General features: G+C 39.4%; 2 protein-coding genes across 2 annotated transcripts; one reads left to right on the forward strand and one right to left on the reverse strand.

The window, feature by feature from the left end:
• Positions 1-57,695: 57,695 nt before the first annotated feature.
• Positions 57,696-115,943, reverse strand: antxr2a (ANTXR cell adhesion molecule 2a). The gene is made up of 17 exons (XM_077231344.1): positions 115,318-115,943; positions 113,610-113,681; positions 111,515-111,586; positions 111,182-111,263; positions 110,654-110,755; positions 110,508-110,576; positions 110,156-110,236; positions 106,280-106,340; positions 105,977-106,072; positions 104,763-104,832; positions 100,876-100,954; positions 100,591-100,686; positions 97,836-97,883; positions 96,453-96,548; positions 95,031-95,198; positions 94,777-94,857; positions 57,696-60,816 (listed from the first exon to the last, which is right to left on the reverse strand). The coding sequence occupies exons 1-17, from the start codon at positions 115,443-115,445 to the stop codon at positions 60,778-60,780; spliced, it is 1,440 nt and encodes a 479-aa protein (XP_077087459.1). The 5' UTR covers positions 115,446-115,943; the 3' UTR covers positions 57,696-60,777.
• A 1,779-nt stretch (positions 115,944-117,722) lies between these two features.
• On the forward strand, positions 117,723-121,072 carry LOC143738938 (uncharacterized). Its single transcript, XM_077231006.1, has 6 exons — positions 117,723-117,828; positions 118,448-118,616; positions 118,786-118,935; positions 119,261-119,410; positions 119,494-119,574; positions 120,738-121,072. The coding sequence occupies exons 2-6, from the start codon at positions 118,521-118,523 to the stop codon at positions 120,945-120,947; spliced, it is 687 nt and encodes a 228-aa protein (XP_077087121.1). The 5' UTR covers positions 117,723-117,828; positions 118,448-118,520; the 3' UTR covers positions 120,948-121,072.
• The last annotated feature ends 13,636 nt before the right edge of the window (positions 121,073-134,708 follow it).

Genomic DNA, 134,708 nt, shown 5'->3' on the forward strand with positions numbered 1-134,708 from the left:
AAAAGATACTGTAATGGCAATTCCATTGTCTCTAAAGTAAAAACATCATTACATATTCTACCTATCTATGCCTTTGGACAGGAGATACAAACTGCTGTAGCGCTAAACATTATGCTTGTTACTTTGTTCTATCCACACTGTAATCCCTCAGGCAACAAGCAGAAAATGTCCGTCAGGACAGATGAGTCCAAAGGAAGCCTGATGAGACACCCAGGCTGGATGTGTTGATTTTGGCTGGCATACCTGTCATGGAAAGTTGCAGCTGCAGTTCAAAAATGAGGAGGCTAGTGCCACATGAGGCCATATGGTGACATGGTAAAGAGCTCACACACACACACATAGTTTTTTTTTTTTTTGAACGGCTGACTGTCCAGGTCAGCTTTTCAGCATTTTGTTTGTGGCATAGTAGATGTGTTGTAAATAAATTAAGTGGGGACATTAGGTCATGTAGATGAAAGTGTATGTATCTATAGATTCAGAACATCCTGTACTGTCTTCAACTGTGGAGAGAGGGGGTGAAAAAGGCAGAAAGTGATTGCACAACTTTTTTTCTCAGAGTTACACAAAAATAGTATTACTTTAATTCCGATGGTCTGATGTAATTATTTGAGGCTACCCTTTATCTTTTCATACACATGTTCAGAGTGTATCAGACATAATTCATTTGACCACTTCACAATTCCCCTGTAGAACAACATCTGACTTGATGAAAAGCAGAATTGCGAGTTGTTGGGATGTAATGCATTACAAGCAAAAAAAAGTATTCCAGCACAGATGGTACATTCAGCCTTTTAATAATAAAATCTGTTTCTGTGTTATTTAAAAAATTACAATAACCTTTCCACTAATCCCCTGACTTTGGGTCTGGTACACCTGAACGACAGCATCACAATCCCTACCCCTTGATAACATAGGATTACGGCTTAGATTTTATGTCTCAGTTCTGGCCTCCATCTTTCTCATAAATACGTTAGATAAGCATATCTGTTTAATTTCATTCTCTTTGATCACAGGATTACACAGAAACAGTTGATTGTCAATGCAGACATACACCTAAACATCTGCATAAGAATTTATACATCTGCATCAGATGTAATTTTATGTTTGAACATCATACATGTATTTTTATGAGCACACACACACGGTTTAGCCCATATGTGAGTCAGGTAGATGTAATACTTTACAAAATCAGGCCTGCATGTCCATCGGAATTAAATTTTAATCCAAGGAATCATGCTGTGTCCAACATATCCAATGTGTACTTTTTTACAAACTGACCAGCATCATAGACATGCAGACAAACAGACAGATGATAGATAGATAGATAGATAGATAGATAGATAGATAGATAGATAGATAGATAGATAGATAGATAGATAGAATTAGAATTAGACATTTTTGTAAAAATGTGCAAGTCTTTACTGTCACATTCAATTTCACATCAATTTAAAGCATCCTTGCTGAATAAAAGTAATCGTTTAAAAAATACTCACACCATATATATATATATATATATATATATATATATATATATATATATATATATATATATAGCTCCATTATAGCTCCATTTACCTTGCATGCTCTGCAAAATATTGCAGCACCTGCATGTAGTGATTTCCTCAAACTTGGCAGATGGTCCTCCGTCTCCCCCTCACCCTCGCCCACCGGCCTCCCATTACCCAGTATCTGGCACCTGAGTCTACAGGGAATACTGCCTTGCGATGCCCGACTAGAACAGCTTCAACAGAGCAACAAAAAAAAAACAGGCATCTCTGGGCTTGACCTCTCAAAGCAAATCACACGCATCTGAATCAAAGGAGCCAGATCCCTTGTGAAGAGCAAGAGATGTTTCTCTCCCCAAGACTAATGCGAAAATATGCCCTGCAACTTATTGCTATATGTGTAATTTAGTGGCATGACTGCTAGCGAAACACATAACACAAAGGTCCTTATGGCGACCATAGCCTCGCTTAGCACTGATTTAATTATAAAGCTCTTGTCTTTTGAACACTATGAGGGACATTAATGGGTAAACTAATAGCTTATGTGTAACATGTCTATATCAGTGACATCTTGCATGTGAGGGAAAAGTGAGGGACAAGTTCACTGCACATTTCTACGCTGTCAAAGTGTGCAGTCTAAACAATGTCTAGTTTGTCTTACAGTAATATAGTTTAATGTGATGTACTCTGATTGACAAAATGAAATATTATGACAAAGTACAATCTCTACTAAAAAGAAACGAAGGCTGAACAAGCAGCCTGGCCTCCAGGGCTTGAGTTTGCTGTGCACATTTACCACATACCACTGTATAGAATAAAGTGGTGACATATATTTAACATAGACTGAATTTTACATACACTGAGATGAAGATCAGTATATTAACTACATTTATGAAAACGTAATAGGGTGGTAGCTTACGCAAAATTGTCCATCACAATGCAGGCGTGCTGTGGATGATTTCAAGGGTGTTGCTATGCAGCTAGTCTCTAAGATGTTTTGAGTGTTTTTCAGAACATTGTAATGGGATTATAGCTGTAGGTTATTGCTGCTGCTGCTGCTTTTATTGCTGCTTCTGTAGATTATTGCTGCTGCTGCTTTTATTGCTGCTGCTGCAGGTTATTGCTGCTGCTGCTTTTATTGCTGCTGCTGTAGGTTATTGCTGCTGCTGCTTTTATTGCTGCTGCTGTAGGTTATTGCTGCTGCTGTAGGTTATTGCTGCTGCTGCTTTTATTGCTGCTGCTGTAGGTTATTGCTGCTGCTGTAGGTTATTGCTGCTGCTGCTTTTATTGCTGCTGCTGTATGTTATTGCTGCTGCTTTTATTGCTGCTGCTGCTTTTATTGCTGCTGCTGTAGGTTATTGCTGCTGCTGCTTTTATTGCTGCTGCTGCTTTTATTGCTGCTGCTGTAGGTTATTGCTGCTGCTGCTTTTATTGCTGCAGCTGTAGGTTATTGCTGCTGCTGTAGATTATTGCTGCTGCTGCTTTTATTGCTGCTGCTGTAGGTTATTGCTGCTGCTGCTGCTTTTATTGCTGCTGCTGTAGGTTATTGCTGCTGCTGCTTTTATTGCTGCTGCTGTAGGTTATTGGTGCTGCTGCTTTTATTGTTGCTGCTGTAGGTTATTGCTGATGCTGCTTTTATTGCTGCTGCTGTAGGTTATTGCTGCTGCTGCTGCTTTTATTGCTGCTGCCGTAGGTTATTGCTGCTGCTTTTATTGTTGCTGCTGTAGGTTATTGCTGCTGCTGTAGATTATTGCTGCTGCTTTTATTGCTGCTGCTGTAGGTTATTGCTGCTGCTGCTTTTATTGCTGCTGCTGTAGGTTATTGCTGCTTCTGCTTTTATTGCTGCTGCTGTAGGTCATTGCTGCTGCTGTAGGTTATTGCTGCTGCTGTAGATTATTGCTGCTGCTGCTTTTATTGCTGCTGCTGTAGATTATTGCTGCTGCTTTTATTGCTGCTGCTGTAGGTTATTGCTGCTGCTGCTTTTATTGCTGCTGCTGTAGGTTATTGCTGCTGCTGCTTTTATTGCTGCTGCTGTAGGTTATTGCTGCTGCTTTTATTGCTGCTGCTGTAGGTTATTGCTGCTGCTGCTTTTATTGCTGCTGCTGTAGGTTATTGCTGCTGCTGCTGCTGCTTTTATTGCTGTTGCTGTAGGTTATTGCTGCTGCTGCTTTTATTGCTGCTGCTGTAGGTTATTGCGGCTGCTGCTGTAGGTTATTGCTGCTGCTGTAGATTATTGCTGCTGCTGCTTTTATTGCTGCTGCTGTAGGTTATTGATGCTGCTGCTTTTATTGCTGCTGCTTTAGGTTATTGCTGCTGCTGCTTTTATTGCTGCTGCTGTAGGTTATTGCTGCTGCTGCTGCTTTTATTGCTGCTGCTGTAGGTTATTGCTGCTGCTGCTTTTATTGCTGCTGCTGTAGGTTATTGCTGCTGCTGTAGATTATTGCTGCTGCTGCTTTTATTGCTGCTGCTGTAGGTTATTGCTGCTGCTGCTTTTATTGCTGCTGCTGTAGGTTATTGCTGCTGCTGCTGCATTTATTGCTGCTGCTGTAGGTTATTGCTGCTGCTGTAGATTATTGCTGCTGCTGCTGCTTTTATTGCTGCTGCTGTAGGTTATTGCTGCTGCTGCTTTTATTGCTGCTGCTGTAGGTTCTTGCTGCTACTGCTTTTATTGCTGCTGCTGTAGGTTATTGCTGCTGCTGCTTTTATTGCTGCTGCTGTAGGTTATTGCTGCTGCTGTAGGTTATTGCTGCTGCTGCGGCAGAGCAAGTACGGGACTCACTACTGCCAATACATACACGACACACTGCTGTGAGCAAGTAAGACATGCTGCTGCTGTACAGTATAGCGTACATGAATTACCCGTTGCTCTCCGTTGCAGAGGGTTTCTGAAAGCACTGCACTGCTAAGGCAAATGCTACCCAAGTATCAGTTGAAGGTTGAGCAGCGATCTCATTGGCTACTGATACGGCAAGAACCAATCAGCTGCGCCCTATAGATAACGATGTGATTATGAGTAGGTGAGTAAAAGGACCCATTAGCCTGCACCATCTAGAGTTTCATGCCAGAACTTTGTGTTTGTTCCATTAAAAAAGAAAAAAAGTTTGTCAAGACCTAAAAAATGTAAGTTGTAAAGTTTGAAGGTTTATAGATACAGATGGGCCGACAGATAGACAGCCCAGCTGATGGACGGATGGACAAACAGAAAGACAGGGGAGAATATATGATGGTCAGACAGACAAAACGAATGATGAGCGTATGGACAGACAGACAGTCAGATAGATACATAGACAAACAGACAGACAGACAGACAGACTGATAGACAGACAGACAGACAGATAGATAGATAGATAGATAGATAGATAGATAGATAGATAGATAGATAGATAGATAGATAGATAGACAGACAGACAGACAGACAGACAGACAGACAGACAACGGATGGACCGAGGAATCAGAATCATGGCTTTCAATTATTCAAGAAACAAAATATATGATAAAATATATACTAAGCAGTGCTACTTGTGTAGCTTAGGGCAAAGTCAAGGAAGCAGGGCATTAAATCACCCTTAGAAAAGATAACATGGCCTTCTATTTCATTTCAATAGCTTTACGCACAGTCATTCTCTCACTCTTTGATGGAAAGACAGATTACAAGGCACTCTAAGCTTTAGACCTTCACTGTCTGCTGATATAAATCTTACAGATATTTTAATTACCCAACTGGATTCTTATCGTACAGAATGTAATAAAATTCCTCCAAGCCTCTAGAACACCACTCAACAAAGTGTTACGTGAAGAAAATACACTATGTGAACACGTGTGAATTGTCTTTTCGTTTTGTAGTAAATACATTTGTGTATACTTATAGCAACAGAAGTTGGTGTAATACCACATTTCTTGCTTAACCTAATTTCTTTTAATAGACTAAAGTTGGGAGGCCTGAAACAGTAGCATCTGGCTGTGGTCTATGCTGATCAGTGGACCAATGGCAAAAAGCTGAGTCTGAAAATAGCCTGGCAGAAACCACAGTCCCAAATGGAGAAATAGCCTGCTAAGTTATTGCTATTAGCAAAGTGAAAAGGACAGTGCTGACTGCAAAGCTAAAATTACCCTCTTTTGGATTCAAACATGTCCCAAATGTCCAATTGTACCATGTTACAAAACTATATATGAGTCTTGTTTAGTACAACATGCATGTTGTTGATGGTCTTCAAAATACTTTATGCCTCTCTTAAACATGACATTCCATATCAATTTAGTTGGAATTAAATCCATATAATATAGTTTCAGGAAAGATTTTAAGCTTGTGGAATTGACCTCACAAGATCCATCTTCTAAATGTATTTACAGTTCTGAGGCATGATAATCCCTATCATGTATTTTAGAAATATGTTCATGTTGGTGTTTAAGTAAGCACGTCATTACTCCCCCAGATTTCTTCAATCTTGTTTCAGTTCAATTCTGTTTCAATCTAGTCCTGATCTGAAGTGGAGTTTAGAGTAGATTAAATCATGTTCTATGCTTCAGTCATGACAATCTACAGGACTTCTGCTAATCTTATATCTGGTTGGTTGTTTTTTTCAATAACATATTTTATTTTGATTCTGGTGCAAAACAAAACTGCTGACAATTATAAGCCAAAAATATTTGAGTTTGTTCTTTACTTTAGAGTTATGACATCACACAAAAATAAAAATAGTTCATCCAAAAATGAAAATTCTGTCATTCTTTACTCAACCTCATGTTGTTCCAACCCTGTATGAATTTCTTTCCTCTGTTGAACACAAAAACTAATGTCTTGATCTTTAAGGTATCTAAATTAATTTGACTCACAGTGACACTAAAAGAAATTTATAAAGCACAAGTTTTGTTTTTATAATATATTTTTATAATTAAGAATTTCTGTGAAAATGCACCAGCATAGCTAACAGTACCTACAGAGAAACATACAGTTAAATTATTTAGCATGGATGATTCCATTAATTACCCAATATATTTTTTAATTATCAGCACAAAAAAATGAAAACCACACTTGTTATGATCTTTCCAATTTAGAGTTAAATTCAGTTACACACGAGCATCATTCTCAGTTGTTTATTGCTTGCGATTTTTGATTACAGTCAACGGTGATTTTGTTTTAATAAAACAAATAAACCAACAGACCATAACTGGTAATCCACATGTGAGGCCTGCAAAAGCTAGGACTAGGTTTATAGTTCATACATACATTTTTAATTGCATCTCATATTTAGCATCATCATTAAATTCCTGAACTGATCTCAAATGTGGCTAGCATTTCGTTCAAACGTCTGTTCCGTGATCTGACGAGAGTAAAGAACCGCAACAGCTCTCCTACTCTCCCAATCTGTCATGTCTGTTCTCTCCCACATCGGGAGCATGATGAGGAGGTCAGTGAAGACTAACTGAGAGCAATGTGATTCGGAGAGGACGTCCTCACGGGCTTTGACTCTCCACTGTTCCGACATTAAGCTCATAAGAGGGCGACATATTGAAAAGGGGCTCAAGAAAACACGAACATTTTCATTGGACAGATTATACACAGAGTAGACAGATGTTTAAAGGGTTTCACTATATTTAAAAAATATATAAATAAACAGACCAACACATGGTGTGTGGTAATGGGGGATTTTCCTGAAGGGCCCTGAGGCTGTCGCTGAAAAGGAGATTAGATCGTAGGAGAGGAGAGGCCTCATCATCAAGTTTACGTTTATGACAATCAAGTGAAAATATATGAGACTCTCATAGACTTTCTGAATTATGCATAATCAGATAAGGTGCATCTTGGGGCAGCATTATTTCTGCAGCATATGGTGCAGGGCGCTTTAGGATATTCCCTGCGGAAGCTTGGTATTAAGCGCAATGTGTGGTGCTTCATTTAACAGTACTGTTTAAGCTCTTATCTCTTCCTAATGTACAAATGTTTATTCAGGTTAACTTTCCCTTATTCACAGAATGGGCTTTTAAAACATGGGTGTGGAATATTCTGCTCTGGCAGATGTCAGGAAATCCAAACAAGGATTGAATATGTATATCTACTTTAAAGCCTGATGTTGCAATATGGTGTTATAATGCCCTTTCTTTTTGCCGCATTATATATAGTTCAAGTCATATTGCATAAAGGAATATTTCTGGTTCAGTGCAAGTGAAGCTCAATCAACAGTGTATGTGGCAGAAATCAATTACAAAATTAATTTAATCTTGTCCTTCTGTTTCTTAAAAAAAAAGGAGCAAATATCTGTGTTACAGCGAGGCACTGACAAAGTTACAAAGATGGGAATGGGGCCAATCTGTAAAAGTTAAAATACTCTGTTTTAACAGTATAGACACAAGTTGTAAACAATATTGTGTTAACGTGAGTTAAGTATAAAAAAAATCATTAACTTTCTGTGTAAAGTTATATCCAATTTTACATCTTTGTCAGGGCTGTAGCCATCATAAATGCGTCATTTTCCACCTCTCTGTTTGTTATTAGGATGAAAAAACTGTTTAAAAGTTATTTTTTTTAGGATGCTTCAGTGTCAAAATGTAAAAGATGATTAATCAAACTAAAGAAGTTGGGCATTACTGTTCTCAGAAGCCGATTCTTAGGTTTTAACATTGAAAGAGTACGAGGTAATATGTAAATAGCTAAACATGACAACTAGACAACTGTTTGACAGTAATATCCAGAGATTCAAACTACTCAACTTTTTGCCAAATATGTTATATATTTTGAATTAAAAATCTATTTTTAAAGTGATACATGTACTTCGTTATTGAATGTGATGAGAAAAGAAACATGAACAGAGTCGTTTTTGCCCCTTTGGCATACGATTAATGTGCACATATTTTATATACATATGTAATATGTGTGCATGTGTAAATATTTGCAAAATACAAAATTACTTTCCAATAAATTTCAGTTTACCATTTCATTACTTAATTCCTTTATTGTTATTATTATTATTAATAATATAGTTATTATATTATTTTAGTTGTAATCAACATTATGCCAACAATGCTGTAGACTGAGCTTACTTACACCAGATCTCGACATTTTTTGATAAATACTCATCTTCAAGTGTGAATATGAATATTGACTAACAACCTGCTTGCTGATAGGGGTGTAATAATGCTAAAATAAGTACATTCTTTCTGAAAATCCCCAAGCAGTAAACTATAAACAAAGGGCAAAGCAAACAGTAAGTTTATCAGCAGCTTTAATGATAGATGAAGCTCATTTCTGCTTTATGTGGGGGCCAGCAAGTCAGGCACATTTCATTTGTAACCATAATGACATAAACATCAATCTGTCTCAACTGCTGCTTAAATGACTGTGTAGCCTTTACAGCCCTGTTAAAGAAAGATATATAACTTCTATAAAAGAAAGACCTTCTATGATAACATAAATCGCATAACTTTTCTTTAGCTGGCTTGCCACCGATTTTATGTTTTGGGTCAAAGGAATAAGCGCATATCCTCAGAGAAAAAGAAGCTACCGGCATTCTGAAGAGAGGCATTAAAGTAATCAGTGAAATTTTAACAGATTCCAAAATTGCCATGAACAACAACAGATTGAGACTCATAAAAGCTGTATAAAGCCTTTACTACCTCCTGACATTCTGGCATACTGGAAATATTTTACATCGCTTTCCCTTTATGGACCTCCATCCACTATAAATTATATTATGCAAAAAACATCATCATCAGGGATGGCATTAACAGTCTTCGCTTAACAGGTTCTGTGAAAAACGAGTTAGTTTGCTGCATGTACCCTAGAACAAAATTCAATTCGCGACCAAATTTAATGCTAAATTTTTTATTAACTTGCGAGCATATGCTGAAATATCTACAGATGATGGAAGTAGCTGCTGGGCACAGTGATCATCATGACTTTCCATCTATATTTGAATAATAGAATTGGACAAAGAGTTTGTGACCTTAGTCAAGGGCTTTGCTGGCAGTGAGAAAAAAACTAGCAGAAACTGCAAACAGTGCTTCGCCCGCCAGCACCGAGCTGTGAATATGCAAAGCTCTCTTGTTCTTCATGCAGGCTTTCAAAATAAAAACAGGAAATTGTTTGAAAACCTTTTGCCTCTTAGGGGCATCACTGGGCAGTGTCGCAGACTGCTTAGCTTTGCAAAAATATTTGATGCCTCTGTTTTAGTGGAGCATATGCCAAAATCTGCAAATTATGCAGAACAGTATTGTTTTTAGTGTCCTTTTATAGTGATGTCATTGAGGACGAAGAAAAAAACAAACAGCAGTGCAAAACAGAATCATATATGACTCATGGTCCAGATGCCTTTGATACAGCCTGATACTAAAAGATATCACAACAATGCCAAGTGGATGAATGCATTGGGGGGAAAAAATCAATGAAAAAAACATTTTCACTTTTTATTGCCACCATTGTATCAAGGATATAATTCTTGTAACTATTGTTATGTAAAATGTACTGTAACTATTGCAAGATATGTTAGTACTGACTTTGCCTCACAACTAAATCTAAAACTAATTGATGCAAAAGGCCATAGTCACAGTCACACTAGACTTGGAGAACGCATAATCTCTTGCAGCAGGCTTTAAAGTTTGTGTTCTTTTAAATCAGCTAAGAGGTCACATTATGATGTATCAGTCTTCAATTGGTCACACATCTTCACATAGTGCAAATTTGTAGGTCAGAGTTCACTAAAACTGAACTTTGGAATGCAGCAAAGACTTCTTTGCATGAGCTCCCATATTTGCATATGTTTGAATGGAAGTCAATAGTACGAAAAGTGTAGTGATCGCCCCTTAAGTAGGAGGATGTGCCAACAAAAGACAGGTGCAAATGCAGCCGGGACTTACAAGGGCTAATATGAACACTGAGGAGGTACTAACGGATTTATTCCATGCAATGTCACGGCAGGATCATTGGACATAATTACAGAAGGATCAGCATGATCGGCTGTCACTGTGGCGCTGATATCTGTCTGTGGCCTGCAAACACATGATGACCCAGGCTTGAATAGCCAAACAGATTTGTTTTATTTACAAAAAAAGGAGAGCTTGACACGTCTTAATTTAGAAGGGGTTTGTAACGAAGCTCAGACTTTGTGGAAAACATAAATGGGCATAGAAATGACATTGTGAACATTATCCATTCTTTATTACCATTCTTTTAGTCCACCTGACCAATTCAGTTTGATTATGCAGTTGATCTGTCATACATTTATGATGATAAATGTAATAGAGCTAATTTGATGCAGTTGTCAATAAGACCTTTTTCTAGCATGAGCTGTCATAAGCTGTTTGTACATGTTATCCCTTACTAAAGCCAATATCATTGAGGTCTCACAAGATGGATTATTTATTTTGTGGATGTAACTGCATAGCTCATAACAGCCAGTTTGAGATTAAGAAAATTCATTTCAGCTTTGCAGCAGTGGACAGCTTGTATACAATTACAGATTATTCAGGCTAGGAGGTAAAAAAATTTTTTTTCAAAAAACTAAATATGAAACGCTGGAATACTTTGATTCAACCTTCATCTTAGAGGCTCAGATATTATCTCTTAGCTAAATCCTTTCTTCATTTCATCTTGGAGATCTGAATAAAATGCTTAAACATATGGCCCTAAATTACTGTCAATAACCTGGTAACATAAGTCATTCAGATTAACACACCAGCTTGCATCATTTTTCTTTTTTCTTCCTTTTCTTTTCAAGCTGTCTTCATACATGATTAAATGTCAGTTCCCTTTCGTTGTCACTCCGAGTTACGTCGGATGACGACGAATGGGGTTTCGCTTAGAAAGCCTATCAACTTCGAGTATTACAAAACGAGCCAATGGCAAAGAAATGCCATGGGTCTGCGGAATTTGCATGACGTAACTCCGCCCCACCTCGTGGGTATAAAAGGAGGACGCCAGCAACAGGCAGATATGTTTTCGCTTCGGAGCCAAGTGTAATTCTTCACTCCTTAAGCTATCTCTGATTGTCAGCTTCTTACGAGACGAGCAACTCTCCAGTGTTGGTGTGACGGCGATCTCCCGGCGAGTGCACACTTCCTGCTTATCTGAGCGTGGTTTGCCAGCGAGTGTGTTCTCCGCGGGCGCTTCAGCACTGAGTTTCTCTCACAAAAAGAGCTTGCACGCGGCACGTCTTTTTAAAGATGCCTCGCCCGTGCACTTCTGGTTGCGGTCGACTGGTGTCTGACTCTGATGGGCACGAGCGCTGCTTGGTGTGTTTGGGCTTTGATCACGCTAAAGCAGCGCTCGTGGATGAGTCATGTTCTTTCTGTGGGAACATGACCATCGCAACACTTAGATCGAGACTCAAGGATCTCGCAAGAGTGAGAGTCCCCTCATCCACACCCCGATCTAGCGCCTCCTCGAGAGGCTCTACTTCGGCTGGTGGCCAGGGTGATCTGAGGGTGACTGTGTGGAACAAAGCGCCGACTATGTGTCCGTGCCCCGCAGCACCTTCTCCAGTGTTGCAACCCGCGAGTGTTCAGGGGATCATCGCGGGACCGTCCTTTGAGGTCCCGCGAGTGTCCTTTGGCGCTCCAGAGGAAGATGCGATGTCGATCGCAGCATCACTAGGCGGGTCTGATTCGTCTGGAAGTGACGACTCGTCACAGCTGCCACCCTCGGGTGTGAATACGGCTGTGGCTCAGTCTGATCCAGAGATGACGGCCATGCTTTCCCGGGCGGCCGCGAGCATTGGTTTGGAGTGGAACCCTCCACCCTGTCCTGAGCGCTCGCGGCTGGACGATTGGTTTTTGGGTGCAGCTGCGGCTTCCCGTCCTCAGCCTGCCCCAATACCTTTCTTCCCGGACGTGCATGATGAAATCTCGAAGTCCTGGAAGACTCCCATGTCTTCCCGCGACCGCTCGTTGATTTCATCCGCCTTTCCTCCCCTCGATGGGGCAGCTGCCCGTGGGTACACTGGGCTCCCCCCGGTTGAGCGTTCTGTTGCGATGCAGTTGTGTCCTCAGAGTGCCTCTTCTCGCGGCGAGCCTAAGCACCCATCCAAGGCCTGTAGGTTCTCGTCTACCCTAGTGGCGAAGTCCTACAGAGCGGCGGGACAGGCGGCTGCCTCTTTGCATGCCATGGCCACTCTGCAGGTCTATCAGGCGCAGATGCTAAGGGACATGCACGAGGGTAGGACGGACCCAGGGCTCTTCGATGAGCTGCGCGCCGCCACCGACCTCGCCCTCCGGGCGACCGCACGCTCCCTGGGTCTGGTGATGTCCACAGCTGTGGTCCAGGAGAGACACTTGTGGCTGAACCTGGCTGACATGCGGGACGCTGAGCGCTCTCGCCTGCTCGACTCCCCCATGTCCCAGGCCGGCCTATTCGGCGGTGCGGTGGAGGATTTCGCCCAACAGTTCTCCACCGCCCAGAAACAGACTGAGGCCATTAGGCACATTCTGCCCCGACGGCCCGCTGCTGCCTCCACCCAGCCGACCGGGCAGATCCCTCAGTCTGTTCGCCGCCGAGGGCGCCCTCCTGCGGCTCCCGCCCCTCCCGCCCGGCCAAAGCAGCAGCCTCCACCCAGGCCCGGTCGCGGAGGAAGCCGTAAGAAGGCGCCCCAGCCCTCTCCAGCCCCGCCCCCCGCTAAACGCCGGGCCAAGCGGCGCTCCTGAGACGGGCTGCTCAGGGATGCTGAAAATTACTTCTCAGGAGATGGTAGCAGGACCACTCCTTCCCCCGGTGGGTGGGCAGCACCCTAATGTGGTTAAAGAAAGAAGTAACATTTCCATCCGTGAGCACACAGAGTTCTCGGACGACACGGTGCGCCGCCTCCGAGCCGTGCACCCCTCGTCCCCCTCTGTCCCAGAGCCGGCTGGCAGTGCGCGCCGTCCCCGGACCGTGCCGCTCCCTTCCGCCTCTGTCGCCAGCCCCCTGGCAGAGCAGACCCCCGTGGAACGTTCTTCCTTCCCTGGTCTCCTCTGTCAGGGCGCGGTTAATGACTGTGCCCCCACACCGGGCCGCTATGCCGTCCACGTCCGGGCCAGTCATTCCGCCCTGCTGCACCATCGGTGGGAAGTCTGTGGTCCGTATGACCCCGCTGGTACAGTTTTTGGGAGCCTGGCTAGAGCTCCCCCTCCTGTCCCGCTGGGTCGCACGGACGATCAGGCTCGGCTACGCGATTCAGTTCGCGCGGTCTCCTCCCCGCTTCAGGGGAGTCCGCTCCACTTTGGTCGGTGGCAACGCCCCTATCATGAGAGCCGAGATCGCCACCCTGCTGGCGAAGGGTGCGATCGAGACCGTCCCTCCGGCCGAGATGAGGACCGGCTTCTACAGCCCGTACTTCATTGTCCCCAAGAAAACCGGTGGGTTACGACCAATCCTGGACCTGCGTGTGCTGAACCGTTCCCTTCACAGGCTGCCGTTCAAGATGCTCACTGCCAAACACATTCTCGGATGTGTGCGGCCCCAGGATTGGTTTGCAGCAATCGACCTGAAGGACGCCTACTTTCATGTCTCCATTCTCCCTCGACACAGACCGTTCCTTCGGTTTGCCTTCGAGGGGCAGGCATACCAGTACGCGGTTCTCCCTTTCGGGCTAGCCCTGTCTCCTCGCGTCTTCACGAAGGTCGTCGAGGCTGCCCTTGTTCCCCTTCGGGAACACGGGGTTCGTATCCTGAACTACATCGACGACTGGCTGATCCTAGCTCACTCTCGAGACCAGGTATGCGAACACAGGGACCTAGTGCTCCGGCACCTAGCTCGTCTGGGCCTTCGGGTCAACTGGGAAAAGAGCAAACTTTGCCCCGTGCAGAGGATCTCTTTTCTCGGTATGGACATCGACTCGGTCGCCATGTCCGCGCAGCTTACGAGCGAGCGCGCGCAGTCACTGCTGACTTGCCTGAGACAGTTCAAGGGCAAGAGTGCGGTTCCACTGAAACTCTTTCAGAGGCTCCTGGGGCATATGGCATCTGCAGCCGTGGCAACACCGCTCGGATTGCTTCATATGAGACCGCTTCAGCTTTGGCTTCGCGACCGAGTCCCGAGGTGGGCATGGCAACACGGCACCTTCCGAGTAACTGTTACTCCGTCCTGCCGTCAGACCTTCACCCCGTGGTCGGACCTCAGTTTTCTACAGGCCGGAGTGCCCCTGGAACGAGCTTCGCGGCATGTTGTTGTAACGACAGATGCCTCCTCCACGGGCTGGGGTGCCATGTGCAATGGACGTGCTGCCGCGGGCTCCTGGACAGGACCCCGTCGCCTCTGGCATGTCAATTGCCTCGAGTTGCTGGCCGTACGTCTTGCTCTGCGCCGCTTCCGGGCCGTGCTCAAGAACCAACACGTATTAGTCCGTTCAGACAATACCGCCACTGTAGCGTACATCAACCATCAAGGTGGTCTACGCTCCCGCCGTATGTCGCAACTCGCCCGCCACCTCCTCATATGGAGTCAGAAGCATCTGAGGTCGCTTCATGCCATTTACATCCCCGGAGCCCTGAACTGTGCAGCCGACGAGCTCTCACGGCTTCAGCCCCTCCCGGGAGATTGGCGACTCCATCCCCAGTCGGTTCAGCTGATTTGGGACCAGTTCGGGGACGCACAGATAGATCTGTTTGCCTCTCACGACTCGACCCATTGCGCCCTGTACTATTCCCTGACCGAGGGCACACTTGGCACGGATGCACTGGCGCACAGCTGGCCGCGGGGCCGCAAATATGCGTTTCCCCCAGTGAGCCTTCTTGCGCAGACCCTGCGCAAGGTCAGGGAGGACGAGGAGCAGGTCATTCTGGTCGCGCCATACTGGCCCGCCCGGACCTGGTTCTCCGAACTAGTACTCCTCGCGACAGCACCTCCCTGGCCGATTCCCCTGAGGAAGGACCTCCTTTCTCAGGGACGGGGCACCCTATGGCACCCTCGTCCCGATCTTTGGAACCTCCACGTGTGGCTCCTGGACGGGACGAAGCAGGTTTGAGTACCCTTCCACCTACGGTGGCGGCTACCATCACTTCCGCTAGAGCGTCGTCCACGAGACACGTCTACGCGTTGAAGTGGAACCTCTTCGTCAACTGGTGCTCTTCTCTTCAAGAAGACCCCCGGAGATGTTCGATTAGTGTCGTGCTTTCCTTCCTTCAAGATAGGCTGGAGCGAAGGCTGTCTCCCTCCACCCTGAAAGTCTATGTTGCCGCCATTGCCGCACACCATGACCCAGTCGAAGGTAAGTCTGTTGGAAGGCACGACCTGATCATCAGGTTCCTGAGAGGAGCGAGGAGACTGAATCCTCCTCGTCCTCCTCTCGTTCCCTCTTGGGACCTCTCAGTGGTTCTAACTGCCCTGCGGAGTGCTCCCTTTGAGCCTTTGCAATCAGTGGAGCTTAAGTTCCTGTCTATGAAGACAGCGCTCCTGGTTGCATTGGCCTCCATCAAGAGGGTGGGGGACTTGCATGCATTCTCCGTTGACGAAGCGTGCCTGGAATTTGGGCCGGCTTACTCTCACGTGATCCTGAGACCCCGGCCTGGATATGTGCCCAAGGTTCCTACCACTCCCTTCCGGGACCAGGTGGTGAACCTGCAAGCGCTGCCCCTGGAGGAGGCAGACCCAGCCTTGGCACTGCTCTGTCCAGTACGCGCCCTCCGTGCCTATGTAGACAGGACGCAGTGTTTCAGGACCTCAGACCAGCTCTTTGTCTGTTATGGTGGGAAGTTGAAGGGAAAGGCTCTCTCCAAGCAAAGGTTGTCCCACTGGATAGTGGACGCCATTGCCTTGGCATACCAGCAGCAAGGTCGACCGTGCCCCCTTGGTGTGACCGCCCACTCCACCCGGAGTGTGGCATCCTCTTGGGCTCTAGCGCATGGCGCCTCGCTAACAGACATCTGCAGAGCTGCAGGCTGGGCGACACCTAACACATTCGCCAGATTCTACAATCTCCGAGTGGAGCCAGTGTCCTCTCATGTACTCGCTTCAACCAGCTAGTACTGGACCCGCTCAGGTGTCTTCGCTTGCTCGCCATTCCACTCCACGGACTGGATACGTGCGATATTCTCCTCAGGTGAGCTTCCCAAAAAGCCCTGAGTTCCTCCAGCACTCCTGACGTTGGCGCCAGTGTCTATTGCCTGTGCGTCGGCTAGGTGCCTCCCGTGTGCATGGTCCCTCCTCTGAGCGACCCCCACCTGTGTATTTCCACTGTAAGCCTCTCTGAGCGTGTGTCTTTCCCTTGGCAAGCCACCTTGCCACCCCTGGGGTTGAAATATTCCACCTGCGGCTGGACACCCCAGTGTTCTCCATATGTCTCCTTCGGGTCATATGTGTATTCTCTAAGTCCCCCCCCCTCTGGGTTGGCAGTAATTGCATATTTCCCCTAAACTTTGGGATATGCTCCCCAGTGTACCTTGGTATTCCTGTGCTAAATAGGAGTCCTTCGTCCGTGCCAGTCTCACGACAGGGATCTCAGATTTACGCAGGGCACTGGAAGACAGCTGAGAAGGTGGCGTGATTAGACTGGTAACCCCATTCGTCGTCATCCGACGTAACTCGGAGTGACAACGAAAGGGAACGTCTCGGTTACGTATGTAACCCTCGTTCCCTGAGTAGGGAACGGAGACGTTACGTCTGCCTGCCACTTTCCGCTGTACCGCGGGGATCGCCTGAGCTCAGTCTTGGCTCCTCAGCGAAGAAACATATCTGCCTGTTGCTGGCGTCCTCCTTTTATACCCACGAGGTGGGGCGGAGTTACGTCATGCAAATTCCGCAGACCCATGGCATTTCTTTGCCATTGGCTCGTTTTGTAATACTCGAAGTTGATAGGCTTTCTAAGCGAAACCCCATTCGTCGTCATCCGACGTAACGTCTCCGTTCCCTACTCAGGGAACGAGGGTTACATACGTAACCGAGACGATTTTTACAATCCTGTGTTTGAGAAAAGTATCGATCCCCTTGGGATTTTTAAAAAAAAAATTGAATGAAGCTCAAATTTATGAAAATAATACAAATCTGCCCCTTTGAGACTACATAATGTATGTAACATAATGTAACATCCAGCCAGTTGTTATCGCAGAATAAACCCTGACAGGATGATCAGGACCGCACCACGATGTGAAATATTGACTGAGAGTTTAACTATTTTATTAGGTCTTTAAACACAAAGCTTCTTTGAAGAAAGCAGTTGCCAACAAGTGGCAAGTTCTAGACGGCAAGATGGACATTTAAGGGATACGGTCCAGTCATACCACTTATTACATGACATTTCGCCACATAAATAATTATGGGGAAACTGTTTCAAAATCTTACCTGTTTGTTATCTTATAATCAATTACAGTGTGCAAAACAATTTTTGCAAAATGCAGCAGCTGCGTTTGTACAAAACAAGAGAGCGATACCGGATTACATATTTAAATAATTGTACACAAAATATTTATTTGAGATATAATATTTTATATATCCATAAAGAAAATAAAACAAAAAGTTAAAGCCTGCAGAGTATACATCTGAGTTGCCTAAGAGTACATTCAGACATATACTACATAGGGAAAACTCATTTGCTAATAGTTAAAGATGAGAAGTTAAGTCACATGCTTGTTTTGGAATTGTTTATGCTTTGTCCCACTGCTTGCATAGCATCAATGATCTCCACTTTCAATGTACCATCAGAAGTGTTTATGACAGATCAGATGTGAGGCTGCAACTGCATTTCATTCAAGTTATTTTTGTTTTAATGTATCTGTGAGTCAATTAATTGTGTCGTAAAAGGCCACCGTAAACTGTGTGCTGAAGTTAATGAGTCTGACATTATCACATCATTACACCAGCTGGCATAATGGAGCATGTGTTGTTTGTCATAATATGCCATGCCATGCTTAGCAGTTATTGGCTGTTTACATTAGCAACTTTCGGAAGAACTGCAGAACAGTGAATTTGAATTTCTCAGCAAAGTCTTCATGCGTCAGTTCCCTTTCAAGGGAACTCGAGCTGCGTCAAACGCTGTGGGAACGCCCCTGCGTTGTGCGTCATGAAGCACGTATGGAATCAGCCCAATGGAGAGATGGAACGTCATAGGCGGGTGACGTAATCGACCAGGAAACTATAAAGCACCCCATAAACACAAGCGCAACAGCTTTCTGTGCCTTCAGTCGCGCTATATGTGAATCTGTCCCTGTGTAAATATTTTCTGTCTTTACATACTCTGCACCACACAAACAAAATATATATATATTAAGAGAGATATGGCGAACGAACAGCAGTTTAGGAAGTGTGTCCCTCCCTGCTCGCGTTATTTTACGAGTGGGGATACACACGTTCTTTGTGTTGTTTGTTTGGGAGTGCAGCATGCCCAGTCAGCTCTCGAGGGAGTTGATTGTGAGCATTGTGAGCGTGTGCCATTAAGGACGCTCCGCTCCCGCCGGGCGCTCTTCGAGGAGAGCGGTTTGGTGCGCGCTCCCCGCGGTTCGGTCCCGCTCTTGCCGAGGCAGAGCGACGACGCGTATCGTGGGGATCGCAGATGAATCTCTCAGTGGGTTAGAGACGGGCTCTGCCTTATCTCTCCCTTCACCCGTGAGATCCAGTGCCTCAGTCCCGTGTTCGGAAGCACGCGCTGCGGTTTCTTCCGCTCGGGCTGAGGCACCAGTTATAAATGAGGGAGATGTGGAGGATTCGCCACCTTACACTCCCTAAAGTGATGAGCTAGTGGAGGTATCAACAAGAGCTGTAGAAAAACTCAGCATTGTATGGCCAGTGACTAGACAGGAGTCTGTTTCTAAATCAAAATTAGATGAGAGATTTTTGCCGTCACGAGTGCAACCTCCACGCCGATGCTTGCCATTTTTTCCCGATCTCCACACTGAGTTGTCGAAATCGTGGAAAAAACCGGTGTCATATAGAGTGTTTAGTCCCCGGACTTCAACATATTCTAATATTGTGGGGGTAAAATCATATGGTTATTCGGCTATGCCTCGCGTGGAAGAGACGCTTGCGAGTTTTCTCTCCCTCGAGGCTGCGTCATCTGTTAAGGCACCGGCATTACCCACCAAGCCTCTTAGAAATATTTCGGTTTTTATGGGTAAAGCGTATTCGGCAGCGGGTCAGGCTGCGTCATGTCTGCATACTATGTCTATTATGCAGGCATACCAGGCTGACCTGCTGAGGGACGTGAGTGAGAGTGAGGAGGTCAGTGCTGACGTGGTTCGCGAACTTCGTCAGGCTGCTGATTTATCCCTGCGCGCAACCAGAGAGTCGGCCAAACTAGTGGGTCGATCTATGGCAGCTCTGGTGGCCGCAGAAAGACATCTGTGGTTAAATCAGACAAATATAAAAGAAAAAGAAACAGCTTTCCATTTAGACACTCCTCTCTCCCCCCTGGGTTTATTTGGCGATGCTGTAAATTCTGTCATCGATAAATTCCAGGAGAAGGAAAAGCAAACAACACCTTTTAAGAAATTTCTCCATTTAAAAATTCATGTCCCTGGGGCTGCTGGGCGGGAGCAGCCCCGGCCGTCTGCGAGCTCATCATATAGGGAGCTGAAGCAGAGTGTCGCGTCTAGTGCTCCCCCTGCTGGACAGTGGGCTCAGCCGCGGCACTCTCAGCCGAAATCTCCCAGTAATCTCCCCTCTTTCTACGGTGCCCATCCTTCCTCGGTACCCTCAGGGGCCCGTTCTGCCATCCCCGCCTTCATGCCGGGGCGCAGACGGTCCCAGCGAGCGATTTCCCGAGGGACGCTCGCTCCCTCTGAGGAGGGTTTCAGAGCGGTTAGACCAGTTGTTCCCTGCCGGTGTGCCGTTACAGGGCGCTGCGTTTGCTGCTCAAGTTACACCAGAGGCCAGTCTCGAGAGACTGGTACCCTTAGTAGAATTTCTGGCAGAGTGGAAAAGCCTTCCAAAAATATCTCATTGGGTCCTGCAGACAATAGAAAGGGATTATGCTATCCAATTCACGTGTCGTCCACCAAGATTCAGAGGGGTTCTGCCTACAGTGGTGGGCCCCGAGCAAGCTCTGGTTATGGAACAAGAGGTGAAAGCACTCCTTCAAAAGGAGGCTATAGAACGGGTTCCTCCTCCCAGTGTGGAGTCAGGCTATTTCAGCCGACATTTCATCGTTCCAAAATAGGATGGGGGGTTGCGTCCAATTTTAGACCTGCGCCTATTGAATCGCTCGGTAGGGAAGCCAAAATTCAAGATGCTCACTATCAAGCAGATCGTGTCACAAATCAGATCTGAGGACTGGTCTGTCACGATAGATCTAAGGGACGCGTACTTCCACATTTCCATTCTTCCACAACACAGTAAGTTCCTGAGATTCGCCTTCGGGGGTGAGGTGTACCAGCACAGGGTTCTTCCGTTTGGCCTAGCTTTATCTCCCCGCACTTTCACGAAATGCATGGTCGCAGCACTAGTGCCCCTGAGGCTTCAGAGTCTTCGTGTCCTCAATTACATCAACGATTGGTTAATTTTAGCTCAGACAGAGCAGATGGCGGTTCGACATTGAGATGTTGTTCTTGTTCATATCAGGAAGTTGGGGTTGAGGCTGAACGCAAAGAAAAGTGTATTATCTCCTCAGAAGACCACTTTTCTGGGTGTCGTTTGGGTTTCGGTTTCGATGCAGGCGCGACTCGCTCCGACCCGCATCGTTTCGATTCTCTCAGCTGTGAAACAAGTAAAGCTAGGCCAGCTACTTACTGTAAAACAGTTTTAGAGACTGTCGGGTCTGATGGCAGCAGCGTCCGACGTTATACCTTGCGGCCTGTTGTACATGAGATCGCTACAGTGGTGGCTCAGGACCAAGGGATTCTCCCCGAGGGGAAATCTGCTCCGCACGGTCAAAGGCACGTGGCGCTGCCTTCGTGCTCTGGTCATGTGGAAACAAACTTGGTTCCCATTCAAAGGGCCTGTGTTGGGGGCTCTTTCCCTCACAGGGTGGGGGGCGGTCACGAGTCAATCAATCAATCAACTTTTATTTGTTAAGCACATTTAAAAACAACACGAGTTGGCCAAAGTGCTGTACAGATCTAAAAATTACTCAAACACTCAAACAATACTCACACAAAACACTGGGTTAATATCCTACCCTGACCAGTATACTAAAACCTAGGGGCAATTGTAGGCCATAGCGTATAGGTGTGTTTTCAGCATAGATTTAAAGCATTCTAACGAGTCACTGGCTCTGATATGCCAAGGAAGACTGTTCCAAAGACGCGGGGCTGCCACAGAAAATGCACGGTCTCCTTTGGTTTTTAACCTTGATTTGGGAACTTGTAGGAGCAAATTCTGGGATGATCTCAGGGGTCGAGAAGAAAAGTGATGCTGTCTCTGTATCAGGCGTACTACATATTCCGGAGCCAGACCATGCAGACCTTTAAAAACCATGGACAGAACTTTATATTGGACTCTAAATTCAACTGGAAGCCAGTGCAACGAGGCCAATACCGGAGAAATCCTAGACCATTTTCTTGTGCCAGTCAATAGTCTGGCTGCAGCATTTTGCACCAGCTGCAGCCTCGACAACAATTTCCTAGATAGTCCTAAATATAATGAGTTGCAGTAATCCAATCTGGATGAAATAAAAGCATGAATGACAGATTCCATGTCCTTAAATGACAAGATGCTCTTTAATTTGGCAATGCTCCGTAGTTGATAAAAACTACTTTTGACCACAGCATTAACCTGTTTGTCAAATTTTAGCTCTGAATCAAAAATTACACCGAGGTTCCTTGCCTGGGTGTTCACATTAATGGCTAAAGGATCAAGATGTAAAGTAAGTTCTTTAGCTAATTTAGGTGGGCCAAAAATCAGCACTTCCGATTTTGACTCATTGAGCTGCAGAAAATTATCAGCCAACCATGCTCTTATCTCATTCAAACACTCAGACATAGTAGTAATGTTAGAATCAACACTGCATTTCATGGGCACATATAACTGGATATCATCTGCGTAGCAATGATAAGAAACATTATATTTTTGGCAGATTGATCCAAGGGGAAGCATATACAGGGAAAATAAAACAGGACCAAGACATGAGCCCTGAGGGACACCTGAAGAAACTTGGTGAGAAGACGATATAGAGTTTCCAAGCTCCACTGCAAAAGATCTTCCATCAAAATAGGATGAGAACCACTTAAACGCGAGCCCCCTAATCCCACCCCTCTCCCTCAAACGGTCAAGAAGGACTCCATGATCCACAGTATCAAAAGCCGCGCTAAGGTCAAGAAGAACTAACACCACACAGTTCCCCGAGTCTACAGACCACAGCAAATCATTTGTTACCTTAAGAAGCGCAGTTTCAGTGCTGTGTTGAGACCTAAAACCAGATTGAAATATATCAAAAATTGTATTTTCTCTTAAAAAGGCTGAGAGTTGATTAAGAACAACCTTCTCCAATAATTTAGCCAGAAAGGGCAATTTGGAAATTGGACGGTAATTATTTAATGCTGTCGGGTCTAAACTTGGTTTTTTTAAAAGAGGCTGCACCAAAGCATGCTTAAAATAAGAGGGAACCACACCCTCTGCGAGACTCTGATTCACCACAGACATGATCGTAGACCCCACCTCATCCCATACCTGAATTAACAAACGTGGTGGGACCACATCAAGCGAGCAATATGAAGGCTTAAGGTGTTTCATGACTTCTAGTAGATTAGTTAGTGACACCGGCTCAAACATCCCTAACTGAGCAGTAGTACAGGGGTCCAGCTGGACCAGAGGTGAGGCTGGGTTTAACGCCAATCTATGTATATTTGATCTAACAGCAGCGATTTTATCCACAAAAAAGTTTGCAAAGTTCTCACAAGCTCTCAAAGTGTTGTCAACGACAACTGGGCTAACCGTGTTCAGGACTGTATTTATTACTCTAAATAACACTCTTGGACAGTGTAGATTTTGGGAGATTAAAGCTGAAAAGTATTGTGATTTGGTGGATTTTACAAACTGCTGATAGGTGATCATAGAGTCTCTGAGTATCTCAAATGAGACTTGGAGTTTATCTTTTTCCGAGTGGGACGTCCAGTTCAAGGGCTGTCGCAGGACCATCATCTATCACGGCTTATAAATTTTCTAGAGATGTTGGCGGTGTTCCAGGCTCTGAAACACTTCCTAGCAGACCTGAGAGGTCATCATGTGTTAGTTCAGTCAGACAACACATCGGTGGTCTCTTATATAAATCATCAGGGGGGCCTGCGGTTTCGCCGGCTTTACAAGTTGGCCCGTCAGATCCTCCTGTGGTCCCAAGGGAGGTTACTATTTCTGAGAGCAATGTATCTTCCTGGGTATTTGAATGTGGTAGCAGACTCCCTGTCGAGACAGGGGCCGAGGCAGGGGGATTGGAGACTCCATCCCGAGGTGGTGGAGCTCCTTTGGTTGAGTTTCGGTTGCGCCGAAGGTGGACCTATTCGCTTCCAAGTAGACCACGCATTGTCATCTGTGGTTTTCCATCAGCCATCCAGCCCCTCTGGGGTTGGACGCTATGGTGCTGCCGTGGCCGAGGTCACGTCTGTTCGCCTTTCCCCCGATTGCTCTGCTACCTGGAGTTCTGGAGAGGGTTCGCCAGGACGGGGTCAGCCTACTATTAGTAGCCCCGTTCTGGCCGGCCCGAGTATGGTTTGCGGACCTGATTTCTCTCCTGGACGGCTCTCCCTTGGAGCTCTCGGTCAGGAGGGATCTACTCTCTCAGGCGGACAGCATGATATTTCACCCCTGCCCAGTATTGTGGGCTTGGCCTCTGAGGGGGCCCAGCTCATGAACTCTGGTCTCTCAACCGAGGTTGTTGAGACCATTCTTCACTCCAGAGCTCCATCCACGAGGAAGCTTTATGCCTTGAAGTGGAAACTCTTCACTTCTTGGTGTGGAGAGCACCTGCAGGACCCAGTTAACTGCCCAGTGGGTGCAGTGCTGGAATTCCTGCAGGAGCGCTTCTCCACAGGGCTATCCCCCTCCACACTAAAGGTGTATGTGGCGGCACTGGCTGCTTACCACGTCCCTTTCAGTGGAGTTTCTTTTGGGAGACACCCGCTTATAACTCGTTTCCTTCGTGGTACACTGAGGCTGAGGCCAGCAGTTCGTACGAGGGTGCCGGCCTGGGATCTGGCCATCGTATTAGAAGGTCTTTCCCTAGCTCCTCTTGAACCTATCGAAGAAGTTCCTGAGAAGTTTCTCACGTTTAAGGCTATCTTTCTTCTTGCTATCTCCTCACTAAAGAGAATCGGAGATTTGCAGGCTCTGTCGGTTTCACCCTTGTGCCTGGAATTTTCGCCTGGCATGGTCAAGGCTTTTCTGCATCCTAGACCAGGTTACGTTCCCAAGGTCCCTACTAATGTTGTTAGACCTACAGTTCTGCAGGCCTTTTGTCCTCCTCCATTTCTGTCGTCTGACCAGGAGAAACTTAATTTACTCTGCCCTGTTAGGGCGTTAGATGCCTACGTCCACAGAACTGCCCTGTGGAGGAAGTTAGAACAACTATTTGTGTGCTTTGGGCCACCCAAGAAGGGGTGTCCCGCGTCTAAACAGAGAATGAGCAAGTGGGTGGTCGAGGCTGTCTCACTTGCCTATGAGTCGGCTGGTCAGCCTTCACCTTTGGCTGTACGAGCCATCTCTACCAGGAGTATGGCGGCTTCTAAAGCCTTACTGTCAGGAGTTTCCCTCAGTGACGTTTGTGATGCGGCTGGATGGTCTTCACCGCATACTTTCATTAAGTTCTACGACCTAGACTTAAGTTCTACCCCTGGGGCACAGGTGCTCTCGTCCTCTGTGCGCTAGTTCTCACATGGCGGTCACTTGGTCCTATGGCGACGTGGGTATTAGTGTTCCCACAGCGTTTGACGCAGCTCGAGTTCCCTTAAAGGGAACGTCTCGGTTACGTATGTAACCCTAGTTCCCTGATAGGGAACGAGACGCTGCGTCATTCCACCATACTCCCGGCATTCCCGCTAGCGCTTCCTTCAGGCCTATCAGAAGCTGTTGCGCTTGTGTTTATGGGGTGCTTTATAGTTTCCTGGTCGATGACGTCACCCGCCTATGACGTTCCATCTCTCCATTGGGCTGATTCCATACGTGCTTCATGACGCACAACGCAGGGGCGTTCCCACAGCGTTTGACGCAGCGTCTCGTTCCCTATCATGGAACTAGGGTTACATACGTAACCGAGACGATTTTGTGCCATGTCTAGTGCTGTAAGAGATTTTGAGTTCTGTAACCATTTTGGGTGGGCGAGATGGCCACCATTCAACCCGAAAAGAGTCATATAACCATTCCAATAACTCCGAAGCTGTTCAGTTAAGCTAAAAAACGGCATAGTGCCGCTTTAAGGTATGCTATCCATTGTTAGTTGATTCATTCCTTGGGAATCAAAGCCATTATGGCAACAATCTACTGTTTGAGCTTCAGCAATGTAATTCAGTTTGAGTCGTATTAAATGTAGATTCATGGTAGTCTTTTGACATAGCAATACAAGCAGCTCATATGACCAAACTGTCCAGTTCAGATGTGTAAATCCTACAGTAAATATTACAGCTTGTACAGCCCTTTTTTCTCATAAGACAAAGTGTAGCCCTCTATACTCACCATCATTCTTGCAGCAGAGCACAGCTACACCCAGCACGATGCACCACCCCACACCATCTCAAGGTCACTTCCTCCTTCAGCTTTGAAGGATGATGGGCAAGCCCATAGTCTGCCTCAGCCTGGCCTCTCTGCCTTGAAAGATGGTGGGAGAGAGCGAGGCGAACCCCTGCCGCTCAATAACTGGTACCAAATGTTGCCTTCTAACAAAGGTGTTGACCCTTGAGCAGGCAAAGTCCCAGGGCACCTCACTGCAGAGCTGGAGGACAGGCAGACAGCTGTCTTCTGTCAGCCAGCTCCAGCTAAAGATCCCCCACCACCCTACTAACAGTCAGGGAACTTCTGGGAATAAAAGGGGGGTTTTGAATTGGTTCAAGACCCAGACAAACTTTTATGAACATGTTGAAGGGTTCCAACCCCCTCATCCTTAAGGCGTGTTATATTTGTACAAGTGACTGGTTTGGAAATAATTAAGAAAATATCCTGAAATAGCTAGACAGTTGAGCAAAGCAGGCACATAAATGGTGTTTCAAAGCTTAAAAGTTTTGTTTGCCTGAATGAGAAGGACTGTATAATATCATATTATTCTCTCAGTATAAAATCCACAATCTTTATCAGGCTGCCTCATGCCATTTTTCCCCACTGGCCAAAAAAACTCACAGACTGAGTGCTATCATTCTTCAGGGAAGAAGCCGCATAATTAATTTGTATGTTCCGCAGTGACAGATGTTTGATTTTGGCCGTAAAAGTAATTAATAAGGGGAGTCAAGAGAGGCAGATTGTTTCAAGATTATTTATGAAGACCTCCCTCTCCCCCTGGTGGCTGGGGGAGTGTCACCTCTCCTTCACAGCTTCCTGTCTTCACCTGCTTCCTGAGACACAGATGTTTGTCTGAGGCAGATGACCCCAAACACACGTTTAGTATCTGTCCCTCAAGGGAATGGCCATGCAGCAGCACGGAGAGAGAGAGAGGACTGTGCAAGGATTGCACTTCTGTCACAGGCATTACATAGGGCTTAAAGGGTTTAATTCATATTACAATGGCACTACCTCTGCTTTTATTTGATCTGGAGGACCTCCTGTTTACTGGGAACAGAGTGGCTTAAGGTTTCAGAGAAATGTGGGACAGCTGTTGAAGGGAGCCTTGTTGCGTCTGCCTGTGTAGGGGCTGCAGCTCAAAATGATGAATGAATAGAGGTGTGATACTTGAGTGCAGAAATTACTGAAGACAGTTGAATGAATTGGTAGTCTAAGCCTCAGAACCACCAACAATATGTACAGCACTTCCTCGATCTGGCAAGTGTAACGGATGTAGGCCTCAAGAGGTGCGCTAGGGACTGACATTAGTGGCTGTGGTCTTTAGCATCCTTGTTAATGCGACGCCTCCCACACCAGAGACCCCAGTTCGAATCCCGTTTTTTTTGGTGCCGTCCCCTGGATGGAAGTGAGGTTTAGGGGCGTGAGTGTAAAGGACCTAGGCCAGTAAGAGCTGTGTGTAAACCTCACTCCCCTGGCCTCAAGAGACACGAACATCCCTGTTAGTACGCTCGCCTTCCCCGCTGGAGACCCCGGTTCGAATCCCAGTCAAAGCCGGTAACATGTCATGAACCCCTTGATCCATGTCTATTTAAATCATTATACACTATCACAATGACCACCTATGTGCTGTTCATTTATTTTAATTTGTATTTGTTATTATATAAACTGGATCTGATGATGTATATGTTTTCATTGGTGTATATTTTCTCTTAAACGTTGTTACTTTAAACTGAAACTAAATATAAATATTACATAAAAACGTTAAACAAACATTTTATATTTTTGAAATTACAAACTGGAAATAAATGAATGAAACTGAACTAAAACTAGAATGGCAAAAATAAACCTCTATAGCAATATTTACAAATAATAATAATAAGTTAATCATTTAAAGTATGGATAAAAACAATAATGGTACATAAATAATACTAAAATACTATTGTTTTAACAACACAACTGATAATCATCAAGTGGCTCATGATTAAATATGAGAGACCGCACACACATGCTCGGAGTAAAAGCAAGTCTAATCAAATTCAGATCCTTGTTTTGCAACAGCATGGTGGCCATAATTTATGCCTCAATCTCGGCTGGAACTTCTGCTTTTCTTTGCCTTTATTTTTGTGTGGCTGGCTGTGTGTGTGCGTGTGTGGCAGGGATAATAATAAACTATAATGGATTCCAAACAGAGAGGACAGCGAGTGAATGTAATTTCCTCAATGTGGGGATAAATCAGGAGGCTGAGGGTTTTACTGGAAAGTTCTTGTGGCTATTCAAATCTGCTGCCGTGATTGAAGCAATCAGAGTGGATCGCTGGGCCGTAATTCGACAGAAGGTTAGCGCAGGTGACCCGCCACAATATGATCTTGTTTATAGGCGGAAATTGCGGCAAGATTACTCTCTGGGGTCTTATTAGTCGGGGTGTGATTAAAGATGAAGCTTTGGTGTCTGACGTGGTGGGAAGCGGTGTCTGGAATTTCGATCATTGTTTTATATGTAATGTGCTGGCATAAATTTTCTCTGACAACAACCCAGGTGGGTATTGTTAGCTGGTTAGGCCTTCAGTAGGAGTTAGGGGCTTACATTAATTCAGAGGAGGGCTTCCATGCAGGATTATGAGCATTAGACAGTATCTAAATGATAATAGAGATAGCAGAGACCATGCATAGACAGATATTCCAGGATTAAGAGTCTACTGATCCCTCTCAATAATGACTCTTTTGGATGAGAGGGAAACCCCCCAGCTCCACAGGCAGTGGGCCATGGCATATCAAGGTGTCATGGAGCCTAAGAGAGGCGCTGGCCCACATTCACTGGGGCATCTGACACAGATAGACTGGAATCTTCTCTGAATCATTGACTTCAAGGTTAAAGAAGTTCCTGATAAATTTTTATGTCATTATATAAAAAAATACATTGTGACAGGTGCACACATTAGAACATTAAAACCAATGTAGATTTAAAAGTAGAGTCATATACAACTGTACAATTAACCAGAAATGCAGATTAAATTAATCGACTGGCGATAAATTACATCACACTTGTACGTACATGGATTCAATCTATCAGATAAATAGAGAGATTAAATATAATGAAGAAGGTGATCATAAAAGGATACATTTGCATACTAATTAACCCAGTGTAATACTCTTGCCAATATTCTTTAAACATGTCTAAGAAAAGGCATTGGGGTCATTTATTGAAGAATGATATAATAATTTAGCCAGGACTGTGTGGTTTGATATTAACATGCACATGTTTTCAGCAAAGTACTTTTTGACTTTTAAAATTGTGCTGAATTGTGCTTCATAACTCACTTTAATGTGGAGCTCAGGCACTTCATTCTGCACTAATTTTGTAGAAAGATGCATTAACTTTTAATCAGAACTTCAGTAAGGCATTGCGCATTCTTCATTTTTTTTCTTGACTTAATGATAATGAAAAAAATATTGCGATGACATGCCACTAAATAAAATTCAAAACCTGCCTAATAATCATGTGAAGTACAGTAAATTGACACCACCAAGAATTCGAGTCCTGAATCTTGTGCAAGCCACTAGCCTATGTTATCTGGAGTATTTATCTGATTAGACTGTCAGGACGATGTGGAAACAACCAAGAAAAAAAAAGCAAGACAAAAATGTCCTTTGATTGTAGCAGATGCACCGTCTTAAGCGAACCAGCAATCTTCTTGTTTAATATGAGGAATACATCTGTTCATGGTTCAAGCCTCCTGCTCCTTCCTGCGGCAGTATATCTGCAACTGCATGTTTCTCAGTAGCATAACACTAAACCTCTCTACAGCAATATGTAATTAAACTCAGCATATTTCTAATCCTAAAGGCTATTATAGATTTACTTAGGCTGGGACATTGTCTGACCCTACAATAGCGTTTTTTTTATTCTTTCCATGCTCATGACAAACCTCTATCTGCTGTTAAATGGGTGGATAAAGAGTTTTAAATAGATGAAAGCTTGGGTGCCGGCCTTCGGTTTTGTATTTGGTCCAAAGAGGATACAGCTTATCTCTCCACACTGAAGAGTGTAATTATTCAAAATACTTAGCGTCTATAGCAAATGACATATCTGTGAACCTGTCTCGAGTCACATTATAGAATGTCAAAATGTAGAATATGTGTATATGAGGCTTTAATTACTGGATAGTCGCTTTGCACCCCTGGAGGATTAAAGTACTGAGGATATGTAATTATTAAGTGCTCTACATTTTGAGCAGGGCTGTATCTGTGATTAAAACTGACCTATCCCTCAGACAAATTGCTTTGAAATTCGGTGAATACTTAAGTTAATTGGTACTTGTGTTTTCTGGCCCTTGTCGCCTGGCTGTGCGCGCATGTCCATACGTACGCGGAGAGTCGGGGAGGGATGATGTAACATTTACCCTGCTTTTGACAGGAGGACCCTTTTCAGCTGGATTCATGTCTGGTATTGCATGTCGCACTGAGCAGTCGGACTCTCTGTCCTTCTCTGTCACGCTGCAAAAGGGAGAATCATCCGATTCTGGTCTCAATGTTAATGTATTCCCCCTTATTTGACTTTTTAATAGGCTTTTACCTAATTATCATCACATGGTCCAGAGCAGGGGAAGAGAGAGGAGACACAAAAGGAGGTCATCTTTGGCAGTGTTGGCAAGCAGCCTACACCCAAGCACCGTTACAGCGGCCATCGCTCCGGCCCATGATACATTTTCCCCTTGAACATGATGTCAATATGTTGATGTGCCTGCCTTTATTAAGACACCATCCAACTGATAACAAGTCCTGCTGCGTGTTACCAACATAAATAATTAGTGCAGAGACCAAGGAACGGCAGGTGGCTTTTGGCACAAAGAAATAATCATACTTGATGTGGAAAATAAAGTAAAAGGAGCCATCTGTTCCCAGCAGGGGTACAGGGAGAAAAAAACACGTTAACATATTGTCACTAACGTTATGAAATACACAGTTAATAATTCAGTCATGCTTCCGACTCTGGCCACTTGTTTAAAGAATATGAAATGAGTGAAGGTGCCCATCTTGATGCCTGAATTAACCTCAGTGTTCAGTGTTATTGGCTCTTCCGGCTATTTTATTACTTGGCTAAACAGATGTAGGGAGGTCATGTCCGGTAAATATTATGATGCAATAGCAGATCTGATAGCAGCAGCATGTGAAAAAAAAAAATTGAAATGGACTATGAAGTTAGTACTACTTCAGGCAATGTATGGGAAGTGACACAAGTCATGTCACATGTTGCAACCTGGGGTCAACTTTCATCACCTGCATGTGAAGATGTTGCATCTGGATTGCAAACCATGTCTTTATTTGTTTGCTTGCAACTGAAAACTTTCTTATTCCACATGACAATGCAAACAATCAAATGGCATTTTTGATTGAGGGATCCCTGGTTAGTGCATTAGCTGGACCAATTTTTTTTTTAGGTTTGTCATTTCTGAAACATAGTTTGTCAAACAGCACTTGCATCATGGATAAAGAATAGTGTTACCTAGGTGACCATTGCGTGAACTGACTTTTGTCATCATACTGTATTGAGAGCTAGTTGTTAGAATTGAGTTTTGCTCACTAAATTAAGTGCTGACTTTACATTTCCATTGATGAAATGCAGCTATATGTTGTCAGACATTAAAATGTAGCTGCATTTTCCCTATAATTACTTAATTCCTTGTGACAAGTATTCATTCAGCCCACATAATTAGCCCTACTTTTGAAGGCAGCAATCCATTTGACATCCTATTCACTCAAATGACAATCCAGTGCTGTGTTTTACTGAAGTTCAAGGGTTCATTTTGGTGCAGAAAACAGCAGGGACATCTTTCCTAACAATGCTGTGACATATCGCAGGTCCTCTGAGGCGTCTTGGAAACCAAAAGGAAACACTCCTTTGCCCAGGAGTAAAAAAAGCCATTACAGCATGTAGTTGAAGATTTAATAGGTGTCATAATTTATCACGTAAACCGAAAACTGTTTCTTAATTAAGTACGTGCGTTAATGAATTTTTTAATTTGCTCCCTGTAAGTACTTTGCTATGCTAATTGCAATATTATTCACATTAGTTATCGGCTGTTGCCCTTGGCTATTTGCTGTAGTAGGAGAGGGACCTTTTTCGTCCTCCTATCTAAAGTTCATTAACTCATCAAACCTGAACAATTTTAATTTCAGGAGAACGGTCTCTTCTGGAATTCTGCTCCTGAAGATTACATTTCTTACTGTAGGATGAAGAACAGTTCATTTACATGCAGGACTCACTTTGGACCAGTTATTTTTATAGATTAAAATTTGACAAAGGTTGAATGTTTCAATTTGCAATATGGGTGTTTGTGTGTGAATAACTATCATAATCCTCCAAGTAACCCATATTCAAGTCTTTAATGTAGTGACCTGCTAATATCGCAACTGTGCTTCTGTGTCAAATCCTCCTAAAGTAACGTATTAAATAAAGCTTTGTCTCCAACATAGTGTGTTTCATCCACTGACACAGCTTGCACTGGAAAGCCCTATATGTTTTCTGTCATGGCTCCGCACACAAGTGCATCACTCAGCGAGAAAACCTGCCCCACTAATGCTGATACCAAGATGCTCCAACCACATGGCAGTATTAGGAACGGGAAAAAAAATCTGTGAACATTACCCGATAATGTTGTAGAACCATCTGCAGAGAAATGTATTTAATGTTCAGTGGGGATCCTACTCACTGACATTAGGAGACCCATAATCCCTTGTAGATTAAATTAAATGTAAGCTCTGAGTATTTATCTCAAGCTATTGTTTTCATCAGCACTAAAGATATTGTTCCCCGGCTCATAATACCGAACGAGACTGTTGTCTTCCACAGCCTCTCGCTGAAACGCAATTTTATTCAAGCTTTAATCTGCCGACAACATGTTAGTATTATGATTTTTAACTACACTTCACTTAATGGTGGAAAATAATATGCATTTTTGGTATTAAAATAAAGCTTCTGTTACATTAATCTAAAAGCAGAAGGAACATTACACATAACACTCATAACACATAACAGAAATTTGTCAGCTCTCACTATGATAATGGGATAACTTTTATTTATTACTATGACTAAGACTTGTGTTAAATTGCAGTTGCCTAATTTAAAAGTAACGCCGTTGTTTTAATTTCACAGAATGTATTTCTGACATCTGCAAACATCACTCAATGTTATGAGGAAGATAATAGTTGCCATTAGAAAATTTTTAATTCATCAAGATTATGTCTCTAACTATTAAGACGAAAGTAAACTTTTGGTAATGTTTTATTGATTAAATGTATAAATTCAGAACATGACCTTACTTGGCCCATAGTCTATTTCATATAATACAATGTATTGCACTATAAAACCTGCAAAAGTGACATTCTATGAAAGTACAGTTCCAAGAACTTCTAAATAAAAAAAAACATCTAAATGTAACACTGCAGTTGTTAGAACAAGGGTTGAACAGCATAACTTTGCATTACAAAAATCATCCACAGTGCTTGAAGTATCATTTGGTGTGTGTGTGTGTGTGTGTGTGTGTGTGTGTGTGTGTGTGTGTGTGTGTGTGTGTGTGTGTGTGTGTGTGTGTGTGTGTGTGTGTGTGTGTGTGTGTGTGTGTGTGTGTGTGTGTGTGTGTGTGTGTGTGTGTGTGGGGCCTGGTAAACCCTACATTATGGTGACAAAATGTCCCCATAAGGATGGCAATATCTGAAATCCTTGTTCGTGTGGGGACATTTTTTGGTCCCCATGAGGAAAACAGCTTATAAATCATACTAAGTGATGTTTTTTGAAAATGTAAAAATGCAGAAAGTTTTCTGTGATGGGTAGGTTTAGGGGTAGGGTTAGTGTAAGGGAATAGAATATACAGTTGTGTGTGTGTGTGTGTGTGTGTGTGTGTGTGTGTGTGTGTGTGTGTGTGTGTGTGTGTGTGTGTGTGTGTGTGTGTGTGTGTGTGTGTGTGTGTGTGTGTGTGTTCCATCACTGCTGCTCTATTGCTTCTCAAATCGTCTCTCAGTGAAGCCCAATGTGGCTGATCAAGCCGTTCTAACAACTGGAAGACATCACAAGTTAAACACTCATTATTTTAATTTGATGCTAATCATGTGTTAATGAGACTAATCCTTGCAATGATTCAGGTAATTTGCTTAATGGCTGCCCAGAGTACAGATTACGGTAATCAGTCACGTTTGATAAGACGTCTGTTGCAGAGAGGGGGAATTCTCAGGTATGAATGTTATTCAACTGTGATAAGATATATTTCTCCCTTTACATCCAACTGAATTCAAACAGATATTGTAAATGACAGAAAACGTATTATGTCCCTTCTGTCAGTTGAAGCTTGAACATCACCATTGTCACTTCTATGCAACCACAACTGTATTATCAACAAAATGAGACAATGGTTTTGATAAATATGCAAAATAGTGCACATTTAAATAGATAATGCCTCTTTGCATAGTTAAACAATATTTCAGAAAACTTACAATTCAAATGTGCTGTGATTAATCAACTGTGGAAGAATGGTGATATTAACCTGTGGTGTCTTGCATTAAGGTGAAGTTCATTTATAGCTTTTCACTATGTGACATCATGTAAGTGTTATATTTCCTTACCATTTGTTACCATTTCCTATTTCAACTCTGATATTAAGGTGTTAAGGATCAAACTTTAATTTCTAGCCTTTAAGGAGATTTTTTTTAGACTTGGCGAGTCATAAGGAGGCTAGACAAGAAAGACAAGTGCTTAAGCAGAATAGATGGCTGTTCATAATGGAGACCCTGTTGTAGTGAGCATTGCCTCTCTAGAGATCCCGAGGAGTAAACACCCCCGTGCTGACAAATGACAGCAGCATAATGACCCATAAGCGCTAACAAATATAAATAGGTGCTGTTTACATTTAACTGTCATCAAAACAAATGCTTGTTAGGCGTTTATGACTTCCCATTTGAATGATGAATATCTTAATTATCTCATCACTGTTGCAAATCTGAATATTTTCCGGACTTCAGTTTTATCTATTTGTTTTGTTTTCTTCAGTTTGATGACAAAACTGATACAGAACAGGAGAAATTAGTCTATTTTGTACAAAACTGACTTAACACATTTTTACAAAATATGTATTTTCTACATCTTCTAATTAATAACTGTTATATTATACAACGTAATGGATGATGCACATGACAATTTCAATTGCTCCCATTACAAGAAATTTGTGAGAACAAGGGCATATGCAAATTTGTCCCCAAACAAATAAACATAGAAACAAAGGGTTTTGTAATATTATTTTAACCAGCTACATGCAGAGCATACTCATAAGACTTATAAAAGGTGACAACGAAGAGCATTTGTCACATAAATTGAGGGATAACCTACATTTCCCTTTTTAATCCTGCCTCAAATGTGTGAATACCCATATAGGGTCTTAAGGATCCTTTTCAACCTGATATCTAACTGTAATGCTAGTCTATTGTGCCGGCCTGAGGCTTACACTTCTTAGCATGCTGAGTGGCAATGGATTTATGTGGCGTTCAGATCTGGCAAAGAAGCTTTGGTGTCACAGATTGCCACGCAGCTCTAATATCTCACTGTGGCCGATACGCTTTGAAGCCTTACATGCTTTCAGCGGCGCTCTAGCATGAACCGTGTCCAAGCTGCCCACTCTGATAATGGAAGCAGCACCAATATCCTCTCATTGACTAACAGAGCAAACACTAACACTTGCTATTATGGAGATTACAAAAGTGAACCCTAAGCCTGTAGTTTTAATTCACATTATTGTTAGACAGCTAGATCTCTACTTAGAGGTGCATGTAGATTATAAAAGAGCTATATCCATTAAGTGGATCAGTACAAATTGTAATATTACACTCTAAAAAATGCTGGGTTAAAAACGACCATTGTAGGGTTATTTGGCAATTCAGTGATGCATGGGTAAATATGGGACAGAACACATGCTGGGTTATATGCATTTGCAACACTATCTCACGACCAATTCGTATGTGTTTTACAAGGTGGCTAATTCTGTACGAATTGCGATTTGTCTAAAAACCCCAGTGAAGGGTAGGTTTAGGGGCAGGGTCAGGGATAGGTCATCCGTATGAATTTCTACGAATTAGTCAACTCGTAAAATACGTAAGATTGAGCAAAAATCATACAAATTCGTAAAAGTGAGGTCGTACTAATTAGCCCCTCATAAAATACGTACGAATGCCGTGAAATCCAAATCCAAAACCAAATGCCGTGGTTGTTTTTTGACACAGTGCTGGGATAGTGGTTATTAATTTAAATAATAATAATCAAAAACATTTAGAAATCGTTCTAGGAAGAGGCAATAGCAGCCTCTGTGAATCTGTCTGAAGAAAACTTGAATGAGTAGGCTGTATACTGTTCCAGTTCATTAAATGACAATCTCATGAGTCATGCTTATATATATTTTTTTGTTGCAATATTCAAGTTACATCAAAAACAGCTTTACTCTTTGTAGCCTAAAGCGGACATTTAAATTTTACCCCATTAAATGAATAGCGCGACCACAGCTGCGAGGTTAGCATTTTCTCTGCTAAAGTAAAGAAGAAAATGTAAGTTAAGATCTTTCCACTGATATTTGTAACATTTGTCAATTTATTGAGGATGTATGGTCATTAGAATGTGTGAAAATGCAAGTATGATTTACTGAAATAACAGTCTTGCCATTTGGTCCTTGTTGCTCCAGAGAAAATGAATAACTGAAATTGAGACTTGTGTTAGGGCAACAACTTTAACTACACAGAGTGCACAAAATGAGATACATACACATAATGTTACAGTATATCTAAGTCTTCCAGTATTCATAAGTTTATATTTATATGCAAATATTGTGTTTTTCTTTGCTAAAACACATTTATATGTAAAATATGGATTTAGATGAAAGTTTAATGTATTTATATGAAAAATAAGGATTATATGCACAAAATGAAACATCTCTTGAGTGCATGCTGTGAGGAGGAACTTCTAGGAAATGAAAAATAACTCCATATAAAGCATTAGCCATCCCCTGATGAACCTAAATGTGCATGTAAACATTTTAACAAGCAGAAAAACTGAGAACTGTGGGCTGAGACAATGCTGAATAACAATGTGACACGCTAGTTTTTTTGTTTTGTTTTCTGATGATTTAACGGCCACCATTATCTTAAAAATGCTAATCTGTGAGAGGGTTAAATTCAGATTTAACAGAACATTTAATTGTGTTTTCTGTCACAAACAAAACATATATTTTTTGTCAGTGTTTAGGCTAGGCTGTTTTAGCTATTGTGGTAAAGAAAAAAGAAACAGAATTAAGCTATACAGCAAAGCATGTTATGCTCTTGTTAAATGTTGCTCTTTTGAATAAGTTGAATTGATCTTGATATCTTATAATGTCAGTGTCTTATCCTAGATTGACATCATGTCTACAAGGGAAATATTCAGCATGACAGAGAGTTTATGTCAACAAAGGCACTACATTTATCATATTCACTGTGCCAACTGTGTGAATGCATCCACGCCGGCCCTTCCATTGAATGACTCCCAGTTGTAATGCCTCCCTCAGACTGCAGTAGTTTATGAAGCCATCTACTGAATGGAGTTGGTATTACACCAGCATTTTTTGTATCCATTTGACAGTTGTTCTCTGCCCCGTGTAGTTCCCAGTTGTATTAACAAGAGCTCTTGGAATAACATGCATCATAATCTGCAACATATTCCCTTCATAATAATAAAAAAAAAAACCTAAAGAGGATGAATATGAACCTCTTCTTTAAGCTGCTTTCATTCAGGCAGCTGAATGAAAATGGAACAATTACTATATTGAGGTCATGATGGTAAGGAGTGGATCATATTCCTTTGAGAGGCCTATCTTTAAATATATGGACACAGGAAAATTGCGGACTTAATGTTTTGAATGATTATTAAAAAAAACTCTGAAAACCATCGGCCTATGTTAAGAAGATGTGAGGCAAGTGGCATTTTAATACATTTAGAACATGTGTATGTTTCAAGAACTACTACTACTACTAAATATATAGTAATGATATATATAGGCCTAATGATTATATTTATACAATTACATACAATTGTATTTATTTAATGAATAAAAAATGAACATAATGAAATAAGCATTTTAAAAAAGTTATCTTACATGTTAAGACAGAAACAATTTGTAGTTAGGAGGACTGTATATTAAGAGTAACAGCGGTAACTTGAGCTTTTTCTTTCACAACACACAAACTGATTATTTTTTTGAACATGTCAATTTCCTTCACAGCATTCATTTTAGAATTAAAATAATGCTCATTCTAAATCAACACGTTTTATGAAAACCTGTTATGAAATGTAGTTTTATAGGTAGGATTCATTAAAAGTAATAGAATAATGTCTGCAAATGTGGTGTATAATCATATGCAAACATATAATACAATTCTAAACAGACAGTTTACTTGTTTATATTTGTTCAATTTACAAAAAAAGTGTTTGTCTTTGCTCAGGTTAAGGAACTAAAAGCAGAATTGTACAGCTAATTTTTAATTTTCACACAACGTACATATCATTTGATCATATATTCACGCTAAAGAAATATTCCCGTATTTTATATTAAACATTTTTATGGAACATTGGAATTGAAAATTTGAAAATACATAAAATAGGGGGAGTTTGACAACTTATAGGATGCAATAAATCGTGACATTATAGGATAAACAATGACTTTTCAAACAAATGCCACAGCAACTTGTGAATCTTATCCATCATCCTTGTACCCATAAAGATCGTGGCTCATGTAACTCAGAGTTGAATGGATGTCTTACTTTGTCTCGTATTGTGCAATCAGAGTTAAAACTCTCTGGACTGCATGCTCTTAACAGGACTTCAGTACTCCTTTGAGTCTGCTCAAGAAATATTGCTGTGCATCAGAGTAGTGAAGGCTGGAAGAGAAAAGCCTTGAGGGGAAACGGGAGTCTGTTTGTCAGAGAAAGTACCAGAGCCTCAACCTGCGTCACTTTGGATTCCTCCACACGCTACATGATCCTCCCCATTCCCCGCTAGCCTGGAGACAAAAATCCGGGCGGAGAGGCCCGCAACAACACATAGACGTGACAAATGATTGATTCCTTCCTAATTCTCTCAAATAAGATGTGTGGGGATGAGAAGAACGATAAAGGGCAGGGAGAAGCGGAGAACGGGCTGAAGTGGAGAGTGATTAGTAATGCCACCCTGTGTCAGGTAAACTCCCTGCTTGTAGCTAACTGGACATGTCAGGCAAGCTAAAATGTTATGCTGTCAGCCTATGACAATGGGGTTAAAGATGTGGCCTAGAAATGTTGGGCTTGGATGGGATGAGGGGGAACAAGTCATTGTTCTGTGAAACATCATGCTAATTGTCGGAAGGGAAAATCCTAGTTGTGAACACGAGGAAGGATAGGCTAGAACTTTGAAACAAAGTAAGAAAGAAGAGTACTGGCCCCTTGTTTTCCCAAAATCTGAATAATGGATTAGTGAAGGAGCTGAACTGGTTAGCAGCAAAGCTAGTTTTTACTGTGACATTGCAGAATGTAATTTTAGGCACTAATTGTCAAATAAGAAGATTTAGCTAATCATGTTAGGCCATACTCCCCATAATTATTTAACACTGATAATAAGATGATTTTAACTGAGTTGTTATCAAATATTACCTAGCATTATCATACCTTTAGGCCTTACAAAGAATTGCATCAGGACGTCAGCAAGCTGCCCACAGTTGAGTATGAAGATCAGGCCGGGTTGCCTTATTCTGGTACGAAGTGCAAAATCGCTGATAACAGCCACCCCACACAACACTTGACCAGTCCAAACAAGTCTGCTAAGATGCTTATTTAAGTGATTTTTATAGACTCTGACAAAGGAGAATACATTTCCCCAAGGGTTTTGAGCCATCGGGTCATTCAATTCAAATGTATATATGTTTTTTACAGAACAAAACATACCAAACGAGCTTCTGTGCTTTAAAATCCATAGCAAGCAATTCAAAGGTGACAGTGGCTAGAAAAACTTCTTAACCAGAAGGCCGAGGCACACTACAAGCACATATTATTTAAAATCATATATCATATTCTTAATTACCTAGTTCTGGCATGAAACTGATAGGTCTTCATGATAGGTCTAACTCATTTGGTAGCGATCCCGTCATTATGGCACAGCTGATTTGTTGTTGTTGCATCAGCGGCCTGAGCTGCGGCTCAACATTCAAACAAACAACGATAGAGTTGTTGTTAGCAGTCTGTAGCGTGCTTTCAGAAACCCTGCACCTTCCCCAGCTCCACCTGTATAGATCTGCTATGAGGGTTATTTCATTTATGTTACATGCTCACAGCAGCAATGTCTGTGAATGTATTGGCACTAGCAAGTCTCAGTACTTGCTCTGCAGCAGCAGCAGATATATTCCGCCAAGACCAAAACATTCACACTGCCATACCCATTACCATGTCAATCTATCTATATTACCATACCAATCTCCCGAGAGTTGTCATGACAGAACTCAAGTAGAATTCTTGCAATATTACGGAGCCCTAAAGGGACATGGTGGCAAAAATATGAGTTGGAAGGAAAAACAATAAGTCACAAATGTTTTGCATTCCCCTGAGAAACTTTGTGTTGGCTCACAAAATGTTTGCGGGAAAACGTAAAAACATGGACAGATCATTTTTCCTCATATCTCATATTTCTTTCCTTCACCATGGCCCTTTTTAGGGGCTCCGTACAATATATAAATACAAATATATACTTCTGCACTTTTTGGAAATACAATTAGTACAATACTGTAGACTGCTAGCTGTACTCCATTTACTCTCCATCTTGAATAAGATGCACCTTTTAATGGACAAAAAACTTAAGACCTTTTTCATTATTTGTTTGCAATGTCAGACATTGTTATGACATTATGTCAGACATTATGTTTGTGTTCACATTTTAAAGGGACTGACATTAGTATAAAACTGAAGCTTTGCCTGCTGAAAACTGAACCATCAGGTGTCCAGTTCTTTTTAAAATATCCAGAGAGAGAGAGAGGAAAAGAAAGATGAATATATTACTTAATGTTTGGTCCAGCTGTATTTCATAACAATACTCTCATTTGACAATACATTGATTGTAATTGTATAAGCTCACAAATAACTATAGTAAACTTGTATTCACTCCGTCTCTTGGGTTCCAGTGTCTTCTTGGCTTATAATAGTATAGGGAGGTCAGGTGTTTGAAAAACACAACAAAACATTACACATTAATGGAATGTTGTTAAATCTAATAATCATAAATGCATACTTTTCTTTGAAAATGCAACTTCAATATATATATCTAAATTGTGAAGGCAGCGTGAGACCTAAAGCTTTTTAACCTTCACCTAACAAGTGTCTCCACTGGTAAACCACAGTCAGTGTTTACAAATTAACATAATTTAGGCGATGCCAAGTTCAATTCTTTTTTTGCGGCAGTATTTCTGAATCGTTTAAATATCCAGTCATTCGAGCGAGCTGGAGAGAAGGAGTGAACTAATAGTTCATTTCTGGAGTCTTTTAGCGCCGGCCATTGGCTGTGCAAACAGCAGATGTGATGGACTGGTTTCAAATTGCAGATGATAGATGCAAATTGCTGCCTTTGACCACTTTCCAGTGTCCAATCTGACTGCGAGAAAGGTCTTGATTTCCTCTCTTAGCATCGTAAGGGCGCATACACACAGAATGCAACAACGTTGAAACTTTACGAGAAGTCACTTGATTGACCCTTCTGGTGATGAAGTTGTTGTTTGTGGGATACTTATGCAACATTTAGTGAAAAGATTGAAATTGCAAGATGACCGTTCCTATCATGGGCATCTAGATTGAGGTAGATTTATTTTAAATACTGTATACATTATCATAGTTGATGCTCAATTATTTGAGGGTCCTTATAAACTGAATGTACTGATTCTTAACAACAAAACTCCTGGAACAAAAGAAGAAAGCAGGTCAAAGGCTGATTGAGGAAATTGTCAATCATAATATGTTAAAACTTGTTAATATGTTCTGAAGGCTTGGTTAAATCCAGCTAGTAGCCACGAAAATAAAAGCTATTGTATGTGGCGTAACCGTCATTTGTTGGCGATCCCCTTCACTGAAACCCATTCTGATGAAACCCTATATATCCATTTTAAGCCTGCCTCCTCTGATTAAACTCCTTTACATGATGAGTGTGTGGGGGTGTGCAGGGGAGGTGATTTTATAAAATGGTGATAAGTGTAATTACTCCTGTTGCTAATTGTTCTTGTAAAATTGATGCACTCGCCGTCATTAGCAAGTCGCTGCGCTGCCGCTTCCGCTAGCCCCCACCCGATCAATTATTCAGGCCCATTTGCCTTTGAATCTGTCACTGACACTTTACATTGTGGGCGCAAGCTTGTAGCAGCACTTGGATACATGGTAGACAGGGGCGGCCCTCCTGAGAGAGCTACTTTCTAGAAGCCTGTACAGCGCTACTTTTGACATGTCACTTAAAATCAGGAGGAACCTCTTCAGCGAGTCCATGTTCCCTTGTGTTAAATAAATAAACGCAAATCTGTTGAAATCATATTACACCCACAGGTCTTTTAAAAAACAACTTTATCTGACTGCATGCGGCATGTTAAGTACAAAAGCAGTTTGGAGACAGATTATATAGTGACACACTATAGCTGTGACTCAACAGAAACAGAAAGGTCAATGTTTTTTAAGTATTCCATCTGACTACATTCGGGCAGGTTATATCTCTTTTTTTCTAACTAGGGCAACAATTTTTCGTCTATTTACTGTATCATTCAATGTTGGTCCGTGGTCAGCATGTTTTGTAGCATAAACACAAGGATATTTTAAATATTGTGTACCAGTAAATGGCCAGTGGTGCGTTTCGTTTGATCGCACAGACCATTGGTTGGCATTGGCAATTGTACTTAGGCTTACGATGCTTTTGGGAAACGCTCCCCAGGTTAATATGAAGTATTAAAGCGATATTTACCCCAAAATTAAAATGATGTTACACATTTACTCAGCCTAATATCATTCCAAACCTGCATGATTTTCTGTCTTCTGTGGAACATAAAATAATTTTTAGAAATATTTTTAGAAATGTCTCAAATGTGGAGTGGTGTGTGTTTTTTTTTCTTCAATAGAATGCATGGTCAGCAAAACCTTTTGGTTACCAACATTCTTCAAACTTGTTTTTTTCTGTTTTGCAGAAGAAAGAAAGAAAATGAAAACTATCCCTTTAAGAAAACATAAACAAATTGAGTATATACTCTATTCTATGATATATATGGATTAGTCAAGTAACTTTTACGAGTAGCAACTAAATAATTAACTTTGCGTAAAAATATCTCATAAACAAAATAATGTCATAAGGTCAGAGAGTCCTAGCAAATATTTCTGGTAGGTCCCAGTCATTTTTTCTTTTTCTTTTTTTGGTGACCTTTTCTGAACAGCTCTGAATATAGAACATTTTACCGCTCTTTTGAGTGTGGTGAGGCATACTGGCTAAAGCTGAGGATGGGTAAATGATTGCTGGTTTGATCCCAGTCAGAAGAGAGCTTTCGCCATTGTCCCTTTGAGCAAGCCAATCAACACCAGGACTAAAAGTGTAAAGTACTTTACTCTCCTTAAAAAAAACACAAGCATAAATGACAGTTTAATCCAGGGGTTTTCAACTGAACTGAATTTTGGATCATTACGATTTGTTATCATATTTTTAAGCTGTTTTTTTTTTCATCTTCTAGTAACTAGTTGATTCAGTTTACAGTTCAGATGATGGTTGTCAAGGTGTTTGTATGCAGTTAGAAAGGTGATCTGAGTAGTTTTTAGCATGTTATGTGATTGCTAAGGTGTTCTTGGTGTTTGGAAGATGGTTATTTACTAGCTCGAATGATGAGGATGAGGGAAGAAATAAAGAAAGGATTCTACATTTCTAAATTTTTCTACAGGTTTCTACATTTGTTAAAATAGCTTCAATATAATAAAAAATGGCTAACAACACATTCTCTGTATCTGTATCTCATATGGTTCTGGATAGATTATATACAGTAGCTGCCTTTATTTATATATATATATATATATATATATATATATATATATATATATATATATATATATATATATATATATATATATATATATATATATATATATATATAAGGGGATCATCATATTTTGGGTCATTAGCATCAAAAAGAAAAGCTCTGATTAAATCACCATAATCTTAGAAACAGATTTGGTCATTGGTCAAAGTGCTTCAGTAATGTTTCTTGCCAATGTCTTTTCTGCAGGTTCATTTATTTTTGTGGCATACTGGGTTGAAAAGGAACTGGATGAATATTTAAATGCTACTGTTCCCAATCTGAATTCTGACTTGTGATGCAGCCTGAATCATAATCACACTGTGTTTGTTCTTTGGCCAGATGAAAACTGAGTCTGGTTTCTCCCAAGGTTTTTTTTCTCCATTCTGTCACCTGATGGAGTTTGAGTTTCTTGCAACTGTCGCCTCTGGCTAGGGGACATTTAATATTCAACAGTGTTATTGATCTGACTGTACAGATGCTGTTGTATGAGAACTGAGTTGGACGATGACATCATTTTTTTGCAGAACTGATGATCTTTACAACAGAACTGAATCAACACTAGACTAACTTCAGCTGAACAATAGCCGAAATCCATCATTTTCCTGTTATCACGGTACAGCTGCTTTAAAACTCTCTGTATTGTATAAAGCTATATGAAGGTGATGACTTATTATTCGTTAAAACTAAAACTAAAACCATAAAAAATGTGACTTGAAAATAAACATTAACTGAATAAATAAATATATAAAACTGAAAATATAAAAATAAAAATCTAATTCAAAAACAAAAACTATAAAAGTATATCAATGATACTTACATATAACAAAGTGAAGATATGCCATAAAACATATCTCCACCGAATTAACTATTGTATGCCATCTCTCACGCCCGTTTCACACATACTCCGTTTGCAGTGCGTATGCGGTGCTTATTTTTTTCCGTACCCATGTTAACAGGTTAGAGCTTTCACACTGCACGCGGATGCAGTCCGTCGATCCGTTCCAGTTGCGGTGCGTATACAGCAGTGCAGCGATCGTTTCCGCACCGAGTCTATTTTTGCTGTGCTGCAAACGCTGAATTAAAGGGACAACGCACGGTTCGTGGTCAAAATGAACACAGATTGACCTGAAAATGTAGTAATTTCACCATAAATGCATTTAATTCAATAAAAGGTAGTAATCTCACCATGTATTTAATTAAACACTACTTTTCATCTTTTTACTTTAAGACCGGGGTTTTAAGCAAGGAAAATTACAATTTACCTCAACAAGGGCATAATGAACGACACTCGTCTCATTCGTGGAGATGGAGAAACAAGTTCTTTGTGACATGCAAGATTTATTGTATTAAAATTTAAATGCAAAAGAAAAGGCATGAGAGTCGGCTGTTTTTGTCAATTTTAAGTTTTAATTTAAAATGTTTGCGATTTTAATATAAGTAGGCTACATGGTTAAATATTTCACCACTTGCTTGAGCAACTTAATATACAGTATATAGAAGTAATGCATGGAATTATAGGCCTATGTTGTTTAAATTGTGTTTAAACATGCATACGTCCATTCAAGTTTGTATACAAAGAGAATCGCAATGCTGACAACTTTTTTTTAATATAAAAGTTGCTGCATAACTTCTGGATTTGAAATAAAAATAGTGAGTAGCCTATGTGTTTGTGGTACAGCCGCGGATCAGTTACGCACTGCACTGCAACGCAGCATGTGTGAAAGCACTATAGCGTGTGCTGCTCCTGTACCGCATACGCACCGCAACACGCACCGCATACACACTGCACACGGAGTATCTGTGAAACGGGCGTCAGATTTAAACGCCATTCCGTCGTAGACCTTTCTGCAGAGTCAGAGTGTATTACCGGAACCTTCTAGTCCTTTCAGTATTCTAGACTGTGACACTGACCTTTTCCAATTCAGCTTTCTATGTGAACTTGGTCCAGTGTGTGTGTGTGTGTGTGTGCGTGCGTGTGTGTGTGTGTCTGTGTGTGTGTGTGTGTGTGTGTGTGTGTGTGTGTGTGTGTGTGTGTGTGTGTGTGTGTGTGTGTGTGTGTGTGTGTTTTTGTCTGTTTGTGTCTGCGTGTGTGTTTTCGCTCCGCACTAACAGACAGTGCAAGCTGGCAGGACGGCAGTGGATCCATGGCAGCTGTTTTGTTCAATGTTTCATGCTCTCAGCCACAGCTGCTCCAAATGAGAGTTAATATTGCAGGGGGCCCTTCCACTCCGGACTGGCCTTGTCACATACACTGAGTGTCAGCCCCTCTATGACACTGGCTGAGAGGACACTTCTCTCCCTCTCTTTCCCTCCATCTCTAGGAGACAGTCAAGGAGTCCGTCTGTCCTCTCCGATCTGGTCTAGGAGACAGAGTGAGTGTGAATGTTGTCCTCCAGAGGAAGAAAAAGAATAGGCCCTGAAAATATGCAGACTGCTGACATAGGCTTCTTTGCATCTACCGGTCAGCTTCAGTGTTTGTGTGAAGTGAAAATATGCCTTCTGGCTGATGGGACGCACAACAAACAGCTGTGCCGCAATGCTTGGTAAAAGTACTGTATGCAGTAGACACTATTACAGGCAGTTCTAGAGATCATTTTAATATGTTTGCACGCAGTGAACCTTGCTGGTCTATTGGACAACAGTTCAACCAGTTCTGATTGCAGATGCTCATCGATTTGAAAGCGAAACATACCATTTAAATGTTTAGAATTTACATTTTGGAATCTAAACGAATTCTAAACTTGGTCTCTTTTGTTGCACTGCATGCTCCGTGGAATGTAACATCGCATTTTGAATTATGCAGAGTCTGCATAACCGATATAACATTTGCACACACACACACACACACACACACACACACACACACACACACACACACACACACACACACACACACACACACACACACACACACACACACACACACACACACACACACACACACACACACACACACACGTCTAAATGGGAAAATACGCTAGACTTAAATTGTTTTTATATGCAGTTAATAATACTATAGACTGACCAAAGTACAGAATAATGCTCACCAAATGCAGTAAAAACAGTAAAAAAAAAAATAAAATAAAAAGACTATAATTTAAAATAACTATTTTCTCTTTTTATATAAAAATGTTATTTATTCCTGTGATGGCAAGGCTGAATTTTTAGCATCATTACTCCAGTTTTCGGTGTCACATGGTCCTTCAGAAATCATCCTAATATGGTCCGATTTGGTGCTCAAGAAACATTTCTTATATTATCAATAATGTTGAAAAGAGTTGTGCTGCTTAATGTTTTTGTGGAAACAATGATACATTTATTTTTTCAAGATTCTTTGATGAATAGACAAACAGCAAAAAATGAAAAATGAAAATGAAAAACAGCATTTATTTGAAATGGAATTTTTCGTAACAGTATTAAAGTCTATACTGTCAAGTTTGATCAATTTAATGCATCCTTGCTCAAAAAAAGCATTATTTAAACAAATAAAAACAAATTACCAACTCCGCAGTTTTGGGTTATATAATAAATAGATTCATTTTATATTTATATTTCTTGTTTTTATGTTTGATGTATTTTATACTGTTTTGTCCCACCACTTGAGTAGTTAAGCATGCGTATACACACAAACATACACACAGTGAGTGGGTGTGTATATCTGGAAGTGTTCCATCCACGTTGGTGCAGCTGCATAAGAAAAACAGATGCTGAACTCTCCCAAACACCCTGTGTGTCTCATGCTATCTATCAGGGGGAAAGAGAGTAGCCATCTCAGCCTGTAGAGTCACCACAGCGACGCTTTGACAAAGACATCTGTAAGATGGCACGGACACACAACGCCATCGCACACACACTGTGCTGTGGCCGTTGCCAGGCATCAGAAGCTGTTGTGTTTGTCGTTCAGATGTTGTGATGAGAAATAGAGGATGTTTGTTTGTAGGGATACATATTGCTTTGAATTCCTACAGATGTGTTATGATAAAAAAAAAAAAAGATAAAAAGGCTAAATTGACTAAAGGGACTTTTTTTTAGGGAATCTTGTCAATATTGTTACAAATAATACTTACCTCTCAAGTCATATTCTATATAAAACACTCACAAATCAATGTATACCATCTCAGGCCGTCCAAACCAAAAGTCATGGAATATTATTTTGCAGTTATGTTTTTCTACCACTAAAACAATGGATTTCTATTAAAGAGGACTTCAAGCATATCATACAATGAGCTCTGTGGTTTCACCGTGCATAAATTATTGCTTTTCACTCATTTTTTTTTTTTGCAAAGCCAGACGGTCGTTATGTTTCAGAGAACAATTTGTCTTGTGTGGGAATGTCTTCCCACTGCATGCCCCATATGGCCAATCTCAAGGAGAAACATTTCTTTCACTGCTAGTTTCCTGTCCGGCAACGTCAAGCACTCATTTATTCTTCTTTCCTCACTATCAGCAGCATTTCAAAAGTGTCAAAAAATGTAGGCAAAAGGCATTTTTAGAACCTAAAATAAATGTCAGCATTTCATATACATCTAATAATGTAAGGAGAAGCATTGTCAATGACAGCATAATTTTTTTGTTACTATATTAGTGATTTATTGATTAAGAAATCATTTAAACATGGTGCCTCACAAGGAATTTAAGAAAAAAATTAATGCTTGTCATTTAACAGCATTTTTTAAAGCAGATAGTATCAACGCAATATGTTTTCGGCAAAATATGAATGTGTTTAATCATACAGGTTTATTCTAGATTTTGTAATTTTGTAAAAAGTGATCAGTTGACAAAAAAATTAGGAAACCCGTTGCCTTTAAATAATAAGTAAATAAACTTCATGCTTAATCGAAAAAAATTAAGTGATGTGGAATTGTCAAGAATTGTCAAATTGTCATTTTTTCAATTAAGTTTATTTACTTAATAATTTTAGGGCAACGGGTTTACAAATTCTTTTTTAAGTAAGTGAACTGAACACTTTTTACAGTATTCAGTTTAGCAGATTCAGTTCAGCAATGTCAAATAGTTTACTATTTAGTAGTTTAAGTATTTAGTAGGATGATTCATAAATATCTAAAAACATAATCCAGTGCATTCTTGATTCATTGCCTATATTATGTTTTGCTTATATAACAAATGAAAAAGCTTGTTTGCAGATATAAGGACAGTAAATAGCAAACATCTTAGAAAAATATTTCTTAGTGGTGTAAATTGTTGTGTGTGTATTTTAACAGTAAAAAAATACAGTGTTTCTACAGTAGACGCTCATTCGGCATCTTATTATATGTTAACTATTTAAAATGCAGTTAATGTAATCACATTTGTAATGAAAAAAATAATTAGAAAACATTTAAAAAGAAATACTGAGTGATTTTAAATACTGAGATTGTTTAAGCTTACTGTATATACACATAAAACTATCTAAAAAATATCTTCCAATTTGTACATCGTAGAAATGTACATGCCATGGTGTGGAGATTTATAATACTCTTGAATCTACACATTTCACAAGTATGAATATATCTATTGAAGCCTTTTTTTGTAGAATAGTTAAGCCCTGCATTTGTTTTTATTGCTAATTCTGAGCATCTGTTTGCAGGGATCCACGCTGCGCCTGCAGTGAGTCGTGACCCAACGCAGATCTGGTGGATGGATGCGTTTTATGGCCTGAGAGACACAAGGATGAAATATACATGCTGAGGCAGAAAAGAGCATATTCAAAATTATGACTCTAAATTATGCATCACATAGTGGTTGCCAATAAAACAATCATTGCCAGTAAACACTGTATTGGGCAGTCTGTGTTATGGGCAGTCTGTAAATATATGCCTTGTTATTTCGGAACTTGTAAAAGTGGATAATGTAAAATACAGATGTTGATTTTTCTAAGACATGAACTTGTAACTTGTTTAGTTCTTTCTTCTAAAAGCAGGATACATACTTGAAGTGTATTGCACAATCTGGGGAGTTTCTGGTATTGTTGGTCATCATATGCAAATCATATGCAGCATAAACACCTGGTAAAAACACAGATGTAAATAAGCTCAGTGTACGGTGCTGACATATGACTTCACTGGTGGCAGTAGTGAACAGTGATAGTGCTTCAGTCAATGACAGCGCTCTTGTTCTAAAGGCAGTCTGTAGACAGTTAATTAAGCAGCCTTTGGTTTTAGAGTTAATTAATTGTCAAAGTGCATCAATTAGAATGTAATTAGGTTACATGCCTAGATCCTGCAGAGCAGTCACTGAAGAATAAAGATACCACTGTCCCCTTAGTTTATGATGTTCAGACCCCTGCATGTTGCCCTCATTTATTGTTTACATTGGATGTTTGAGCATGTGGAAATGCTCAAATGCATGATGTTTGAGTTTGTTTGTGTCATTTAGTTGAAAAAATGGGAAAAAGTTCAAATTTCATTCCTTTTCATAAACACAATTTTTTTCCTCTTCTTCTGTTTTTTTATTTATTTTTATTTTTTATAAAAATATGTATAAAATATGTATAAAAATAAACGAAAATGATGATCAACACAATAATATTGGCATCATGTAATTCTCTTTCGGTTTCCTGACTGCTGTTTACTTCTCCTGGCCATCAAATGGGGTCCAGCAGATTGGTTGGGACAGACTTTAACATGTCATTGGGTTTTCGTCGTATGAAAAAGGATGACCTTCAAATAATGAGATGTGCCTGCAGGGCCCTCTCGCCTGCCTGTAAAGCACTCCACAGCTGTGCGTCTCTCTTTCTCTCCACCTCTCACCTGGTGTGCCCTGGGGTAGGGGGTGAGAGCGACCGTCAGTGATCTCTACCGCCCAACCTCCAGCCCCTGTCTATCTTCAACAGCAAACAACAGAGTGCATAAAAAACACAACATATACTGGACTCTGCCCTATATAAGAACAGACAGGTATCGAGGGATTCTCTCTGCTTCATATAAAGTCTGTAGGATACTATTGCTGATATAATCTTTTTGTACATATCTGAGGATTTAAAAAATATATTTTTTTTTCTAATCTTGGCTTATGTTATCAGTGCAATCTCAGGATAATGAAAAGAAGTAATGTTACTTTACAGTATCTATCTATCTATCTATCTATCTATCTATCTATCTATCTATCTATCTATCTATCTATCTATCTATCTATCTATCTATCTATCTATCTATCTATCTATCTATCTATCTATCTGTCTGTCTGTCTGTCTGTCTGTCTGTCTGTCTGTCTGTTTGTTTGTTTGTTTGTTTGTCTGTCTGATTGATTGTTTTTCATAACAAATTTAAGGAAAGTATAATTGTGGTTTAACTATGATTTGTAGGGTTTTACAGCTTTTGATTAATATTGAATTATTGAAGATAATATGGATAGGCTTAGACTAGATTTAAAAATAACAGATTATTTGATTGTGACAAAAATAGGATCTGAAGTAAAAACACAAAAGGATTTATTAAATGCATTATCACATGAGATAAAGGTGACATTGAAAACAACAGGTGTGCTTTATTTTTGAGAATCTGACACCTTATAAACAGGTTTAGTACAAATAGCTTAAATGTAGTGGTCTAAAATGATATATTAGTGACAAATAGAGATGCTAAAAGCGGTCTGTCCAGTTTTTAATTTAATTTTCCTGATGCAGCCGTAGATCAGCACATAGCTGGCTTTACTAATGAACTTTTGGAAGAGATGTGGTTCATAAAACTGAAATTCATGGCTTGATCACTTCTATTCAGGGCTTGGTGTCTGTGAACCTACAGTATGTAATATTGATTGATGAAGAAATCTATCACATTGATCTGGAACATTTTCCACAATGAAAATGATTGAATTACAGCGGTTCGGCCTTTAATGGATCTTTGGCTCGTAAAAGGTAAGACATAAAGTCTGCTTCAGACCTGCTCAATTAAAACTGGGAGGGTAGTGGTCAGCCTTCTTCCGCTCGGGACATGAGTTATGGATGCCAGTGCAGCTTTGTAGAGCAAAGGAGTTGAAGTAGTTCAGGAAACCAGATCAATGATGGATGGATGGAAGTTCTTTGAGCTTGTTACAAACATGTTGCATAATATTAATTAATTATAACATTTATCTAAATGTTACTATCAAACATTCTTAATCTAGTGGAGTGCTGCTTTTACAGATTCAACTTAGTTAAAAAAAACATACCAAAGAAGGAGATATGTGATACTGTAGCTATATGCTGTATATGTTATGTAGCAAGCTTATCTCACCTAGTTTGGAGAAACACTGACCACCTGGGGTATGACTAATACACACACACACACACACACACACACACACACACACACACACACACACACACACACACACACACACACACACACACACACACACACACACACACACACACACACACACACACACACACACACACACACACACACACACACACACACACACACACACACACACACACACACACAACAAACAAACGAACAGTTTGCTGGTGCGGCTGCTTCAAAGGCTGTTTTTGTGAACATCATAATCACATAACACATCGCAGCTGTTGGCTGTTAAGGATTATGGCGAAGGTGACGTTAGCCGGGGGATTAGCGTATTTTCATTTCACCAGCACTTTGTGTCATAATAAATTAAACAGATTTGTAGGGTAAATAAATGATTGTTAGGTTTTTTACAGTTGCTCAGGATTTCTTCAGTAGTGCTTGTGACTAAACAATAGATGAGGGTTAAGGCATTACTTCTGAAAATATTTCTACAGTAATGGATCCTTTCTTCATACTGCTCTTTTACATACAATAAAAGTGAATGGTGACATGAGGCTGTCAAGCCCCAAAAAGGAATAAAAACACCATAAAATTAGTCCATATGACTCAGTCTTCTGAAGCAATTTGACAGCTTTGTGTAAAAAAACTTGTATGCTTCTGAAGACTTGGAATACGGAGCAAGGCTGCAAGTGTCATATAGATTGCTGTTACAGTACTTTCAGTTGCACTTTTACAGTATGTGTACTTACAGTGTACTTAAGAAAATACTGGGTGATATAAGGTAACTACAGGGCTTAAGTTTAGGATTGGTGTAAGTGGGTCTTCTTACCAATTGTAATTACTGTAATAAGTACATAGTATCTACATGTGGAACAGGACTGAAAAACGTATGTGCTATCGTACTTTCATAGTGCCTTTTGTCTTTTTTTGGACATTCACATTCAAAAACTTGGGGTCTTTTAGATTTTTAAATGTTTTTGGATAAAAAAGTCACTTATGCTCATCATTTGATCATAAGATTTTACCATCTCTTCGGCTAACACCTTGATAAAAATCAGTAAAAACAACAATAATATTATTTCAAAATGATTATTCGGAAAACATTTTAATATGCTGATTTGGTGCTCAGGAAACATTTCTTATTATCAAAGTTGAAAACAGCTGTGCAGCTTAATATTTTTGAGCAAACCATCATACATTTTTGTCAGGATTGTGGATGAATAGACATTTCAAAAGAATAGCATTTATTTAAAATAATTATTTCTTTGACTAATGCACTCTTGCTGGATAATCATAATTTATTACTATTATGCATATACTGTATGCGGATCACACTATAGTGTATGTGTCCTCAAAGAAGTAATGATACTAATACTAAAATTGAATTATTGAAAAAAGAAATTCAGATTATTCTTTTATTTTGTTTGTTTGTCCTAAAGCTTTGACATTGAATGAAGGTGATAAACATGCTATCACTGAACCGTTTGTTTGTTTTCATTTCTGCTGTTTTGAGGATTAACCAAAGTAAAGGTAGCAGGTTGATACTGCTATATCTTTGCTTTTTTCCCCGCTGCTCACTGACCCAATTCATTAGATAAGATGGCTTGCGTTCACCCCACCTTGTGCCTCTACCATTCACTGAGGATCAGGCATTTATAATCCCTGGATTTTATATCCACCAAAACAGCTTGGTCCCATCAGCAAATTGCGATGGCATATGGTATAGGTTTATGATTCATCTGCCACTTGCATAGCAATGAGCATCATCCGTCAAAAAAACACAGGGAAAATATCGTAATGTTAAATGATGCCAGCGACTGGGAGAGGTGCTGCTGGGCGCGTGGGCGCACTGTGTTTGTGCTTAGAGAACTTGGAGCGTCTGAGGTAGTAAAGCGCCTCCTCTCAGTGCATCTCTGCAGTGGGCAGGCTGGATTATGGGCGGTGTTGGCTGAGCTGGGCCCAACTGGAATAGTCAGCGTTCTTCCAACGGCCCTAATAAATGACAATTATAGCATTGTCCGACATGTGTCGCTGACCACTTTACAGCTGATTTGACAGGGAATTACCTTTTGATCCCTAACACTCTGCTAATGTTTAGTAACATCCTGCAAATGGGAAATAATAGAAAATCTTTAACTACACTAGCATTTTTCTGCTGCAGCCTGAAATATGATTACAAATTGCTCGAACATCTGCTGTAAAATTTTAAAAGCTGTTCTGGGCTTCAGATGACACAAAGGTTCTGAAAACAGCAGAAAAATCACCTCCGGTCACTGTTTCTTTCCATGTCCATTAACTGAACTTTTCTGACCAGTGGCAAGGTGACCTCTGTTAGCTGCTGCAGGCTCCGCCCTCATTTGTGGCGGCTTATTGTTTCACATTTTGGATTGGCTAAAAGACATGCCAGTCATTTATTGTAGCAAGCTGTGCAGAGAGCAATATTTTCGCTCTCATGCTGGAGTCAAAAGTGAAGTGACACTCGTATGTTGGTTTTTAGCATTAACAGACGGAGCGATTCGCCCACCCCTAACCCTCCCAGCACTGAGGTGAGTGTGCAGGCATCAGTGTCAGCAAATGCCTCATGGTTGGTTTGCTTTGCTTTTTTGAGCTACGCTGCTTAACATCATTTATAGGGAGGGGGAAAAAATCACTAAAACGTCATGTAATTGTTTTAAGTACAATATTTTTTAGCATTGAGTAAAATACCATAACACACTAATCCCCCACCTGCACTTTCCACATGTTGCATTGTGCAGTTAAACTCTTATTGCATAAAATCAAATGTCAAGTCTAACAAGATTGTCTAAAAGAAACCTGCTGATCCCAGCGACCTCTCTTTGAAAGGTTAGTATTTCTGCAGGGTTTAATTACCGTAACCCACAATTCTTAGAAATTAGAAACTGTGAAAACTGGTATAACCTGTAAACTCAGACCAGCTTAAACAGAGAGCAGCTGCATTAATCTGGCCTTTCGGGGGGAAAAATTTTGAGGAAGTGAGGATTCTGTTTTATGGCCATCGTTAGTTAAGAAAATGCTGTCTGATTTTGTTCACAAAGCACATCCTGCTCTTTTAGAACAATATAAACATTATATTTCTGTGTTTGACAACACAAATATTTTCCAGAAAATGTAATACAACAAGTTTTAAAGCAAAAAAGAAAAAGAAAAAAGTGGACCTCCTCTGGCGGAATAAATAAATAAATGTTTGATGAAATCCGAGACCTTTCTGATCCCTCCTTAGACATCAATGTCATTGCAACTTTCAAGACACAGAATGGTAGTAAAGACATCGTTAAAATAGCCCATGTGACTACAGTGGTTCACATGTAATGTTACAAAGGATCTGACACATATGAGAAGAAATTGTTGCATAAAGTCGTTATTTTTGTGGCTTTTTTGCGCACAAAAAGTATTCTCTGCGCTTCATAACATTAAGATTGAACCACTGTAGTCACATAGACTATTTTAACAGTCTTCACTAACTTTCTGGGCCTTGAAAGTTGCAATGACGTTGCTGTCTAATGCTCTCATATTTCATCGAAAATAATCTTAATTTATGTTCTGAAGATGAATGAAGGTCTTACGGGTTTGGAACAACATGAGGCTAAATAATTAATGACATCATTTTCATTTTTTGGTGAACTATCCCTTTAATTACAACAAGTCTTTGAAGAAAGTTTGAAGTTCCACTTCATCAAACTTGGAAGATGAATTTAAAAAAATTATAATTCAGCATTTACGGCCCATAAAACATCTTTCAGACAGTGTGAACCTGTGATAATGAGTCATGCCACTCAACTCAAAGCGTTTTCTTAGCTTAAGTGGAACATCTCCTTTTGAGACCTAATGTTGTGTTAAAGGCACAAGTTTTGACTCTAAAAGAAGTGGTTTTATGGTCATAACCAGGTGCATGAAACATCTCTTACGCCTCATTTCAAGGGGAAATTATGAGCAGCATTGAACACCATAAAGCTTTTGGTCACGCATTACTGGGTTATGAGGCACAGCTTGAGAGCAGGGTTAGCTGGAAATCCTGTAGGTTTAATGACGGTTGAGTGTATGCTTAACAAGGGCCTTGTGCGACAGGCAGGATTGAGAACAATGAGTTAAAGCGGTGGTTCAGGATTTTGGCCAGTTTTCAAAAATGTTCATCCAGTCCTTCCAGTTGCATAGTTCGCTGGTGCTAGGCTAGCGCGAGTCAACGGTATCTGCTAGCCTGCCATTACAATTTTTTTTACCCAGTCCACAGAACATCAAAAGCAAATAAATTCTAACGCCAGACTATCAATGTAAATGTCTGTTGAGAGAATAATGTTAGAAATCAAACTACTCTTGCATCTCAATGATCGCATTACATTTACAGGAACTAGTTTCTCACCAGTGGCGGAATTTTACTTTTCTGCAGTTAGTACTGCGCCGAAAAATAAACACAGAAAAGAAGCGCACTACAGTCGGGACGTCTAGCTAGCTAGTAGTAGCCTCGAACAACGATATTGAAACATTCGATTGTAAACGAAGGAATTGGCAACATGGTGATTCGGTGTGCATTTCGAAATTGTAAATACAGCGGCAGGTAAATACACTTGCGTGATTGTCATGTGGACCGGCTCTTTCGGTTACCTAGGTAACTTAATATCACTCCGCCGCTGCTGTAGACTGTGCTGATAAATACAGGGAACAAAGTATAACTATTACAATGCGATGAAAGGGTAGTTTGATTTCTAAGATTATTCTCTCAACAAACATTTACATCGATAGTCTGGCGTTATAATTTATTTGCTTTTGGTGTTCTGTGGAGTGCGTAAAACAGTTTTTAATGGCAGGCTAGCAGATACCATTGACTCACGCTAGCCTAGCACCGGCGAACTATGCAACTGGAAGGACTGGATGAAATTTTTGAAAACTGTCTCCACTGATAAATAACACCCAGGCTAACTTGGAAATGAGGTCCGATGTCCAAAGTCCTGAACCACCCCTTTAAGTGTGTAACCTATCACAGCCTAGAATTAGGACAGACCTAAATGAGAGCATGTGTAATGAACCAAACTAAGTAAACTGTGTATTCAGAATAATGTTAGCTACAGAAGAGATGTGTATTTAAAAGAGTTCAACATATCAAGTCAGTCCGCTAATCGTCAGATAAGACCGATATAAGCAGATGTTTTGGTTTAGAGCAGTTTATCATATGAAAATATGGCTTTTAATAATGTAAGAGTTAAGAGTGTAAGCTGTGCAGAGTCATTTACAGTAATCTGCTTAAGTGTGATGCCTGATGAATCATTAAAGTTCAGCGATACTTACAAGTGCTTAGAATGGACACAGGATCATTTAAAAAAAAACGTGCCATTTATTTGATACAAAATGCAAATACAAAAGATACAAAAAATGTTTGAAACTTCAATAATGGCTGAATAAGGAAAAAGATCATGAGATGTGCTAGATGCTTTTGTGTGTATGGTGTGTATTACTTCAGCGCAAGACAACAACTGCAGAAAAACATGACTAACATTATGAACATAGTCTAATTGTTTATGGTGAATCTGAGAGTCTCCAGCTTTCTGCAATGGATCAAATTATTTTTAGTAGCATTTCATATGGGGAAGAAACAAATCAGCAAGTTAATGTGAATTTTGTAAAAATAAATTATGTAAAATGCAGTGTGTAGAGTTTGCTGCCGATTATGAGGGGAAATTTTCTGCCCACTTCTTTTCCTTGTCTGTTTCTTTTTATTTCTGTACATTTTTCTCAAATTATTTCTGTACACTATTACTGTTTTAAAAGAAGTTTTTAACCAGTTCACTAGTGAAGTTTATATCTGCAGACCCATTGTTTTCAGGGGAAAAAGAATCATGAAATATTACATTGTCAAAAAAAGAAAAAAGAAAAAAGGATCTCAAACAAAAACACAATGATAATTAGCCTTGTGTATGCTAGGGGAAAAAAATAAGTTACTATTGAAATTACATTCATTGGCCGGACTGCAGTGGGACATGAGGCACTATATTCACAAGGGCTGCAAGTCCAATATAAAAAAGAAAAAGAAAGAAAAAAAAAAAACCTGACCTGGTTTTCAGTTCAAATAAAAAAATTATCATTACTAATACATTGTTTCTTTACATTTTAATGTACAAAAAATAGTGCACAGTTGTCATCACTGGGTTGCTTAAAAACATTTTTTAATCCAATTTCTAAAAATGTAAAAAATAATAATAATAAAAAAGATTCACCTAAAACAGGAGCATTTAAAACATAAGTTATTAATAATATTTTTTTTTAAAGCTGGAGCTTAATTCAACATTTAAAACAATAAATCCAATTTGCTACCCAAATACAAAAGGTTTACAACCAGTTTCTCTTTCCACACGCATTAATGGTTTCCAAAACGTATTTAAAAAAAACACACACACAAAGGAACCACAATCAATATGAAAATATAAATATAACAATGTCAAATTCATAAACGATGACGTAAAAATAAAAGGTAAATAAAACCAGCAAAAACAACAAATAAGAGAAAACAAAGCAGAAGCTCTGGTGAGGTGGAAAAATAGCATGTAAGGAGCCGGTAAACATATCAAGCCATGTTGCAACTAGTATGTAAATACCTAACCAAATTTTTACTAAAACTTAATTGACATTCTGTGATCTGTGACATTTAAAAAGAAATAAAAGATGAATTACACTCACCTATATATCTATGAAGTGCATTAGCTAAACTTGTACAGTAAGTGCCACTCTGAGAATGATTCCAAATGTTTCAACTTTTCTATGTTTTTATTTTGCTGTTTCTTTTTTTGGTAGGGGGTGGAGGGGAACAATAATGAACGTCCCTACAATTATGACGATAGAAACAAAGAAATAATTAAACGAGGGCTCTGTTCCCCCAATGCTCCTGCCATCTTGCACACTTGCATGCCCACCGAATGTGAGCGACTGCGCCCCATTCTGTTCCCCCCTCAAACTTGATGGTTGTTGAACTTATTTTTAGTGTCATTTGATAAGCTTCCCTGCTTGCACTGAGACATCCCACTGACCCAGCCACTGGTCATTGTCTATACCACTTCCCGTCAAAGCCGGCACGCTTTGTCAGATTTCGACTCGAATATCCATTTTGCATCTGAAGTAGCGTATCGAAAGTGACTGGATCGTTCGAGCCTTTTTCTTCAGCTGCCGCCCCCTTCCTCCCCCACAGTGTTTCCACTGACACTGACATCATTCACGATCGTCGTCATGACAGCGCGTTAAAGAAATCTAAAATAAATATATATTGCTCGCTTTTCTGTGTGCAAGTGGAGGGGGGAGAGCGATGTGGATAATTTCTGGAAATGAACAATACTTATCCGTCCGTCGCCCCTTTCGGTTTGATCTTCCGAGTATATTGGATGAGGGTGTCATGTTAGCACAGATAAGGAACTCCTTAATTTTACAAAAAAAATTCTAGAGTGATCAGACCTCATACAAAAGATAAAACTCTAAAGTTTCCCGTACATTAATCAAAGTTAGATATTCCTATCCCAAGAGAACTTGAGCACAATTTTTTGGGAGATCGGATGTATGGACAGTTGTATTGATGCTTTATCTGAGGGGCATGTTTCTGAATTGTGACGGTCTATGCATTAGTGAGCACAGAACAGACTGCCAAATAAGTGGGGAGGAAGCACCAACCACCAGAGTTAAATCTGTCCCTCAAAACCTTGCCGGAGAGCTTTGGTCACAGGGTGTCTTGCGGTGCAATAACGCTCTATTAATTTCTCTGTGCTGTCCTCACACTGATAGAAAGGTGTCTTCACAAACTAAAGGGCAAAGTCTTACTGCGTCCAATACCTTAGGGCATTCTGTCTACAATTTGTCATGCGTGTGCACTTCTCAGTGTTAAAATGACAAGATCTCCAGTCAAAGAAGCCCCGCCAGGCATCCGACGATAGTGGGCTTGGAGAGATTTTTGTGAAGAGACATTGCCAAGAGGCAAAGTACTTCTGCACTCCATGAGCCTACTGGGATTAGTTCTACTTCCCAGCCAACGGCAAAGAGCCTCATCTCATTCTGCTTTTTTTTTTTTTTTTTTCTGAAATAGCCTCCGTCTGTGTCCATAAGATTAGTTTTTTTCCTCAGAATGCACAATATGGTCAGAACATGAAAAAGCCTTTGCTGTGCATTAAAGCTAACCAGATCGGCAGCAAAATCAGACACTTTTTTGGGGGGTTAATCTATTTAGTCATCTGCTTGCCATTCAGTAGCTTGAAATATACCAGAATTATAAGTTTTGGAAAGCCAATACGCAAGCATTGAACCAATATACTCTAAAGTGGCCAAAGAAGCTATGTCATCTTGAGGAAATGATGCTTTTTTTCTGTTGTCCCATCTGATATACTTGGAAGTCAAAGTATTTCAGAGACTGGAGACTGTCGTCTATTGATGCTGCATCCGATTGAAATTTATACAGCGTCCCTAGAAGAAAAAGAAAAGGTCAGGAGAAGATTTAATTAATTCATTGACTGATTAATTCATGTATTTTTAGAAATTCATGTATTAGTATTTTTACCTTTATAATAATAACAATAATTGTTAACACATGTTTTGTGTCTATTTCAGACATCATGTCAGGGTTGTAAAATATAATAAAATATATAATATAAAACATAAAATGTGAATATATATATATATATATATATATATAATCTTAATAAAATAACTGGATTCATGAGTGAGATCAGGGAATTGAGAAAGCTGGAACTTGGAAAGTATTCCAATTCATTCTCAGGACCATCTTAAACTACGGAATGAAAAGCTTCTTGTTACCCCCAAAAGATGTATAACACTACGTACAGACATGAATCATCATTTTTCTAAAATGACCCTTATATTACTTTTTCATATATATCTGATTCCCTTAAAAAAATAAAATATTATAAAACATAAATAATACAAAATAATATGTATATGTATATCATATTAAATTATTTAAATAATAACACATTAAGATTGGAAACAAAAATATAAAAATAATTTTCTTAATAAAATTACTGATTCCTTTTTCCTTAAAAATAACAAGTGAATCACACCATGTACCCAGACACAAACAAATCTAAAAACAACAGACTTCAGATTAAAAAGTTATCTTTTTTTACTTTCCAAAAGTATACATATTCAGTATTTCTGTTCAGTGATTAAATTAATCATAACAATGTTTTCACTATAGCACAAAGTGTCAGTGTATCTGCTCTATAGTTTGTTTCAATGGCTGCAATGGCACCAAGAGGGAGCTCTCGCATAGCGTATAACCACCATACACACTCCCACACACACACACACACACACACACACACACACACACACACACACACACACACACACACACACACACACACACACACACACACACACACACACACACACACACACACACACACACACACACACACACACACACACACACACACACAACTATGTGTGGTGCAGGATTTCTCAATGCTCTACTGAACCCAGGCACTTTTATCATTGAGAGTTAATATATTTTCCCCATCATGAATGATTGATAACTAGTGTGTAACAACCAACAATGAAAAACTAACATCACAATCGCCTGCCCTAGTTTCAAGTCGCAATTGGCATTAGATATTGGAAGAAACCCAGCGTCTTCATAGACTAACCACAAATAAAGGGCTTTACGTTGTCCCTGCATTGTAAGCCATGTGAGGCGCACCCTCTGCGATAGATCTCACTCCGTCAACAAATAAGGCACATCAGATGCTGTTTTGGCCACAGCCGATTGTGTGGCTAAGTTTACTGGATTTTGCAGGCTTTGAAGCAGGAAACTCTGAAAAGCTGTCCGCCTCCACCAAAATAGCTGTGAAGGGGCTCTGCTGTAAGATTCGACCAGGTGCAGAGCAATACGGTCATATCCAAACCCACGGTCAGACCCATTTTAACCACATCGCTCCCGGGCAAGAGCACTTGGTTGGACACTATAAGCAATGTCACACTGAGACAGACAAGAGCCCACCTGTGCCATGTGAATAGAAGGACCATGGGCTAGATATTAAGGTGATATTATTGGATAGGGTGTTGTGGGTAAATAAGTATGCTGAAGAGACATTTTTAAGTGTTTTTCTCACTCGAGACATGCAAAATGTCATATTAAAATGTAACATTCCTCTTGTGTTTGATATTTTGATATTGTATAAATAATATTGTTTTATACAAATCACTGTGAGTTTTGGTTTATCTTTACAAAATGATCCTGACTCCAAGATTCAGAGTCTCTGTGTATAGTCTTTGTGCTTAATTGGTCAATATGCAGCTCAATTATCACGAATGATACCATGAAGAGACAAATATCAAACAAGTTCAGCTGAAAGATGTTGAATGCATAAAAGCAGAAATAATTACACCACTCAGTGTTTATTAAAAACTGGAAAGAAACTTGATTGGACTGATCAGAGATTCCTCATGTTTTCATGCCATCTTTAAGAGATCACACAAGGCTCAATTCATCAAGAGCTTCACCTCTGTGACCCCACACATATGCTACACCTATACAGATCAGTCAAACAGAGCCAGCCTGTTGGGGGCAATCATTACCCCTCCATCTCTGCTCTTTGGAGCGCTCTCCGAGCCGCACCATTCTGACGGTGGCCACCAGACTTTACAGAAAGATGTCTGCTGCTCTGATTTGCTGTGTGCTTGGGCACCTGTCCAAAAGAGTCTGCATGTGTTTTTGCATCTCATCTTCTGCTAGCCACTCTCTGGAACAGCTTGATTCCCCCAACCCTGGAACTCCCAGAGGAGACGTCTTGCACTTTCTGTTCTTAGAAAGAGTGAGATCCAGGAATCGAGAAAGGTGGAACTTGGAAAGTAGCCCATGTCCTTCTCAGGACCACCCCATTTCATCCCATATTCCTCCCAAAAGATGTATAATACTATGTACAGACGTGAATCATTGTGGCTGTTTGTCAAAATGGCCTTTTCGTTACTAGTTCACATAGCTGATTCCCTTAAAAGGTAAAAGCAAAATTATATTACAAAAAGAATAAATATGTATAATTTAAATAGTGTACATACATACAGTACCATATATGCATACTTTTAAGCAAGAATGCATTAATCAAAGGTAACACTAAAACTTGCTTAAAAATATATTGCAAATACATGCTGCTCTTTTGTACTTTCTATTCATCAAAGCATCTTGAAAAACACTAAAATATTAAGCAGAACAACAGTTTTTTCCGTTTTGTTGATAAAAAAGAAAAAATAGTTTCTTAAGCAGCAAATCAGAATATCAGAATGATATCTGAAGGATCATGTGACACGGAAGACTGGAGTAAATTACATTTGAGCATTAAATTTAAATACAAAACAAGTTCTTTTAAAATGTAATAATATTTCACAATATTAGTGCATTTTAAAGGGTTTGCAAAAACATTTCTATTTTCTTTTTCAAATATTTTTCTTTCAATTACGCCTTATTTGTAAAAACTACTGTGACATTACACAGATTAAGCTCTGTCTTCTAAACCCTATCCGCATATTGAACATTTTAGAAGATCAAAATGGGACAGGAAGTGCAGCTGCAAACAGGCCTGGGAAATGCCAGAATGTGAGCAATCCTGCACTCTAGAGCTGGCCCCCACTATCTCCACACCCATGGTCCACATACGGCCCACATAGCACCGCCATCTGGTCTGGTGGAGATTCAGAACCAAGCCAAGAGAGCCTAAAATCTAATGCCTGCTGACAACTTGGATAAATTCTCCAGTTATTAAAAAGTGATATAGGCACTGAAACAGTGAATACATTAAAAGCCTCAAGAAAAGGACAGTTACTTCGAGCCATCAGAAAAAAGTGAAGAAGCTCTCATTTTTACGGCTCTGAAACTGTAGCTGTCACGGGTGAATCAAAACGGATCCTCTGACCAGCATTAAATTTTGAAAAAATCATGTCAGCATGAGTCTCATGAGGCTCTGGAGGGCCTAGTAATGCTCTACCCGCAGCTTGCTTTGAAAGTGAGAGTTGACAGCATGATGGTGATCCCTGTAATTTAAGTCCACAGCCACAATGTCTTTTGGAAGCACATAGACACCATAAATTACAAGGGTATAAAATACCCTCTCCTGCTGACACAATATTTACAGCAAGTCCTGCTGGCTCAAATCAAGTCTTCTGGGTGAATAAAGTGGCATATGATCAGCAATCAAGAGCTGATGACTACCGGATTGACCCACGAGACAGAAGGAGAATGATGGTTTTTAATCTCGAGACACCGGTAAAAAACCCAACACTGACATTAGGTGTCATGATGTTTACAAATTGGTCATTACTGGCTCACATTTTTACAAAACATTAGAGGTTTGTCTAAAACATTAGACAAAGTTGACGGTTAAAAAAAAAAAAGCACTTCAAGCCATTAACTTCTAATATCTACCTCAGGTCAGTCCTTACATTTACAGTTCCAGAAAATCATTGCAGGCTTTGAAATCCTTCAAGTCCTGTAGGTTGTGACGTGGAGCTGCGGTTGATCGGACTTCTTGGTTCAGCACATCCTACAGATGCTCAAACTTGGGTCCAGGGCAACACCGTGATCTCATGATCTTCAAACCATTTCTGAAAAATGTATGCAGTGTGGCAGGGCATTACCACCAGGGAACACCATTGTCATGAAGGATTGTACCTGGTCTTCAACAATGTTTAGGTAGGTAGCACCGTAGCACGTGTCAAATTTACCCCCACATAAATAGCCAGACCCAGGGTTTCCCAGCAAGGGTATTGCCCAGAGCATCACACTCTCTTCACCAGCTTGTCGTCATCCCACAGTGCATTCTGGTGCCATCACTTTCCCAGGTAAATGGCACACACGTACATGTGATGCCTTCATTGCTCTTGTGTATCGATGAGCCTTGGATACCCAAACCCCTTTTGCCAGTTTGTGGTTTGTTCCTCCCGGACCACTGTTGGAAAATTCACACCAGGCCTTGCCTTTTCAGAGATACTCTGACCCAGGAGTCTTGCTGTAAATTTGGCCCTCGTCAAAGTTGCTCAGACTTTAATTCCTGCCCATCTCTCCTGCATATTGTTTGTTTACCATTAAATCTACCCATACCTTAATACATTGCCTTGTTAGGAGGTGATCAACGATATTCGCTTAACCTTTGACTGGTCATTATGTTTTGGCTCATCAGTGTATACTGTTGTATATAGTACTGCATATTAAACATGGCTGAATCTAGTTATTTTTACTTATGTTCAGAGTAGGTCTATTTACAGAGCTGGCTCTATACAATAACATTTTAAAGACAAATGTTTGTCGAGTGTTTGCCTTTGTTGTCAGTCGCAAAATGGAACAACATAATAAAAATGCTAGCAGAAATTATTTATTGAAAAAAAAATAAATAGAAAAACTAGGGTGGCTAGAACAATGTTTTTTTGCACCTAATCAGTTGACCCACAGACTACATTACATCCATAGTGTGATACCTAAATAGGTCAGGACTTAGCTATCACTTTTTAGATGTAATTAAATATTGTTGATGGTTCAACCAAAAAAAAAAAAATTGTGTGCCACCCCTTGTGTTGTTGCAAACCTGTATCACTTTCCTTCTTCTGCAGAACACAAAATAATTTTGAGAAATGTCTTAGTGTTTTATTTTTTGTCTGTACAATAGAAGTCACCAAAATGTGTTGGTTTGATCGTCAACATTATTCAATATCTGTTTTGTGTTCCACAAAAGAAAGTAATTCAGGTTTTCAATGACACTTTAAATTTTTTTACAACTATCCCTTTATGTGACACATAGAATCTACATATTTACAGTCATCACCTCATTCACAGATGCAGACAAAATGAAGACACACTACATTACTAGCAGGTGGATTGTATCTTTAATCTAGGGATGGGAAATCGAATGAATCAGTTGTTGACTAATGCATTAGTTCAATAAATTCTGTCATCATTTACCCTAATTTTGTTCCAAACCTGTATGACTTTATTTCTTGTGTAGACCTCCAAAAATATTAAGAATTTTATTAAACAGCATTAGTAAATGATGACAGAACTTTTCTAATGAAGAACACATTTCTGTTAATATAAAAAAAAAATTTCAAATGTGCATCTTTCAAAAACTTGTTCTCGATTCACAAACCTACTTAAATCCAATGTAAATTTGGTACCAATGAAGACTTATTACAAAGGTTGCTGATCGTCTGATATTTGGAGATGACTTGCTCTGAGGAACCAGTGTGTTGGAAGAGCTCAAGTTTACAAAGCTTGGTTTAGCTGCATGGTCACCAGAAAAGTCTTTGCCTGTGAAAGTAGCTTAAGCAAAGCTGCACTACATGTGCAGATGTTTTCTGCTCCCCATCCTGTCTTTCTTTCCCCGGGTTTTTCAGAAAAAGTGCACATCATTGCCAGCTAGCAGCTCTGGGCACCATCCCCTGGTTGTTTGAGGGAAAATGCCAGTCATTTTGGCGGAGCGCACGCGCTCACAGACGGCACAGGCGGGCACAGATGGCACTAATGGACAAGCAGAATCCAACAGAGGGAGCAGGAACGAGCCACCGAGGAGAGCTATTCCAAATAGCAGCAGTGAAAGCCAGGCCCTGATCAGCTTTAGCAAGGTTACCACTGCAGCGTTTCATCATAAAGAATTTAAAGTGATAAAATAATCATAAGGGTGCAGAAATCTGTTTGGCCGGATGCCAGTGGATCAGATGGGAGGAGATTGTTCCTAGTTAAATACATGTTCCAGTGTATAAAACTTGAGACAGCAGGTATATGCTTCAGCTTGCCAGATGACGAGTAGGAATTGCTTGTTGTTAATGTTTTATGCTTCCAAGGTTGCACGCTTAAAATGATGTTCATTTTAGTGATTAATTTACTGTTCATGATCATTTTCAGGCAAGAAAAAAAATGCAACTGAAAAGTCAGCAAAAGTATCCACCCTTCATGTATCCACCCCCCCCCCCCCCTCCCCAATTAAAATCACTTTGGAATTTCATTTAAAAAATAATAAAATATAATATAATTTGGTTATATATTAGAAAATAAAACACTTCCCTCTCTGTGAAAGTTATTTTTCCTCTAACAGTTGTTTTGAAATTGTATGCAGCAAAGTACATGAACATTAGTTTTTTTTAACTGTATATTACAAAAGAGACAGATGCAAATTGTGAGAGCTGTAATGTGCTTGTAGTTCTTGTGTTTAATCACTGAAACCCCTCAAGCCACTTAAAACTCCCCTTTCTCACTTCCATGCTTGTATGCGACTATTTCCCTTCTTCCCCTCCTCAGAGAAATCTCACGACACTGCAAATGAGCATCCAAACAAAGCTGTTGGGCTCATCTGTACTTTTTCATTTCTGGCCTGTCACTGCAGCTTCAACTGGCCTGCAGTCAGGCCCCCAGACATGATAAACATTCAGCTGCACAAAAACCATAAGCTTGCATACAAGCTTACAGTCCAAGAGAAAACAGACTAACTACAATTTAAAAAGTAGGGCTGTTAAAATTAGCATGTTGACGCATGCGATTAAATATGTGTTCAAAAGTGAATATGTTAAAAAGTCTGTTAATTAGTATCTTCAATCTGACACTATGACTTGATTTTTGTTAATCATAAACTCTCTTAGAAACAGCTTACATATAGGGGTGAATTGGGACTATTGCTATTGAGATGACTAGGAAAAAATGTCCCAAGTATCCTGAATTAACCCTACATTTATACAGTATATATAGGCTAAAACTAGATATAGGCTAAAACTACTTCTGTCAACAGAAACGGTGATATTATCAATATTCTGTAAATATACATGTAAAAACAAAGCCTTATTAAAAATGTATTTCTTTATAAACATTTAATCAATATTTTTGTTCAGGTTACGCCTTTAAAAAAAGTTTGGTAACACTCTATAGTAACAGCACGCTATTAATCATTAGTTAAGCATTAGTAAAAAGTTAATTCATCATTTGTAAAGCATTAATAGACATTAATAAGCAGTTTATAAATACAGCTATAAATGCTTTATTCTTGTTTTAAAAGCACATATATAATGTGTTTAATAATTGTATTTTCATCCTTTATTAATGATCAATTTATCATTTCTAAATGAGTATTGCATTATTTACAAACCAGTTATTTAGGAGTTGTCAGTGGTTCATAAGATCACTTAGAAAGTGTGAGCAAATGATTAATAAACTATTTAAATGTATTTCAGACATATAGTAATAGTTAGTGTGTTATTAAATGCTTTATTAACATGTATTTCTACTGTAATTCAGGGTTAATTCAGGTGGTTATAAATCATTAGTGGTCAGTTAACTATTTTTGTGAGCTCATCTGAAGTGAGGACTATTTATGCCTTGTAAAAGATTTACAAAGGAGATTTAAAGGCTCAGTTAAAAATTTTATGTTCTGTATCACTGTGTTGTGTTTGCTTCCTTTTTCTGTTTAGAAGATAAATGAGCCTTTAAATCTCCTTTGTAAATGCTTTAACAAGGCATAAATAGTCCTCACTTTAGATGAGCTCACAAAAATAGTTAACTAACCACTCCTAAAAGCTTAATAACTACCTGAATTTACTACATTAACTTACACTTACATGATCTTATGAACCACTGACAACTAAATAACTGGTTTGTAAATAATGTTATACTTCATTTAGAAATGATAAATTAAAGTATTAAAATACAATTATTAAACACATTATACATATGCTTCTAAATCAAGAATAAAGCATTTATAGCTGTATTTATAAACTGCTTATTAATGTCTATTAATGCTTTATAAATGATGAATTAACTGTTTACTAATGCTTAACTAATGATTAATAGCGTGCAGTTATTATGAAGTTTTACCGTTTGGGTGAGCCTCCCTTTCCCCTTGGACTCCTCTGTGTCCCCTTTCGCTTGCACCAGCGTGGCACAGGCGGGATCACATGCGATCTGGGCCAGAGAGAGATGGGAGGTATGCGACAGGAGTGGAGGTAATTGGAGGGAGCTGTCAGGATGGAGCAGTGTTGCATCCATGTGAGATTCCTGCCATTTGGATAGGACCACACACACGTGCCAGGGCGCCTACCATCCCGTGGGGTGGCATGCATTAAAGCTAGTGATGAGGCTAATGTGTGTGGAATCGCTTTTGGCACCCAGCCCACAAAGGGGTCAATGGGTGACCTGTTAGAGAAACTGCAATGAAAAGGAACGTATACAACAATTTTAAATACTACATTTTAAGGTGTCTTGGGCTGTTACAATCTGGCTAACTGTAAATGCAGCTTTTGTCTTGCCAGTGATAAAAAAAGATGAATGACTATATGTTTATAATAATCATATATCTCTATACACTATTCCTTTGAATAAGGAGAAAACATAACTAACATTTTTAAATACAGCTATTTTAATTCAAATAGCCTTCAGGAATTTTCTGCATTCTGGGTGTTAAGATATGAAATTAAAACAATAATATTAAAATAAAATAAAAGTTTTCATATACAAAAACATTTTTTTTTACACTTAATCATTTACTCAAAAAAGTTTCCAAAGAGTTGAGTCTGCACATATTCTCTTTTATTTTGATTTAAGACCTCATGATGCTTTTACGAGCAAGTTCCCCTCATTATTTAATGCAAAAAATTCAGCTTTAAATTACAGTAGAGAAAAGGTTTATTTATGTGGTGCTATAAAGCACAGGAGTGTAAATACACATCGAATGCACACCCTGCTATATTCAGTAGTAACCCTAGTGATAAACCATCTTGTTGTGTCTACTGGGGAAAATATGCTTATCAAGCCACATGGAAATGTAAGCAGTAAATAACTTGATCATTGCACAGCAACAGTGGAAATCTAACAGCATGAAGCAGCTTCAGGCCACACTACATTACTAAAGAGAGCTGTATGTGTGCATGATTTTTTTCCTTCGACCACAACTGTGAGAACTGGGTTAATGTGACCTGAGTTGGTCAGACAACAACTGGTCAAGAGGAGAACACACACACACGCCAAAACACAACACTAGTACTGTAACAGAAGATAATTTTTCAATTTATACATAATACCTGAATGATTCCAGTGCAAGCACTTATCCAAAGACAAGACAATTGCAGTACAGGTGTAACACAATGATTCAAGCCAATAATCACAATGAATAGCTAGACTTAATCCCATTGCGTCAGCCTCTTGATCACTATTGTTCAGGAGTCCACACAAGACAACCCGTGACCTTTCCTCTAGCGTCTGCCCCAGCCTCCCATGGAGACCAGACACCAGTCACCACGTCACACCTTACATCTACCTCTCTTCAGACATTTTGTTCATCTCCTCATCAGGTTCCATTAACTCACAGCTGCATTTCTATTGCAGATTCTTCAATTTCAATACAGTTTACTGTGATCAGCAGGTGAATGGCCTATAAACACATCTTTTAAAAATGTACCTGGACTAAACTGGCCAGAAAACAACCACTGCAAAATCTCTGATAATACTCACTTACCACTATGCTCAAGATTTTTTTTAAATGTAATTATTTTGAATTCACTATTCAGTGACTATAACAAATTACTTAATTTAGGACCCTATGAATTGTGCACACACAGATTTCCAGCATTAATTACACTGTAATATGTTGAAACCTATTCCATAATTGAATCTGCAGATTCAAGCTAGGCCTGCCAATAGGATATTTTACAAAGGAAATGTTATGGAGTGCTGCGTAGAAACTTATTACATGTTATCTGGATTACATAATCAGATTCTAAAAAAATAAGTACTTGTAATTAGATTATGTTACGTTTTAAAATACTCGTAATCAGACTATTGATCAGACATTTTTATTGATTACATGCTATTCTCACAATGAGAGTTAGTAATTCATAATTTTTAAAGAGATCAATACTTTTAATTAGCAAGGATGCATTAAATTGGATCAAAAGTGACAGTAAAAACAATTATGTAACTAAAAATTCTATTTAAAATAAATGCTGCTCTTTTTAAGTTTCTATTCATCAAAGAATACTATAAAACTTATCACGATTTCAACAAAGATATTAAGCAGAACAAATGTTTTCAATATTATTAATAAAAAGAAATGTTACTTGATAACCAAATCAGCATATTAGAACGATTTCTGAACTTTAGAGCAAGTTATTGACACTTTAGAGCAATACAGAAACATGTACGAATGAGCCAACGGGACATGATTGATGTTAAAAATAGTTAAGATGCAATAGTGAAAACGATAAGCTGAAAAGGGGTTGAAAGGGGTGCTTGCGCTGGCTGACACATACCTGAAGTGCGTAAAGTGCAACCGAAGGGGCAGAAAGAGTCACAGAATGCGATGATTTCAAATCCCGACTTCATTTCTTTTTTGCAAGTATTGCACTTGAATGGTCAAATACACACAGAATAAATTCAAAATTCTTCCTTGGTGAGTATTCGGGTAAACCAGTGTACATTTTTACAACAAATTTTGATTTAGTTTTAGTAATAGTCTTTTAAATGAAATGCCAGCTTGTCATATTTTAGTCATCTGAATTGTTTTAGTTTTAGTCGACGAAATACAATAAGAGTCGACTAGATCTACAGTAGATTTAGTCGACTAAAATATAATGGGTTTAGTTAAATTGTAATGCATTCATTTAGAATTTCTCTAAAATTTCCAAACCCATACTCCCGGAGAAAACATCTATTAACCTGTTAATATGAATGATTTTAAAGTTTAAACATGCAATATAGATACAGATTTAACTACTGTGATAGCTTAAAATTAAATAAAACCACTTTTCCTAAAGTAGAACACAGTCTTCTTTTCAATGAATGATATATGCATTCTTTACAACTATTGCATACAGCAGACATATTTATTTGTATGAATTAAATATAATTAATCCTTATTAACGAGCAGTGAATGCTTTTCTCTTTTTCTTTGGTTGCTTGATCAATATTAAGGACACATTAGGTTTATTACCCACTGTAACTTTAAGACATCGGATCATGTCCAATGATATGCGGATCCAATTGCACTGATGCAGATCCGATACACTCCCAACTGTTTAAGACACAACCAACATAGTTTATGTGAATACGGTACTCTCCAAAACGGACATTTAGACATATTTTTGTGTGTATTTGTCCATTCAGACACGAAAGAGAGCTCAATTCAGTACTCGCGCACTGTATAGGTGTCTATGTGCATGGCTGCACGCTTCGGGTCGGGTGTGTGTGCACAGAAAACTGTACCGCATAGAGCTCGTTTTTGCATCGTCACTCTTATTCAGATCTATTTGTCCACTCTACTCACTCATTTATAGTGAATAAGTTATGGATCTGTTAATTTAATAAGTTAATGAAGTATGGTTAATATCTCACATACATCTCCGACGAAAGGCAATTTTTTTGTGGTCTCATTGTCACTTTGTTAACGTTGTTTGTGATAGAGAGTGATTGCATCTATACACACTTATTTCAATAGCAGATAGCTTATTATAATGGCCATTGGTACTGATCTTATTACTTTCCTGAAAATATGTTTTGAGTTATGATATACCACCCATTGGCATACCGTCGGGCCTGTGGACCTGTGGCCCCGAGGGCTTTGGCCCCTGCTGTGGCAGGCGTCCCTTATTTTTTTGTATTGAAGGTGGCAACCCTAGCTACAAATACAGTATGGGATTAAAATCAGCGAACATCAATAGGCTTAGACTACGTTACCTTGTTTCAGAGAGTTAAGTGTATTAAGTAAATTAAGTGTGTAATGATCCCACACTTTAGACAATTTCTGCCGTTTATTTACATATTTATTCTCCGCCATCGCGCCAACTAAATTCAAAATATATGCTTCCTGAACAGGTCCGTGTGAATAAACGGTCCGTGTGAAACAATCAAATCCCTGCGCCGCGCGTATAGTGCGCGTCATAGGAATTTAACGAGGCTTCGAGGCAGAGTTTTTGCCTCGAGGAATTTTTGTAATCGAGTAACTCGAGGAATCGTTTCAGCCCTAGTGTTTTGCTTAACCTATTTATGTACAAAAAAATTTAACATTACACACAAACCATATAATAGCATTAATAGCAAATAATAGCAAAATAATAGCATTTATCTGAAATAGAAAGCTGTTGTAACATTATACACTACATTTGAAAAAAATGAAAGAAAGTAATAGCCTACTTTAGCAAGGACGCATTAAATTAATCAAAAGTGACATTTATAATGTTACAAATGCTTTTTTTTGTTTCAGATAAATCTCCTTTCTATTCTAAACCTACTTTATATTCATCAAAGAATCCTTACATGTTTTGTAACATTAATAATAATCAGAATCTTGAGCAGCAAATCACATCAGCATATTATTCCCTCAGGAAGATTTCATGTTTTCTTGCGTGGCTGGATGTTGGACTCCTGCTGGATGTCGGACAATTATCTCGTTGTTTGAATTCGCCAAAACTGATTTGCCGAAATCAAAACCCAGACAGTGAAAGGGATTTGCCGTTAGCGCGAGTCCGGTTCGAACCGGGAGCGAACCAGACACCAGAGGATTCTTTTCGCAAATCAAACAATTATTTGTCCCAAAAGAATAATTAATTATCAGGGTTTGTTATTCGTATGGTCAAAAGCACATGAGGGTGGGCTGTGATTGGATGATGACCGGTGTCGTGATCATTCTCAAGTGTCGTGTTGCTGTTGTATCAGTCAGTAGTTAGATCAGCGTAGCAGTCAATAAATGGGACAAGGGAGGTCCCGTACGGGACAAATAAATTAGGCCCAATATACGGGACGTCCCGGCTAATACGGGACAGTTGGCAACCCTACGTTAGAGGGTTGAAAATAATATATCTTTATATAATGATACATGAATATATCATTCAGAAAAGAAAAACAATGCTACTGTAAACATAAGTCAAACAGGTACGCCATCAACTAGTACTGCTGAAGCATCAGTAACCTCTCAAAATTGGTAAACATCAATCTCAGCTATGTGCAGAACTAGATTCCTAACGGCTAGCTGATATGTGGATTTGAATACAGCCTTGACTGGGTAGATCAGCACGTTACAGTACAAATGTTAGCATCTACCACAAACGCAGGACATCAGTTCTGATTGGATCGCTTCCCAAATCGTCACTATCTAACATTTTTGTCTAGTTTTTATTCGTAGCCGAACATGTCAATAGATTTTGGTCATAGTTTTTGTCATTCAAAACTAGTTTTTATTTAGTTATCGTCTCGTTTTCGTCTGTGAAAAAATGTTGTTGACGAAAATAATGACGAAAATTATTCATCAACGAAATGAACACTGGTGAACACAGTCAGTTTTGTCTTTATGTAATTGTCAACAACTGGGAAAAAACAGCTCAGAAGTGTATCAGAGTGTTTGATCTGTGCATTAGGTCTTCAAGTGACAGAAGGCTAATATATCGGCTGCTCTCTTATGCCGCTAATGTTAATCAAACAATAAAAGAAAATGAGATTCCCTCACTGCTCTTAACTAAATAACCCTATAGATTTAAAGGATTTAGAAGGATCAATTGTAAATTTAATTCACTATGTATGGTTTTATTTTCACAATTGATTATTCAATTTCTTTAGTATTTCTTCCTTAAATGCTACTTTTAAGAAGTCTGTACCAGAAAAAAATGAATGCATTGTTTATTTTTATTTTTTTATCTTTTCTATATTGTTTTATACTATAGTTTATAATTAGCATTTTTGTTCTTTTAATTTCAAAGAAAAAAATAAATAACAAAAATAATTGAATTGAGATGTGTTGTCATGAAATAAAATGACTTATACTTTGAAATAGGATTTAATAGGTCTAATTGCTTGGTCTAATGATTATTTTATCAATGTTGCAAACATCTCTTGTTTAAATTAATAAATAAAATCTCCCATGTTCTGTCATCTATTATTCAATTACTTTTCCTGTTGTTTTAGGTTTTTGCCATAGTATTGGTTCTGTAACGTTCAGGGAATCCTCAAAAGACGAAGATCAAGGAAATAAGGTTTATTTTACTAGAACTGAAAAAGCCAACAATACGAAACAGTGTGCTCTATACAAAAACAATAACCGACCTTGAACACTGGTTCAGACAGTGAATGACGATTCGGTGATGACGATGACAGCTTCAGTATTGATATTTATCGTGCTACCGGTTCAGAGATATTTTAGTCGGGTATCGTATCAAAATCATACAAGTATATTAGACTCTTTTTTTAAACATTTAAAAATTGTCCTGCCCCCAAACTTTTGAAAAGTATTATATATACTTCAAGTTCAGAAGCTGAGATAAGCTTCAGAATAAACACTACCTCAAGGATGTGAATACCCTTAATTATCTGCTCGAATCAATCTACAACAGTATAAATTATATATCATTTCAGAAACAACTGCAAGATTGTTGTCTGTACAGTAAAATGGATCAGGTATCATAACAAATCATATCAATATCTCATCAAATCATCACCAACCAGTGAGATTCAGAAAGAAAAGGTCTTGTGCCCTGAGAGAAAGAGGCTGTGCCACAGCTCTGTTCCCACTGTTTTAGGAGGAGGAGTCTCTTTTTAACTATGCAAATGTCATGATAATGAGCTGCACGCACAGGCTGGACGTATTGTGACTGCATGTCTCTATCTGTGTGTGAGAGCATGTTTTTCTCCAACTAAAACCAAACACTGTCTTGGGCAGTGGCGTCAGCCGGTTTCCCAGTCATTCTCTTTAAATGAGGTTTGCAAATACTATTGAATCGCCTAAAAGCAAAAGATAAGGGGTTGGGGGGAGTGTGTGCATTCTTCACTTTGATGGTCCATACAGTGACAGCATTTAAAGCTGAGTATGTGTGTTATGCCCTGTGGATGAGTGTGGATATATTGAGGGGGGGGACTGGCTATTAAATGGAGGATGGCAGGGAGTAATTATTCTAATGCGCTACTTTGCAGTGTGGCTGGGTTAAGGTGTCAGCTGCGAGTCATTAGGCCTGACATGCGCTGGATAGCGACGAGACAGCTGTCTCCCTCCCAGGTGGGCTGACCCACACCGCTGCCACTGCGCTAACCGGCCACCATCAGGGTGACTCTAGAACCGGTTAGTCCAGTCCTGGTAGAAGCCATGTTGTACCCTGGCTAATGAACAAAACCTCTTCAATTGTACTGCCCTAACACTCGTTAACTTTCTGTCTCTTCAGAGGGGGAAAACATTAGTAGAAAGAATTTCAATTCCTAGCAGGTCAAAAAGACAGAGAAATGTTGTTCATTTTTGTTGTTTTGCCAAACGAACCTGGAATAAGTCATCCCATATCCCAGAGCAGAACAAAACAGTTTTATGCTACATTGAAACCCCTTAAAATGAGTACTAAAAGAAAACTAATAAGGGAATTCATCAAGAATGATAGCAGCTATCATTTGCACACGCTGTCTTTTACGGCTGTTTCAGTGATTTATTCAAATTAGGTAGCAGTACAAATACACCCAAAAAAGCAATTTGCACAGTGCATTTCCCCAGTTTGTGGACCAAGTACTAGGTTAAAGAGTAAGGACTTTACTGCATGTCTAGATAGAAGTCTGATTATAACACTCTTCTCTGTCATAGGATCATATGATAAATCACTGCCATCATTGCTAGAAAATTTACACATACATCTAATTTTCTTCAATTTACATTCTACATTCTGCAGTCAGTAATAAGCCTAATTTGTATAGATTATGGTTATTTTGACAATATAAATACCTAAAATGCAGTGCTATTTCAGTGCATTTAGTACCTGTTTAATATAATATAATGATAATCTCCGAGTCCCACGGAGGAGTTTAGTAAGGATAAAAGGAGGAGTGATGATAGTGAAGGAAGAGAAAGGACCAGGCCTGGACTTTATGTTGTGTTTATATGCAGCAGTCTTCCGTAAGGGGCTGCCATTTTACTTTGGATACTTTATGTTGTTTATTTTGTCATTAAAATTTATGTTTAATGTTCGCCTTCCTCCTTCTTCCCTTATCAACGAACTTTGCTAGAATAATATATCATTTTACTATAATATAATTTCATTATAATATATTATAATTTGTAAAAATGCTATTTCAAAAAGGCAATAAAATGCATTTTTTTCAGTTATTGTTGTAAATGAGGTAATTCAATTTTTTAAATTATTATGCTGGCAGCTTTTATCAAAATGCTGTTTAAAATAGTTTTAGACGTAGCATGGCATCTCACACCACAGAAGTAAATTTTCCAAAAGTATTTCATGTCAACTATCTTACAGTGAGAAAAGATCAAATCTATCGTGGTCTCATATGAAACAAACAATGTTAACAATGAAAAAATCCATACTCTTTTTTGTCTTTATTAAAAATGTAAAGCGACAACCTAGGTATTAGACAAAATAAAGATCCAGTCTGTGACAACACAGCAAGAAAAATCGTAACTCTGTGTACAGTATAAATATATATATAAATATAATTTATTTGCATATGTTCTGATTCTGACGAGTCAGTGCCCCCGAGCCAAGCCTTGGATGGCAAATACAGAATTAGTGCTAATATATGCAACCATAACAAAGAGCAGAACTTTCCATTTCCTTATGTTACAGAGGATCATATCAACCCATACCCAATGGCCTTACTTATGAAAAGTCATGAGTCTGTGCATATGTACCTTAGAGCAAAGTTCACAGAAAAGACCTACGAAGGCAAAACAGAGTTAAACTAACCAAAATGAGACCGCAATAAAGAAAATGTTAATGCTTCTGCTCTTCTCCATATTCAAACTTATCAATGTAAAGCAACATGTTTTTGAAAGAAGGATCTGCATAGTATATTTTTGCATGATTTTTAACTCTTTTATTTTCAAACCATTTTTTTGTTAGAAAAATCCTCAAAAATCTTTCACTTAAATCCTGAATTCCCATTCTGCTTTCAGTTTTCAGAGTCAGATGCAGGTCTTCTCAGCTGGTGGGTCGTGACCCAAAAAAAGGATCTTTTCTTGTAGTTGACATCAAATCCTGTGACACCAAACAATCTCTACAGGTCCCAACAAGAATAGATTAAACAAAATGCAAATGCTATATTTCAAAGGTCCCATATTGTCAAAACTGAAATTTCCTGGTTTTTTTCATGATAACAGAGGTCTAGGGGCAATGTAACTACCATATAAGTTTCAAAACAAAATCCACAGACAAATGCACACAGCCTGCATAAAGTCGCTGTGCATTTTCACGAGCCATTGTGACTTCCGTGAAAATGTGATGTCAGAACTACTCAGTCACCGCCTTCAGTCACCACCCCGAACACTTCCCACTGTCCGCCCTCCTTTTGCCCAACCCCCAGACAACATCGGTGCTGAGCAACAACAACACGGACACACTTCGAGAAAACGCTGTTCAGTCGATGGATGTCAGGAAACTACATCATTGCACAGGCAACAACATTAAAATAAGAGACCAGTGGCTAATGTTTATTTATTCTGAAATACCACAGCAATTTAGTTTGACCTTAACCGTCTGTTCTGCACATTTCACAAGTGACTGCTTCGTCAATCAGGTACAGTTCAATGTTTTTCAAAGAAGCTACTCCTCAAAGGTGCTGCAGTCCCTACATTGTTTGGTCCGACCTCAAATTCCCAACCCGTAAATAAACTTCTAATACATGTTATCTTACATTATGGTGCCAGCATAATACAAATTGATGCTGACATGTTGTTTTTTACAGTCTATGTTTGTCACAAGCTTTGATAGAAAATCTGTTGGAAAGAAGACACAAAAAAATACGTCTTCCTAACTTACAGACACCGCTGTCTGTTGTTTTTATTGAGTTAAAGACGGTGAAATTGAGTTCACTCAGTGTCTTTTGTTTTGCTGACAGAAACTAAAGTTTAGTGCAACTTACTTGCAAGGGTAACGTTATTTCAAAAGTCTGAGTTTGTTTACAGACAGTTTAAATTATTGTTAACGTTAAATCTGCGTGCAGCATGGATGAATTGGTAATTATAATACTCTTACAATAACGCCGAAAGTAAAAAAAAAAAAATGTAAAAAAAAACATTAATTATCCTACCATTCTGAAACATCCGCATTTGAGGAGGTGGTTGTTTGTCTCCTGTCGTCACCGATTCGGGGTTTGAGTCCGGCTCGAACATATAAGGCCGGAGAACATTTCCCTCAGAAATGTCCATCATTACAGGTGTTTTATTTACCTTACTTGTGAACAACACCAAGCCACAGCAGGCTACAGCATACATGAGCCTAGTTACCTGTGGTTGGCCTGGCCGTGCGTCACTCAGAAAACAACAGGCCAATCAGAAGAGAGGCTCATGATTATTAATTAGACGGGCCAAAATTGACCTGTTCTTAGCAGAGTTCCTGAGAAAGGACCTGTAAAATATCTATTGAGATGATTTTTGATACTTATACCACAAATATATATTCTTAAGGACATCTACACCTACAATAAAACTCCAGAAAGGTGCACAATATGGGACCTTTAAGGATATTTTTGCTTACTTTTATACATTACACAAGTCTGCTTCTTTGTTGGGTCACCACTTGTTTTGTCCAATGTAAAATCTGAATACTGAAGCAAAACCAGTTGAGAACCACTTAACATAAAATCACCAACAAATAATACCTAGATCAAACCTAAAGTCAGACTTCCTGCATGAGTCAGAGTTGTTTCACAATGTATTATTAAACATTACGGGAAAAACCTTCGGCCATTAAATGTCATAAAACAAATGTGTCAATATGAGACCATGACATTATTACTCACATGCAGGCCAAAGTGAACATCCATTATACCAAAAAAAATATTCCATGATTCCACTGGGTCCAAAACTAGAAACACACAAGACCTTCTGCTTCTAATAAGGATGACCAGTGGAGGCCAAACACACATATGTTGGGTTTTCATGTTTTATGAGAACGTTTCATAGGCATAATGATTTTTATACTGTACAAAAAGTATATTCTATCACCTAACCCTAAATCTACCCCTAAACCTACCCATCACAGAAAAATGTCTGCCTTTTTACATTTTCAAAGAACATCACTTAGTATGATTCATAATCATAAGCTGTTTTCCTCATGGGAACCAAAAAATTTACCCACAAGGACAAGGACCTAGGATATTACCATCTTTGTGCGGCAGGTTTGTCGGGACAACCACACACACACACACACACACACACACACACACACACACACACACACACACACACACACACACACACACACACACACACACACACACACACACACACACACACACACACACACACACACACACACACACACACACACACACACACAGTTGAACACACGGATCGCATTAAAGGATTTCTGTTAGAACGGTGTCGTGTTAGAGGCCTAAATTCGAATATATATTCAAATAGTTTTAAAAAACAGAATTTCGAAGGTGAAAATGAATATTCGAATGTGGAAAAACACACCCGCGGTAGCAGAGGCACGGCTGTCTGCTTTGCGAGTGGCAAAATTCTGAGGCTTAAAGGGTAACTAAACACTGAAACAACTTTGTTTAGTTAATGATCTGTAAGAATGGAGCTTCATAAATACTGTTCTTTGATTCGAATACATTTTTTGACATTTGGGTATAAAGTGTTGTAATTTTCAAATATATGGTGTAAAAACGTCTGAGTGCTGCCCTCTTCAGGTAAAACGGAAAACTCCTGCAGTAGGGGTACTCTCTGACGTAGGGTATTCTGTGACGTAACTCTGTCACGCCCTTGGTGCGAGCTCACCACACCCTTGGCAACCCCTGGTATAAAAGCATCTGCTTCCGTCAAAACTACTGTAGCGAGTCAGGTGTTGGAATTACGAGTATTGAAAACGATCGTCATGATGTGAGTAAGCATATATTTTTAATCACAATTTATGTTCCTTAGGCTAAAGTTAACCCTCTGGTGTCGACAAACGCGCGTTTTGCTGGATATTTTTTTCACATAGCAGCAAAATATACTGCACGTAATAGTAATAATAATCCTGGAAAGAATTACCTCAAAATGACTGAATATAAGATGCAGGAGTTAAGACCGCAGTTTGAGCCAGCGGCTCGAATTGATATGGCTCTGGACCTGTGTCCACACAGACAATTCAACATCCTCCACTTCAGGTGAAGGTGGGGGAGAAAAGCCCTCGACTTCGCATGACTGCTCTGTTGCAAAGCTACTTGCGTCACTCCAGTCGCTCTCCATTTTAGAGTCTGACAGCAGCTGTCAATCAATCCGTATCATTTTTCCATTATTACCAGTGGGTGGAGTCAGGCTCTGACCAGGGGTTTTTCCAGCTGCACAGCTAGCACAGTGAGTGTCTGGCTCACTCATTGGCTGTGCTGCGGCAACTGCATATCCAATGGCGCGGGCGCCTCCAACGTGTGCGCCAATGAGCTAGCATTACATCATACACGTCAGAGCCCGCCAAGGGGGCGTGGCCAGAAGCCCCCGAAATAACCATAGCAGCAATTTACCACAGCACAGCTCGCTCGAAGCGTTCAATGTCATTTCTATATACTGTAAAACTTCAACTAATGTCAATAATATTTGTTTCAATCACTGAATGAAGCCTGCTATATTTAGGACAAGATTTGTGATCTTAAATTGCTTGCACAAAACCAGCACTCAACAGCTGTTTATTGTTGTTCATTTAAACCGTTATGCGCAGAGAGCGTGATGGTGAGGACGAGAGAGAGAGAGAGAGAGAGAGAGAGAGAGAGAGAGAGAGAGAGAGAGAGAGAGTGCCTGCGAGTGCGAGCGAGAGTAGGTCTGCGGTCTTGGCCATTAGTTGATTTACTTGTTTTTGTGTAAGTTAATACGTTGTCAAATATGTTTAAACTTAAATAAACTACAGATACAATTAGTTATGTCTCTTTGTATTAATTTGTCCTGTTATTGACGTAATGCGCGTCATTGACAAAATGCGCAACCAGATGTTCGAATAGTCCAAATATATGTTGTTGTTTTTTTTAGGGAATATTCGAATGTTATTTTTGAGCAATTCTGACAGCCCTAACACACACACACACACACACACTTCCTCCTGAATCCCTGCCTTTTGTTAGATCTACACATCAGACCTTTAGAGATCATCACATGTCATCAGTGGCTTGATTGCTCCTCACTTTCCTAACTATCCTGCTGACCACAGTTTATGGTCTTTATTAGTCCTAATTTCGCTACTAAAAATAAAAATAAAAAAGACAGCTAGCGACTGTGAATTCCTTCTTCGTAGTGATTCTAGAGTATATTTTTAAATATAATCACATAAAATTGTATGCATTGGAACAAAATGAGCAGCATTCTGAGATTTATACTGTGTAAAGCATTCGTGTTGGACAGATAGATGGGTAAAATATGCAAAACTTCTCGGGTAGGAAATTTATGCGACTGCCACTTCGGAAGGGTTTGGGCCATCTGATGGGTTAAAACTATTAAGACCACAAGAGCAGTTCTGCATCTGTGCACACAAAAATCAGGATTCAGAACTACTTAAATGCATTTGTTTTGAGACCCACAGATACATATCCAGATTATTGTGATCAAAACAAAAGAAAGTAAACAAGCCATTTCTCATAGATCTGCTCTCTTTATGTCGAAATCTCTCTGCTGCAACAAACCCAGAGACCTTTGTTTCTACTTGATTTGATGATATATGATGTATGGGACAGAATGACCTATAACTCATTAAGGTTGACATCATCATTAAACTTACTATGTTAGATTATAAACTGTTATGATGATCTATTATGATGATGAATGTCATATGGATTGTGATTCACATTTCTTTAATTTTGATAAACCGTGAGATCGGCAAACAGAAGTTTTGGAGAGACACTAGAGAACAGAAGCATGACTTTTTGATTTCCTTTTTTGAGGGCATAGCTTTCCTCCTCTGAGAGAATGTTTGACTGACAGGACAGAACAAATACATAAATGAATAAACCAATTTTTTCAACAGCTGCACGATAATTGTCACATCTGTGTCATTTCTTCCAATCAATAATGAACTACAAGTTGTAATTTATTTATGGCCAATTCAGGCTCTAGTGATGAAATGTTAAAGACACTCCAAACACAAAGTGATATAGGGATGCCAAACTTGCCATCTTAAAAAATACATCTGCTCAAAATTACATGCTGCATTGCATCAGACCTGTAAGAAAGTGACTTTTTGCCCAAATTGAGGGACCATGAGTCTTATCTATAATATGATGTGATACAAGATCTAGGGGGAGATCCAGGAGTGCTTTTTCACAGCGTCTAGCCAAACTCTTGAGTTTCAGTGGTAACAAAAATCAAGCCATAGCGTTAAAGTCCTGCGTTTTAACACTATTAAAGTCATGCTTTTATGAGGACAATTAATTACTGTCTAATAAAGATTAGAACTGCATTTAATATTGCTTGGGCCAATGGTTTAAAATAAAGAGGGCTCCCACATTTGCATATTATAACTAATTAGCATAATCAAGCCGCTGAAATCCCATGCATGGTATTCAGAGAGCTGAAAATGTGCAGCACAAGCTTAAATGATCCATTATGTATTATAAGCCTTAAATATACAGTTTATCAACTATACAGTATTGGTATACCTTTAAAATCTAAATTCAATTAAATTAATTTAATTGAATCTAAATTTGTGTAAACATTTTATAAGTGTCTCTTTTTTCATTTTTAATAAGTGGATTTATTGAATTACACATTTGAATGCCACCGTTTTCAATTGCTCTTCTATTATCATACCATATTTTAATATGACCATAGTTGCAAAATGTGCATATTTAAATATCTTAAAAACAAACCACTAAAACAAATGTCCACAAATTGTCTTTCAAACAGTCATGCACTGTATTCATCACTTTAAATATTCAAATTTATCAGACGAGGGAAGGAGTGAATTACAATACATTACCGATTCCCTGTATGATTTCCATAGGTCTGTCACACTTAAGGATAAAAATCAATGCGACAAAGCAGCCCAGGGAATGTCTGACACTAACAGTAATGCTGCTTAATTAAAGCCAAGATTCCAGCTCTCATTGCAACTAGGCTTTGATTTTAATAGACGATGAAAAAATGGCCCCGCACATTGACGCGAGCACATTTGTAGCCAGTCTGGCCAAGGGAAAAAGAACACACACACACACGGACAAACGCAGCAGGACATCAGCTCGGATAGAATCAGGGGGTTAAGGGGAAGTACACAGAAGCTTGCGCTTGTGTTAAACAGTCTGCTAAAGGGGGCAGGTACCAGCCCACCCAGCTAATCAGCAGAATGTGCTCCGATACAGGAGGAAAGGGATTTCTGAGCACATGCCTCTGTCACATACATCGCTAATATTAAAACCTCTGTAGGCTAAAACGCTTGACCTCAATATGGAAATAAATTACATTGCAAACAAAAAGGATGGAAAAAAAATAAGATTGTTAATGGATTGCATTTTGTTTTACTCGGATCAAGCCTTCAATGCAAAAATAAAGTTTTAAGTCAAATCAAGCCATGGTGATAGATTATAAAAGGATTTGAAAGTATAAAGAGAAATCATAACAATGATAAAAAAAGGTTAAATTTTTTGTCAATTTTTTTTTATTTTTTTTTATTTAAACTATGTTAAAAAACATTTTAATTTTGCATAAATTTTACATTTTCCAGTTCAAACCATGTTTTTTGTTTTGTTTTTTTAAATATTTTGAAGTGAATGGAAATTTATTTGCACAGCTAAGGATTGAAAGATTACACTAATGGCAATTTAATAGTGCTTAATGTACTGGAGACAATGGCTAGAGCCTAATCAAAAAAGGAAAACGCTATTTATCTACATTTGTGGACATGTTAGTTCCTCTACAAACCCCTCTAGTGCATACACTACTCCAACCCAAAAGCACTGTCATGATTTTTTGGCACTCCCCACCCCCACTTTCTAGTTTCCAGTGCCACCCTCCAAACCAGCTCATTGGGGTCCCCAATCTAATCCTGTTACCAGGAGGACTGGCTGTTTGAGGAGGCAAATAGATTAACACGGCAGACATTGTCGAATTTACAACCAGCCACGTGGACATCTGCCCTACTTTCCGCATTACCCCCCCCCCCCCCCCCCCCATCACACACACACACACACACACACACACACACACAAATAAAAAATAAAAAAACAGAGAGGGACCTGGTTCAAAGACCAAGGGTCCATTTCATGAAATCGGCAAGCCAGTCATTGTTAAAGCTGTCATTTCTCCTCTGGGGCCGGTGCGCTTTAACTGAACTGTCAGCCTTCTACTTAATGCTTGTTAAGGGTAACAGGCCAGTCTGCTGATAGCACTAATGAGGACCAGAAAAAAGACACAAGCATGTTTAAAGGATGCACACCGATTGTCATAACAAACACAATGTTGTCGTAATGGCTACAAAAATCGGCTACTCAAGGAAAATAATGAAGATGTGAAGATTTACAGCAGATGGTGAAAGACTCATACTTCTATAAATATGATAATGTTTTGTTACAAAGTCAGCTCTCCACTTCCATAAACAAGTGCTTTCCTCTGCTTTATTATTTGTGACGCTCTGATTTAATTCCAATTACACCATTAATTAGAAATCTTGTGCCCTCTGATCTAGGGTATGTTTCAACGTAATAACATTTGCCAGGTTTTATTTGTTCATGGAAACCGGCGCTTGCTTGTATCTGTTCACAGAACAGAAAGTGTTGTTTTTTCCTAGAGCCAACAAAAAAAAAAAAAATCTGTATTTGTCACATAATAACATCATGTGATAACACAATCAGAGAGAGATTAAATCATTAAATACTATTAAGCACTCTTATCTCCTGTCATTTTTCTTGAGATGTGTGAGTACACAATTTGTGTTCTTGTTTAATCAGCACATTGATTATACGAAATCTGCATATCAATGGGATTCATGACAAAAAGATTTTTTTTGGCGAGAAATTAAGTCATTTAAATGCAACCAAAAACAATAGTGCCTTAAAGCTGAAGTGATTCATGTCTGCACACAGCATCACTAACTGGAATTGCAGTAATAATTGTTAAATCAGATTAAACAGATTCTCCTGCCTCAAACTAACACCACTGGTTGAGTCAATGTTGTTGTGTTGAGCCTGTCGGGATGCTTAAAAAAAACCATAGTAATCACTGGAAAATAAAAATGAGTGCAATCACTGCAAAAATAACTAATACAAAACTGTATTTTCAGTCTCTTAATCTTGTTATCCAGTAAAAAATATAAAAACATCCCCTAAAAAGACACCTTTTCTGAGATGTAAAATTTGTTTCTAAGGTTATAATTCAAGATATATTCTTTGAAAACATCTTGAAGAATATTTAGATATTAATTTTAAAAAAAGACAGCAAAAAAATAACAAAATACTTTTTTTGATAACCAAAGAGCAACAGTGTTACGCATTTTTAGGGAAATCAGCCTAGAAATGGCTTAGTCTCTAGAATAGGAGAAAGTATTGTAACATTGCAAAAATGTTAATCATAAAGGAGCTTGAAAGGCAACACGTATTGCATATCTAATGAGGCTGCATCTACCCAGTGCCAAGCAAACCACATTTTCGGACAGTTGTTGCATTGCTGATTTGTCCAGCGTAGCTCAGTTCTGCTCATTAGGCAGTTGTCCCTCACTACAGCAGCCAGACCCACTTCATACTGGCCTTGCTAGTTCATTAGGACACTGTTCACTCTCTTGGCTCCCGGGGTAAAACACAAACAGTTCGTGGTCTGCCGCTCTGCGCCCTAATCCAGTCATGAGACTGGGCTCTTAAACACTATTGCGGCTAAGCCTGGCCATGTGTGCCTCCGACCTGAGGGACCCGGCCCGCCAGCCTAGAGCCTTAAATTTCCCCCGCTCTCTCTCTTGTTCTCACTCTCTTCTTCGTCCTCTACCCCGTCGCTATTTTTTCCATGCCATGTCCGTCCCTCTCTTCCTCTCTCCTCCTTCTATAATGGCATTCTTCAAGAGCTGGCCCCGCCGTGCCGCCCGCTTGCAGTCTCTTAATTAAAATGCTCCCACCGCTCTGTTTATGTGACCGATGACTGTTAAATTAAGATGCTGTCACACTGGGCCGCAACAGTACATTTTTATTTATTTATTTTTTCCGGGGAAAGTTCCGCCACGAGCACCATGCCTCGGGACTGCGAGCTGACATGTTTTCTTTGTCTGAGGTCGGAATTTACACCATTTAAAAATACACTCCACCTCATTACAGCACTGCCCTAAGGAGGCAAGCAGTCGGCATGGGCTAATAAGGTATGTGTTAAACAGAGAATGATTTTAATAGGGTTTAATGTATGCAGAGGCAACGCTAAAGTGACATTATACGTCTTGAACAATGCTTTCTGGGGGTGTGGGGGCTGCAATCTGCAAATCTTGTGTGTGCACCATGTCTGTATTACACATTGAGCTTGCCGTGGCTTCAAAACATCTGACAATATCGTCTCAGCCTGTGTGGGAGTTGAAACCAGAGAGAAAATTAGGAATGATTTCCTCAAAAAATAAAAAATCCTGCGGAACGACCTCTTGAAAATGAATATTGTAAAATCACCCTATCTATAATCACCATCAGTTATCATCATTACTCCCATACCACCCCCGAAGCCTCTAGTATGGAAACGAAAGCAATAAAAAAGAAAGTGTGTCATTATTCACTCTCTCATGGCGTTTCAAATCTGTAAAACTTTGTTTCTTTTGAGAAACACAATTTTAACTGTTTTTGTCCATATAATGTAAGTCAATGAACTGAAGTACAAATCAACACTGTACCCCACCTGACTTTCATTGTGAGGAGACTTTTTTTAAACTATCTTCTTATGTGTTTCACAAAACAAAGTCATAGAGGTTTGGAATGACATAAGCAAATGATGATAGAACTGTCACTTTTGGGTGAGCTATCATTTCATTTAAAAAAAAAACCAAACAAATGCTTCAAATGGTGCCCTATTTTGGAAGATAAAAAGTTAAATCATAGTGTGCACGTAAACAGGATGGACATGCAGTCTATCTACTTAAGGGCTAATTTTGTAGGATGATACACTTGCCTAAAGTTCACTTTTTTTTTACCCATACTGTTCAAAAGTCTGGGGTCAATAAGTTGTTGTTTTTTTAAAGAAATTAATACTTCAACAAGGATGCAATTAATTGACCAAATTGACATTTATAATAATAAAAATAAGATTTTACTTAAAATAAATACTGTTCTTTTTAACTTTCTATTCATCAAATAATCCTGGGAAAAAATGATAAATGACTGCTGAAATTTTTTTTTGCCATCACATTAATACATTACATAGGAATGTATTTTATTGTATTTTTGATCAAATAAATGCAGCCTTGGTGGACATAAGAGACTTTTTTCAAACACATAAAAAAATCTTACTGTCCCCAAACGTCTGAATGGTAGAGTAAATAATGACAATATTGTAATTTTTGAGTGAACAATCCTTTTAAAACCCACAGCAGCAGGAGAAACAAAAGCCTTTTCTGCGGGTTCCATCTCGATGTTGCCTTTGTGTGGCAGCTCTCTGGGGTTAATGTATGTTAATGTATCATTTATTAAGGTGCTTATTAGTGTGTTTTGCAGACTGCTGCTTTGTAAAACAATACCGAGCCCTGCCGAGACTGTAAGTTAGAGGTGGGAGCGAGAAAGAGAGAGAAACACAGGGGCGGGCGGGCGTGCGTTCAAAAGAGCCCCCGCCAGTAACAGGCCAGCCCTTGACGCGCTGCCACCTTCTCTACCTGCTGTCCCCTGCCGCTCCTTCCGGAAACTTGACGGCAGATGTTACAGCGCTAAGCTGGCTCTGAAGTGCCTCTCTGGCTCCCCGGTCTCCCTAACAACACAGTCAAACCACATTAGATCTCTTTATTTGTGCCCCAGGCAAGTTCGGCAGTGCAGCTGTGTCCACCCTCCGCTCTACCTTTGGTGTTGGAGCCCCTCAGGCGGTAAATGGGAGAGCAGAAAGTGTTCAGGCTGTCTTGAAAAAACTACATCTGCTGACAATCCAGCAGTCTGTCTGTGGGCGGAGTGGGGGGAGGGGCCGGGAGGGGTCTCCGAGCTGAACAGATGTCTGCGACAACCTGCTTCCTTACACCTGTATGAGTCCTCGTAACCCCACGGATCCAACGCTGAAAAATTCATGACCCCCGAGGGTTCCTGTCGGGCATCAAAGCCCCCCTCTCTCAAGCTGAGAGTATGCGGCCCACCTTGGCTCTGGCGAGGGACTCCTCGGGCTTTGATAGCTCATGCCTGCACCCAGTGCACTTGATCAAGGGCTTGAAAGTCTGCATGATCGAGCTGTGGCCTCACTGAAGTGTGCCAGGGCCCCGCTTGCAGGCTCCAGACCCTCATCTCAGATGTATTGAGAGTTACAAAGGTTTTAACAGTTCTTTTGAAGAAAGTAAAACAGAACAAGTGGCTCAAGCGTGACTGGGATATTTCAGCTAATGGGAGCACTAGCCCCGCGGATGCGGTGGAGACTTTTTCAAGATGAAACAAACCCAAACAAATGCTTCAAACTGTGCACTACTTTGGATTTTTTATCTCTTATTATTGTAGTGCACACGTAGTCAGCACAGACGTGTGAAGCCTGTTTACTTCAGTGCTAATTTTGTCTCACAAGACGATGATCCACAATTTCACTTCATATTTAATATACACTACCGTTCAAAAAATCTTCCTAAAAAATATTAAACAGTACTACTACTACTACTACTTCTAATACTTCTACTACTACTACATTAAAAACTCAGCAGAAAAAAAGCTGAAAATACAGCTTTGCCATCACAGAAATATATTATAAATTATATCAATTATTAAATAGAGAAGTTATTTGTAATTGTAATAAAACTTCACAATATTAGTATTTTACTATATTTTTGATCAAATAAATGCAGCCTTAGTAAGCATAAGAAACTTTTCTATGGTGGAGTAATCTATACAACAATGAAAACAAAACAGCACATTCTGTTCTTAAATTGAATCAGTGGCCTAGACAGGGGAGGGGCCATGGGGACACTGGTCCCTCCTGAAAACTGATTGGCCCCCTAATGTGTGCCCACCCTTCTACTTGTCTGTCACTCAAAAATTCTAATTATATCTTTCGGCTTGATTTTGAATAATTAATGGTTCGGCGACGCTTCTCAACAACCGGACTAAGAATAGCAAGCTTCTGTTTTCCATCTAAAAAAAAGCACATGGTATGTTGAGCTAATTTATATTCCTTTTTTTTTTATTTAGCGAGTTGTTGCAGCGCTAGATTTTGGTACCGTCTTCCAGTGTTAGGACAAACCAGGTTCGATGTCATTACAATGTTCTGTGGCTGAATTAATGTAATACATAATAACACAATCAGGGTTTTCCTGTGTTGTGATTTTTTGAGGCCGATACGCAAGTGATATTGCAAGCCAGATGCCGAAGCAAATCGTATTATGTTTATCTCACGTTCCACACTTCAAAAGCTGTAAATATCAGAGGTGGAGGTCTTGAGTTACATGACTGCATGCGAATTTAAAGATTTCTAATAAATGAAGAAAATGTCTTGACTTTGACTTGAGAACGAATACTTAATAATGTTGTACCGCATGACTCGATAATGACTTTATAAGAATTGTAATTAAACTTAAAAAATCAATAAAAAATGATAAAAAATTAAGCGACATTAGCTAATATACAAACTGCAAGCTACGGAACCAGCGCTGATCTCCTGGCCCCTATATAAGAGTCTATATAAGAATACTGAAGCCATTATTTTAAAACGCAGTGGAGCTGCACAGCGAGCACAGAGCAGAGCGTCTAGCTCGCTCATTGGCTGTGCAGCAGCAACTGCACAAACCTATGGAGAGGCGGCTGAGACACTCAAACCAATTGGGTCGATTCACGTCCAGGGCACGCCAGGACCCGCCAGAATGGGCGTGGCTTATGCCTATATATATGCAGACCATTTCCCCATAGAATCAGATTTAATTTCCTTCAACGAACCCCTTCTCCGCTGATCTCCGAGCCTTCACTGTCGATGAAACCCACCAGCGGAACGAGCGACCTGATCATCGGACGCACCACCGCCTTCCCCTGAATCGCCGTTAACCTGCGGCCATCCGGCAAAAGAGAAGCCTTATATCCTTTTCGGCTACATCTGTGAGTTCGCCATCGACAGTCTAGAAGCTGAAAGAGCAAATTTTCGAAACACTGTTGTTTCAAATGCCGGATTCCGGATGCACTTTATGGATCCTCTCTGCATGAAACTGACGGACACAGCGAGTGCGCCCCATGCCTGGGCCTCGCCCACTGTGAGAGCCTGCCCATCTCCATCCTGCGCTCACGGCTAGCTCTCCTCTTGGGCGGCGACCCTGCCCCTCGCACTCCCGCGCTTCCTTCCCTCCTCGAGCCTCGACGGAAGAAGCGACGAGGTCAAAGGATGCCTGAACCAAGCGAGCCCACGCCGGCCCAGTCCCCGCGTGCCTCGCTCTCTCCTCGCGAGACCCCATCACCGGTGCTTTTCGCGCAAAAGGATCTATGCCCCTCCTCTCAAGCGGCAGGACTCGTTTTGTTTGGCGCATCTGAGAAAGATGGCGACGACAGATTGGCTGGGCTCGACAATTGACCCCATCTCTGCCCGCCCACCTCTAGCGGATGGAGAACTAAGGCGGTGCACCAATCCAAGCCCTGCAGTACAACATCTGCCCTCGCCGGTCTCGTTGCAGGCCATGAGACCTTTTCTGCCCAAACGCTCGAGTTTGGCTTCGGGGCGCCCCAAGAAAGCGCCGCCCCCTCATTCTGCCAAGCCCGCGTCCTGCCCAACGCCTAAAGCCTGCAAAGCACTACCCGTTACCGGCGCGTCAGGGCCCCCGACCCAAGCTTGTGTTGGAGCCCGAGCCTCAGAAGCCCTCCTTGTCGAATGACGGGGAAAAGAGAGGGTTTAAGTTCCGCTGCGGCCGGACCTCCCTCGAAGAAAGCTTGTGCACTTCTCTCAGTCCCCTCTTCGGTTCAGGTGACTGGAGATGTTTTAACTGTAGTAAGTACCCAAATAATGCACAAAAAGAGCAATTTCCTATTATAACTGCAGTCCCCCATATAACTGCAGTCAATTATATGGGGGAGCGAGAACTGAGTGTTTTCCTAACAGCCCCCCTCACAGTTCGGCCGGCTGGAAATGTTAAAAATAAATTTCACCAGGCCTGTTACAAAGCACGCACCACTGATAACAAAAGCTGCCTTTATAGCAAACCCAAGCACACTAGAAAATAATATTTTTCTAGCTCCCAAAATTCGGGCGGTCAGGTCCCTGTCACACGGCAACCCGCCCCAGATTTCATTCAACCCCCAGCCACACGGGCCAAGGCCTGGCAGGCCATCCCCGGGGTAACAGATGAAATGCATATGAAAACAATGAAAACAAAGCGAGGCTACTCACTCCACTTCGCTCACAGACCCCCGCGCTTTCAAGCAGTAGTCGAGACAGCGGTGGGAAGCAACGCAGCTCGTGTCCTTCGCACCAAAGTGTCAAACCTACTAACGAAAGGAGCTGTCGAGACAGTTTCTCCATCATTAAGCATGTCAGGCTTTTACAGTCGCTACTTCCTCGTTCCGAAGAAGGACGGCGGCCTCAGACCAATTCTGGACCTCAGACACCTGAACAAGGCCCTTGTGAAACGGCTATTCAGAATGCTTACAATCAAACAAATCCTCACGCAAATTCTCCCAGGGGATTGGTTCTTCTCAGTGGATCTGAAAGATGCTTACTTTCATATCTAAATAGCCCACCACCACAGCCCTTTCTTGAGATTCGCCTATGAGGGGCACCCTTATCAATAAACTGTCCTACCGTTTGGTCGGTCTCTGGCACCCCGTACATTCACAAAATGCATGGATGCTGCACTTATTCCCCTGAGACAGTGAGGAATGCGCATCCTGAACTACCTCAACGATTGGTTTGTCCTAGCCCAATCGGAGAGCGAGTTGTTAACACACAGATCCTGGCTCCTCACCCATCTAGAATGCCTGGGTCTCAGAATCAATCTTGCAAAGAGCTAAACGCTGTTGCATGGCACTGCGGTCACTTATGCATCAGGGTGGATCACGGCTGTGTCAAAGCCCTGACCCCTTGGAAGCGCACCGACTGGTACCAGTCAGGTGTAGACATGGGATTGGTCTCCAGGAGTAAAGTGGTTTCAACAGATGCCTCCAACCTGGGTTGGGGGGCGCTGTGTGAGGGCAGGCCAATCTCCGGCCCCTGGCCGAGCCCGGAGAGAGTGCCAACATATCAACTGCCTCGAAATGAGAGCGGTTCATTTAGCCCTGAAAACCTTCCTCCCAGATCTAGCAGTACACCATGTCCTGGTCCGCACGGACAACATGTCAGTGGTGTCCTACATAAATCGCCAGGGCAGCCTCAGATCGGCCAGCCTAGACATTATGGCCAGACTCCTCCTCCTTTGGGCACATGCCAACTTGCACTCACGAAGAGCGGCGCACGTACCGGGCATTCTGAACCAGGGAACGGATATGTTATCCAGAGACAATGTTCCCCCAGGAAGCTAATATTTAATTAGCCTTGGCATAGTTCGATTTTGTCTATTCATCAATGCAAATTTGCAACTGCTGCTATGCAAATTTAATAGGATGTGGATCAGTTATTATTATGGTATTTAATGAATAAAGTTATATTCATTAATTGTGTATTTATTATATGAATAATATTTTTCTGCATTTGTATAAATAAGGCTGTTCTATTTATTTATTTTTGCCCATGTATAAGGTTGTGAGGATTTGTGTAAAGTTTACATAACCTAATGTTGAGTTTTATTATTTTTGTGAGTTGTAATCTATTTACAGATTTGATTATTTTATTTATTACAGTTTTTCACTTCTGAAAAGTTAATACAAATTGGCTGTTCTTATTTACAGCAGTGAATAAATGCCATTAAAAGAAAACAAGGTATAACTGTTTATTGCTGATTTTAAAGCTTTATGAACTTTAAATTATTTGGATATCTACAGTTTTACATATAAACACAACATTGGCCCTTCTGTATTAATTGTGGCCCCTCTTGTGCCCCCCAGTTGAAAACATCCTAGAATCAACCCTGAATTGAATGCCTCTGAATGTTGTTTTTGTGCATCCATAGGACATTTTGTGCAACATAAATTATTGCACTACAAAAGTTACAAAAGAGGAAGTGTCAAGAGCACAAGTTCATGACAGTCACATCCTGTTGTGAGTCTTTGCAGCTCAGGTCTGTGAAACTTGCACGCATTTAATACACACACAAATGCACACACTCATAAATATCCCCTGAACGGTTACACCACACACTGACACCCCATGCTTTATGTGCAACAATAGATTGGCTCTAATTTGGTAGTATGCAAGAGTGATGAATCATGTTTGCATTTTGTATTGGGGTAAACCATCTGTGGCTTACCTTATCTGCGGTCGTTGGGCGCATGAGTGAAACTCGGTCATACTGCCGCCGCAGAAGAGCCCAAAGTGCCTCAAGGCGGCCCTATGATGAAACAAGAAATATCAATATGTGGCCTTAGCTTGGTTTCTTTTTCAACTCATCTAAAGCAAAGGCTTCAAAAATTATAGAGTGGAACTTTCAGGTGGACTCAAAATAAGGAAAGGGAGGCGACAGAAAGATGGTTATGGCCTCAATTGCAACAGGAAGTGACTCACCCTGATTGGAGTATACCACTTGGATTCAGGTTGATGGTATGTGGGTGGGGATGCAGTTGGCTTTTTGATCATGGGTTCTTCGGCCTCCTCTTGTATTGATATCACTGCATTCTTGGCTTTCTCTAGCCGTGCACCCTCCTCTGTGGACCCTTTCTCTCCCCAACGGACCTAAACAGATATTTGAAAAAGAAAAGGTATTATATTATATTACATTAAATAAATAAAAAGTATAAATAAAAATATATATATATACAGTAAAGTACTTTTTCTTAGTTCTCGGCCTGTCCCTCACTGAAAAGGGCTTAACTAAAACTGCACTTCTCAAGCTGAAGATTAAGTCACATCAATATAGAATAGCTTTTCAATAGAATCCCTGGACATTCCAGTCTGCAACAACTCTCAATTAATAAAACATTCTTTGCATCCCATGTTTCCCTCTTCACACGTCAGCATGTGTTTTAATTAAAGAAGAAGTAGGCATACTTAGGTAAACCTCCTCCCAGGTCGAGAGATATCTTCAGAAATGGAGAAGGTTGTCTGGATGAATGAAAACTTTCAAAACATTAAAGATAGTTGTGGCTCAGTAATCCCTGAGGACACTCTTTCCCTTGCACACTCATGGGAAAGGTTAGTAGAAACGTTTTCCAAAGCTTTCAGAAGGAACTTCAGTGATGTCTTCTTTAAATGGGAGACTGGAGGAGGGGTGACTGAGCATGAAAAAAATATCACTCTTAAAACCAGCTTTGAGATGGATACAGTGCCAAGTAGCACATTTCAGCTGAACAAAAGTTGAATGACAGAATGGAAGTCAGCAAGAGGAATTAATCTCGTCACAGCAGTTCTCAATCCTTTAGCGTCAACATGACTTAAGACAGCGGGACATCATTGAGGCCGAAGTGGCAGGGCCCTGTCACGTCAAAACCATCAGTCAAGGGCTGTGCTACATTTAAGGAGATTTCTATCAGAAACTTTGAGGTGTGCTGAGCTTGACATCACAGATACAATGGCTTTCATAAAGGAAAGAAGGACAAGTGCTCTTGTGTGGATCAAAAGAGAACAATGCTTTCATAGTTGGATATTTTGTTGCAGAAACAAATATTGAACTAAGTAATGCAAAGACTGGAAAAGAGCAGGTGACTAAGGATGTACCGATATTTATATTCATGTTATATCCGAAAACCTATGAATGGCTTATATTAAAATGACAGAAATCTCTAATGTCAGCCGATAACTGATATGGTATATATTAATGTAGAGAGAGAGAGAGAGAGAGAGAGAGAGAGCGAGAGAGAGAGAGAGAGAGAGAGAGAGGTGGTGGTAGACAACTGGAATTGCTCAAAGACCACTGTGATGACATCGAAACCTTTTCTGTCATCAGGGGGCTGCACATCATTATAGGCGTCATTAAAATGTAACGTTCACCTCCATGCGTTTGATTCCACCAGCTCCTCTTCCTCCATAGTAAGATGCATCCACAGTTGGCCACTTCTTCTTGGGTAGTGGGTCTGGCTCTGGTTTCTGAAAAAATAAATATGGACAGAAAATATATAAAATTAAGATTTAAAGCCTCAAAGAAATATGTGCATTGCAAATACAAGAGCAGATACGTAACTGCAATCTTTATGTACACTTCCTTTCAAAAGTTTAGGGTCGGTAAGATTTTTAATGTTATTAAAAGAAGTCACTTTTGTTCACCAAGGCTGCAATAGAGTGGTGTAGGTCTGACATCACTTTATAGTGGACATCACAAAACGTGGAAGCGAGTTAGCATTTTAGCACTTCCGGTTCCAACGTCCCAGAATCAATGGGTTTTTTGAATGGGGTTTTGGTTAAATGACTGAAATAAGGTCTGTGGTGAACACAAGCTCAAGACACTTTCACATTTTATTCTACAACATAATATACATCAGTAATACCCCATTCGTTATTTTATTTTAAGCTGTTTGCTAAATCGGACTACAGAGGCTGTCGAGGAGATTAAACGTCATCACGCCGAACAGGTAAGCTCATTCAGCTTAACCGCTTTTACAGTCTTGTTATGTTTATAATTGTGATCTTATGAACTATTCTAACTCAAACGTTCTGGAAAAAAAAATTTTGATAAAAAGAGTTGTCGAAGGTTAGTGATGGTGACGTTGAACTCGTGGGACTGTGGTGTAGTTCGTTTGTAGCCTACCTTTAGCTTTTTACTTCAGGCGACTACATTTAGGATTCAGAATTCATAAAAGTTGTGTTCATCTGTGAAAATTATCTTGATGGACAAAACGTGCAAATATCATAAACTTTTTGATCACAGAGCTTGTTTTAAGCGATATTCCAAAAGCCTATGGGAAAATCCTATTGGGTTTTTGTGTGATTCTAAATGCCGGTTGGCCTACTAAGTGACGTCACGCCTGCACCACTCTATTGATAAAAAAATACACTAAAAACAGTAATACTGTCAAATAATAATTCAAATTAATATATTTTTAAATGTAATTTTTTCCAGTGATGGCGAAGCTAAATTTTCAGCATCATTACTCCAGTCTTCAGTGTCACATGATCTTCCAGAAATCATTCTAATATGCAGATTTTTTTCAGGATTCCTTGATTAATTAAAAGAGTAGTGACCCAAAACTTTTGAACATTCATGTAAATTTAAAATATTTTAAAAACAATACCTTCAAATGAATAGTAAATAAGCATTGTATGTATTCTATAAAATAATTATATGTATTTTATATCAAATCTATATACATTCAAAAAACACTGATTACATTCTATTATTAAAAAAATATTTATATTTTATACAAAAACGAATCTTACAGGTGGAGGTGGAGATCGAGTTCTTTGAGGGGGTGGGTCTTTAATAACCTGAGAAGAGAGGGAAAAAATGCAAAGTTAATTAAGCAAAGTTAGTTAATTCTGTCTAAGGATGTGATTCACAATTGATTACAGGGTCTGCTTGTAAACTAACGCTGTAGGCCCCTGGTGCAAAATAAAGAAGGCCCAAAAATCAACTTGTTGAAAGGGGAGTCTTTGGGGTGAGCATTGTGGTCCGTTTATCTCTTAATTAATTGGATGAGGTTCAATCCCCTGTATTCCCCCAATCATAAAGTCCTGAGGAATTAATTAGCTGCAATGAAATGCAGAAGGGAAACTTGGGCTTCACTCCAGGTCAATCCCCAGTGCAAAGGAGAGGAGCGTTAACAGGATGAAATGTCTTCCTGTAGCACTTTCTGTGACAGCTTATCTGTCATGAGAAACACTATGCTGGATTCAGCAGGTGACTTCTCTCACAGACAAGATGTCTTCCTCACTGGGAATGTCTTTGGCATCCTCTGATTCTGGTGTTGTCAGAGTAGTGACTGCTCAGCAAACCGCTTATCAACTGACCTGACACATCTAACCACTCTTGGATGTGATGGGTAAATGTGTTAATAGACAAAAGTGAGTTTGGGTCATGTTAAAATTGCGAAATACTTTGAATTTGAATGTAATTTGAAAACTTGAGCCTCTGTAACAGAATAGACTCCAACAATTTAGATATAATGCCTTGGATGTGACCATGTTTCAACTGTCAACCATGTAACCCCTTCCATTGCAGATGCTTTCCAAAATGGAAGCAAGCCTTGTCTCATTAAACATGAAAGATGCATACAGTGCCATTGCAGGTTAAGCATTTACTAAATTAGTTTTCAGGACAAAATGCCTTTTAATCATCACATATCATAGGCAGAACAGCTGTTTCGTTCACATTAAAGTGCACTGATACCATTTAGCCATTGTTACCATTAAAATGATGGAAAATTATCAATTAGAGTTAATTAATTGCTCTTTGACTCACAACTGACTGTTGGAAAATCCAGTCCTATCCGTCCGTGGGGCCCAAGTGTGTTATGATTAACATAACTTTGGACAGAACCTTGTGCTAAAGGATTAACTTTTTTTTTTTTTCACAGAGTAATTAAAGAGCAGATTTATATTTGCCAGCCATATTGTGGAATAAATAAGGCATTACACAAATGACATGCTGGGCTGTTAGGTTCTCAAACTACCTGACGGACAGATGTGAAGCTGGGACAACCCTTTAAATTCAGGCGATGAAGAGCTGATAATTAAATCCAAAATGTCAGTGTACTTAGCCATCTGACACTCGCACGGGGGGCTAAGAACTAGTGGCAAAGCTGTGGAATCAACCAATCGCAGTACAACTGTGCAACATCCCCATATGGCTTTTGGGATAATTGTCCAATTGGAGTTTATAATCTGTCCATTTCACCCCTCTGAACACACTGTTGTGTCAAGCTGTTTTCCAGGCTTAACATGATCATGGACAAGTAGCAGGTAGCATATCTGCAAATTAAAATGGTGCATTTCTATTAACATAAATTAACCTGTTTGCAGTAAAACAACAAATTAATGACCTAAGAATGTATTATCAAAACATAATTAAACAGATGCCTTTATCCAACAGTAATTATATTTTTTTTATATTATATAATATATATATATATATATATATATATATATATATATATATATATATATATATATATATATATATATATATATAATTTAGATTAAAGTGTAAGGGTTGTGTGTACAGACGCAAAAACAAATACTTTCATACTTGACCCTCGACTTTCTAATGACCAAAATGAATTCCAAACATCCACACTTAATTTGACTCATATTTGGTATATTTTAATTTGACTCATATTTGGTATATTTGCAGAGGACATGCTGGTGTGGCTGTGGATACTAATGTGTGTGTTTCAGGGGGGATGAGGTGCTTCTGTATTTCTCTGATTGTTGAAAACTGGCAAGGCTGAGTTTAAATATTAACAAAGCACACATGGCCCTTCTCTTGTGCCGGGGTCCCTGATGGAGAGGAACAGCAGCTCCTCCACCAAGACAAACAGGGCCGAGTCCAGACATGCTGCGGGGGGTTTACATTTTAATGCCTTTGTTGGTTTTCCAAAATATGCTTCCATCTCATCCTGGAATGGCTCCCACCAGGTTCTCAAAGAGAGGTGGGCGCATATCATTTGGTTGTGCAGAGTGATGCTGACTGCCATAGTGATACTCGAAAGCTTCACAAATTCTAGATCTCATCTCTAGAGCTTCTATTGCATCTATATATACAAGTGCATTAGAGCCTGAGAAGTGTCGCTGCTTTTTCATTATTAGTATAGGAGAGAGAACTTTTTATTTTTACTCCGCAGCCAAACTTGGGTAACAATTTTTTTTTCACATATTATATTTGTATAGTCAGGATGTGGTATGGTCTGTTTCTATGCACTGTGCTTCCTTAGAAGGCTGTCTTTAAAAAATACTGCTTAGAAAAGGATATAACAGCAATAGAATTCCTACTAATGATATCTTATTTTACTGTAACCAGATTATGTAATCTAAAAGAGAATTTACAGTGAAAATGTTATATAGGAACTTATAAATACGAAAGATAAACATGTTAATCTCAATTCCAATATCCATCCAATCAATCCAGATTCTGTGTGAGAAAAGGGACAAAATCTTGAGATTTGGCACTGAGAGCAGGAAGACATGTGACACTTACGATAGTGCAGCAGAGAGGCCAGAACCACCACATCAGAGCCAACGCCAACAGGAGAAAGAGCACTAAGAACACAATGGCCACCACTGTGCCGTCCGACTAATGAGAGAGAGGAAATATTTACAATTAGCCTAAAAATAGGATAATAGCAAAATGTTATGAAAACAGAAAGAAAGAAAGAAAATACAGTTATTTTTATAAAATTTTTTAGTTCTAAATTTTTTTATAGGATGAAGAGACCATCATCCATTTATGGATGTTTTCTTTCCGATCTCATGTTTGACTTACACATGAGGAGGCAGTTATGGTGAAAGCACTGGTGAGGTACGATGTGCCACTGTTCAAACTGATCCGGACCTCCATTTGCCTGTAGGAAGAGAACACAAACACAATGGGATGGTGTGTTGAGGGTCATATTGAGTCACACTGGCTTTGAATAAATGGTGAAAATAAAATAACAGTTAATTCAGCTTTATATGAAAAGATCTTTCAATGAATACGGCAGCGTGATGATAGTTACAGCTGAAATGGGGAAGCTAAAATAGGGAAGAGTCTAGTTAGGGATTATTTGGAGTATTATTTCTGATAAAAACAAGTGTCAAAATAGGCAGTGTTGGATCGTTTTTATGCAAAAAGGGAAGAAAACTAAAAATCTATACTGAAACTACACAAAAATACTTATTTTCAAAAAACAGAAATTAAATTAAATTCATGCAAAATTAAAACTAACAGGCAATTAGCTAAACTGCAATTGGAGAAAATAAAACATACTAGTGATGCTCACTGGTGTCATGAGAATTATTTGAAGTTTAATTCCTCCAGAATTTGTTGGAAATTCTCTCTTATTTACGGTGGAGGGAGTTGAAGGTGGCTCGCAATTAAAGCACTAATGATGAACGGCATTGTAATTTCCATATGTCTATTATGCAGGAGACAATTACCATGGGGCTAATGAGAATCCTCAAGCAGGAAATCGACTGACTGAACGCCTGAGATCCCTCCCAAAATGAGAGAATATGTAAAAAAGACAGGCTACTGTCTGCAGAGCTGATGAGGATGCAGTAGAGACACAGGAGAGATAGAGTTGCAACTGCAAACAACGAAGATCCCACTAACGTTTGGGTCTTGCGCAAATCATTCCCACCAATGAGACCAGCAAGGTTCCTTCACAAACACCACCAACTGAAGAACTAACTTTCTAAAAGGTGTTTCTTATTACTGCGCAAACCACAATCTCTTACTGCACTGTAATGTAGCTTTTTTGGTCTCTTGAGAACTTTTAGATTATATTAGCTTGAACTGTCATTACCTTGTAAAGGGTTTTTTGCATGTTAACTAGGTCCGTGTGCTGAATGGATGAAAGGAGAGGCTAATTCAGCTGACATACTCGCTACATGCAAATGGCAGGCAGGTTGTTAATCAAGCTGGATATATGTATGTTTGGTGAAGGATTAAAAGTGATCTAAGACTAAATTATTTTATTTCCTTGCACTTGACTGGATGGTCTAAAATTCCTCAGATCACTTTTGTTCAGTTTGCAGTGGACACAAAGCATTTCTGGAGGAATATTTATGTGATGCTTTGTAAGACTTGACAACATTCAATCGTTTTTTTTTTTGTTGTTGTTTTTTTGGACATTGCAATTGGCAAAAAACTTCACAAACAATGAATGCTGATTTATTTATCTTCAGAGGTACTCTGAAACCACAATGCGTGACAGAACATCGCATATCAAAAAACTTGGTGGTATACTATAAAAGGCATTCCCAAAAGCCTCCAGATTACATTTATGCTGAAAACAGGTGAATCCTGTGCTAAACATACAAAGCTGTTCCTGAAACTGATTGCCTCATTGAATGGTTTTCTTTTGTCTAGAAATGCAGAGAAGAAGAATACGTGGCAGAAGTTAATGGACACAAGTGCTCTTGCCATCAAAGAAGGCCCCTCATGGCACCACAAGAGACAGAATGGTGCGGAGTTTGATTCCTTGTCACAAAGCACATGCTGATGGAAAGTGAATGTGACGTAGCTAGCTGAATGGGATAACTCGGGTGTCACTAAGAGCTTTCTAACTTCCCTTTCAAATAAAAGCGAACGACCTGCATTATTGAAGGCCTAACATATGCATCAGCACCGACAGACACGCATGTCTGACTTAACTTTCTGAAGTTAAATCTGTTAGACTCACATAGTTTTCTTAATTAAATCCGGCTGTGTGCGATAAACTGTACTACAATTTCTACTACTACTTTTCATTTCATTTTCTAATTGTTGTTGTGTCAGATTAAAACTGCTACGATTAGAAAAATAAATTATATTAACTGATATCAGTTACAATAATTAAAAACATTTTGCCACCTTAAATAGCTTAAATTTGGTAAGCCATTTGTTAGTAGCTTGTAGCATGCACTACCAATTAAAAGTTTGGGGTCAGTAACACACTTTATATTCATCAAATAATACTGAAACAAAAGTATCACAGTTTCGACAAAAAATATTAAGCAGCACAAATGATTTGAACTTTTAGAATAGAAAGAAATGTTACTTGAGCACTAAATCAGCATTTCTCAATGATCATTTGACACTGAAGACTGGAGTAATGGCAGCTGAAAATTCAGCTTTTCATTTTAAATTATATACAAATAGCACATTTTATACAGCAATTTTTCACATTATTACCGTTTTACTGTATTTTTGATCAAATAAATGCAGCCTTGAAGAGCATAAGAGACTTCTTTGAAAAACATAACAAAATCTTACCGACCTCAAACTTTGAATGGTAGTAGAACTACTTTTCCAAAAGAATGGACTGAATCTAGATTAGCTCATTCAAATTATGATTGGTTTGTAGCTTGGCAAGTAGCTTCCAAGCACTAGTGAAAAATCCAATGTGACATATCCAGATATGAAAACATCACACTTTGATTCAAAAATAAATAAACAAATTCAGTACAACATTGCCTTTCATTTTGGAAAGAGTAAGCATCTTTTAATCATCTAGCAGAGTGAGAGTAGGAGCTCCTGTGGAGGCAGCGCTGCCATGTTAACTGGCTGCATCTCCCACCCCCAACACAGATGGAACTAAAATGGCGGCCTGACAGATCAGATTGATTATTGATGAGGCACGTTCCACCACTCGCGCTGCAGGCAGGTGTCAGGTCTGTCCCTCAGTTATTTTTCTCACTCCGCTGTTGTTGTGAAAACGCAGGTGAGGACATGCTGCTGCCAGACAAAAGTTCCTCACCCCCTCCAGCCAATGACTCGAAGGGACGGGGCCGGCCAGCGCTAATGGGCAGGCTGACAGATGCCCTAGATCCTGGTTTGACGAACCAACAGCTGTCGCTGCAGATGAGACCCTGATATCAGGCGATACGTCACTGAACCACAAAGACCCTTTGAATCCCAAAATGCCTCAGAAAAGACACTATCTGATATTCCCTAGTGGTATGTTCCAGGAAGGATTGTTCAGGACAACTCATATACAGTATGTCTGCAAATATGATATAAATGGCATTAACAATTGGTTTTCTAGGTGGCATTCCTCGAAATGCTAGAAATTGGCAGTTTTCTCAATGCAAACTGGACAGATAGGTAGAAAGAGAGAGGAAGAAAAAGACAGAGAGAGAAATTTCTAGCGCTCAGACATGATGCAGGTGTTATGTGGTTGCCTATTGTCAATGCATCGTGAATTATTTAAATGAGCTGCATGGAAAAGGGAATCAGTGCATCTGTCGCACATCCTTTTAAAGCCCTCCACCAGATGTGTTTACTAGCCGTTCATAGCAGCAAACTTCTTAATGGGTCACAATTGCCAGCCAAGAGTTAATTAAGCAAGCCTTTTGAACGGCGACCACGTATAGGGGATCAAACATCCCGGGTAAATCGGACCATAATTTCACACAAGCTGCTCACAGTTAATCCCAGATCTACACAGGGTGCTGCGTCTCAGTCAATTCAATAACATAATGCTATAACATGACATTTTAGGCTGGCATATCACATGATAATTTAATGGGTCATAATGTTGCAGCTCGAAGTATGCATGATAGGCTGTAACGGTCTGTTCAAGTGGGGATGAAATCATGCAAGATACATTTAATTGATATCAATGCATGCTTTCTGTACATTTGGAGATCTTAATGACACTTGCTGCTTTATGAAACATAAATACTCACTGTCCCACTGAATTCAGCACTGGAGCAGGACACAGGACATAGTTATCCTCCACCTTGCTTGGCTTTTCCTCTGCAAAATGAATAGAAAGTTGATTTTGTTATGATTGCCGTTGCCAAACTAGTTTTTTTCATCCCACTTGAAAATGATTCCTTTGCCGCATCACTGCTGAAGGCACCAAGAATTCAACGTTTATGTATTTCCTGTCTGGTTACAATAGCAGTGAGCAAACATGTGGATCCCATATGGGGATCTGTCGTCTAATGGTTTTCCACTCATAAAGGAAACACCATTCCGTGTCTGATAGGGACAGCACTAAAGTGCAGACTATAGTGACCCTATAGCATATAACTGCTCATGAAAAAACATATACATGACTGTTATACACATTTAAAGGAACAGTTCAACTTCACACACAAAAAAATTATGATAATTTTCTAACCCTAGTGTCGTTCCAAACCTGTATGACTTTCTTTATTCTGTGAAACGCAAATGAAGATGTATTGAAAAATGTCTTGATACAATGAAAGTCAGTGGTGCCAAATATAGTGTTGGACCCCCTTCGCTTTCACTGTATGGACAACAAATAAAGCAAAGAAACATCTTCATTTGTGTTTCATAGAATAAAGAAAGTCATACAGGTTTGGAACAACATTAGGGTAGATAAATGGCAGAATTTTTCAATTTTGAGGTGAACTATCCCTTTGAGAAAATTTAGCACAAAAATATTGTTGCTTTAGATGAGAGGTTCTCAATGTTTTTGATATATAATATAAAATTATAATATTTTAACAGAAACTTGGAGTGTCAATAATTTTGTTTTTCCAACATAAACGGAGCATTTTAGTTGTTGGGTTGTTTTAATATATTAATAATAGCAATTATATTAATATTAATTTAAATAATTTGATGTCATCCTGCAGCTCTTTTGGAAGTTTGCTGAAGTCCCCACTGGACCCCAGGTTAAGAACCAAAACTTTAAATGTTTGTTGGTCTAGTCTGTCTTTAGTAACCTAAAGTGACAGTTAAGCCACAAAACGTCTTGCAACTTAGGTGCATTGCATCCTAGGTGTGACCAGCCTGTCAGTTCCTGTATGATACAACTGACTCTCACAGACACAACATCTCTCTTTTATCATTTGGCTTTATCTATGGAATATCATATCAAGCTTGAGGGTAAGACTGAGGGCAATATATGTGGTATTATCATACTTACTGGAAGTAACTCCATCCACTATGAAACTGCAGACAACGCTTTCTGTTTGTCTCCCCAGTGTGAACCCATTCCCTCCTAAAACAATGTCAAAGGACTCTGTGGTATGTAAACCAGATGAGAACATAATGAGAAGCACTCCTGGGCGTTCACCCAAATCAACGACCACGTACACACACACACACACACACACACACACACACACACACACACACACACACACACACACAGACACACACACACACACACACACACACAGGCAATTTCATCCACCCTGATAGCTGTAAAAGCCCTTGAAATGCTTACGGTTCACGCAGACGCTGGTCGGCTCCACTGTTAGGATCTCTGTGCATGATTGCTTGAGGATCTGAACGATAAAAAAAAAAAAAATTTAAATCAGTACTTGTCACTGCTGAATCACTATATCAGCTATCACAGTGCCCGGGTCTTTAGCATTCACGTCGGAGATGTTTGCTATGCCAAATCAAGCTCAATGAGACGAGCATCACATACAGTGCGGTGTGGGATAGACCCGTGTCAGCCGTTATGGTTAAATTATGCGGTGCCATTTTCCCTCTTCAGCTCTATTAGAGACCGCAGGCTGACATTATCATATAAACAGGCCTGTGAGAGGCCCCCATCGCCTCTCCCATCATCCAGATAAATCAACAGAGGACAAACTATGCAAATCTCCGTACACAATGGGCAAAAAGACAACATTAACAGAAAGATATGGTCCTCCGAATCACCTGCACCGAAGATGAGGCTTCAGACTGAAGTGGAGGACACATATAAAACAGGCTGATTGAATATGACACCTGATAAACTCTGCTATCATTATAGGGGAGAAGGAATACTGAATAAACGTCATGGCTAAAATATACTCAGGATGGTCTTTATGGCTCTTTAATGAGTTATAAGACGGCACGATCCAAGGGAGGTTCATCGCAAGACGTTTCAACTTATTTTCTGTGACAGGCATCTATACACAGGAATAGACTTAAAGCATCCATCCATCCATCCATCCATCCATCCATCCATCTATCATTATTAGACAGCTCTCTAAAAAACATGATTGATTAATCATGACATTCTGCAGCCACAAATTCTCAAATGGATTGACCTTTTTTCACTTGGACTTGTGTTTGTATCACCATACTGCTGAAAGAGTTTTTTTTCTCCAAGCTTCAGTATTCTCCAGTGTTTTGGCTCCACAGCATGATACTGCCATGACTTCACTGTATGATGTATAGGAGCCAAGTTGTCAGCGGTGTGAGAATTAGGACTACAAATTTGGCTAAAAATGTTCTTGACCTCATCTGACCGCAAAATCTTTCCCTTTCACATCACCATTGGGTCAACATTAAGTATTTTATTTTTCTGTCTGTTTGAGCAATAGCAAATTTCTTTTAAAAAAAAAACAAAAAAACATTTGAACAGTAGTGTAGATATGCACCAGTCAACCATATCATGCAAATATTATGATATGGCCACACAATACATAAAAAACTACCATCAATCAAATCACTCTTGGAATATTAAAATAGGCCTGAATAAATCTATTCTTTAGGCTTTTGCTTTTTGCAAAATCTCTGTTAAGTCTACTTTAGCCCCGGACTGCAAAGCTGCACAGATGATCTCAAATCCTGGAAATCTGAGCAGAGAGCAACATGAGGCCAACTAGCCCAGCCTCCAAGATTACTAATCACTAGAGAATGCCTATGTTTTGTTGGGCCTGAAACTCCATTTGGCCAAACAAGCTAACTAAGTAACGAGATAGGTCTTTTTTCATATCTCTTTTCTGAACAAAACAATAATTTACAAGGAGGTCCTGTCTTTTGTCTTGCATGACTACACCTGAAAAAAATCCCAGAAACTGATTCCTGTGGTCACAAAACAACACACCCATGTTCAACACCATTGACCTCAGCTGCTGGTAGTTTACTGATGGCAGAGGATGTTCAGTCTTCGTACCAATTTTACAATGTTAAACCGCATAATTGGTAAATGGCATGACAAGGAACATTTCAAAGCATCATGAAGCAAATGGAAAGTATCACAAATTAATGGTCAACAGTCTTATGTAAGATGAAACAAACACATTGTTTCAGTCCATTATAACCAACAATATACAACTAGGTGATGCTAGAGCTTTCAAAAGCTATATTTTATAAAGTTGCTTTACAAAACAGCATTTTTTAAAGAAAAACTTTACTTTTTCAAATAATAAATCTGGACTGCTTTAGCATCAAGCATCTGTCTGAAGCCAATTATTAACTGAAAAAATATGTCCATTTCAAAGAACAATGGATACAGATAAAATGGTCTACTTTAGTTCAATACTGGGGTGGCTTAGGGTTTAAAAACATGGGCTTGTTGTGTAACGTCGTGCGGTTGAAGCAGAGATGAGGCTGGATCCAAGTGCAGCACACGCTTTATTTAACAAACTACAAACTAAACAGACTGGATACAGGACCGAGGAACAGGATTCAAGAACAGGAACAAACCAACACGAGCGTTAGCAGTCAAACATTAAACAAGAACTCACAAAGATGAGGCTAAAACACATGGCTTAAATAATCAGGGACAAACGAGCTAGACAAGATAAAAAGGGGGCGTGGTTAATGGGAAACACCTGGGATAACTAATAGACAAGGAACCACTGAACATGACAAGACACAAAACCCACACCGTGACATGTAGTTTCTACCGACATTGTAGTTTCTCTCAGCATTTTTCCCTGTTTACATGATAAGTTTAGTTCAAGTCTCTTTGAAGAAATTGTCGGCTAAATGATTGCCTATGAATTGATCTGTCTTAGTCGACTAAAACAGGGATTCTCAAACTTGTTGGGGCCAGGGACCCCTTCGACGGGAGAACATTTTCCAAAGACCCCCTCATAATTATAACAGTGATTTTAATACAAATTTATTAGCAAAAAGGCAATAATGAAATGAAGGCTATTATTTCAAAAATGTAATCTTTAAAAGAATGTAAAACATGGAAGAAATGTCTTGATTATTCCTTCATTTTTATTTATTATTACTTTGTGAAGTACATTTAAGTACATTATGCAATAATAATATATTTCTGTAACAATTTCTACAAGTTAAACCGAACCTTTATTTTGACATGTTGTCGTGAAGACGTTTGAGTTTCTGTGTGCATATGATATGACGATAGTTTATCAAGTGAAATGTTGAAATGCTGAAGTGACTCTCAGAGCAGCTCTGGAAATTAAGTTCATGTGTTCATGTCCTTATATAGTGAGACGGCAGTCGCTAAAAACACCAAGAGCATCTTGTGTGCTTGAGTATGTGAAAATGCTTGCCTGTGGCGCTCATTCACACAGAGAACATAAACAAGACATGCAAAACAGAACAGAACATGCTGAATTCATATTTAAATAGCAGTATCTTTGAGCTTTAATATTCAGACGCTAATGCATATCACGATTTAATTAAAGGGTTAGTTCAACAAAAATGAAAATTCTGTCATCATTTACTTACCCTCAAGTTGTTCCAAATCCGTAATACTTTTGTTCATCTTCGTCTTGTTTATCTTGGTAGCTACACAACTACCACTTTGACGCTTCGTAAAACTAATTCAAATGAATTGAGCGGTTTAGTCCAAATTTTCTGATGAGACAAAATCGTTTTATACGCAGAACAGATTTAATTTAGGCCTTTATTCACATATAAACAGTCATCAAAGCACACATCAGTTGTGGTGAACGGAAGCTCATGCATGTTCCCTTGACATGGGAGAACCAATGAGGTTCATTCTTGTGCCAGCAGCACATTTGAGCTTCTGCAAGAACCAAAAGAGGTTTGTTCTTGCTTGTCAAGCAAGTACGGTTGAGCTTCTGTTTATGTTCACTGGTGAATTCTTTATGTGAATAAAACCCTAAATTCAATCTGTTCATCATATAAAGCGATTGTGTCTCTTTAGAATATTTGGACTTAAACCTCTCAATTCATATGGATTAGTTTTCGATCTCTTTGTAAACTTTTTGCAAGCACATGGCCCAAACACAAGGCCATGTGCTTGCACACAAAACACGGGTCTGTCATGATCCTGCCTCAAGACTAAAGAAAATCAAGGACACGAGGGCAGAATCATGACACACAGAGGCATTTATCACACCTTTTGGGATGGGTGCCCCTGGCATGGAGAACTTACCGAATTTACGATGCCTTTGAGAGCTTGAAAGCCTCCTTTGACTGGGAACACTTGCTTCCTATTATCAGCCACGTCGGCGAGCTGTTGGCAGGCAAATAGAAATATAATAATAACAAGGCTGATAGCCAAGCAAGAAAAAAATGTTGCTGACATTTCCTCTTCTTTAACTCGGTTTGCCATTACTACAGAAACAGGAAAAGAGCAGCAGTCCTGCAATAAAAGGCAACTCTGCAAAACCCCTGCACTTGGTGGAGCTTTAGAGAGCATTTGAAGTGTCATTTGCAAATAGATTCTATGCATGCATGCATGTAGTATGCACTTATTTTAAAATCTGCTGGAATGCCAATATTACCTGTTCTTCATCAAAGTCCTTTACGCCAACACAGTACACACGAGCTCCATTATTCCTTGCTTTATCAGCCTATAAACACAACATACAGTCATAACAATGTAATTATAAAAATATGTATATCTAATAAGTGTTAGATAACAGCTAACCTCTTCCTTAGTGAGTTGATGGATATATGGTTCAAGCTTTCCATCAGTTAAGGCCACAATGATACTAGAGGACTTTTTTTGTTCTTTTATTTGTTCAGATGCCTGGAAAGAAGGAGAAGGGGTTATCGAGTTGTATCAGTAGAAACAATTTCCACAAAAACTGCAGGGATAAAAATGCACAGGAATTTATATAAATATATAAAAATATATAATTTATCTATCATTGTAATAAAGACTTACACAGAAGTCAACTTGAGCCCAGATTCAGGACACTGGATGTGTTTATTTAGATAGATGTAATTATGCCTTATCATGGTCACGAGGGGAACCAATCAGTTAACATTTTTATTTTGTTTATTCTAGTAAGACTAAAGTACAGGAAATACAGTCAGTCAAGCTGGTTTGAGTGTTTTATACACTCCTGTGTCCTCAAAACTTGAAAAAAAAGCTTATTTTTTTGATAAATTAATTGTAAAAGTTGACATTTCATTCCACTGTTCATATATTTGAGTCTGTTCATATATTTACCAATCTCATTCCTTCATGCATATAGGTTTCTCCTGCTGGTTTGACCTCATTTAAAATCCTTAGGCCATCATTCATTTTTCCCCTGATAATGAAAAGCAAGAAATATTCTGATGAGTGTATGTGAGAGAAATATTCTACTAAATGTTATACATGCAATATGATGTCATGGTCATGTTAAAGAGTCATTGAACCCCATCTACATCATGTGAAGGAAACCTTTACACTACAAATATTTACTCAGCTTTAATGTACTATACAACACAAACACAAGGCGTATTACTAGCTTTCTTACACTAGAAACTGCAAATACTTCATGCAAGCCTGATTCCATACCTGTCTCCAGTGAGCAGTAAGACAATCTCTGCTCTTGATGAAAACACTATGAAGGACACTCGCATATTTGGACTGGAATGAAAAAAAAAAAGAGAAAAATTGAAATACGCTGTAGATTAATGACAAATGGAAAATCAAGTACAGCTGCAAATTCTAGTAATACACATCTCTTTTTTGTACCACAGCAAAAAAGCTCTTGAGAAGTGACATGTATTTATACTTTAATAATAAAGCTAAATACAAGCATTGGTGCAAATGATGCTATCAGAGAAGCTCTGTGATGTTGAAAGTCTCGCTGTCCTCATGTTCCTTTCGCAATCATCAGAGTTGGATTATGTGTAAGATAGCCAATGTGACTAGCTAATAAAAGCTTGTCACTGGGAAAAAAAAACCTCTTCTGCTTGGAACAAGGAAGTGATTAATTGATGTACAGACAGGAAACAGGTTGTCATGTATGACTCATCCATACATCCTGTTGGTGATTATATTTATACCTGTCACTTCCTATATTTATTCCTCCTACCTTTCGCAATACGAATAGGACAAACATGCAGCCACACAATTTTTCTGGAAAACAGTGATGCAATAAAGATGTGCATTTTGGACCTTTGTCAATTTCAAAAAGTACAAAAATGGCATCAAATATGGTGTGTTTCTTTGTTCATGCTATCCAAAATGTATTCCATTTTTGAAATTGCTTTTATTTTTATTTTCATTTTTGTTTGTTTTTCTATTTATCTTTATTTTTATTTCAGTTTTAGCTTCAGTCATTTTAACACTTCAGTTTAAGCATTTAATTTCAGTTAGATGCTAAAGCAAAAAAAAAAATAGTTTTTGATATAATATTTATTTTATTTCAGTTTTATTTAAATAGTTTTAGTTTACAATAACAACACTGATGCTCTCATGCATTTACAAAACTGCTGGTTTACCAAGACCAGAGATTTTGTTTCTTAATGATATTGGAATAACATTTTTTTTTTCCTCAGATGGAACTGATACATAATCTGACAACAAATTTATAGCTGATTATGACAAGTACATTTCAATGAAGCAGTTGGTCTTTTTCACAACCTTCTGTCACGAAAGCTGATACAGCATAGGAACATGTTGGGTTCCTCTACACATTTGAAGTCAGGTCTCAGGACTAAGCATAAGGAGAGGTGCTGCTTTTTCTCACTCAGAATGACATCCAATCCACAACCATCCCCCACATGAGATACACAGGGAGAACATCCAAATGTGTTCAAGCAGCCAGAATTTGGTAACAAAAATCAAATGATGAACAGGCAGGAGGACTGAACATTTCACAGGCTGATTGAGTGATAAATATAACAATGAATCACCAAATGGTATTACGATACCCTGCGTGAACAAATAATTGCCCTGAAAAGGAACTGACCTTGAATGTTCCTGAAGACATAAAGACATGTTGTAAACTACTAGTGTCATCTTTCGGGTTGGTCCCTTATTACACCATAAAACAACACGAGAACCCTTCGTACAGCATTTCAAGATACTTCCTAAAGATACTTATACACCAGGTCCATTCAACACTTAAAAACAGACCACATGGCACAACAGAAGACCATCAAAGTCTATGGCAGACTGCACTGGTCTTCCTGCACTCATGACTTAAAGTACATTGGCTGCGTCTTCTCCTTTCATGTGTGAGGGATAAGTGTGCTGTTGGATGGTTGCAGTGCAAATGGCCATTCTCACAGCCCAGAAGACTGAGCCTCCTTGCCACCCACTCCCACCTGTTCCCTTTGCTATTTTCTCAAGCAGACTGCTTTCTTCTGGCTAGGTCGCTACCGTCTGTACTGGCACATACATTGAGTCAACGTTACATAAGTTCAAATTCATCTGGCGATTTTTTTAAATACATTTATACATCCCCCACCCCACTGTAGGGCCATCTCAGAACCAGATGTGTAGCTGCTGTGTAGCCAAGTTAGCATTTAGCTTTGATTCAAGTTGTTATGGCTAACTTCCTTTTGATGTGGTGGATTGGGAGTTACATTCAGAATCATTATTGTACAACTGACTTGACATAAAACAATAGAATAAAATAAAATAAAGCAAGAATATTTACCTCACAAATCTCTCTGTAAGATTTTTGACGAAGTCATAGATCTGACCCCAGTCTTCCCCCACACTTCCAGATCTATAACGAAGCATGAAAAACAATGTCAGCACAAAAAAAAAAGAAACAAAGGCAATTATACTTAAATCTTTAAGTCAAATGTCTTCATGTGGTCCCTGTGAGAGTTGTGCTGTTGGTTACACTGTGGCAAACAGGCTGAGTCAGCTACACTTGCAGTGTTAATCCTCGTGTATCTCAGAGTAAAGAGGGAGTCTGTCTACATCCAACACACAACACAAGCTGAGTCAAGGCACTTTATTACAACTGCTGACCACTTCAGCTCCCAGCAGCACTCAGTCCTAAAAACACTGCATCATTCCAACACCAAACATCAAGCTACCAGTCAGTGGCCGATGTCTAAGCTAATACATATTTTTGCTATTATATAGTCATATAAGTCTATTATTCTCCCCAAAGCTACATTTATTTGATGAAAAATACAGTAAAAACTGTAATATTGTGAAATTTTATTACCATTTAAAACAACTGTTTTCTATTTTCAATGTTTAAAAAAAAACACAACTTTTGACAAGCTAGGCTAGGACTCAAAAGCCAGAGCAAATACAGTGAACACGACACAAATCAACATAAAATCAAGTAGAGCTATCAATGAACGCATAGCCAGAATGCAACTGTATACAGAGATGCTTTCATAATAATTTCTCATTATATAAGAAATCTGTACATTTCACAACATGACATCCATGAAAGTGGACTTCTGCGACATTAACCTCAATGCAATGCAGTGTCTTTAATGAAGAAAGGTGTGTAAAATGTGCCCTTGATGTAATTGCTACAAGGTAATGAACTAATAATTATAGTCCACTGCATGTGCTAAGAACATAAAACACAAGCGATAGGTAATTAGAAAATAATTTTTTATGCATTGTCTTCTTCCTTGTATCAAGCCAAGGTCAGATAATCTAGATAAGGTTTAGTGGAACCATCAGAGAACATCAAACCACATTTAATATAAGGAATGATCTGGAGGTGTGAAGGCAAGTTTCATTCCGGGGCCGGGCACAGACACACTCAAGGCCGGATCTGCTAGTCTTTGACTGGTCATTATGCCTGGCTAGTTCTGTGCTGCCCTCAGCATATCAGTGCCATCATCCTGTGGACTGCACTGAGGCCAACAACTATTCTCAAAGGGGTGTAATTTAATATGAAACATTAGATGACAGGCTGACAGAAAAGCAGATAGCCAGTTAGTCTTTTTGAACTTGTGTACATCTATTAAATAGATACATCTCTTACAGAAAGACATAAATGAATAGTCACAATCAAGACTTCAGAAACAGAAGATGACAGCGTTTCTCCTCCGCACACAGCGTAGCCTGTTTCCCTGTAAAATTCCCCTGTAGCCTATCAATCAAAACTGCGTAACACTCAAAAAGTCTTTTCCCAGCCAAGTGTCTTGTCGAGTGTGGCCCCTGGATGGTGCTGGTCGCCAGTAGTGAATGGCACACATGTAAAATCAGGTCAAACTGTGAAATAGCTGACACGGACAGTTATTGGACCTTATTCACACATTTACCTACAAACACGAGTCTCGTATTGTGTAAGCAATATGCAACCCTATAAACAGTACTCCATGCGCCATAAGTAGACTAGATATATTTTGTCTTGAAATACATTTAAATTTCCGATTACTTACCGGTCTAAAACAAAGTAAAGGTCGTAGGCGCCGTGGCAAGAAGGGATCTCTGCTTTAAAAGATGAAAAACATAAACAGAAGAAAAGCGTCGCCGTGGTTCCCACTGTCCAGAGAGTTTCCTTTGTCATGATGAGTTATGCATACATCCGCGGGATAAAAATCATAAGTAACCGACTTTACGTTTTATTATATAAAATGACATAAAAGCAATGTCAGGTTCAAAACAAAAGCGACGTGTCCGCCGGTCTTGAGCAGCATAGCCTATTCAACTTTATAGCGTTGCAGAAAAGTTCAACTTCTTCCTGTGGAACAAGGCATATGCAACGTCACTACATCTGATTTCTTCACTTATCCGTTTTATGCCACCCCTAAAACAAACTGGCTGAGGTCCCTTTTTATAACAGGAAAAAGGCAGAGTAACGTAATTGTTTGATAAGTTTGCGTTAGATAATTTTTGTTGCGCATGCGCGTCCGCCCAGATGTTCAGCAGAGTTTTGAGGTCAAAATGCTGTTTGGGACACACACGCACACACACACACACACATAAATACACACGAACGCGGGCGCGCACGCACACACACACACACACACACACACACACACACACAAACACACACAGCAGCTGTGATCCTCAAACAGGATGTGTATTTGAATAGGACTATAAAAGACACATTGCTTTCTTTTCTGTGCGGATACTGATTGTAGTAGGGATACTCTATTTAACAGTAATTGCATTCTGATTGCAGACAGTAAACAGACAAGCCCTGTGTTAACTCCTGTATGTGGCAAGATATGGCCTTGAGTCATGTTTAGTGTGATCTGCATGGCGAAATTTTTATATGCGTAAAATAAGCCCTAATGTATTCAGACCAAATTTGGTAAATTATCAAAAGAGTTTGTGCTTGAACATACCACGCAGAGATAAGTAAATAGATTTGCTACCTTACTGAAATAGAAAACCACTTCCTGTTTTATGACATTTGTAACTCTGCCAGGCTTTGCTTAAAATGAGCCTTGTATTAACCCTTAAACAGGCAAGAGTGGAAAATGCTAAGCAAAAAATAATTTCATGTCATTTTTTATATCATCTGGACTTAAATTAAACATATCCAAAATATATATATTTTTAATTTGATATATTTTGGATTTTATGAGTTGTGTCTCCTGAGACACGTTGCCTGATTACTGTGATTAGGGTATAAAAAAGGACCAAGTCATTAATCTGTTAACTGTTACTGTCACTGTATGTTTAAAACAATTATATCCCATACTTCACCTGATCTAATGTTGACAAGTTATATATCATTCGAAAGCTTACGAACTCATGATTCAGCCTGTGAAAGCCTCGTTTTGAAATTGGACGTTGCGTTACCATAGAAACGGTACTCTACATTCTTTTATCGGGCTCCTCCCCTTTTGGGCATCGTCATGTTTCATAATTTGAGATCAAAACCTTTTCTAATCTTGACAAAACACATACTGTCAGAAGGTCTGAGTCTCAAGGTTCCATATTTTGTGACAGAAGTGATATTTGGACAGAAATTTATTAATTTGTTATGGCAGAATGCATACAATTAAATTCAATGGAATGAAGTCGCCCGTTGGCTATTTTTAGCATTATGCCTAAACAAAATCTCATGGGAACTTCCATTTTTGTGACATCAACTTTAAATTTGGAAACACAACTTGGTTAGATATATGGCTTTGATTTTATAGTAATTTTATAGTAAAAAAATATTTAGTAAAATACATATTTTATAAAAAAGGAAAAATATTAAGTACAGTATATTTGATTTAATGTAACTTTAAACTTCCATAACTTTTTCATGCTTTCATTTTTTGAAGTGTTTTCTTTAAAACAAGACCAAACTTAGGTCTATATTCCAAAGCATTCTTGAATTACAATCATTTAAGTTTGAATAGTGCATTTTAAATAGAGCTAGTTTCATCCCTTTTTTATAGCCTAAACAGGCAACGTGTCTCAGGACATTTTCAAAACGTGCATGAACATAACAACATGAACAACATATTGCTTAATTTGCTCCTTAAGCACCTTAAGACAATGTTCAATATTAATGTTAGCATTATTCTTCTTCTCTTTTTTCAGAAGAAAAGTAAGTTTAATATATATTTACACTGTAAAAAATGATCTGGTCAAAAAGTTATGATAACTTATATATGTCATTAACAGACATAAAATAATGTGTTATGAAATTTAAACTCAATTGTTTGAGTTTTCAATCTTCCAATGTAGGTTCATAAGTTACTTCAATGAATCACAAATTCCAGGTGCTTGAATGAACTTGCCATTTTAAATTGAGTGGGTTACAAGTCTTTGGCGTGTTGCAGATTGAGTGGAGGACAGCTCTTTGCGCATGTGCGGCCTCGAGACGATTCAGACGAACAAGTTTACGCGCCAGCAAGCAATCAAACTTTAATCGGCCGGGTGCCTCATTTTTCCGTCAGACAACAAGACGACGAGTCGGGTTGGCGTGAACAAGTTCGTTATTGGTAAGTGTTCCTGTTTTGTAGATATTAAGAATGTGCGTTGATGAAGCCAATAACGTGATTAATTTATTTATGTAACGTTACATTTTAGCGACCGTTAACATTAGCTAGAACACGTTTGCTAACAGTTCAGTCTTTTAGTTCAGTCAGAGACGGTTGATAAAGCTTTATCTGAGACGATTCCAGTTTTCATTGTAAACTGTTGTAGAAAACACCATTTCTGATAGACAGTATGTCAAGGCCAAATACACTAACGTTAAGTTAACGTTACCGTTCAAAAGTTTGGGGTCAGTCAGATTTTTTATGTTTTTAAAATAAGTAGGCTATCTCCTGCTCACCAAGGTTGCATTTATTTGATTAAAAATACAAACAAAAACAGTAATATTGTGAAATATTATTCTAATTTAAAACAGCTGTTTTCTATTTTAATATATTTTAAACTGTAATTTATTCCTTTGATCAAAGCTGAATTTTCAGCATCATTACTCCAGTCTTCAGTTTCACATGATCCTTCAGAAATCAGTATAATATGATGATTTGATGCTCAAGAAACATTCTTTATTATTATCAATGTTGAAAACGGTTGTGTAAATTTTTTTTTTCAAAATTCTTTGATGAATAGAAAGTTCAGAAGAACAAGATGCCCAGAGGTGAGGGTCAACAAAAGAAAATGAGAAGAAGCCAAGGGACCACATATGAAGAAGTCAAAGAAGGGCGAGGTCCACTACTGTCCAGATCGCCTTGAAGGACTGAGTGATGAAGACATGGAAGAAAAGCAGAGGATGATGGAGGTACATCATACACACACATGCACATCACACATACACATCATACCTGTCTAATATTACTGCATACATACCTGCCTATATTATACTAACTAGCTACACTTTGCTTTTGTGTCTGTGAAGCCTAGTATTTTGTCTTAGTATGTGTCCTTTGTGCTTGTGCAATCCAATTCAGGTGAAAGTGCTGAAAAAAGACCCAGATCACCAGCAGATAGATGAGCTGATGTCTGCCACGTTCTCCAAGCGCAGAAAGGAGATCGTAGGGGATCAACCTCTCATTGGGGATGTCATAGATAGATGGCCGGCCATGTTCTGTGAGAGACAGGTATAACAATAGACAACACTCAGCTTGAGATTAATCACTTAATCCAATGACTGGATATCAATGTATGAGCTTCCCTCCAGGAATTACTATAGAGATGTCTGATACTGTACTGTGGTCTGTTCAGAAATGTTTTGTTTTTAGTCCGAATGGTGGCGTGAATGTGCATACATATAAGTGAGAGGATTGTGTTTAGTATCACTGAGTGGGTGAAAGCCTTTGACAACAGACAACCTTAGCTTACTAAATTGTGACTCTATACTTTGAAAATCTTTTCTCTAATTTCTTAACCTTTTTGGTTTTTTTGTCTCCTCCGGTTCGGGCAGAGTTCAAAAGAGTCGTAAGCACAGACCTTCTCGAGTCATTCCTCGACGGACTTGATGACCTGGCACCAAGACTGCTGGAAGTGTACGAAGCTGCGACCAAGTCGGCAAAGAAGCCTGCACTGAATGCGATTTTGGACTGTCTGAAGAAAGACGTGAGTAGACGAGCTGAGAATTGTAAAATTGGGCACCAGATGTTTGCAATAAAATCTAAACACTGTTTATTTTTGTCTTGTAGGATACAAACGAAAGGAGAAGGACTGCTGGTCTGCCACACTACCTAAGAGAAGAGCCATCAGACATCATCAGGATGTCTGACGTAAGACCTTTTTCTGTCATGCATAACAGCCCATATACAAACGCACCCACCCACATATACACTTGCGCAAGCACACACACCCCACTCACCTCACTACACCACACACACACACACAGACACACACACACACACACACAACCTTTAACCAGAGTTCGAACTATACCGTGTCCTTTGGGGGAGCCCAATTTTATTTCCAACATTGGAAATGTTGGGGGAGAGGGGGGGTGTGTATTGGATGTGGGGGTTTGTTCGTGCACTTGCGTGCCGAGGACTGAAGCGCCTTTCAGACAGGACGTCAGGCAGACCTATAACAACCCAGCCACAACACATAATTGGGAATAACATGCCTTACCTTAACACAGAATGGATTTCAACGACTTCGCGCGCAGATCAATGGCCTCCACCGTTTATATTTTTTCTACGAATCTTTGAGTTAACATGTAGCCTACTAAACATGATTGAAATTTGCACCGCAGCGCCACCACACCTTGACGCTCATGGCAAGAATAGCATGTATAGTTATCTTTATTAAAGTGAATTAGGTTTGAATCGCCGTCATGCATGAATTGATATTTTTGCTATTTTATACATACTACTCCACGATGATCACATTACACAAAACTGAAATTGCACGTCAAAATAAAACATTGTCAATATTTTGAGACCCCCCAAAATTTCACGAATCACGTTTTCAAGGGAGCCCATGTCTTATTAAGGGGAGCCGAGCTCCCCCTAGCTCCCCCGTAGTTCGCACCCTGCCTTTAACACAGAGATTGGATTAGATACACTAATGGGTGTTGATAAATTCCTTTGGCAGCAACATAGTGATGATGAAGGGAGGAGTAGGGGCAGAATAGTGATGGGGAGAACGAGGGTTGGGTGGAATAGTCGTGATGGGAGGAGGGAGGGGTAGAACAATGATGGGCAGAGGACCCAGTACAACATACACTTCCCCAGATCTGACAGGACACTGAAGTTTTCACCCTTGCAGTAACCTTCCAACATTGCACCTACAAACATGCACACTCACATCTGAAAGCCCAAGAAGACTATTTTATTAGCCTGAAAACAAGGTTTATGATCACTGAGACTTAAGTAGCTTTGCAGACCATGGTACTTCTTGTCCCAAACATTCACACTATTTTTTTTTTCTGGTTTTTAAGGCATATGGTGAGACTCTGGCTGCAGCCATGGAGGGGATGCAACTTGGCCTGTTGATAGGCTATGAAGGTGACAACCAGGATGCCTTTCCACGTGAGGTCTTCAATGTGGCAGTTGTGGTTGAGGAGACTGTTGTGCTTCACAACTTCAAGGATGTGCCATCCAGCTTTGCCATGCTTTTGGGGATCATTTACTGCGTTAACCTTGAGTAGCCACGAGCCATGAAGTATTCCTTTGAGTTCCTTCAGAGGGTAGTGATGAAGATCAAACAATATGTTTATGTATAGCTTGTATTGGCTTAACATTGGTTTTAATAAAAAAATGTGTTGTACTCAAATTTGTGTGTTTTTATAATTAAGTTAAAACAAGACATTATTTTAGATCATCTTAACTTGATACCCTAATTCAAAGACATTACTTAATTGAAATTACTAAGTTAAACCCACTAATGGGGATAAGTGAACAGAATGCTCATTAATGAGTTCACTTTCTTTTGAACTTGCATAGTAAAGTTGAAACAACAATAATTGTAAAGTCATGTTGACTCGCAGAAGGCAATTCACAGCTTAACAAGAATCAAAATAATGAGTTAAAACAATTCATTAAATCATTTTGTTTTTACTTGAAATTGAGGCAGCCGCTTAACTTATGATTTTAAGTAGAACCAAGTAGATATTTTTTACAGTGTACTTATCTCAAAATCTGAATGTTCTGCACCACTGGCAGCCATGTTGGATTTAGGTCAGGCTGACTAATTGATCACAAAAAAATTGAAGCCAATTATGTGACCAGCATACTCAAGACAGACCAGGCTGTCATAAGTGATAAAAGGATTTGATGAAAAAATCGTTCTTATGCCCCAAAAAAGACAATAAAAATTATGTATCTCGTGAGTCACGTTGCCTGTTTTAGGGTTGAGATAAAATAAAAATGTATTCTTTTCTCTATTTTTAACTTATTATCTATTGTTAACACAATACTTTTACTTTTACTTGCTAAGAAAAGTCTCCAGGTCATAAAAGCTTTTTCCCACCTTCTAATTATTATTAAATAATAATAATTATTTGGATTATCTATGAATTCCCCACTTGCAATCTGCTTTGAATGAAAGTGTCTGATCAATACATGTAATAATAATAACAATAATATAGGTTTTGAGAACATTTATTTGGAGGTCTGTTAGTGGCGTAGAGAATTGTTTTAAGTCTGCTTTTCCACCATGCCATGACAGGACACAATTAATTAAGTTTCATTCACTTTTTTAATTGCCATAATTACCAGCGTCGATAGATTTTTTATTTGCATTTACTTTGTTTTCAAGATTACCACTCTTGAAAACAAATGTAATTTAATGATGGAGTTATGCAAAGTGCAATACATATATCACGCTTTGAATTGCAGAAACCATCATAAACCATGAATTTTTAGGCCATGAATCAAACACAGTCAAATCTTCATAATTAACTTGGATTATATCGATAATTGTAATATATCCAGATGATGGATCTGAAGTGGTATGGTAGTGTAAACACTGTTTGTGTTTTACATGCTTGATTATGGTGATGTACTGAACATTTCATAAAAGTTCTATTCCGTTGGTTTGTCATGGACATTTTAGTGGTAAGAATAATTGGAAATGACAGGGAAAACAATTCAACTAATTGTGAAATGCACTGATGTGTTGAAACTCATTATCAGAGGAGTCCATAACAAAAAACAACGTTATCCATAATTTCAGGCAACATTTTCTTCTCACGTGAAACGATAAACAACAGCCAAAAACAATAGGTATATAGATTCACACACACAAAAGAAACATCTTTTTGGTATGTCTTCATGTGCATGATGGATTTGTGCACATGTTAATATTTAGTCATTTAAATGTAATTTAACATTTTTAAATAGTCAAGTGCAATGTATAGTGCAATATGATCATATAAGTTTAAATGATTAATAATTAGGAATTTTCAATAAATAGGTATTGAGAGCAAATTTTAATTGATTAATTTGACCCGTGCAGTATGGGACTATACTGATGTGGTCTTTTATCTTGCCTTAAAATCCTTAAAATCTATAAAATCTTTAAATCTATAATGTGTACTTTGTATATAATTTGTTTTGACAACACATAAGTTGAACGGACCACCAGGAAGTCCCAGTGGACCCCATGGGGAGTTCATCCCAGAAACGGGATATCCTGTTGGATATGCTGCAGACAGACCTCCATCAGCGTCATTCAGTACTACCTCAGATAATCTTTCCCAGAGTGAGACTAACACTCAGCTAAGTCTGACCTGCACGTCTCCTCTCATCTCTTCTCTGCACCCTGAAAAGAGGGATGAATTGTGGCTGAATGGAGTTAATTGTTACCATGGTTGGGCCTGTCACCTTAATGAGAGGATTCTGCAGAGTGCCTGCTCGTCCTTGCTCTTCTACGTGGAGCAGGCGTCCGTGAACGTGCCCAAGTAGGACTGAACAAGGGAAAATCAAAGCAGACAGGGCTGGGTTCATGAGGATTGACCTGTAAGAAAGACTCAATCAAAGCAGGTAAAAGATGTCGGAATAGGAGAGCGCTCGGACGTGCATGACAAGAGTGAGATACCACAACACATCCTGATCTGGCTATAGCATTTTTTTGATTTTCTCTGTTAAAAGGTTGGATAAATTGCAGCTGCAAACAAATTATTTATATAATGTGGTAGAACGGTGCAAATTGTCACATACACTACCGTTCAAAAGCCTGGGGTCGGTAAGAATTTTTTTTTAATTTTTGAAAGAAGTCTATAAGCTTTATTTATTTGATTAAAAATACAATTAAATACAGTAATACTGTAAAATATTATTACAATTTAACACAACTGTTTTCTATTTTTTAATAGACCTATATATTAAAATGTAATTTATTCTGGTCATGTTGGCAAAGCTAAATTTTGCCATTATTTCATTCTAATTATTCTAATATGCTGATCTCCCCCTCTCAAGAAACATTTCCATTCACGATTCTTTGACGAATGGAAAGCATTTATTTGACATTTTTTGTAACATTATAAATTACTTTACTGTTAATTGTGATCAATTTAATGCATCCTCTCTGAAAAAAAAATTTACTTTCAAAACATTTGTATACGTTTTATATTTTTTACTTTCATTTTTAATTTATATATAATTTGAATCCATACTTGTTTTACTGCTTATATGTAATTTAAAAAATAAATACAATAGGCTTTTAATGGCAGCATCCGCATAGTTCGATCATTTATAGAATTAGTATTAGCCTTTATTTTCATTTCATCGGGATACAACAAAATATCAAAGACTGCTCAGCGGTGCTACAATACACATGAAATCAACACAATAACATTCAATTTATAAACTTAAGCGCAGCATGTAAGACACGAAAGCGCAAGTTAAAGGTTTCAAACATATTACACAGTCCGCAGTAAGTGTTCATATTTAAATAGTGCAAGATAGCCCATTGTTTAGGGACTGGATGGCTTTTGGATAAAAACTGTTCAAGAATCTGGCAGAGTTTGAATTGCCCTATATCGCCTTCTTGAGGGCAGGAGGGTAGACAGGTGGTGACCGGGGTGAGTTCCTTAATGTTTTTTTTTTTTTTTGCTCTGGATAGGTAGCGGGTGTTGTTTACAATGTCCTGTAGTAATGGGAGAGGGCAGCAAATTATATTCTGCGCTGTGTCTATGACTCTCTGTAGAGCTTTTTTTTGTCAGTTCCTGAGCAGCCCCCAAACCACACTGTGAGTTAGTATGTTAAGACACTCTCTATGAAAGAGCGGTAGAAGGCCACCAGTAGCTTTGGTGGTTTTTATTTAGGACTTGCAGGAAGTGCAGACGCTGATGTGTTTTTTTAACAGCAGCTGTTGTGTTTGTGGATCAGGACAGACTATATAAATGGATTTCCAGCTATTCTGGAGGAGTGTGTGGGGATACAGTCATATCTATGGACAGTAGACTCAGTGGTGGCGCTGCCCTTGAAGTTTGTAACATGCTGCAGGACAATGGACAATGGACAATGACCCTATAAGCGCACTGATGAGACAATGCAAGAGTGGCTAATGAACAACTCTTTGAATGTCCTTGAGTGGCCCAGCCAGAGCCCGAACTTGAACCCAATCAAACATCTAAGAAGCAAAGCTTGTCACATCATAAAAGACTTTGGCTGTGAAGGTGCTTCAACTAAGTTGGGTACAAATACTTATGAAATGTACTTATTTCAGTTTTTCCTTTCTAATTAATTTGAAAAGTTGTCACAAATCTGTTTTTTGCTTTGTCAGGAGTGTAGATTGATGTGGGGAAAAAAAGGTAATTTAAAGTTGTTCCAGTATGGCAGCACCATGGGTGTAAAACAAATTAAGGGGTACAAATACTTTCACAAGGCACTGTATATTTGCACTTTACAAAGTTACACAAATCCATTCCAGCTCCTATGAAATAATTTGGTGAACTACACCGACACCAGATCTGTCACCTCTCTGCCTATTGAACAACAGTTGAATGGAGTCAGGGAACAAGCAAATTAAAATCTGTCTCTCAGCACAATTTGAATATGTCATTTCTTCTCTCTCTGTCTCTCTCTTTGTTTACTCTCTTGACAAGCAGCCTGCTGGCAGCTTTGTCCATCAAATGACACCTGCTTCTCCTGATTGTTTCTTCAACTTCCTGTCCAACGCTCTGTAGATAAAAGTGTTCTACTCCAGCTATGTTTACTTTCTCCATCTCCATCACATCACAACATGTCTCCTAGGCACTAGTGGATAAACAAAAGCAAAAAAAACAACACATACACAAACAATGTGAAAGGTATTTACTTCCTTATTTTCCTTCACAAGGCACCTGAATATAATTCTGTGTTCTTGTAAAAAAATATAGCCAGCATGATTAAATATGTAACACTATATTCTTAAGCAGATGTGGATGCCCAATCAATAAACAATAAATAAAATCAAATTAATAATACAGCTTCAGTCACGCCAGTAAGTCATTTTAAGGGGGTTACAAAATGTGAAAAAGAGAATTCTCAGTCATAAGTAAATGTTGCAATATATTGATATGTCGCTTTGTGGAAATACACTTGCAAAGAAATTCTTGCTCAAGTTCATGACAGACTAGCTGAAGTATAATACAAAAACAAAAAGCCATTTAACTGTATTCTTACAGTACATGTTCCAGTTACATTTGCCCTGGGCACTTTTCCACATTCTGAAATGTATAGTGCTGTCTTGTCTTTGCAATATACAGCAATACTTTTCTTTGCTATCAGTTCAACTGATTAAGCAATCAAGCATTTTGGCTACACTCTGAGACACTTTTGTCACCTATTCAGCTCCATTCATTTGTGAGTTCTACAGGACATCTGAACTTCTATGTAATACTATGTAATACACATACCAGCCCGTTCTCATCCTTTGGCGTCATACATGTGACGCTTTGTACATTTCGTTGAAATCTTACGCACATGGCATCCTTTAGCATCAATATGAGACGCAGAACCCAAGGCGTCATACAGGTGACGCTCGTCTAAATCCAACGCACATGGCATCGTTTAGCGTGAATATGAGACGCAGATCCCAAGGCGTCATAGCCGTACCCTACCCCAGACCTAAACATAACAGTGCGTGTTATATTGACGCTAAAGGATGCCATGTGCGTAAGATTTCGACGAAATGTCATATGGCGTCACCTACATGACGCCAAAGGATGAGAATACGTTCATACACAAATATATAACACAGTATATAAATGCAATTTTGAAAACACTGCAAAATAATGCAAACAAAGATTCCCTTAACAGTAGAACAAACTGGAAAAGAAAATCCTTTAAATGCAATTACTTAGGTGGTTACACATGAGTTCACATGTTGGGGAAATATCTCCTTAATAAATATGACAAGCTTGCCACCACGCATCTCCTCTGAACTCCGTGAGGTTTCTACTGCAATGTGACAAAGTCTTCAGACAGCAAGGGCCTGCGCTAGTTCCTCTCCCTGTCAGCTTGCCTTGACAGCTGCCATTTTCAGTGGCCCAGCGACCGTTGCTCCCACCGCCTGCACAACCACGCTCTGCGTTTGTTATTTTTTCCACCTCATCCTTCTCAGGAATGCAGAACAAAGGTTACAACAGCCTGAAAAACAGCAGCGTCACTTTCGATTAGTGGAAAGTAGAAAGAGAGTTTCTGAAAGCTGCATCTAACTTTATGACATGGTTGAGAAGGTACATTTTGTGTTGTGCATGTTGGGACCTCCCAGTCGGATCACAGGGAAGGCCTTCTTTATCTTCGTTTAAGCTCATCTCTCTGAAGATTTGTGGATGAAAAAAAATGAAAGCTTTTTTTTTAGCTTTACACTTATGGATATTAGGAAATAAAGACAGGCAAACAAAATGTTCTGCTTTCATTTAGCACACCAAGACAACCTGAGTGATTCTGAACCAGCATGAGCAACTCATCACCTGCCATTATGGCTTGATGTGAGGCTCTCTCATTCTCTCATTCATTGGAGAGAGCTGTCTGCCATGTCAGTGCACATCGCAGATGATTATATCAGTCATTTCAGCCAAGCAGAACACAAATGACCACAACAAGTGAGAGGCAGTCGCAGCTGCAATGGTCACTGTTCTAGCACATCCTTCTATGTAGAGTCTGGACTGACACCCAGTGCTGCACATTTTCAGACAGGATATGCACACCTTTTTGTTTTCCCTTTTTTGAAATGCCAACGAGATACTGAATATATTTGTATGCACAAGCAACCTCTTGTGCTCCATCAATACAGAGAGAAGGCATCAAAACACAAACAATTGTTGCCTTGCCAGATGTGCATGTAGAAACATGAGGCTGAGGGAGGAATGCAATGCAAAACAACTGTTTTCTTAAAGCATCAAACTATGTTAGCAATGCATTACATAATGCTTTAGTGTAAAAAATGTCAACATAAATATTTCAGTAACTACTTTCATTTTAGGGATGCACTTTGAAATTCTGGCTGAAAATGCATATGTAAGGTTCTCACCAAGGCTGCATTTATGTATATGATTTCTTCTATTTTAATATATATATATATATATTTAATTTTTTAATTTTTAATTTTATTATTTTTTTTAATATATTTATATATATATATATATATATATACTTTATATATATGTATATATATATATATATATATATATATATATATATATATATATATATATTGAAATTAATTCTGTGATGCAAAGCTGCATTTTCAGCAGCCAGTCTTCAGTGTCACATGATCATTCAGAAATCATTCTAATATGCTGATTTGATGCTCAAGAAACAATTATTATTATTATCAGTTGAAAATGGTTGTGGAACGGTGATACATAGTTTTTGTGGTAACTGTGATGCATGTTTTTAAAAATTATATTTTTTGTAAAAATATACAAGTCTCAACTGTCTTACTTAAAGACAGTAAAGTTTTACTGACTCCAAACTTTTAAATGGTAGTGTATATGTATACAAAACGTGAAACAAATTCTGGCTTCTTTCATGTCTTTAAGTCATCTCAGTCATCCTGTTTCTATATATGGCAGAACACCAATAAAAGAGGTTGTAATTGCTTTAAAATTATTTCATAAAGAGCCAAAAACAAACCAATTATCATCTAAATTCCAAAGCTAGCAGAGATGGACTACATAGATCTGATCTGAGCAATGTCTAATTTTCTCCCAGCTTTTTTACAGCCCACTTAGAGCACGTGTCTCCCTTCTATGAGGTCACTTATCATTCATTAAATGACTCTGACACTAATAGACACCATGGATGTGTGTTGCAGAATACCTAAACAAGATTAAATATGAACACTTATGATACCAGTAAGCTCAGGCCAATCTCTGCAATATTTAGCAGGACATTGATCTATACAGCCTCAACCCAAATTAACCTAATATAAAGCGCCACACTCTCTTCCGCTCTCTCATGGATGGTAGAATGGATGTCATGCTTCAGTTGAACTTTTATAAGGCTCAGGACCAATCATTGACAAACACTGCAGTCGGTTACAGCTCGAGGAGTGTGGCAAGATTCTTGTTAAATCAAGCTTCTTCTCTCAGGGTAAATAGGAATAATTATTAGAGGTTGAGAGTTGGATCTGCGATTGATTCTAGCCAGTATGTACTAGCACTTAAAGCTAAAATACAAATTGGGAGAGTTTTTATAATATATATATATATTTTTTTACTTTTCAATTACTAATACACTTTAGTTTTTACCAGTGTGCAAACTATTCTGTGACTTTGATCGAGGTGTGTATCCACAGACCCCTCACATATCCTCTGCTCATTGATATTTCGCCAGTTTGATGATTTTTTTTTCCTCAGTGCCATTATCTACTCCCAGAGCTGAGAAACAGAAATACTGAACACTGCCTCTGTGCCGTAAAACTCCCTCAAAAACACTGGTGATCTGGGGGCCAGCCCGAGACCATTCTGTGGGTTTGCTGATGGTCTTTGATTCACTCTGCCACGGTCGGCTCAGGCCACCAGGGTTTCAGAGGTAACCGGCTGTGCTGGCAGCTTCTCCTCAAGGCATTTGCCATCAACTTACCATCTCACCCCTCTTCTGCAACATCAAACACACCTTCCTAAAACACACACACACACACACACACACACACACACACACACACACACACACACACACACACACACACACACACACACACACACACACACACACACACACACACACACACACACACACACACAAACACACAACAACAACATCAAATGTCAATACTCCTGAGTGTGCTGCTGTTATCATGGCAGAGTTTAATTTATGGAGAACAACAGCTGCATTCCAGACTTTAGTAAGCTCATAGGAAAATAGAAAAACAGTCCAAAATCACATAGCAATTAAGTAATATCAAATGAGTGCTGTTGTTTTAAAAATGCCTCCTCAAAAATGTCTTCAATATAGGAACCTGCACACCGATAGTATATACAGTATATGTATATATATATATATATATATATATATATATATACTATATATCCATATATATATATATATACATATATATATATATCCATATATGAGTGTGTGTGTGTGTGTGTGTGTGTGTGTGTGTGTGTGTGTGTGTGTGTGTGTGTGTGTGTGTGTGTGTGTGTGTGTGTGTGTGTGTGTGTGTGTGTGTGTGTGTGTGTGTGTGTGTGTGTGTGTGTGTGTGTGTGTGTTTAAACACACCTTTAAAGGTTAGGAATCATTATTTTCTAGTTATTGCTGTGGAAAATTCAGCTTTGCCAGGAATAAATTACATTTTAAAATATATGACAATAGAAAACAGTTATTTAAAATCGTAATAATATTTCACAATAACACTGTTTATACGGTTGTTTTTTCATCAAAAAAAGATGTTAGATGGGGCTCTCCATATACTTGTTATAAGGGTCATAGTCTGTATAGGTGCTGCATGATTTCTTCTGTTGATTTACTATAGTAATGACACATCGGAGAGATTATAATGCTTCATTCATTTTCAATACTATAAGATATATATATATATATCTCCATATATATATATATATATATATCTCCATATATATATATATATATATATATATATATATATATATATATATCTTATAGTATAAAGTTAATTATTTTCCATAATGTAATGATAAAAATTAAACTTTCATATATTTTAGATTCATTGCACACCAACTGAAATATTTCAGGTCTTTTATTGTTTTAATACTGATGATTTTGGCATACAGCTCATGAAAACCCAAAATTCCTATCTCAAAAAATTAGCATATCACTAAAAGGGTCTCTAAACGAGATATTAACCTAATCATCTGAATCAACTAATTAACTCTAAACACCTGCAAAAGATTCCTGAGGCTTTTAAAAACTCCCAGCCTGTTTCATTACTCAAAACCGCAATCATGGGTAAGACTGCCGACCTGACTGCTGTCCAGAAGCCCATCATTGACACCCTCAAGCAAGAGGGTAAGACACAGAAAGAAATTTCTGAACAAATAGGCTGTTCCCAGAGTGCTGTATCAAGGCACCTCAGTGGGAAGTCTGTGGGAAGGAAAAAGTGTGGCAAAAAACGCTGCACAACGAGAAGAGGTGACCAGACCCTGAGGAACATTGTGGAGAAGGACCGATTCCAGACCTTGGGGGACCTGCGGAAGCAGTGGACTGAGTCTGGAGTAGAAACATCCAGAGCCACCGTACACAGGCGTGTGCAGGAAATGGGCTACAGGTGTCGCATTCCCCAGGTCAAACCACTTTTGAACCAGAAACAGCGGCAGAAGCGCCTGACCTGGGCTACAGAGAAGCAGCACTGGACTGTTGCTCAGTGGTCCAAAGTACTTTTTTCGGATGAAAGCAAATTTTGCATGTCATTCGGAAATCAAGGTGCCAGAGTCTGGAGGAAGACTTGGGAGAAGGAAATGCCAAAATGCCTGAAGTCCAGTGTCAAGTACCCACAGTCAGTGATGGTCTGGAGTGCCTTGTCAGCTGCTGGTGTTGGTCCACTGTGTTTTATCAAGGGCAGGGTCAATGCAGCTAGCTATCAGGAGATTTTGGAGCACTTCATGCTTCCATCTGCTGAAAAGCTTTATGGAGATGAAGATTTAATTTTTCCGCACGACCTGGCACCTGCTCACAGTGCCAAAACCCCTGGTAAATGGTTTACTGACCATGGTATTACTGTGTTCAATTGGCCTGCCAACTCTCCTGACCTGAACCCCATCGAGAATCTGTGGGATATTGTGAAGAGAAAGTTGAGAGACGCAAGACCCAACACTCTGGATGAGTTTAAGGCCGCTATCGAAGCATCCTGGGCCTCCATAACACCTCAGCAGTGCCACAGGCTGATTGCCTCCATGCCACGCCGCATTGAAGCAGTAATTTCTGCAAAAGGATTCCCGACCAAGTATTGAGTGCATAACTGAACATAATTATTTGAAGGTTGACTTTTTTTGTATAAAAAAAACACTTCTTTTATTGGTCGGATGAAATATGCTAATTTTTTGAGATAGGAATTTTGGGTTTTATGAGCTGTATGCCAAAATCATCAGTATTAAAACAATAAAAGACCTGAAATATTTCAGTTGGTGTGCAATGATTCTAAAATATATGAAAGTTTAATTTTTATCATTATATTATGGAAAATAATGAACTTTATCACAATATGCTAATTTTTTGAGAAGGACCTGTATATATACACACAGTTGTGGTCAGAATTATTGCTACCCCTGGTAAATTTGATCAACGATGACTGTAAACATAAATCTACATTGTTTATTCTTTTGATCATTCATTAAGAAAGTGTGCAAAAAAGTAACCTTTCAATGAAGTAAAAGAATTGAATGTGTGTGTGTGTGTGGGGGGGGGGGGGGGGGGGATTAAGGGTTAGGGGTCATTTTATAAAAAAATTAATGTTTTTCTCCAAAACACATTGGCCACAATTATTGGCACCTCTCTGAAGAATATTCCCATTTATATTTACATTTTTTAGCACAACAGGGTGACTAGAAAAACATGAAATTGTGTTCACAGGAGTATAAATATGAGGGAACACAAAGGCCAAATTCCCTTAATCATCCATCACAATGAGTAAAACCAAATAATATAGTTCTGATGTGCATCAAAAGATTGTTGAGCATTACAAAATAGAAAGTGACTGTAAGAAAATAGCTAAAGAATTGATAATCCCCATTTTGACCATCAGGGCAATAATTAAGAAGTTCTAATCAACTAAAGATGTTACGAATCTGCCAGGAAGAGGGCAGGTGTCTATATTCCCTTAATGCACGGTGAGGAGGAACGTTTGAGTGGCCAAAGACTCTTCAAGGATCACAGATGGAGAATTGCAGAGATCAGTTGAGTCTTTGGGGTCAGAAAGCCTTAAAAAAAATCAAACAACACTACATCACCACATGTTGTTTAAGAGGGTTTCAAGAAAAATCCTCCTCGCTCCTCCAAAAACTAAATCCAGGATATTCAGTTGTCAGACACGACTGGAACTTCAAAAGGGACAGATTCTATGGTCAGATGAAACTTTAAAAAATAGTTTTTTGGCAGCAAACCAGCCAGATGGGTTTGGAGCAAAAAGGGATAAAGAGTACCCCATACCCATGGTTAAATATACTGTTTGGTCTTTAATGTTGATGATCTATTTCTTTGCTGGGGGTCCTGGACATCTTGTTCAGATACATCATGGATTCTAGCAAATACCAACGGATAAAAAATCAAAACCTGATGGCCTGTGCTAGAAATCTTATAAAGGGTTGTGGGTGGATCTTCCATCTGGACACTGATCCAAAACAAACATCAAAATCAACACAAAGATGTGTCACTGAGCACAAATTGTAGCTTATGCCATGGCCGTCCCAGTTCCCTGACCTGATGAGTTGAGTGAACTCAAGAGAGGAAGCACCAACATGGAGCTGGGAAACTGAAGGATCTGGAGAGATTCTGAATGGAGGAATGAGAAATGAGAAGCACCCATGGGGTGCTGATGACGCCACTTCATAGCGTCATCAGCAGCGCTCAAATGGATCTGCCCTTATGTTGTTGAAGTTTGTTTATTTAAGAAATGCATAATGAATAATAATAAAACAAGATACCCTGTTGAAATATGTGAGATGTGTAGTTTATATAAACAGCAAGGGTAAAGTATAAATTCAAATTATTGTGACCGATGTGAAGGGGGAGGAGAATGTACACGTGCGTCACGTTTAGTCAATAAAACACTTCCACATAGGATACACCTGTGTATCCTCGCTCATGACTCCTCTGAAAGCCTCCTCACTCCTCGATCCTCGCCTCCTCGCGGTGCAATTAGAGAATTGAGATGTCCTCCAAGATGGCTGTGCTTGATTGGTTTCCGGGTCATAGGATGGAGGACAGAGGAGCGAGGAGACGAGGAGGGATATTGAGAAGCACCCATGGTCTCTTGTCGGCCTCCTGCCTCCTGTTGTTTGTCTCCGGACCTGTAGAGGTCACCTGTGTTCCCCTCTGCCTTAGTTTTTCCTCGTGCGTCCTTGTTAGCATTATCCAGGTCACCTGTGCCTTGTTTCCCCTAGAGTATTTTAGCTGTGTTTTTTCCCCTTGTTCCTCACTCGGTTTTTGAGTATTGGCTATGCGTCTCCTGCCGAGTCCTTCCGAGTCCTTCCGAGTCATCAAAGTTATCCAACTTTTGACTTACAAAATACCATTTTTTTAATTTTTTTTTTTATAAATCTACTTTGCCTTGAGTATTGCCTTGAGTGTTTCGTTTGGGTCCAACATTACCTCCTCTGTGGCTAAGTAGTAGATCGCTCAACTCACCACACCTGAGACCCAAGTTCGAGCCCGGATTGTAACAGTCTCTGAGCTCTTGTCAGGTGATTTCCAAACTCATCAGGCATTATAGGAGAAAATTCATAGCTGTTATCTTGGCAAAAGGTATTTGATAAAAGGGTGCCAATAATTATGGCCAGCATGTTTTGGAGAAAAAAAACATTTATTTCATGATGTACTGTATAGCCTCACTCTGTTATCCTGTCCATGATGGAGTGGCCTGTGTAAGAGAGAATCTGATGGACTGCTGGGGCCAGGCCCAGTCCTACACAGCCAGACGTGAGCTTTCCTCTTAGCAAAGGGGGGGTGTGCATATGCCCTGGGGCCGTCCAAAACCTGGAACATTAAAACTTGCCATGGTGGCTCAGCTCAGCCTTGAACCCTGAGCTAGTCTGGCAGCTTGGCTGCAAGGAAGGATCTGAAGCCTGGACGACTAGGCCTGCAGTCAGAGCCAGGGCTGGACTCACTGTCTTCTTGCACTATGAACAGGTATCATCGATTACAAACAGAATGTCCAAATCTCCATGAATTCTGGAGTGGCTAGACAGAGGTGCAGATGATTTCAGCATGGGAACACACACAGAAGGACATTATAGAAAACTAACTTCTTGATATGCAACATTAATTTCTTTTTTTTCTAAATT

Source organism: Siphateles boraxobius, unplaced genomic scaffold (assembly GCF_051911475.1).
Source record: "Siphateles boraxobius isolate OS27281-9 unplaced genomic scaffold, OSU_SipBor_1 16, whole genome shotgun sequence".
Lineage (NCBI taxonomy): Eukaryota > Metazoa > Chordata > Actinopteri > Cypriniformes > Leuciscidae > Siphateles > Siphateles boraxobius.

Bases quoted from the DNA above. Each gene is read 5' to 3' on its own strand.
- antxr2a (XM_077231344.1), bottom strand. From the start codon at position 115,445: ATGACAAAGGAAACTCTCTGGACAGTGGGAACCACGGCGACGCTTTTC. The intron at 96,549-97,835 runs GTAAGATTCGTT...TTATTTTTTCAG, and splicing joins CTCGATCTCCACCTCCACCT to AAACCAGAGCCAGACCCACT. The intron at 95,199-96,452 runs GTGAACGTTACA...ATATCTGTTTAG, and splicing joins GTGGAATCAAACGCATGGAG to GTCCGTTGGGGAGAGAAAGG.
- LOC143738938 (XM_077231006.1), top strand. From the start codon at position 118,521: ATGAAGAAGTCAAAGAAGGGCGAGGTCCACTACTGTCCAGATCGCCTT. The intron at 119,411-119,493 runs GTGAGTAGACGA...TTTGTCTTGTAG, and splicing joins TGGACTGTCTGAAGAAAGAC to GATACAAACGAAAGGAGAAG. The intron at 119,575-120,737 runs GTAAGACCTTTT...CTGGTTTTTAAG, and splicing joins ACATCATCAGGATGTCTGAC to GCATATGGTGAGACTCTGGC.